Raw genomic sequence first — 143422 nt, 5'->3', positions numbered from 1 at the left:
ACGCATGGTCCCGAAACATGACAGGTAAAACCCGTCAGCGCCCCTTGAAACGTGATGACAGGGAGACTTACACTGCCGGCAAGCTTCTCGTGTTCTTAATTTGATGTTAGCAAAAACGCTTCGCGCTCCTGGTCTATCTGTAGTGTGAGTCCAGTGTTTGTGTGCTGACTGTCAGTGACCCTCAACATACCAGGAGGCATTGGTTTAACGTCGTTACTAAGCAGCCATTGGTTATATTGGGAATGCAGCCCATGTCTTATTACTGCCACACCACCGCGGAAATCTAAATCATAAATCTAAAAATAGCAAACTACACCCCCGGCTGGACGCCGTCCGTGTGTGCGCTCCTGAGCTACAGACACTTGACGTCGTTTGCGGGCTGAGCCGACTCGCGACAACCCAGGCTACTGCGAAGATGCCTTCCGTCATTCGACAACAGCCGTGTCCTCGACCAGACCGATCGCCCAGCTGGTGCTGGTACACTGACACCAACTGACATCACCGCTCTTACGCCAGACCGATCGCCCGGCTGGTGCTGGTGTGGTGACACCAACTGACATCATCACTCTTATGCCAGACCGATCGCCCGGCTGGTGCTGGTGTGGTGACGTCACTGGTGCCGCCGCTCGTTATTGCCAGAAGTCGAAGACGCAGGGCGATAGCGAGTGTGGTCTATAAATTGTATTAGCCGGGCTGTTTATGGGGGCGCGTTTTGTCCAAATCTCACTGACGATAACGTATCTAATGTACCGCTGAAAACACTAGGCTTGACTTAGAAAATGTTACTGACTTATTGAAAAGAGCGGACGCATGTAACAGTCAAAGAGGTGTTTTGGAAGAGTACGTCATTTTATTACAAACTGACTATGAAAGCTTTCTTGAAACCCCAGATTCCAGGAGTCCGTCCCATCACCGATTCTGTCCCGATAACTGAGTTGGTAATGGCGTCTGCTTTCCGATCAGGATACCGTAGCGGTATGGGTTTGATTTGTTTCAAACGCCCGTCATTTTCTCTTGGCTGAGCTGGCCGGCGACCAATGGAAGCGCCCGCGTTGGAGGTCACTTGACGTAAGAGGGCACGACGGACCGCGCCGTGCATTGCGACACGTTAAAATGCTGCCACCAAATTCTGCCCTTGACCTGGAAGCTCACGAACGGGTGGTGGGCATCGGGGCTCATACAGCGAGTACTACTCATTGTGAGCACTGATCTCAGAAATCCATTGATCCGGAAGGCTCGGAACGAGTCTTTGAAAAATGAAACATATCTTGCCATTATTTTATGTGTTCCATTATTTGTTATTTATCTGTTCGCAGGCATCCTATTATCTGCGGTAATCTGCGATCCCACTGACGGAGCACGGGGACTGATTTATTTCCCCCGCATATTTCCTGAACACATTTTCCGAACACAAGCCCGCTGGAAGCCGTTCTTCGTCAAGCAGTGCATTGATACGATGATGGTCAGTTATTACCTGCCCACTCATGAATACCTTCCCCATCATCCTTTTCAGGCCTAAGCCGAAACCTCGAAATTGCTGCACATTTCTTATCATTCAATTGAAAACATACAAAAAGGATCAGCTTTGCTGTAATGGTTTTGCAAAAATAACTCAACAAAGGGCATCAGTGCTCAAAGCGAAGACTAGCGAAATGTTTATAAACCTGCTTTAGCTGAAGAACGTCGCTAAAACTCCATCTCATGGCCAGGTGTTTGGGTTTTGCGCCTCTCACGGAGATTGCGAAGGTGCGAGGGACGTCAAGCCGTCAGGTTCGCCGTTTCATGTGCCATTGCTGAGCAACTTCTAAGTTTGTGTTTATTGCACCATGTTCCATTTCCGTGCAGCCGTACACCACGCGTTCCCTAGAGGTATGTGCGCTCCTCATAAAGAAGTGTCCTCGGTCGCTGAAGCCTATTAAACCAGTCTCAAAGGCCACGTTTCGTTCTCGCTAAATGAAAATCACTGGCAAAGCCAGCATAAAAAGACAGGACAAAGCTGTGTATGTACATCATTTTCATGCATTCGTTCAGGGGTTGAAGGCATAATACACACGGGCAAGCAGACCGCGTAGGATTTCACCAGTTTGATAAACAACATCATTCAACAATCGCAAACTGTAATGTAAGCCTGGCCGAGATTGTATGATAGCATGGCTCGTGATGCATCCAACTTGTGTATTCAACAAGCCTCCGCTCCTCTGGCCGCTGACATCTCGATAGTCTCCACACTCGCCCTGTTCCATTCCAGCATTCCCTCTCCCCGCGACCCGGCGACCCGACCCCGACACGGGTCCACGTGGTCACGCACCAATCACAGCGCGCCACGCAGGGCTGCGACCCGGCGCGACGCCCCGGGCAAGGTGACCCGAGCCGGCGGCACGGACCGACCCGGACCGGACCGGACCAGCTGGGCCGGCCGGCCCAGCATCCAACAAGGGACTAGTACAAACCGCTCCACGCAGACAGCTGTGCAGACACCCTGCAGTAAAGCACAAACTTTATTACCAGCAACTGACAACGCAGATACCGGAAAATTCGAGTCACTGCACGTGCGTGATCTTCGACAGAGGCTAGACACACCGTCACATTGTACATGTCGTGTATAGTGTCAGAACACATCATTTGAGCAAAATTTGCAGGTATTATTACAGCAAGGCATGTACCATTTGCGCACATGTGCAGGTGTCTCAAAAATGATGCCGTATCTTTGCAATTTTTGTGTGCAAATTTTTCCACCCGTCAACCGGCAAGCCAGGATGTAATTATTCGCCGTCGGGGGTCAAATGCGAAAAATCGAACTAAAAATTGAGCGAGTGTATTGCACTGGCAGATGATAGTCCGATACAAAACCTATTGAATGCAACCAGTCACAGTCTTTCAGTCTGGAGATTAGGAGTAATTTTCCCGTGCCGACGTATTTCAGCCATCACTTTATGTGCAGCGTCGGCCTTCGTTAGTTCTGCCACGCCAGGAGACGGTTCGAACAAACACGGTCATGTCCGCCAATGCCAGATTTACATTGTCGGCCGACATTGCTCGCGCATTAGGACCGTCACGGCAAGGCTGCGCCTGCCGCGCAAAGGCAGCATTGTTTCAAACATGACGCCGCAGCTTCGCAAGTCACCCTCCAGCCGGTACGCAAGCATGGAACCGCAAGCTCTTGGGTGTCCACCAAAAACCAAATCGAAATAAAAATTGTAGTAGTGCGATGCACTGCCAGGTGATGGCCTGATGCCATTGCTATTGAATGCACCAAGTCAATGTGTTTTCGTTATATTTTGCAGGCATTTTTCCATCTCACGGCATTATGGCCAACGCTGTATGTGCAGGCAGCTATCAGCTGGCTCTATGCTATAGAGGGGTAATATGAACAAAAAACCAAGTCTACCGGCCCTTAATGGATATCACCGGACGATAGAGCTCCCACAATAGCCATGTCGCAGCAAGGTTACATCTAAAGAGCACAAGTAGCAGAAGTTCAAATTGGACGCCGTATTTCTTCAAATAATCGCTCCAAATCGGCCCCCCAGCACAGCATGATACGCTGCTGAAAGTCGACCGGAAAGAATTGGAGCAAAAATCAGACGAGTGTGTTGTACTGGCACCTGATAACTCGATAAAAGTCCTATCGACGCACCAATCCACAGTCTTTTAGGTCTGCTGTAAGTATTGTTCCCGAGGCGCCCTATCATGCCCATAACTCTCTGGGCAGGTAGGCCACCGTTAGCAATCTTGTCAAGAATCAAAATGAGCCTTTTTCAAATTGACCCTGTCAAGGGTTGGTTTCAAAAAGGCTCATTTCTGCTGGTACCAGATTAACATTGCTGACCGATGGCACTCCCGGCTTAAGATCGTTACAACAAGATTGTACCGTACGCGTACAAGTACAAATATTTCAAGTATCACACTATATCTTTGCAAATCTCATTCCTGGTTGGCCGCCTGCATGGAGTGATGCTTTGTCGGGAGGTCGATCGGGCGAAGTCGAAACCAAAATTGGACGGGTGTGCTACAGCGGGAGATGACAACACGATGCCAACCTTATCGAATAAACCAAGCCACAATGTCCTAGATTTATCACCAGTATTCAGCCCGAGTCGTCGTCTTAATCTCGTTGCCTGTATGTGCAGGCAAGCAGCCGATGCTCTGCTCTGTCAAGGGGTGATTTGAACAAAAATGGCGTGTCTGCCGATGCCGGATGTACATTGCGAACCGATAGTGCTCTTACAGTACCATGGTAACGGCAAGGTTGTGTCTTCCTCACACGGGTACAAGCACTTCAAATGTGACGCCGTATCTTTGTAAGTCACCGTTCAACCGGCTGGCCAGCATATAGTGATACGCTTTCGGGGGTCAGCCGGAAAAAATCGAAGCGAAATCGGACGAGTGTATTGCACTTGCGGATGATAGGCTAACACCGTTCCTGCCAAATGCACCAAATCACGATCTTTTCACTTGGTTTCAAGCGTTTTGCCCGGTTCGCCGTATTACGGCTGTTACTGTACGTGCAGAAAGGCCGCCGATAGCTGTGCGCAGTCAAGAGTTGGTCTGTAGTACAAGTTCATGTCTGCGACGCCAGATTTACATTGCCAGCTAACAATGCTCCCACGATAACATCGTTATGGCAAGGTTGCACCTTCAGAGAAAAAGTGGAGGCATTTAAATTGGACGTCATATTTCTTCAGATCACCGGCACAGACACCCGGCTAGCACTGAATAATGCGCCGTCGTGGGATCAACCGCACTGAATCGAAAACAAATCGGACAGGTGCGTTCTGCCGTTGGCTGATAGGTCGAAACCTGTGCTAGAGGGTGCACCAAGTCACAATATTTCAGTTGGAATCTAGGCATTTCCCCGGGCGGCCGTATTGTGGTTATCGTGCTATGCGCGGGTAGACCGCAGTTACATCTGCACTATCAAATGGTGCTTCGTACAAAACAGGTCATATCTCCCGATGCATTGCTGGCCAACAGTGCTCCGACTTCGACGTTGAATCTCGGCACCCCTAAACATCACGCAATCGTGACTGGTACCTGCCGACATCACTGCCGACTGTCAGGCCGTAGGGGGCAGCATGACGAGGCTCATACAGATCAGGAGCATCTTAGGGCATTAATGAGTACTGGGCTGTCGTTGCGGGGCCTAATGGCCGAGTGGTTTGTGGGTTGGACTCCCATGTGGGAGGCCCGCGGTCGAATCCCGGTTGTGCCATGTTTCTGAGCGCTAATATGGCCAATGCAGCCGTTGGCGCTCCATAAAAGGCGCGTGACAACGTACGTTGCGTTTCCTTCAAAAACAAATTGTTCTGGGTAATAAATCACATATCTCCACATTCTGGCATGCGGAAACATGAATGCGCATTGTGCGATATTTACGCGTCACATAACGCATAACGTCCGTTGCGCACTTTTGACGTACATGCTTTGTTTGATCTCTGTTTACGTCGTAATTCACGCGTACATCATCAGACGCGACATCCACGTGACGGTGCGGGCTCTGCCTCGACACAGATTCCTACTCACTCAGAGAAAATGGGCACATCCCGGGGTCTGCGAGGCCCAGCGGGCGGCAGGCGAGAGCCACCAGGGGTGGCGGCGGTCTGCGGTGTCCAGCAGGCGGTAGGCGGAGCCACCAGGGGTGGCGGCGGTCTGCGGTGTCCAGCAGGCGGTAGGCGGAGCCACCAGGGGTGGCGGCGGTCTGCGGTGTCCAGCGGCCGGCAGGCGGAGCCACCAGGGGTGGCGGCGGTCTGCGGGGCCTAGCAGGCGACAGGCGGAGCCACCAGGGCTGGCGGCGGTCTGCGGGGCCTAGCAGGCGACAGGCGGAGCCACCAGGGCTGGCGGCGGTCTGCGGGGTCCAGCGGGCGGCGCGAGCCACCAGGGTGGCGGCGGTCTGCGGGGTCCAGCAGGCGGCAGGCGGAGCCACCAGGGGTGGCGGCGGTCTGCGGGGCCTAGCAGGCGACAGGCGGAGCCACCAGGGCTGGCGGCGGTCTGCGGGGTCCAGCAGGCGGCAGGCGGAGCCACCAGGGCTGGCGGCGGTCTGCGGGGTCCAGCAGGCGGCAGGCGGAGCCACCAGGGGTGGCGGCGGTCTGCGGGGCCTAGCAGGCGGCAGGCGGAGCCACCAGGGCTGGCGGCGGTCTGCGGGGCCTAGCAGGCGGCAGCCAGAGCCACCAGGGGTGGCGGCGGTCTGCGGGGTCCAGCGGGCGGCAGGCGGAGCCACCAGGGGTGGCGGCGGTCTGCGGGGTCCAGCAGGGCGGCAGCCAGAGCCACCAGGGGTGGCGGCGGTCTGCGGGGTCCAGCAGGCGGCAGGCGGAGCCACCAGGGGTGGCGGCGGTCGGACCACGTGGTCGGGCCGGGCCGAGAGGCAGACAGCCAACAAGCGGCCCGCCCGCCGGCCCGGAAAGCAGGAAGCGCCATACTGACGCCGGCCCCAACTGAGACGGTCCGGTTCTCTGCAACATGCAACATCACAAATCACCAACTGGACTTAGACGACAGAGTATGAGTACACGCTCTCGCATTGTCAAAGGTAATCACATTTCAAGCGACGTTCGAGCGCTGCCCGTGACCTCTGGGGTAACATTGCGGCCGCTGCTGAGTGCTGATTTAACTACCCCACCCCGGTCGGGCCGAGTGCCGATCATCACCAGTCGGTCACCGGCTCGCAGCGTCGCGGCACACGCCACCGGCGACTCACACTGATGTCTAAAGGCAGGCGCCGGCGAACCTTGTACTGCCGCAGTACAGGGTTTGCCCGGGTACAGGGTGCAGGGTACAGGAGCTGTACTCTAGTACGGTAATCGTAACTCAGTCTTCTGTGAATTTTTCTACGATCAAGCACGATTCAGGTAACGATTTTGAAGATATCACACCTTACACTGTCATATATATATATATATATATATATATATATATATATATATATATATATATATATATATATATATATGTTATAGATAAAATATACTATATATATATATATATATATATATAATTTGCGTTGTCTCACCAATATGTGTGTTAGTAATTTTGATGTACGCAATTACGCATCCACCGCAATTGAGTTTTCACAGTAATGTGGCGATTGCAACCCGTTTACACATACGTTGTCGACACACCAGAGTGCCATTGGCAATGCATGTGCATTTCATGCAATGGAAAGCAAAACATAAAGCGCTCTTATGCGCATCATTTTGAAAATCGCTCTCAGCCACTCCCAAATAAGGTTACACAAATGCCTCTCCGCGGAGGATGTTTTTTGACGGTTCGTTTTAAGGAGCGCGTTCTAAGCTGCTGTGCCTCTGAATGGACAGCGACCCTCGCCGTTTCAGTTCGGACGCATGTCAAGCGAAACGCCCCTGGTGTCAATGTCATGCGCAGCGCAGCCGCTGGGTGGAGCGGTCTTGCCAGTTGAGCTGGCTATCCAGTGGCTATGCGCTGATACTCCTATGACCTCACCCACGCCCAGCCAGCCCAGCTACCTGCCGCTGGTATTAACGTGATTGTGATATCGATGGTTTGCTGTCATTCTAGCCGAAATGTATGCTTTTTAACGCGGAGCGTGCGCAGTAAGGCGTGCCAGAATGACACTGTTTGGAAAAGTATGGCTGCTCAGGGCTAGGCTGGTTCTTCGTTTGGGTTCAAGGTGAGTTTAGTAGTGCAATTTTTGTGAACATTGACGCATGCCTGGTGATTTCGCAGATTTAAGTTTGGTGGTAGTGAGCTATTTTTTTCATGGAGGGTCAGCAAGGCGTTATAAAAATGGACATTAACATCGGTCTGGACGCTTGCAACAATTGCTCATGAAATCGGGCAGGTGTAGATCTGACCGAAGGTAAATATTATTTTGGGGAGAGAGGCAGCAGTTCATAAAAATGAAATTGGTCAGAAGTTCGTCGTGGCGGTTGTCGAACGAATCCTCCTAACAAAAGTGGCTGAATGGTGAGTGTCTAAATACGACGTGGGCACTCAATAACCCAATCTGACCTAACTTCCACCTTTCTACACTGACTCGACCAAGTTAACTGAAAATGTCAAGCTATGTGATATCCAATAAAATGTGCCTACAGACCTCCACGTTACATCGTCATCAAAAGAAGCTTGTTGACACCGCACCAAATCGTTATAAAGCGTTTCTCCGTCGTTGGCTTCCTATTCATCGACTAGATTGCTTAGCCACATGCTGGCATCGATCTGAAAAAGCTTGAATGCCAGTCAAAGGTGCTCATCTAACAGATCTGAAGATTACGTCTCCTAGTTCACGAAAAGCGCAGTATTTTTCTAATCATTCACCACTGGCATAGACAACAGCGTCGAAGCCATGGCTGCTTTCTCATTACTGTCGACATCACCGGAAACCCGACGGGACAAGGCCGTCTCAGGCTCCAAACAGGCCAGCTGGCGATACACGACGGCCAACGCTATTCCGATCACAAGCTTGTTAGCTGTCCGGTAGTGCACAGAAGTGTGCTTCACTGCTCGGTAGTGCACAGAAGTGTGCTTAACTGTCGGTAGTGCACAGAAGTGTGCTTGGCTGTCTGGTAGTGCACAGAAGTATGCTTAACTGTCCGGCAGTGTACAGAAGTGTGCTTCACTGTCCGGTAGTGCACAGAAGTGTGCTTCACTGTCCGGTGGTCCACAGAAGTGTACTTAACTGTCCAGTGGTGCACAGAAGTGTGCTTTACTGTCCGGTAGTGCACAGAAGTATGTACTCCTTTGGGCTCGGTTGGGGTGGGAGGGGCAATTCGACCCTCTAAGGTCTCAAAAATTAAGAAAGCTAGAGACAACAAATTCGCAGGGTAAACATGCCAGTATGTGAACTCACCTATGTCAAATTTTGAGGTTCGTACGCATGGTTTTTGGGTGAAACATGGCGAACCTAGGTCAAATTCTGATATATATCCCGGAAAACATCATGCCTCCTCATGCAGCGTTCATTTCAAGTCAGGGACCTTATTTGGTCTTTAAGTCACGGCGACCAAAAACCTACGAGAATGTTTTGATTTATTGATTTAATTAAGCATCAAGGATTACGCTGAGCAGTGTGTTCCTAAGCAAAGGCTGGTCGAGGTTGTCTAAGGTCAGTGACATGCTCTGACCTTTATTGAGTCTAAATAAGATATCTGTTGATGTCCTTGTAATCAAGAAACTCGAAGTGAGCGTCAAAAATTATCACATGAAGCAAGCTATCAAGTAAAAAAGCAGGTTAGCCTTTAAGTGGATTTGACCTTCATACCCCACCCAAGGTCAGTGCCATTAGTCGCAATCCTAAATTAAACTGTCATATTCGCCAAGAGACCATCCAAAGAAGTAAGTTTCAAAAAAATATTGGGTGTCTGATAGCCCAAGCCCGAATGCGAACTGCGACGACCAAACGATCTATAGATGTACAGGCAAAGCTTTTGACACGAAAAAAGTGTTATATATATATATAATATAAATGCTGTATGGAGCAGGTAAAGTAATTTTCCAGAATCGGCCACCCCGGCCTTGAAAGATTATTCCAGCCAAGTGCGTTACGTTTTGTATCAGATGTCGCTTAGTTTGTATGGTTGTTGATGTACGTGAACTTAGTACTTACTTGGTTTGGGGACCTCTTTTCGGAAGATATATGGATAAATAAACAGGCAAGACGTGAATTCTTGGCAGGCCTGAAGCCTTCACCATTTGACGTAGCATTGGTTTGAGCGGGTCTAATTTGATTGACCCACATGAGGCAAATGTAAAAAACTTGCCATGACACGTTATCAATGAAGCTGCTTGCTCATATTAAAAACATAGCACAAGCTAATCAATTTATGCAATTCCATAGAAAAATCTTAACTGCATCACAAAACTACTACTTAATGAAACATCGACATCAAAGGAAATTATTGGGCCTTAAGCGTCAGGTGAGTTTGACAAAACTGCATGAAAGCACCGGAAGGGTAGGATCATAAAGACTGCATTATCATTACATTACAGAACATCTTGGTGGCCATTTTCCATCGTATACTAAAGGTTCATGCGAAGGCTTTCATTCACGGAGTGTGACATTGTTTCTTTTGCCTTGCTCAAGGAGTGTACAGCACCTATTATCACAAGTATATCACATGTAATCGCCTATCACCCATGTTATCACCCATCTCATACCACCTATGTTATCACCTACGTAATCAATCATCACCTGTGTTGCCGTCACTAGAAGTGCCGTGATATAACAATGTAAGGTTTATCGCCTGTTCACGTTGGCGCCTTGATACGGTTCTTGCGCACTTGTCTGACGTTTGAAGCCACACAGCTAGTTTTGTTTCGGCACTTGATCGGAACCAGACCCCTGTCGATGTGTGCATTCACCACGGAACATCCGCCAGCGTGAAGTTTCACGCAAAGAGCGGAGCACGAGTGCAGGAGAGCTCCTACGGCCTGCATACAGACGTCTCTGACCTTTGCTCGGCCCGGGTCAAGCCCCGTGGCGGGGTGCGCCGCCGGGCGACCGGTCTGAATCCGTCGGTCGAGACGGGTGTCCGAGAGGTCAGAGTCTCGGTGACGGGATTGATTCGACCCGAGGTCGTTCGCCCGCAAGCCCAAGACATGTTTTCAAAACCAAGCATTTGAGACGTTTGCATCATCTCACAGCGCTCAGATGAAATATGTAAGGAACCTGCGAATTCAAATGAATTCGGGTATAAAACTATAGGCTGTCATATGCGGATTCCATTCTCACGTTGTTGCTGCAGTACGTCATGGGTGAGCCGTCAGCTTCCCTGACATCTTCGGATCCAGCGGAGGCCAGTTCAGAGACGGCCGCGAGCTTCGGTCCGTTCCACCGGCGGTATTACCCTTCCCGGCCGCTTACCGCGCGTACACAGAGGGCGGGAGGGGGGCCGGGAGGGGGGGGGGAGGCGTAACGGGAAGCCCCTCCTCCGCTGGCAAGCCGCCCGGTAAACACCGCGACGCTTTACGACTCTATGGCGCCGCAGCAGACCCACCAGTTGTGCCGCGTCTTGCCGCCGCGCAGCAGCGCCAGGCCATGCTGCTGCCGTTGCTAGCCAGCCTGCTGCTCAGCTCGGGCCAGGCCGTCCCTGCGGCCGGCCCGGGTGAGCGGCCGCGACGCGCGCGTGAGTCCCGGAGCTCGGCGGTGTCGCGGCTTGAGACCGGAGACAGCCAGAAAATCGGACCAGCGTGGTCTGCGGACCACCCGGAAGGCAATCGAACCACAGGTGGGTCTTAGAGGGCGCCTTGGCCCCGAAAACTTCGTGCCAGCCGCAGAGGAGGTATGTGTTTCCTATCAGCTAGTATAAAGCGGTAAGAGAGAAACAAAATTAGGTATGGGTTTGTAATTTTATCAGCAGAGGGTCAATTGTTAAACTTTGTTTGAATTCCTGGGAATTTGGACCAAATTCTTGCGGAATTGCTCGATATGTTGTGCAATTTATTGGTTCAGGAGGGAACACTCCCCCCCCCCCCCCCTCCCGTCTTCGTGGTTGAGCAGAACGTGCCTGGTTTTCAGAAATTCGGCTCTTCTTCCAACCTTAAGAAGTTTTGTGTGAGCTTTATTTCCTTCGACCAAAACCAGTAAAATGACATAGGTCAAGGAAACCATTGTTTTAGTACTGATCCATGAATATTACTTAGGATTATCAGTTCAAACCATTATGTCCCGCAGCTAACCTACCAATGCTATTTTCCCCGACGTTGGTTTAAGCTCCAATATTTTGTGTTTGTAGGCATACCTACCACAAAAATGTGGAAAAGTGTAACCGTCATACTGCCGTCTTTCACACGCGCCCCGGCCGGTTGAATACCCTCCGCTCGGATGGAATGAATTTAACTCCCCTTAGATCTCAACCTCTAAGCGAGATAGAAACATCAAATGCACAGGGCGTGTTGGCCTGTACAGGAAGTCACTTGGGTCAAAGCTTGATATTCCTAGGTCATGGCCTTCGTGTCAAGCAAGGTTAAACAAGGTCAAACTCCAGGCTGGTCTCCAAAGGGTATGTTCCAAAGGGTATGCAGTATGTTCCTAAAACGAAGTGTTGACCTGGGTAATTTTAGGTCAGTGCCCTATTCCGACCTTTAAAAAGTCGATGGAAGATGTCTAATGTGTTTCTGGTTATCAGTAAAATATAAATGAGCACCAGAAACTACCCTCATACAGCAAAACCCAGAGCAATAGAACAGGTTGGTTTTGACCTCAGTCTGGCATTCATATCTGACCCTAGGCCAACAAAATTTGTTCACAGATTTGTTGTGTTGCCTAAGAAAGCATTTCAGGGACGTATGGCTTCGTCTAGCACTTCGCTGCTGCATCAGATTGATTGATTCCCAGGAAACTGACTTTGCTGAACCCATGGCCTGACTGACCTGCCGTAAGTCAGCGACCTTACAAGGTGTATCTAAATTTTTGAAATCAAGCAATCCGCTATTCGTTCGTCTAAAGCCATGCAAAATTTTGCGTGGCTATGCCGCGCCGTTGGAAACCATTCCGGAAACCCTTTGGTGGGTCAAATTGACCCCCACCCGAGCGCATGTTAAGCAGTATAATATGGACATGGATACCACGCTGCTCAAATATAGGCTGATTGTTCCGCGATCAGCTGCGATCGAACTATCGTTTTGTTTTCTAATTCCAATATGTCTGATAGCGTATGAAAAATGTGTTAACCTTTATATAGTTTCCGTATTGTATATTTGAGTTTTATGCCAAAACGAAACATGCAAACTGATGTTGACCAAAATGAGATGGGTACATCCGTTGAAGAACACACATTTGGGGGATAGGTTTGAGCATGGGCTGCTCTCCCGCCCTCCACCCACTCACAAAGTGCGACAGCCCTGTTCGTACTACACTCACCTCTCCCGCCGCCCTGCAGGACCTCCCACAGACGGACCTCACGTAAACGACGCTCATTTCCTTAATTGTCTGAGCGTCTGTGCAACGGACCGGGGACTCAGAGGGCGCCGCCATCGCTTTTGACTTCTCCCCAAATCACCAACCACGTCCACGGTTGCGGTACGTCAGTTTGAGACGGTTGTACGTCAGAAGTGCTACGACATTACTTCTTCTTCCAGTATATATATATATATATATATATATATATATATATATATATATATACACACATTAGTGCATCGCGATAAAACCTACACTGCAAAAATTATACCCGTCACTACCCCTATTGCAGACAGTCATCCCGTCGTCACTTAAAACGACACATCTCCAACTGTGAAGAATGGTACTCGGCATCAGTGTTACACGGCACAACTTATGCTTTAAAAGCCTACACCCTACACCTACCTACACCCGTCACCTACACCTACCTACCTATCGTCATTATTTTTACCGCAAAAACTTATGTAGTCATTACTTATACCCGACATTATTTCTAATGAACAGAATTACACACGACTTCGGTGCTACACGAAAAAATTATGCTTTAAAATTGTTTTAACTGCCTCTACTTTCGTTGCAAAAACTTAACAGCCTTAACGAATGCGCAACATTACTTCTACTGTAAACACGCCCCCGGGTGGTCGGCTAGATACCCTTCGCTCGGGTGGGGGGGGGGGGCAATTGACCCCCCCCCCCCCCAGATCTCGGGAACTAAGAAAGCTAGAGGCAACACATTTGCAGGGTGTGTTGACCTGTACGTGAATTCACTTAGGTCAAAGCTTGAGCTTCATAGGTCGCGACCTTTAGATCAAATAAGGGCAAACAAGGTCAAATTCCAGGCTGGTCTCAAAAGTGCCCCAGAACCTAGGCAAATGTTTCTAAGCCGAAGTTCACAAGCCCATTTGATGTCATTGACCTTGTTTGACCTTTTCAAGGTCATGGTGACCAAATTGATACAAGACTGCTGAGTTTTGCACTTGAATGAGCGACAAAGTTTACGCTAGGCAGCATGTTCCTAAAACAAAATGTCGACCCGGGTCATCTCAGTTCAATGACCCGTTCTGACCTCTAAGAAGTCAATGGAAGATGTATAATGCGGTTCCTGTTGTCAATGAATTCGAAATGAGCACCAGAAACTATCTCATGCAGCAAGCTAGAGAGAAATAAATCAGGTTGGTTTTGACCGTGGTCTGACCTTCACAACTGACCTACGGTCGAAGCAATTTGCACATTGAATATTTGTGGTGCCTTAGAAAGCATCTCAGAGGTGTATGGTTTCGTTAAACACTCCGTTGTTGTATCAGATTGAACGATTCTCTAGAAATTGTCTTAGCTGAAACCATTGCCTGACTTTGACCTGTCATAGGTCAGCGACCTTACGAGGTACATCTAATTTTTTTATTTCTCACGATTAACTATTCAATTTTCTACAGCTATACAAAATTTGGTGCGGCTACGCCGCGCCGATCGCAAACCATTCTGGAAAAAACCTTCGTGGGGGTCAATTTGACCCCCATCCGAGCGCGTGTTAATGCCTGCTGTGGAGCGCAAAGCAGCTGGGTGAACAATTAAAGGGGAACCCGCTGGGCAATGCTGCACATGGAAGCTCGTAATGACGACACAAAAAATTAGTTATCAACTAGGTCATTGACGGTGGAAAAACTTTGCGACATCTGTATTTTCTCTTACATTTTTGTGCGTGAAAAAACACAAAACTGTCACGAAGCGAAGCAAGCACACTGACATACGGAGCCATAGCGCAATGCATCTACATGTGACAACAAACCTATCAGCATCTATCACTTAACGTACCGAATACTAAATTATCACAATGCATTGTGACAGCGCATACATCTAAGTACATCAACGATGTCCCTTTAATATGTCTGACTCGGCGTGGCCTGACATAGACTGACTCAGCATGAATTTCGTAGCTTTCATGCCACAAGTGTTACATTCTAACGTCTTTCTTAAGTTGTTCCTACTATCGCCATTGATGGAGAGAGGCGGTTTCCAGCGGTGCACGTGAAGTCCCGCGCAGCTCAGCTCGTCATCTGACCTAAAACGAAATGGTTCAATAAATTATACTAGCGGTGCAGTTTAGACTAATGATGGGAAGATGAGAGGCGTCTGTGGTGAGAGGTTGTGTCACATTCGGGGTAAACGTCATGTTTCATGCATTTCGGAGCAAGTTGGAGATTTTGACGCTTGAGTAGTTGGACATTTAGAGAACTGACAGTTGTAATTTGAGACAGTATTCCCCTGCAAAGCTCCCAAGCTTGTTTTGCAGCACTACGGCAGTGCACCATACGTTTTTGTAATAGCAATAATGGCGCGCAGAGCAGTTGCCGCGGGCCTGTTGATCGCAATATTTGCAGCAACAGTAATGTAGAAAATGTAGGAAGTGCCCACTCCACACCATGAAGTGGGCACTTCCGTTATGATTTCGCCCGTCCAAGTGTTCCCTTGTGTTTGCTACCTCCGTGATTTTAGTGAGGCTTAACTTATGGGGAATTGATGGTTGAAATTTGTGGAGTCTGTATCGTATTGCACAAAAGTCGAGTATAACGATTGCCCGAAAAAGTAATATCATGTGCAACTAAAAGCTACTCAGGTTTTTGCGGGAAACACAATGGCTAGCATGTTTTTAAATCGAAGGTTTTTATTACTTTTCGAGTTGTGTTATGTAGCATCAATATCACATATAGCTTGTTGCAGTAGCAGTAATGTCACGTATGTGTAAAGAGTGCATAAGTTTTCCGCAGAAGTAATTATGGATACATGTTTTTGCAATATAAGTTCGGTTGTGTAGCACTCATGTCGCGTACTAGTCTTTACAGTAGAGGGGACGTCACGTACAGGTAAAGCTTGAATACGTTTTTTTTGCAGTAGAACTACTGTCGTGCATAACTAATGCCTTCTTATTCCTGCCGGTAGGAGTTCTTACCGTGGCACTTAAGTCGTGATACCCTTTAAGACTGTCAAACCACCCCCAGTGACGTATGTCTTGAATAGTTATCCACCCCCAGTGACGTATATCTTGAATAGTTATCCACCCCTACCTGTCGACAGCAATCCTTGGAGGGCTGTGCCAGACCAGCAGTGACTGCTCGGGCCGCGTACCCGACTCAGTCTGTGGCGGCAGCTTCATCTGCACGTGCGCCGACGGCTTCAGGAGCGCCTCAGGAGCCGCGTGCCGGGTGCACCTCCTCCCAGAGCCCTGCTGCCAGGTCCAGGTAAGTGCGGTGCGTTTGGTGGGCGTGACGGAGCTGGTCCGTCGCTGGGCCCTGCCTAAGGCGACGACACCCAGATGGAAACAGGGGTGGGACCCGTGTAGGGGAAGCACCATAAAGGGAAGCGTACTCGGGGAAAAGTTGAAACGGAAGGAGTGGTTAAGTATGACACGGCTAAGAGAAAGCAATGGTTTGCTCGAAACTATTCGTTGCAGGACTTGTGACGCTTATGACGCTTATGACGCAGGACAGGACTTATGGCCCTTTTAGCACCCGTTCAGCCGAATTTTACTCAGCTTGAGAAGTCTTCAAACCTCGCATCTGTCTTCGTAAAGTCCGATTTGACCACCGCATTGGCCGTGGATTGAACGACAAGTGTGCGTCGTATTCTCCACAGGCAAACAGTGGATCTCAACGGACGCTTCCGAAATGAAACCAAAATGTCACAGGGCCATGAGATGATGCTCAATCGCGCCGGATGTGGCATGACTTCCGCCGCAGGTGCAGAACACCGACACTACGCAGGACGCGCTGCCACCACAGGGACAGCCCCGGACAGGCTCGCATGACCACACCGGCGTCTGTTTATCAGACACCGTCACCCCAGGGACAGCCCCGGACAGGCTCACACGACCACGCCGGCGTCTGTTTGTCAGACACCGTCACCCCAAGGGACAGCCCCGGACAGGCTCACATGACCACACCGGCGTCTGTTTATCAGACACCGTCACCCCAGGGACAGTCCCGGCTGGCTGAGGGGCGGGGCACGTGGCCTGGTCCGGCCCGCGCACCAGTTATGGATTAACATCCGGTAATAAAGCGTTGCAACGGGGTGCTCGCCGTCTGTAGTATCGAGTGCAACCTTTTGCAGCGCTTCCGGGGTAGCAGGTGCAGATTATGTTGATTGGTCTGACGACAAACGGTGGGTTTTGCTCCTGTGCACTTCAGCTTTCGTCTTTTTTATTCTACTGAGCAGTGACCCATCTAGTAGTTTAATTTGGACCCATTTGGGGTCCAAGTATGGTCCCTGTCTGATAATGCTAGTCTGAATAGGACTAACCCTTCTTTGTCATGTCAGCCTTGTTATCTGTTTTGCCAGTCTGTAAATGCTGGCAGTCTTTTCAAAACGCGTGGCGTAGCTTTCCATCGTTCCAAGTTTAAAAGAGCTTGTGCCAACTTTCCATCGTTATGCAGTTCATGACCAGGCTGATAAGAAGTGGTATTGAAAAAGCAAAACACACGACTCATGATGGCCTATGTGGGCAACTCTACAATTAAAACGTATTGAGGGAGTTAGGGCTCATTGTGAGCTTACCAGAGGGCCATCCAATTCATGAGCCTGTCACTTTCCCCAGCCTGCACATAATCTGTAGCATTAATGTGCACGTGAGTTGTTAACTGCATTTGCAAGGAGCATTATGCGTATAGATAAAGCAGTACTGTGAGCATTATCTCTCTTCAAATAAAATGGAGAGATGGCTGCTAGATGTATTTTTATTTCTGCTGCGTGCCTTTGTCCAACAATCAAAATGATTAGCGATAATCGTTTTAACGGTTTCGGCAAGGGCACGTAGCCCAAATATTAATACATTAGTTCTCCTTTTCCTGGCCGTTCAACAGTGAATAAGGCTGGGAGTACTGTTTTATCTACGCATTACTTCAGTAGTGCAAGCAGGAGAGCACTGGGGTTACGTGCCCCCTCCCCCCCTCCCCCCTTAGATTCCGGGAGTACGAAGGGTCCCCGGAAATCACGATGAAGGGCGCGATTTGACAGCCCAAGGGGCCGAAAGGCCGGCCGAAGGGTATTTAGGGCGCGGCCCGTAGGTACAGGTCCATCAATGCCAGCCAGAAAGCCCTGCGCGCTGATCGGGGACCCCTTGAGTCGATAAGGCCCTACATATCGGTCAGACACCGCCAGTAACGCGCGGTCGGCTCCGTAGCGGTTTGGGCCCAATGGTTCATTTCCCAAGTAGGGACAAAGTCGGAGCCAGTGCTCTACATTGGTCGGGGACCCAGCGCCTGTCAAGGTCTCGCAGCACCGAACGGAGCCCTGTTTTGGCAACGGGCCCCGAGTCGACCAGATGCAGCGATCGAGGAGGTCCGAAGAGCCTGGAGGGCCCACGGGGTCCGACGATCCAGGACCAGATTGTGGGGTCTACGGACACGAAGGCTTGCCGGAATCTCATTTAGGGGCCGTACCTTCTCCTCAAATGACTGTCAGAAGGCCATTTACGCCGATCGGGGATCCCCTGAGCTAATATGGGCCTATATGGGCCTATATGGGCCTATATGTCTGTCAGACACCACCAGCGCGGCGCGATCTGCTCCATGTCGGTATAGGCCTCAGGACCCACTTCTCAATCAGCTACAAAGCCGGGACAACTGATTTACACTGGTTTGGGGCCTTGTATCTGTCAGGGGCCCACAGCGCCCAACAGAGGGTTCTGTGCTCGCAAGGGGCCCTAAGCTGACCAAGGGCAGCGTTCTATGAGGCTTTAAGAGGGCCTGGTTGGCCCATCGGATCCGACGATCAGAGGCCCAGACGTAGGGCAAAGGTGCCCGAAGGACTGGCTGTAGGCCATGCAAAGAATCGCGGCCCGTAGGGTCGTGACCTGAAATATCAGTCAGAGGTCCTCGTGTATGATTTGAGGACCCCTTGAGACAATGCGCCTGCCTAAGTTGGCCAGAGATCAAGAACACCGAACAGTTGGCTCCCTGTCAGTCTAAACCCTGGGGTCCCATTTCCCAAATTCCCAAGCAAGAGCAAGACCGGTGGGTCACGATCTGCATTGGCCCGGGTCCCTGAAACAATGGTTAGGTCCTCTGCGTTGGTCAGGGGCCCACAGTGCCTAACAGGCTCATAGGGACCCCTAGTGGTATACGGGCATTGTTTCAAGGTCACTCGAAGAGGGGCCGAATGGTCCACAGGGACCAAAACTCTAGGGCTCGGTTGAGCTCGGACCAGGCCTCTATGCGTAGTGCCGAGACTTGAAATGCCAATTAGAAGGCTTTTATTAGGGCTCTCTTATTTGGGCTTCCTGTCCTTATTATGTGGGGCCTCGACACGAAGCCAAACAGTCGGCTTCATGTCCGCCTGAACCCTTGAAACTCATTTCGCGAGCGGAAACGAGGCCGGCTTCGGCGACTTGTCATGTGCAGGGCCCCGGACACAATGAGAGGCCCCTATGTCAGTCAGCGGGCACAGTGCCTAACCGGGGTCCCTTGGCGACAGGTGGCCCTGAGTCGATGAGGAGTGGTGTTTGAGGGGGTCCGAGGAGGAGCCAAAGAGGGTCTCTTGAGGTCAAAGATCAAGGGCCCGATTGGAAGGCTGAACGGCCCAGAGGGCTGGCTGTTGTTCATACTAAGGATCCCCGCCCGCGGGACCGTGATATCAGATGTCAGTTAGAGGGCCTCTTCGCACCCACTGGGGAACCCTGAGACGGAGCGTTCCTCTACTTCGACCAGAGATCCCCAAAACGGAACAGTCGGCTCCGTGATGGTCTGAGTTCCGGGCTCTGTTATCCCTAACAGGAACAAGGCCGGACCTGCGATTTACATTAGTCGGAGTCCGTGCAAGAATTCGGGGCTCATATATTGTTCATTGGCCCACAGTGCCTAAAAGAGTGTCAACAAGGGGCCTCGAGTCGGTCAGCCAATGATTTACTCAACAGGGACGGGGACGGACCCCCAAATGACGGCGCTTCTTGTGTTGGTCAAAGTCTCTGACAATGACAGGAAAAGTGAAAAAGCATGATGAGTGCTCATATTGAGGCAAAAGAGGGGTCCTTTTGCCAGTCAGGGCCCCAGTACAGAACTGTGGTCCCTCCAACCAAATTCCTGAACTGGAGGCTATGTGCCAATTACTTGACCACCTGCGGCGATCAGGGGTTGTGTTGCGTCAGTGACGTCAGGGGGGGGGGAGGTGACAGGTGAGGAGGAGGTGGAGGTGGGAAGTGATATGATGCGTCCCTCTAACGGCCTCCGGATCGGCCAGGGGATCTCGCCCGTGTCGCCTGAATGACAGTCGGAAGACACCCCGCGATGGGACGAAATGACTTTTGAACCCTTAACTGGGAACAATAATGTTGCCTTAGTATGCTTCTCAAAAGGCCCTTTCCCGGAAAGAAAAGGGGGTCTCATTACTGTTAAACACTGGTTAGAAATGAGTCCTAAGATGAGTCCTAAAGACATACCATGTTTGCCTGGGAACGCTCATGGTTTTGCAGAATCAACTAGCGAAACAAATTTCATCACAAGGCGTGGGCCTGTACGCCCGCGATCTTGGGAGCAAGGACAGCGATGGCCTGGTTTGCGGTCTTCGTAAAACCGAGCAGCCTGAGCCACTGCAAGTAAGACCAGGCGGCGGGCGCTGTGCGCGCAAGAACGACCGTCTTAAAAGATGATTTCGAATACCTTAAAATTGATTCGTACCTTTCAAAAATTAGACTGGGCTTATCTTTTTTACACCTTAAAAGGAGCCCTCTAGACAGGTCAACAGTTGCAGTAATAGGAAAAATAAAGATTCTACCTTACCTCTTCTGGTTCTTCCACCAGATTCCAGCACCCCTTGCAGTGCTGTAGAGACCAATCCGTTCTGACCATCAATCTAAAAATCGTTCGGGTGAAATATACACCCGGACTGCCTTCTAAATGTGCGGTTCGATGTCATTCAGTCTTCAAAGGTACTTCTTTCAGATGCGTCATCATTTTCGTCCACCCTTTGGCCACGGCATAGTGTTAGCCGCGGGCCGACGCCGCGCCGCCTATGGAGACTGTAATGCCTGGCGTCGAGATTTTGTTACTAAGATTTGTGAGCGCGCATACTCAAAACTGCCTTATACAATTTGTACCACATATCTATTCTGATTGAATGTTAACATTTCCAGGCAAACATGACCTGGCCACGTTAATACAAATTGTTGACCCAGTTAGGTCTACAATATTCATTCAACGAATCCCCAATATCTCTGTACAACCCAGATCAAAGATCATAACAAAGCTTCTAAGTCCCATCGGCTTAAAACAAATTTACTGGACCCTTGCCAAAAGAAGAGACACAGCAGTTTATCGCAGTCACTTAATGCGTGATTTCTCCAGTTTACTGACAACACAAGTCAGGCAGGATTATTTCGTGGTAGCTTTCTTGCTTTCATTCCGGATTATAACAGGTAGGAATGAAAAATGTAAAGGAAAAACATTCCCTTATTAACAGTTTGGCCTTTGCCGGTGATTTCTTTGGCGCGGGGGGGAGCCTTTCACTATCAGGGGGCCCTTTGTCTGCTGTGTGCCCCCCCCCCCCCTTGCGAAGGATCTGGCTGCGGTATTCTACAGTTAACAGCTTTTGCACGTCCTTGATACGTTGCCAACCCGCAGTTGATTACCTGTACTAACCAAGTCTAAACCGGATCAAACCTGATTGTCTTTCACTGATATATCAGTACCCGAGGAGGCATTTGGGCCGCGCTTGTATTCATCTTGCTTGTGCGTCATTTTGCGAGATACACCAGCAGATTCATATCCAAATTCATGTCACAAGGCTCTGTTTGCCTGAACGTCTATTTCGTCACAACGCTGACCTCACTCACTTAACGGCTGCGGCAGTAAACCAATGAAAGTGCTTCAAAAGTCCAACTTTAGCTCACCAAGGTATAAATAGAAGCATGTCTCATTTTGAACCGTATTCTAGAATTAAACTTTTATCACCCCAAAGATGAGACAATGCAGTTTTCCTTTTACCGTAAGAAGATACTGTTTTAGTTCTCCATCACTTTGGCTTTCTTACCTCCCATCTCTTTTTCGGGGCAGCTCGATCACTTTGGGCTCGTCTGAAACACAAGAACACTCTGAGCGGTTTTAATAATCAATCACATGGACGCTACCAACGGCGCTGACCAGCCGGAGGTTTCTGCTTACAAAGACAGGGCGCTGACTGCCTGAGCCGCGAGCGATACGCGAGGCCTCCGTCCGTTGGCTCCTTACGGTCGATGTTTTCTGCGACGAAAACGGCGCGGACGTCCACCTGGCACGGCTAGGAGACATGGGACTCAGGACTTGTCATTTAGGCTGGGATACGGTTAATTGCTTATAACCTGCATAGTCTTTCGAGGGAGAGATGTTAGGTGAATGTCGGAATTTATTCTCCAAACGTTGTTGCTGAACTCGAATTTACATGGGAGTTGATATGCATCGTGCGTAATTATTATATTTCGCAATCCAATGCGCCTTGCCTTTTTAATGAGAACATTGAGAGGACAAACAGGATAGACGAAGAGCGGATGCCAAATTTTTATGCGGGGCCCTAGTGTGACTGTGTCAAGGACGGTTCAGGCACGGCCCGCGCAAATTCGTGTGGCTTGTGATGTGTATTGGCTGTAATGCCCTGTTTAAAGAAAAAAGGTTGAGCGCATGATCAAGAGAGGGAAGACGAGTTTAAACAAGTCACTTTGCTTTTCAAAGAGTGAACGTTGTTCGTCCCTAATTTCATGCCGATTTGGGCTGCTGCCCACGTGAAGTGTGAAGGGTATGCAGCAGCCTCCAAAGCTGGCAGTCCGAGGGTAAACGAATTAAACATTGCTTTACATTCCGCTGGATATGTCCATTCTCACCTTCCCAACAGTTCCTTTCCTCACAGGACACGTCCGGCTTATGGCAAAGCGCAGGTCGCGCTCTTTAAAAACGGTTACATTGGCCGCCAGTCTCTGTCTTATCCGCCCCGCCAACTATCAACAGCTCCATTGGAGGGGTTCTGTTAGCTCAGCTCCATTTTTTGACACAGCAATTTTCATCAGGGTGTACAACATATTGTGCACGGCCGGTGTTCGGCCACACCATTCTGAACGAAACGGTTTTTTTCTTCTCGGACCCTATTCAATAAAATGATAGAGATAACCATGCTCGTTAATCATAGCAGGCCGTTTAAGTACAAGTTAAACGGTACATTATAACACATTTAAGGCTTTTTGCATGATTACATGTTCACATCGGCTTGCAACTCACATGCAAATGCAAGTGCAATGCCATGCAATGGGTAAATACAGTTGCAAAGTGCAATGTGCTGCGTCCTTCGCATGACATTATTTTAAATAAATAACCAATAAAAATAGCTTTTATCCACCCCGGATGTAAATGAAGTGGAATAAATCCTGGACAAAAGCAAGGTTTTGGGAGCTTCTTAGGTCGCCCTTGTCCGTTGAGAGCCACCCCGCCCCCTCCCCCACACCCCCCGCCTCTCCCCCGCCTCAACTTTGTTTTAGAAAGGTACACCCCTGCCTAGTTCTGCTTAGTCAGTTGCTACTGCGAATTTCACTCAGTGTGCGGTTTAGAGGAGCGGTCAACGCACCGAGGTTTTTGGCTCTACCTGCCCTCTGTCTCTGGCAGGCCAGGACAAAGACTGCAGGTGTCAACAATTAGCCCGTGTATCCACAGTAGATTAGCAGATCTACATTAAATTCATAAATCTATAGGAAATACATAGATCAGCAGTAGATCGCATATAGTGGATATGCAGATCCAGGAAAGCTCCACAGGTGCATAAAAGATCCGCAGTAGATCCTCAGATTCACAGCAGACCCGCAGATCCACAGCACGCCCACAGATCAACGGATGCGAGGTTTGTGCTGCCCAAAAACCTTCTGTAAACAAAGTTGGTGCGATTGATAAGTTCAGAACATATTCGGGAGACGTTGCCCTTCCCCCCTCCCCCCCCCCCCCGCCTGTCAGCGAGCGGGGCGCTTAAACACCTCCGGAAACGCCTCATTAACTGAAAGAGTGATTTGTATATTTGGGTTGTCTGTTCCCAATTTCAGACCGAAATTGGGTGCCTGCAATGTTTCCTCTGTGCTTTGATCCAGACACGTATCCGTACAAATCGAGTTATCCACGCCAATCCAGCTGCAGCATGGCACCACAGTGCGGGTGTCTACACGTCGGAAAATATCACCGCTTTGACCAAGACGATCGGGAGGTGTTGCGTGATGCATGAATATGTCAAGGCGTTGTTTTCATCCTACTGGACATAAATTTGGTTTATTTGGGTGAAGTTGCATCTCAACATGCTCTCTCCGTTTGCTGGCCTTGTGGGGATCTGATGGCTGATGATATGCCGGCTTCTCATCGTACCACGCCGCTAACGCAGCCTAGCCCTGCATCGGTGATGACCATCCCCGCCAACATGCCAGCCCGGTGATTTGCCGCCAGCTGTCGGGGACGATACGCGCTGCCTTCTGGTTTGACCCGGTTGCCGACGCCCGCAAGCTACGCAGGGCTGTGAGAGGCTGGGGAACGGACGAGGACGCCCTCATCAGCGTGCTCTGCAGTCGGAGTAACGCCCAGCGCCAGCAGATCGCCGCTCAGTACAGCAGGGTCTATGGAAGGGTGGGTATACGGGCCTGCAGGGTCTATGGAAGGGTAGGTACACGGGCCTGCAGGGTCTGTGGAAGGGTAGGTATACGGGCCTGCAGGGTCTATGGAAGGGTAGGCATACGGGCCTGCAGGGTCTATGGAAGGGTAGGTGTGTGGGGCTTAGTGCGGGCACCCTCCTCTGCAATGAGTGGGAACATCAGTGCGTACTGGCATACTGGAATATTTGATTTGAGGTACTTACATTCGGTGTTAACACGCGTTCGGATGGGGATCGATTTCACCCTCATTTAGCCGTCTTCAAAGATAACTTCCCAGCCGCGCGGCGTTGCAACGCCAGGCTTTGAGCAGTTGTAGACAATCGAACAGCCGATAGCTTGGTTGATATTTTTGACAAGCCTTTTAAGGTCACTGACATGTAGCAGGTCAAAGCCAGACTATGGACATCAGCCGAGACACTTTCACAAGACTCATTCAAGCTTATGTAACAACAGAGTGTTGACGATGTCATCTGTGACTCTGAGATGGTTTCACGGACAAGACAATTGAAAACTGAATGACAGCTACCTGACCTTGCTGACCTAACAGCTAAATGACCTTGAATATGGTGTAACGGTCGGATGAGGGTCAAAACCAGCCAACATTTCCTGAAAAACTTGCTGTAAGGGAAGTTTTGAATGCTCATTTTGAATCCTTAATCTCAAGAACAACACCTGACCTTTCAGTTTCATGTCATAAGGGTCAAAAGGGGTCCTGACACTTCTTCTCGAGTAGCTCTTGGCGCTGATTGGATAATGATTCAGCAAAACGATATGAAAGATTTCCGGTTATTTTTACCTTTTTGTTGTTGTTTATTGACGTTTTTGGACGCGCTGATTGCGGTGGTCATTTTGCGCCTAATTTTGACCTTCTTAAGATCAGACAGGCCACTGACCTGACATGATTACCATTGATTTTTTGCTCAGAGAGCACCTTGGGTAAAGCTGATGGATGAGTAGGTCTGAGCACTTCGCATACCGATCTGCAGTCTGACCTTATCCCACCATATTTAGCACGAAGGTCACCACCTAGATACCTACAAGTTGTCCTGCGATGAATTTACATAGAGGTCTATGTACCCTGTGAACTTGGTGTCTCTAGCTCTCTTAGTTTGTTTATTTCAGATTGTCCAATACTTCTACCACCCACCCAAGCGCGCTGTAGTCAACCGACTACATGGGAGTGTGTTAATACAGATGTGTGGTGTGCATGTGCTATCTGTTATTAGGTACCTCTCCCACACGAAGCCGAGATGAAGCTTTTCCGCTGGATATTGCCGTGTGACAGTCGCGATATGCCCTGTTGTGTAAAGAAAAGTAGATTAATCGGTCCGGAACTGTAGAAATACGCCTTCGGTAAGCCGCTGGATGCCATCCGACTCCTGCTGGAATCGTCTTAGGACACGATGCACTGTTCCCACCATCTGAATCCGAACGATAACAAGTGGTGACTGTAACCGGAGTCCCCTGAGTCTCCTTGGATCCAGTCCCTTGGGATCCAGACCCCTGAGATCCAGTCCCTTAGTCCCCTGAAATCCAGACCCCTGAGTGCCCTGAGTTGCAGCCGCCTGAGGTCGGCGTCGCCTCCAGAGTCTGACCACGGACCTGCGCTGGGACCTGAGTCACCACTTCGAGGCCGTGATGCTGGCCCTGCTGGTGCCGCCGTACGAGTTTCTGGCGCAGCAGCTGCACAGGGCGACGGACACGTCTGGGCACGGACGAGGACGTGCTGTACGAGACGCTGAGCATCCACAGCAACGCCGAGATACGCGTCATCAAGGACACCTACCGGAGGAGTACGTAAACGCGCCTGGCGTGGCGGGTCTCTCTGGTCGCTGATTGGAATGGTTCGCACCCCGATATTTCGAGCGATGTGACGTCACGACGGCAAATGGTCGCGATTAGTGTTACCACCCTTATGTGCTGCGGTTGATGTCTTGCAGTTCACTCCCTTGTTTCCGTGGTGCTCTTGTTCTTTCCCTTGTTTCCATGGCGCTCTCGTTCTCCCTCCTGTTCACGTGCTGTTCTTGTTCTCTCCCTTGCTTCCGTGGTGTTCCTTTTTCTCGGAGCACGTCGTGGCATAGTTCAGTCAGAGGTGGACAAAACTTGTCCGGTTTGGGCGGCTTGGGTTGGAGATTTATCGGATCACACTGCTATGCAGCTAGGGGTGCCCATACATCGCACTTGTCCGCGATTATTTTAAGACTAATTACGCTTAGGATTTTGGTGTGCACAGCACAACCAAACCCAATGCTGTGAGCTCCAAAATCTGCCGCACCCACAACCAAAATACAGCCGCCATTAGATTTGATTTCCTGCGTGGGGACTTATCAGCGTTGCACGCGTCCGAAGACAACTCTTTGACGGCTGTCCTCTAAACACGTGCTCATTCGCGGGTGCGCCTTCAGATGCGTCCGTCCAGCTGATTGGCCAATGGCACTGCGCGTGCTTCCCAGCCGCTGTGCGCCACAGCTAGCTGTACCTGACCCGGGTCAAGGCCGTACTCCCGCAGCCAGATGACAGACAGACCCTGGTCTGGCTTTCAGTGTACGGTCGGTCCCTGGAGCATGCCGTCCGCGCCGACTTCGCCTCCCACTTGGAGCGGCTGATGCTCGCTCTGCTGCAGGTGAGTCGAGCTGACGTCGCGCGCGGTCCGTTTGTGTACGCCGGGTGGCCTAGTATTGCCAAAGACTGTACCGCCGGGGGCCTTCTTGCTGTCAAAGACCGTACCGTGCTCTGTGATGACTGCTCGGAAACCATCCGTCGTCGTGGCTGTAAAACATCATGACACCTGATCAAATAGATCAACATGATATCTTAGTGTGCTTTGGTTAAAATAAAGGCCTACGTTCTACCCAGTGCAGCGTTTGATAATGGCAGGTTTTTACAATCTAGTTTTGTGACCGCAAATACATAGAAGCCCTGACCATACCCATAGGTACAACTTCAAAGGGATTGTGGTGCGTAATGAAATGTACCAGTGCGCTCCGCTGTGTATCCACAGGAATGCTTTGATCATTGCTTTCGAATGATCAAACATCAGAAAACATGATCAGAAAACAATGATCAAAACACTAGAAACACAAGCGTGGACTTTTGGGGGTTCGTTCATGACGCTAGTTTACAATGTAATCAGTCTCACAGCGACGCTGGAGATGTGATGCAGCCGGCATATGTGGTGGGGGGAAGGGGGGGGGGGGGAAGCCCGGCCGCTGATGAATCGGTTAGCGTCTGTCGTATTCTTACGCTAGTGCCTGTCTGCTGGGGGAAGGAAGGATAAAGTGTCCACACGCTGGTTTCTCAGTATATGAATTATGGATTGAAAAAATCAAACGGCAACAAACATCCCTGGTCAATAACAAACGGGAGTCGCCGAGCTGACATCCGTCACGCGATTTGTGGCGTAACAAGTGTGACCTTTGCCAGGCTACGCGAAATACTTTTAAATCGCCCAAAACCCCTGAATACCACAAGCTGCACTACCTGCTGCATCCGTAATATTGGTCGTGCAACTTTCACAGCTGGCAGCACGGGAAAATCTATTATAAATCAGCACTGCAATGTTAACAAATGTTACCAAATGGTAAGTGTCATGACCTGCCAGCGTGAGAGTCATGTCAGATCAAGGTCAGGTTATCTCAACGACTCTAATTAGTTAGGTATTTCGGTTCGTATGCTTCAAAAGGCAGAAGCGATTTGTTACGAAAATGTCAGTGACACCGACTTGTAGCAAATTACTTTCGTTCAACATCTGCCAGTTGGTCTCATAACAATTTTGACGATGATCAAGCACGATCTCGCACGGCATGACTGAGGCAGACTGATAGGTAGTGGGAAAGTTAGCCCTACATATATATATATATATATATATATATATATATATATATATATATATAGTCATATATATATATATAGTCATAGTCATATATATATATATATATATATATATATATATATATATATATATCCACCTAATGGCCGATATACATCGAATCGATGTGAATCGAATTGAACCACATCGAACATCACTCCTCCCCTCTCAGACAGCCACGGGCTCACATCGAAGCAGCGCAATTCCCATGCCACCTCGCCTGTGTCGCGAGTTTATGATGGATATATACGCTGTTGATGGCACACTCTGGCTTGCTTAGCAGCCAGCCTCTGGCCTGATGGCTGAGGCTGCCGTCAAGGGACCACATCACACTGTGCTTGTTTCATCGGCCCCGTCGGTTTGTAGCGTTCGGCAATTTCTCGCAATCATTGCTTGATTTTGACATCTCGATCAGCGTGTGTTATTCGACGCTGACGGATCGACGAAAACTGAACCTTATCAGCACACGGCATTCTGTACCTGCCGAGCTCGGTTTAACAATCGCTGGCGGACGCCAGCGACTATTGGCTATTGAGCGTGCCTCGGAACTGACGGCTTTCATCCATTACCTACCTGTTAATGTATCGTCAGAAGACCAGAATGCGGAAATCCACCTAATGGCCGTCACTCCGCATCACCGGTAGTCCCGGCCCGATCTCCCGTCCCACCACCGCGGCTGGCTGGTGACCTGTGACCTCTGGCAGGCGAACCGCGACGAGTCCGATCACGTGGACCAAGAGAGGGCTGTCACCGACGCGCAGAGGTTCTACGAAGCCGGTGAGGTGTTTGCGGGCGGCTGACTCGCGCCCCTTCTCGCCCGCCCACCGGCGGTCGGGAGGGAGGCGGTAGTGATTGTTGCGGAAAATGTACGTAGCAGATACAGTACTGCGTGGGCACGTGGTGTTGACGGCCTTGGCTTCTGCTCGGGGTGCTCTTGGAGAGAGAGAGAGAGAGAGAGAGAGAGAGAGAGAGAGGAGAGAGAGAAGAGAGAGAGGAGAGAGAGAGAGAGAGAGAGAGAGAGAGAGAGAGAGAGAGAGAGAGAAGAGAAGAGAGAGAGAGAGAGAGAGAGAGAGAGAGAGAGAGAGAAGATAGAGAGAGAGAAGAGAGGAGATAGAGAGAGAGAGAGAGAGAGAAGAGGAGGAGAGAGAGAAGAGAGAGAGAGGAGAGAGTAGAGAGAGGAGAGAGAGGAGAGAGAGGAGAGAGAGAGAGGAGAGAAGAGAGATAGAGAGAGAGAGAGAGAAGAGAGAGAGAGAGAGAGAGAGGAAGAAGAAGAGATAGAGAGAAGAGAGAGAGAGAGAGAGAGAGAGAGAGAAGGAGAGAGAGAGAGAGAGGAGAGAGAGAGAGAGAGAGAGAGAGAGAGAGAGAGAAGAGAGAGAGAGAGAGAGAGAGAGAGAGAGCGAAGAGAGAGAGAGACATAGAGAGGGAGAGAAGAGAGGGAGGAAGAAGAGAGAGAGAGAGAGGAGAGAAGAGGAAGAAGGAGCAGAGAGGAGAAAGAGGAGGAGAGAGAGAAGAAGAGGAGAAGAGAGAGAAGAGAAGAGCGGAGAGAGAGAAGAGAGAGAGAGAGAGAGAGAGAGAGAGAGAGAAGAGAGAGAGAGAGAGAGAGAGGAGAGAGAGAGAGAGAGAGAGAGAGATGAGAGAGCAGAGAGGAGAGAGAGAGAGAGAGAGAGAGAGAGAACACAGGGGTACGACGTACGCTCCCCCGATCCAGGACAATCGGGGTTGGGCGATCGGGCGCAGTATGCCGCGTGTGCTAGTATGCCAGTGCAGCGGCAATGACGCAGCGCGTCCGACGCTTCACTAGGGCTAACAGTGTCAACGAGAGCAGCAACGTGGTCGCGCTTACACAGCGGCGTAGGGGTGCAGGTCGCCTTCACACCCTGTGGTGATCCAGGGAGCTTATAATTTTCCATTTCCTGTCAGTTTCACAGTCGCAAAAAAGTGCAATTCCATCATTCCCTGTTGATGTAAGATTAGTTACCACCGGCGTAAGTTGTTCAGTGCATTAGCGAGGAACATTACTTGTGTAGGTAAGACAGGAGTATCAGCCTCATTCCTCGGATCAAAACCAGGAGAATAAAGATCTAGTTGGGTTAATATTTTGGCAGCATGCCTTTTTCCAAACAACGGCAAAAGTGAATTCCTCCTGTACCCCTACCCCTGTACTCCCCTTGCTGTCCAGTGGGGTACCGAAGGTGGTTTCCCTTCTGCTACTGTTTCGATAAAGGCATGTTGAACACTTCCCAGACAGCTGGGATGGCAGGTGTCTCACTTTGTCCCTCGGTAACGCCACTCCATCGAAAGCAGTCGGCGGTCAGCCATTTCGCTTGCAGTGCTGTCAACGCGCATTCCCTTCAGCGGAAATACCATCCGCATGCCCAAACAAGCATGTTGTCACAGCAAGTGATTTAATCGAGAAGCAGTCAAAGCGCAGTCGCCCAAAGCGCGCGTCCAGGTCAGGAGCGTGACGTCTTCCATGGCATGAGTACCATGTCCGACCATTGACCCAGGTCCGGCGGAGACATGGCCGACGTTGACATGAAGGCCGGCTTCTGCTTCTGCAGCAGCAGGCGTGCCCATGAACGCGCGCCAGTTACGCGACTTTCGGAATGGTGACACCCTCTGCGTCCTGTGTCAGGCGAGGGGATGATGGGCACGGACGAGGACACGTTCAACACAATCCTGGTGGCGCAGAACCCTGCCCAGCTGCGGGTACTGATGATGGAGTACCAGAAACTCTCCGGGAGGAGTCTCATCGATGCGATAAAGAGGGAGACCAGTGTGAACTACCGCGCGACGCTGATGGCGATTGGTGAGACGAATGGCTGGTTGGAAGGAGGCTTGTTTGGAAAAGCTGACTAACGGTCGTGTACAGCCAGTTATACTATATTCCTATTTTACATATATATATATATATATATATATATATATATATATATATATTGCTACCTATATTCCGTACCGTTCTGGCCTCGTACTTAATACAGCCGTTCCCGTTCTGTCGTCAAGTTGCATCTGTCCCTTTCTGCCATCCATGGGCCCGTGCCCCTCGTATCACCGTCTGTGTCCGCGCGTTTCTTGTACTGACCTGCGTTCGTCCCTTATGCAAGCGAACCTTCCCGAAGTCTTTCCGAAGAAGAACCTTCGAAGTCTTTCCCTTCGTTCCGCCCTCTTGTCTGTATCACTTCCCCCAAGTCTTACTGACCCATGTCCCACTTCGAGGACACGAGGTCAGTGACACACGGGCCATCCACGTCTGCCACTACCGCGTATCCATCAGCTCTCGCACACCGACCTGATCATGCGGCCTACAGATGACCCGTGTTTGTTGTCTTCAACTCAGACATCGTCGGCCAGCGCTGTCGCTGACCTGACGCACGTACGGCCTGCAGTCCTCAGCACCCTGGACCGAACGGCCTACCTCGCCGAAAGGATTTGGAATACGATGGAGGGATTTGGCACTCGTGAGAACGATCTCATCCGGCTTATCGTTTCGCGCTCCGAGATAGACCTGGCCAACATCAAGCAGGAGTACCACAGACTGCACCGACGCTCGATGGAGAGCTCCATCGCGGTGAGGAAGGACGGCGTTGAACAAGCGTCTTAGGATGGCGCAGTGGGATGACGTCATGATGACATATTGGGATGACGTCATGCCGGCGCACCGTGCGTATGGGACCACGTCGTGCCGCGACCGTCGGGAGTAAGCTTGGCCCTGATTGGACAATGTCACCACACAGGTGCGTTCATTTGCACAAAAGAGGTATTAATTTTCTTGAATCAGAACATATGCATATGTCACGGTTCGAAATTGGGGGGCTACCTGGCTGATATCTGAAATTTAGATGGGTGATTGCAGCCACGTTATATATTTATTATATATATAATAGCTAACAAGTGAAGCACATAGAGAATTTTAAAGATACTTCATCAGCTGGGTCTTGTCCAGTTCTGCACATCTCACGCTGCAAGGGTGCTCATCCATCGCTGGGGGTGGGGAAGGGGCTGGGGATCGGGGGCTCACCACCCACCTCGGAAGCCGTAACCCGCCAGCTCCCATGCCCTCTTACAGGCTGACACGTCGCGCTACTTCGAAAAAGCGCTGCTCATGATCGTCAAGGGCAACTGAGGGCGTTGTCGTCGCACACCCGCGCGCGCGCCGTGTGCCGCCCCAAATGGGCGGTAGATGGCGCTGGTGGTTCTTGGAGACCAGTGCCTCGTCTGTGCGCAGCAGCCATGCAGACGTCATGTCATCGGCCATGTCTCGATGGTAGTGCGAAGCGAGCTGGAGAGGCGATCGACGCCATCTTGGCACGTGCCAATGCGGCGCTTAATGGAGCTTTCCATGAAATATTATGATTAATTATCACCGCTAAGCTGCTTAAGCCTATTTTTAACAATGCTTACAATCGACTGCCTTCATGTGTAAAAGATGCACAGGATTCAGCCGCTCGTTATGAATATTTGCGTGCTGCAGATGCTTCGAACCGTATAACTATGTGCCGTTTGTAGGAAATGAGTTGGCGTAATTTGTATTGTGCGTACAGCTCCCAAAGCTAGTGTTTTAGTATAAAAGCTGGCTGTGTGGAATTATAATATGTATTCAGGTAACGTGGCCTGGAAGCAATGAAGGCGTCCAACCTGTCACCGCAATGCTACCACATGCGTGTTAGACTCATATGTTAGACTCATATGTTAGACTCATACGCTTATTGACATATACCTATGACTCTATACTTCCACCCCCTCTGCCAAATAAACTGTGCTTTGATATGTTTTTCAGTTGTGATTGGCTCACACGAGGTAGGAATATTTACCAGCTACCAATAGTCGTTCGGTTGGTTGGTAAGCTGAGATTACGAGCGACACTCAGAGACCACCTTGGTTAACACGAGCCTGGGTGGCCGGTTGAAGGGAATGTTCCACATTTGTATGGCGCTTTGGTCTGAAATAGCCATCTCGAAGGAAGATTCAGTGCAGTTCACAGCCCTGCTCTTCTCAAGAGCCCATTCTAGTTTCCGAGCTATACGCCCGCGAATATGTGCAAACTATTTCGGGGAGACTATTTCAAGGTCACCAGTGCATCTATGACGCTATAAAAACGTCTTATAAATCTTGTCTTTCCAATGCCCATGCGGCGATCAACGGCAAGAAAAAATTGGCCTTCAATTGACTCTCAACCAATGTTGTGCAATGTGCGATGACGTAACCAAACAGTGACGTATTATGGAGCACATTTACTGCATAGAGAGATGGTGTTGTCTAGAGCAGCGTTTTCCACTTATAATTTTAGCAATAGTATACACGAGTGAGCTTACTTAAGCCTATCTGATGCCTCTTCAAAAATAAGCCGTTCCCTATGAACGGCACGCTGGGGTGGGTAGGGGGCAATTTGCCCCCTCCCTTCAGATATCAAGGCCAAAGACAGCCAGAGACATCATATTCAATGGGTGGGTAGGGGTTTATATGAAGCGGCTTGTGTTGTGTTTCGGGGTCATTTGATCCTTATACCTACCTGCGGACCAAATAAGGCCAAACAATATCCAAACTTCAGATGGTGTCCCTCAGATCACCCCGGCAGCCGCCCTTAATCTAGGTGCCAGTTATAATAGAAGCGGCTTGGTGCTTATACCAGGTCAGTGAGCTTATTTGGCATTAAAAAGGTAAATATGACTAAAAAAGATCCTACTGGATTATTTTTGCATCTGAATTTGCAATCACTGCGGAGTTCTACCTTAGGCGTTATGCGCATCAAATTAATAGGATGATCAGAGGTCGCTTCAGGTCAGTGACGTTTCTGACCTCCATGAAAAGAAAATACGAAATCGTTTTCCGTCGCTGTGATGAAGGAATTGGAAATGTGTGTAAAGAACTACCTCATAAATCAAGTTGTTCAGTAATAAGGCGTTCCCGATTTAAAACTGATCTGACCTCCATATTCGACTCAAAGTCAATGAAATTAGCAAAATCCTGGCTTTGATAGCCTCGTTTTCTAAGAAAACACCTCAAAGCTGCATGACTTAGTCTAGCGCTACATCATCGCATCACATTTAAACGTTTAGCTGGGAACTGACTTCGCTGACAGCCTATGGCCTCAGTTTGACCCATCATAGGTCAGCGACCTTACAAGGCAAGTGATTTTCGGTACAAAAAGATCGGATATTGAAGTGCCTACAGCGACACGAACTTTGGTGGCGCTACGCCTCAACGTTCGGAAGTCATTTTTTAGAAAAAAACTTGCTGGGACCAATTGATCCCGCTCCCCCCACCCGAGCGCGCGCTAGTACGCGTGTGAATGTAGGCAATTAGGTTCACAGTTCCAACCTGCCTTCGGAAGGCTTATCCGCGACCATGCCAGCGAATGGTGAGAGATCGTCTTTGATCAAGGCCGCATAAGAGTCCTCTTAGTGATATCCTCCTTAAGTCCTCGGTACCCGATTAGTGATCTTCGAGTGATCGATTACTGCTTTAGGACCTGGGCCTGAAGCGGCGAGTTCCGGCATGGTCTGCCTTCAAATAGACCCTTCGTTCCGGTGACGTTTTCTGAGGGCGCAGTCTTGCTTCACGTCACTGGGGCAGTCTTCTGCCTCACCTTTATCGAAGAATCGCGACAACGCTCACGTGAGCATAAGTGCTGTTGAGGAACCTGACAGGAGGTCTGTGTTCAAGAATGTCCCGAAAGGGTGACAGAAAAAATGAAACAGCGACCGTTTACGCAGAGTGTGTGTGTAACCAATGCGTACTATTACTGCGTGCATCTCACGAGAAAAGACGGGGCACCAAGTGTTTTTTTTTAACGACGTCGACAGAAAATGACGTATGCGACTTTTCCCGCAATGCATCATTTGTGGCTTAGCATTTACAGACCGCCCCATCGTGATTCGGTGTTTTGTATGCGTGCAGAAAGCCGGATAACGATGGTATACCTGCAGTTATTTCGTGGGAATAGGTCAAACATTGCGCTGGGGTAGGGCTTCTTCAAACAGATGCGATTTAAGACGGTAGTAATATCCTTATTACTAGTAGAAAACCAGGAGAACGGATATATATGTGTATATATATATATATATATATATATATATATATGCATTGGCAGGAGCTAGAATTCTGCTATTGTTTCGATAAAGGCATGTTGCCGAAATATCAACCCATCTATGTCTCCATTTTCCTGTTTTTTCCCCGATGAATAGGGCTATTACTACTGTCTTACCTATGTCAATAATGCTCCACGCAAATATACTTAACAACTTACAGATGCAGTTTATTCTGGAATCATTCAGACGATGGCATTAGTGTACCGTATGGATACCTGGTCCGACTACTGGTCTCCGTCCGTTGTGGTGCCACGTAAACAGCTGAATGAAATATAAATTACAGGCGCCATACCTATGAGCAATGCAGTCAGTGTACCCTTGAACCTAAATTATCGCCACGCACGCAGCGCCTAGGCCAGTTCATTCCCTGGACGCTGGCAGGTGCTATCGAGTCCTGAACAGGGCCTATTTAAACTCATTAAATTGAAGGGAGGAGGGGGGGGGGAGTAATCCCCACCAAGTACCGTCAAATCTCCCCTCTCGCAGTGGAAGCTCGATTTGCCGGCAGCTCGCGCTCGACCCGGTCTTCGAAACGGCTCAGGCAGCGGTCGGAGTGGCGGCGGGTTTATGCATTGTGCACGGGGGCAAACAAGTTGAAGTGAGTCAGCTGTTTTTAAATAAGAAAAGAAAAGAAACAAAAAATGAGCGATAAACAGCTTTTGAAACGTCGGACAGTCAGGCAGAAGTAGTCACACAGACGAAAAGGTGCGTACAGTTTGCTGCGCGCCATAAAATAGCAACCCGCACTCTCCATCTGGTTTTTACGTGTCAACATATAGCCACGTATAAAGTAATGCACTTTTAAAGACTTAATCCGAGCGTTTTGAATGGATGGATTTCTGGGCTCAGGGCTTGTTGTGTGAGCGCCGGCCCCTACCGTCCGATCACGCATCATTCCAGGTCAACGGCAGAGTTTCATGGCGAAAGCTGAACGTGCCGCAATGCTGGGCATGGTCCGTCCTGCCCTCTGACGTCGTTTGACCTGTAGCGCGGCCGCTGCCACCGGCCAAGGCGACTCGAAATTATCCCGCTCCGGGCGGGTGAATCGAGAGGCAAGTGCTCTTACCAACTGAGCCATCGCGGCACTGATATGGGGGGGGGGGGAGGGGGCATGTGCCCGGGACTTCTATGTGCGTACGCCCCTGTCTTTGTACACAGTGGTTGACGCTTGGGTCTTGCAGCTGATGGACGCTAAAATGATGTCACCGCCGTCGGGTCCGCGGCGGCAAAACAAACCCCTCAATCCGCGGCTGGCTGAGGCGGAGCGCTGAATGGCCTCCAGCATTTATTGAGCACTTTTAAAGTCATGTGGTGTGAACTGGTACCATCTGAATGCATAGCTAACAAAACGTGCTTAACGCTGCCGTCCAAAGGCAAAACCCCACACGTTTATTTTTTGCTGTTTTGAGTGTTTGAAGTTACTTGATTCGTCTTCTCATGCTGAATTCGTTACTTAAACCATTAGTTGAAACTTTTGCAAACTTTTAGCCCTTTCTTTAGCTAAAAGCTTGTGAAAATTTCAGCTAATAGTTTAAATAACCGAATTCAATTTGAGAACATCAAGCAAATGACATAAAGAGCACAAAATGGCCAAAAATAAACATATTGTGTTTTGCCTTTGGACGGCAGAACGTTTTACGGTGCGGCGTGCTAATAAACTCGTGCAAAGTTGGAACGACAGCCGGTACTCGGTTTTCGGTCGATTGTGAAGGCACCTCCTTTGCATACCGTAAATTCCAAGCCAGTCGTATTGGCCCCATCTCCGTTGTGTTTCTGACTTCCCTACCACTGCGACGACGGTTCGAGATCGCACTGCTCCAGACTCATCCATAACTCACAGTTCGTCGAGTGCCCACGGCCGCGACATCTCGATATTGTCGAGCGTTGCTGAGTAAGCAGGGAAGCTTGACGCTATTGTGATGTCACATCGGCGACTATTCGACGAACTGTGTTAAGTACGTCCATAATCCTCACGATCTTCCTCAATCTACGTTCCAACATTTTGTGTACTGGCGCTGTTCATGTACATCCCAGGATCCACTATTGCTCCCACAACAATGTGTATCACTTTTCAATGGCTTGACCACGGTTCTTTTAGATACTTCCCTAGGATTTTTCTCTAAACTTTCCTGCAAATGTTTCTTTTTGACTACCACGAAACTTGTTTCACCACATATGCCACTTACAGTAAATCGATTGTCTTAAAAACGGAGCCTCCCAGCAGTACTGTTAGGAGGCGCTCATCAATCCCCCCACTGAGTTGTCAGCACACATGTGCACTCCTCGCGATCGCACACGCGTACTGTGAAAATTTCAGCCTCTCACTACCCTCGGTTTAACCTCCATACCAGCAAACAAGAAAATACACCAAACAGGTAGGCGGGCATACAGACAGAAGCCCATTTTCGAAGATTGCGTATTACAATTTATATGGCAGCCTCGTTTAAACAAGGAGTGAATACAGAAATGCTGTGTGACTCCATATTGTAGCCGACCTTTTCTTGCAGTCCATGGTCTAAACTTGGCACTAACGAAGATCACTTGGCCCCAACAAAAACAAAACTGGAAGTTGCAGTTGTTTGCAACCGTCGGCATAACAGCAAGATCGGCGAAATATGGAGATTTTGCTTTCATGTAATTTGGAATTCGTCGGGCCCAAATTCCTCCTCATCCCAAATGATCTGCTCTTAAGAAAGGCCCTAGTCCCAGGGCAAGACTGGATGGTGGTTGGTTCTCCGACATGCACGTATTACATGGCCTATCCTTGGAATTTCTGGAATTACAACTGAGGTGCGAGATCGATCCAGCGCTCTGCCACTAAGCCAACGGGAAGGGCTGTCCTTCTTGTCTCGGTCAGTGGTAGAGAGATGGACTCACTCGAAGACCACAGGTGAAACTCCGGTAGTTCCGAGGAAATAGTTCGCGTTGCGACAAGTGCGTGGTCGAAAATAAAGCACCATTCAAACTTTCTGAGGAGTTAGAGTGCCTGAGGGCGGCCGGAGAGGTAAGGAGAGTGCTTGTGTGAGAGTAAGGAGGTTTGTGTGGATATTCGAGCTAGGTCAACCGGATTAAGCGTGAATGAAGCGGCCGCCAGCGCTTAAAGCATGTCAGCTAGCACTGTCAACCGACAATCATGTTTCCTGCTACATTATACAGTAAGCTGGGCAGTGGTACGAGTTATGACGGAAATTAAAGTGGGGAGCGAACATCTTTAGACATCAAAACCCATAATTGAACATGTGAATGCAGTTAAACTTTTTTAAGTACCGAGAAACGTGCAAGAACATCAGGAGAACAGGCAATAACACGAGCACGTGACGTTATTCGACCCCACAAACACGATCCAGCAAACATCGACACCATTTGGCAAGTTGAAGCACTATAAGTGAGCCAGCCCGCCCGCTACGGTGACAGGTCTGACACGGCCCGTCTGGCAGGCGACCTAACGTCAAAAAGACGTCCCATGGCCTAATCAAACGATGGCGTATTGACCAACACATGCACTGAAAAGAGGGAACTTTGATTGTTTCGGACAGTAAAAGGCATGCCAATGGTTCTCCATCAAGTGAGCTTAATCCAAGACATATGCTTGTTTCAACATCCTCAAATGTGGAGCATTCCATTTAAGAGAGTGTCCCGCTTTTGTGGCATATTTCAAAAACCTTCCCTGCTGAAACCTCAGGACAAGTTATGAATATTAAGACTATCGGTTAGAGCCACTGTAGCACCGTCAAGGGACAGTGAGAGCATTAATTTCAATTATCTGAGTCCAAACTACGCTGCCAACACTTTGTAGCAGCACTAGGCTTCTTCCCTGCAGGCGCGACCCTCGTCGCCATGACAACGACCGTGCGCACTTCTACCGGTGCGAATAAACGTGGGTTTGTGACGGCTCAGCGGGCATGGGCCTGTTACTGAGAAGTTCTTTGGTTGAAGTATGACCCAGCGCGTCATGTGGACCACTTGATGCCTCCATTCCCAAAGCCAAAGTAAGTCCCGAAAGGAGCCACTCCGGTAAATGCCATAGGGGAAAATCGTAGCCATTGCACAATGTCTCGTCGAATTCGCGGGATAATATAAGCTAGACGTTGACATATCGTTTTGTCTAAACAGAAAGCTCCCAGCTTTCGCAGCATATACAACACGAACGCTTTAACACATTAGTGTGTTACAAGCATTGAGGAACACACACGCTGGAAAAAGCGATGCAAATGAAATGAAATTACATTTTCATAGCGGTCAGCCGAGAGTCAGACGAGAATTCTCGCGCAAGATCCGTTTCTTGGAATCGAAACTCTAAGCTTTCCAGAAGGATTCTTAGAAAAGGATACCACTGATAAAGTCGTACAAGTCTGATATAAAAATAAATGAATAGTGCAGAAAATGTGGAATTTCCCTTTAATTGGGCGGGACATTGCAAAGATGCTGATTACTTACACACCAGATAACATTGACCTATAAGGTCAGTGCCAGATAAGGACAATAAGCCGACGGTCATTCCCGTCATTCTATTCCCATCATTCATCAAAAATACAAGGCCCAAATAATTCGCTCATGTTCAAGTTACAATACGTGTAGATGTCCAGACTAAACACTGTATGCAACTCGTAGCAATCAGTATAAACCCTTCATGGTGTACAAAATGTCTGTTACCAAATTCTCCTGATGCCCAATTGAAAGAAACTGAGGCAAATAAGCAGCGCCATTTACGCATAACGAAAAGGTATAGGCCGTTACGCAGGTTATGCGACTGATACCCGCGGCCCGTTTTCCCGGCCGTGATAAGCTGCTTGGGAGAGCGTGGCGGGGGTAGTGCCGTGGACCTTCTGAGTATAGATACATTTCAGTTATACGTGGTATGCGGACGTCGAGATTTCTTATTGAAGCACAGTTATAGGTACGTGGCGTATTTCTTTCAAATGTGCACTATAAAATGGCGTCGCGTGGTAAGACAAACACGCCCACTCCTCAGTTTGGGACTGCTTAAGTTTTGTTGGATGAACTAAATGATTGAAGTATGTTGTTTTCACAGATAGCAGCACAAATTGACACATTTGGTACCTGTTTGTGCAATTTTGTCATTTTTTTAGATAAGCCTATGTGGATGGGGCAATTTTAACTCTGCACTGGGCAGGGACATCATTGGTACATGACATCTTCTAAATGTGTTCTTTTAGGGGTGTAGATGTGATGTGCAATTTCAATATATTGAAATTGACTCATGCATCATCTCTCCTTCCTCCGCCAAGGCCTGTTGCCCAGTCAGAAACAAATTTGCTGCTCTAGATGCCTGCACAGTATTGGTGTGCTGTACATAATGCCGGTGTATGTAAAGCTGAGGCCAGGCCAAAATGTGGTGAATTGTTTCATATGTTATGCGAACAAATGTGTTCAGAACATGTCTTCCTGGTATTGCCTTTGCAACATGGTTCCTTGAAATGTTGTCTTATGACACCCTGAAATTGATGCACTCAATTTTGGATCATTCAGGTAAGCAACTTGAGGCTCTGTATTGTTTTCCTAACATGCTGTTACTGCTGTGATGTGCTGTTCTGGCCACAGGGGTCTGTGCATGCTAAGTGGTAGCGTGTTTTGTAGTTTGGCCTGTTGCCCAGTCTTAAAAAAATTCACCAACTGCACTGGGTGTTGTTCAACATCTGTTCAGTCAATGTGCTGCTCGGTTAACCTAGCACTAAACTCTGACCACACCAAAGATGACAGAGTTTTGCTATCTTTTGAGTTGCAAGTTGGGAAAAGTGTTTTTGATGAAAATTTCCTTTCCAACATCATAATTCCCTAAAACATTGGCTCTGCATGCTCTGGGTTGGGTGGTGGCTGTGCTACAAGCTCTTAAGTGCTTGGATTTATGGTACTTCTGCATAAAATATCTTGTGAGGATGTTGCTATGCATGACACATGGCCCAACATGTATGTTGTGTAGCATTGCCTGTTGCCTGGGTTGTGTTCATGTCTTGTATATTCCATATATATGCAAGCTAGACTGCAAAACATACATGTTGCATCAAGCATGTTTTGCATTTTAGATGTAATGATTATGGCCTATGCACATGTTAAGTCTGGATGCTCAGAGTTTGGCATAAACACAGTTTAAGCCCAAGTGGCTACTCAGGGGAATTTTGGCTGGGCTTGGCTTAAGTGGTGCATGTGAGCATATGGTTCAGGACACCAATGTGGTTTAGGATTCCAGTGATGCGAGTAAAAATTTTGCAGACTGGCATGACCATGTTCATTGGAATGATTTTGCAAAATTGAGATTGGCACTGTGATGCCTACACATGAGGTGCAAGGTTGAGAGCACCCAGTGTGTACAGAAAACAAGGCTGCCCCATGCACAGAAAACTGATCATGGTATTGGTGTAAGCCAACTGAACACAGGAGTGTGATCACCATAAGTTCATGATGCCCTGATTTTTCTGTGTCTGGTGGAACACAACAAGCTTATTATTGCTTCTCACTTTTTCTCTTACCTTCTACCTTTTTCCAAATTGCTTCACAAATGTTCTGTGCCTTGATGCTGCATTTTGAAAACCAAGCACATCAGAATAGTTTGAGTGGTGGCTAAAGCATGTATATTCCCCACAACTACAAAAAATAATCTCATGAATAGGGTTTTGACCTGGGAGCAGTCAGTGATGCAGATGCTGTTATTGCATCATATGCAAATAGCACAGGGAACAGAACCTAATGTGGTGTGCACTGCACATTTGTGGCACTTGAACAGGGATCTGTGTTCAGGGTACATGTAGTCAGGGTGTTCAGGGTGGTAGTTGTTGTCAGATCAGGAGATAATGAGGGGTGTTAGGGTACTAGAATAAGTTAATTTACTAAAATTAGCTACTCTGTGTTTTGCCATTTAGTACAGGTTTTAGGACAACATTATCTTACAAGTGTCCAGAGACAGCCTGGGTACTGGCCAACCACAAAATAGGTTATCAGCAAAATAAAGGGAACATTAAGACTGCACCTTAAAAGGTTTTGTTTTACTGGAAATGAATATTGGCCATCCTTGCCAGTCTGCAGTATTCCAAATGCAATGCGTAAGGCAGGCAGATTGTAGTGCACTTTCTGTTAAAAGCCACTGCTATAGGGTGAGAATACTAGCAGTCCACGAGATGCTTTGAATATCACACTACATTAATACTATCATGATTTTCAATTTATATCCTAGTCCATCTTGCAGACTACCTAAAACTAACATATCATGTACTGTTAGTCTAGTCCTGAAATTGCAGAATGATTGCTAGTGTTAAATGTATGTCCTTGACATGTATCCAACACAGCATTCCTTTGGCAATCCATTACAAGGGAACACTTCAATGCCATGTAAAAAACCATCAACACTTGTGCTGGATGTTGGGATCTTGTGACAGTGTATGTTCCTCATTGTTTAAGTTACATTCCCTGGCATTGTACAGCACAACTGAGCAAGGGCTGAAAGCACTCAGCACTTTCTGCTGCTAGAGCTGAATACTTTTCTCTGTTCTCTGAAATGCAACATTTTGCTTGCAAAGTAACTCAGTGCATGTGCATTTTATAAGTAAATAGTTGAAAAGCAAGAAATAAATAAGTGGCCATGCCTGCATTGTAGGTAATCTCAGCCTAAGAATGGTATTCAAAAATGTAGCTAACACTACAGGTGCTGGCTGGCATTCACTGACGAGGATTGCATTATGCACCTGGTGCTGGCAACCAGCGTGTCTAAAACATATAGTATCGGACTGCCCGCAAGGAGCGTAGGTTTCTATGTTTGCTGTGATGCTGTCATTTATAGGCAATCAAACTGGTGTGTCTGTTTGCCATAAAACCATTGTAGTTGGGTGCCCCAAGGCCCAAAACATCAACTTAGATGTGCTTAGCTCCTGAAATTATGGCAATATTTGCAAAAGTACAGTTCTCACAGTCCTAGAAGTGCACAGTTGCAGCCATTACAGGATTCATACTGAGCATTCATAATATGAGTCAGTGCAACTTCAATGAAACATATTGTATATGTGTGCCACTTTGTAACAACTGGCATACAGACTGAAGACATAGGCACTGCCAGCATATTTCAGCACTATGTGTGCTGTTTACCATGACTTAGCATCACTTACTATGTAGCCTGTCGCAGCTAGCAGGCGGACAGACCTAGCTGAAGGGTGACACCCGTCACAGACCTTGACTTTAAGAGGGATTGGCAGGCAAGACAATGGGATCAGACAGGTGAAATAGTCACTTTTCCTCATGTGCAGTTCAACTCAAACAAAGCATGCAGCTACAGTTTGCAAGATGTTGCAAATATGCTGTTTCGCTTTCAAAATACACCTGGTTCATGGCAACCTGCTGTAGTGTCGTGGATACCTCCACATGATGCATTGATGCATTGCTAACTTTGTTCTGCATCTGTTTAGGCTGAGATTGGTTCCTAACATCACAACTTCTTTCTCTGGTCTAAGGGAACACTGCTGGAGTTGTGACCCACCAGCACTGGGTGTAAGTACCCAGAGAGGATGCATGGTCTGACCCAACTGAATTAAAAAAGTCACCAGGTGGCTGGCCAATGGGGTCAGTCCGGGCCATGGGTGGCTGTGTCTTGGTATTGTCTAGAATGTAAAATTCTCAACATTGCTGTATGGTTAGCAACATGCTAAGCTCCCCATGCAAAACGAATTTTGGAAATAGTTGCTTTTATTGAAAATGTTGAAAACTGGAATATATGTGATATTTATTTATTTATTTATATAAACACACACACACAAAGCACGCACATATACACATACATTGCTGCAGACCCATCTAGAATCAGTGCTGCATGTGCAATCATTGAGGCTTCCTCAATCCAATGTTTTTGAAAAAAAACCCAACATCATTGTACACAACATTGTGAACCCAGAACGTGCAGAATGATGGCAATTACAATTATCTTATAAACATCCAGGGGTAACAGGCATCATCAGGATTTAATCAAACCTTTAGGCATCCTGGGCTCTGCAGGAACCAAACCAGTACAGCATTTGTGTGATCCAAAGTGGTAACGACTGGTTGACCATCACCACCTAAAAGCCAGATGAATCTATCATCCTATTGCTATTGGATATTTATGAAATGTTAGAATGGAATGGAAAGACAAGCATCAACCAATTTTATTGGATATTTCAGTTGCATTATATTTAAAAGGATTTGAAGTTGTGAATTTGCCAGCAATGGATGTGCTTCATTGTCAGTGCAAGTGAATATTTGGAAATTTCAGGGTGTTTTGGGAAGAATCGGTTTTAGTGTGCATCGATGCATAAAGCTGGGGAAGTACCTGATATAAGAGCATGCTATGCTGACACATTTTTTTTAAAGTGTCTACTCTGTGCATGGTATAGTGTCATAATGTAGTACATCAAAAGGTATGATTTAATATCACATTTCTATTGATTAAATGCTAGTTCTTTCTCATTAGAAATGACTTATTTTGGGGGCAGGTGAGCTGGTGACTTTGATATAGTGGCATCTGCCAAACTAGTTCAATCATGAGGTAGTATGCAGTTGCCCTAGACTCTCATTCTGCAACACATGCAAAGGACTCAATAACTGGCAACCATGCTTACACAACATGCAGCCTTGAGAGTGAGCATAAGCGCATACAGCATGTGGTAATGAGAACATCCATAACAGCATGCAGTAAGCAAACACCATTCAAACCAGTTCAGCGTGTGACACCAACAGCACATACACAATCACCAAGGCATGCACACACACCATGTCAATATGTGTGATGTGTAATAGACCCTCACCCATGTCAGTTATAAAGAACAACTGCCCACCTTCCAAATTGATTAGGGAATAGTTGGTATATAATTTTGCATGGGTGAAAATGTTGTCATTTTTGGCATAACTGAGCAGTTTGTCTCACATCTTTCACCCAGTTTGTTTCATGTTGTGATGTGTTTTGGTGTGCTATCAGTGGAGAGCATGTTCTTGGTCAAATGGAAGGCTGAGAAACACACCAACTGTTTTTCTGCATGAAGAGGTATGACATTCATTCTGAGTAAAGGGTGGTGCACCAAGACAAAGTACAAGTAATCCCAATTATGCATAGTTATGATGGAAATAGCAAAATTACCTTTCAACAATATATTTTATTTCCCATGGGATGCAACAGTTTTTATGAGTGATGAGTCCAACATGCTGATTTTGGCAGTAATGGAACTTGTTACTTTCATCATGCAGCATCAGATTGGTTATTACATTTGTTATACATTGGGTTGCGTGTAGAAAAGCTGTATGTTGTCGCATGGACCAAGGTATAATCATTTATGTTGTCCTCAAAGACTTGAGTAACATGGATTAAATTTGTTGATGCATAAGCATGATGTGGGTGCCAGTTTCATCCAATGTCATCTCCACAAGAAAACATATTTTTCCTGCACTGCACCATGGTACATGTACATTGGGTTAGGCGTCTGTCCGTCACACAGCTATATCTTTAGATCACTTAAACCCAAAGCCTCAACTTCATATGATGGTGCCATTGTTCATGCATTTTTGCCAAATGTATGTGTTAATTTTGGTTTTGAGAATATTTTCACTGAACTGTTTGCTGTCCCATGTGCAGAAGCTTTCTCTTTGTAGTATTAAATTCAGGAGCCTGTAATACAAGTGGTGCAGGTTGTCACCTAGCAGGTAAGTCATAGTAATTCATTGATTTAAGATGAAATGATGTGTATGATTAAAGCACACTAGCTGATAAAATTCAAGTAGTTTCATGGTTGTGATTTTGGTTTAGTGGGTCACCAGCCAAATGTCAATTGTTGTTGACCTGCTCTTGTTATGCTGTGTGTACTTTCTGCTGCACTTTGTAGGCTTCTGCTTTAAAGTAAAATTCCATATTTACCATGCTTGTGAGATGTCAATGCCATAAGGTTCCAGTTCAATAGATATGTGAATGTGAGGTAAAAGCAAATTAAAATAGAAATGTGTTCAGAAATACAGGGAATGTGTTTAGAAAAACAGGCAACATAGATATGCATGTCCTTTATGCTTGAAGAAGATATTTCTCTTTAGCATGATGCCTCTTTCCTTGTGCATTGTAAAGCATTTTATTTCACCATCAGAAGCCAAAACTGTATATTGGTGTGTGTATGTGGGGTGGGGGTGGATTGGCTGTAGCACAGGTTAACTCATGTAGCAGTTTTAGTTCAGAAATATTAGCATGTCACTTTTAGACATCAGCCATTGACTTCCACATTATAATACCTACGTGGTTAAAGTGCTAACATTCGGCTGTTAGGCACAGGCTGTACCATTTGGTTGTAGCTCTTTTAAGAAAGTAGGAACATATTTCAGGCTGCAGATAAATGAAACTTGGTACCCACCTCATTCAAAATGACATTCAGAGTTTGGCAAATCAAAACATGTGAGGATCCTGCAGGAGAGGTGATTAGAATTGTTAGTGGCTATGGTATTTTCATCATTGAAATATAATGCTTAATGTACTGCATAGAAACCTCACCTATGTTGTGGATTCATTATCATTGACACTGCAACCCAATATTATGCTGCTGGCAGCAAATTCAGTGTATTCAGCAAATCCTGTGTAAATGGCAGCATATCCAGTGTAATTGGCAGCATATCCAGAAGCAGAGATTATCATCAAGGAGTGCAGGTAGCATATATGGTCAGTGGGAGTGACAGTTATATGCTTTGAATGGTTGATCGCCATAAATCTTAAGTTTTTCCTCAACATAACTTTAGATACCCACAGAGCATTGGCTGGCCCCTTTAGTATTGTATCTGGTTCTACATATAAAACAAAAATTGCACAGTTTTTGTCTCTGAACAATTCATATAATTCACTGTACACATTTCATGATGTGTTGAATGCTTCACACGCCATACCATTTGCTAATGTGTGCAAGTTGCTCCATCTCATCCTGTTCCATAACACGTATTCTGTGTAAATGACTGTCTATAAGTTGCATGATGTACTCAGGCACTTATCCAATGCCTGCACTGTCTACACCAGGAAAGCCCTGGCCTCCCCTGGGGTACACCAGCAAAGCCCTGCCCTCCCCTAGGTTACGCCACATGCAGCATAACATTCTGATGCAGCAACATCTGTTTTGGCCAGGTTGTGGGCCATACATAAAAAGACAAGCATGATTTGCAGCCGCACCTGAGCTCATTGTTGCACTGCTCCCCCTTTACCCCATTTGCATTGCCTGTCACAGCTCAGGCATCCAAAACACAGAACTTATGCCCTATTTTATGCCCTGATTGTGACCCATCAGCACCTTTCTTCCATGTCTGTGCAAAATGTGCATGCATGGACAGCCCTTACATCCAAGGGGACAAAGGGACATTCATATGTTATGTTTCTTGATCAGGTAGTTGAAGGTTTGTTAAAATAGGTACCTGTGTATACAAATATAATGCAAACCTGTCTTGTTGTGTTCCACATGGTAGCATGTTGTCCTGGTCAATGTGTTATGTCTCCCTTGGTGAGGGCATCTCTTCTGACACAAATAGTCCTGTAGCAGTTTGGAGTTAATATGGGCATTAAAGGGGCTGAATACTGCCTAATGTTGTGTTTGTTAATGTGGCATTTAAGTTTAGACTGTACAGCTGAAGACTAACCACAAAAGCTGTGAGTCATCACTTATCTTGTTGAGAAACTGGTCATTGGTATCTGTTGTGTTTAAAATGCTCTTCAATGCTAAGTTGTATTGTTATGCCAACTGGCATGCTACATTCACTTCGTAATTTGCTTACTCTTGGCTTTCTTGTACATCATTTTACTGATCTCTCGCCATGTTATGACCAGCCAGTTGTTGGGCGCTAACCTGTGATTGTCGTCACCGTGCGCCACTTGTCTGCCTTCAGGTGACGTTGTCCGCCTTCAGGTGACGTTGATCGATCCTTACCATGACGGACATCAAGCGTGCCATTGAGCTGGTGAACGACGGCATGGCCGTGACGAGGGCGGCCGACATCTGCGGCATCCCAGCCAGGTGAGACGGCAGGCCGGGTCTGGTGGTCAGGCCGGCCGTGGCTGGTGGTCAGGTCGGCCGTGTCCAGTGGTCAGGCCGGCCATGGCTGGTGGTCAGGCCGGCCATGGCTAGTAGTCAGGCCGACCATGGCTGGTGGTCAGGCCGGCCATGGCTAGTAGTCAGGCCAGCCGTGTCTGTCAGTCTGATTGGTAAAGGGTGCTGTGTGGCAGGTGTTGATGTGACACTAATCACCTCATGGCTTAGGGCTTCATGATTTGTTGGATGTGTGTGAATTATACATAATATTGAAATCGTTCTCGTGATAAGAGAGTAGCATCTGTATTGCCGATTATGTAGTAAGTTTAGTTCCGTTATCGTAAGAAATCTCGCCCTTGCAATAATTGCCCATATTTTGTATCATTTTATCGTTTTATGATACGATAAAAATTTGAATGGTTCGTCTCCTGGACTCTCTCCGTCCATGCACGCAACTAATCCCCCCCCCCCCCCCCATCTGGATATTGACTGGATGGATGGCATCTGGATAACATCTGGATGACAAAACTGTGATGTGATGGACCAGCAGTGCTGGGCTGGTATCAATGGTAATGCAGCAGTGGGCGTACGAGGTGCGCTGCGGATGCTCTGATCGTACCAGACAAGGCGTGCCCATGTTGAAAACACCAGCAGCCAGTGTCGGTGCCGCCTCCAGCCGCACCCGCCCGGGTCGGGGCCGGTCCCCAGGCACCGGACCAGTGCGGGCGCAGTGTCCGCACCCCACGTACGGGGCTGCCCGCCTCACGTGTCATAGTAGCGCCGTCGCCGTCATCTCTGTCACCGTCGTCATCGCCGTCATTCGTCGCCTTCTGGGGCCGCCAGCACGATCCGGGACCAGATGCTGGAGGACCCGTCCGGCCGCGGGCCGCGCAAGCTGCTGACCGTCGCCGAGGAGTACATGTTCTCCACGGCGCTCATCCAGCTGGTGGAGGAGGGCTGGGAGCTGAACCGCGACTCCATCCGCGTGCTCATGCGCTGGTACCTGCCGCAGCTCGGCAACAAAAAGTCAGTGAAATGGTGCGCGCGGCGGCAGCGGCGCTGGCTCTGACGAGGGCCGGCGTGGGGCGGTCAGTGACCGGTGTGAGTCGGTGGCTGTGTGAGTCGGTGACCGGTGTGATATGGAAATCGGTGTCATTCGACGATCGGTGTGAGTCGGTGATCGATGTGGATTGGTGACCGATGTGAGTCGGTGATCGTGTGAGCCGGAAATCATCGTCATTCGGTGATTGATGTGAGTCGGTGATCGATATGGGTTGGTGACCGATGTGAGTCGGTGACCGATGTGAGTCGGTGATCGTGTGAGTCGGTGATGGTTGGCGTGGCGTGTCTGTTGGGGCGTCCGTGTCGTCTGAGTGTTTCGCGTCGTACTCGGAAGTTATGGGTTGGTGACCGACCTCCAGTATAAGTTAAGCGTTGTTAACTGCATCCACCGGAGGTGAGCAGCGTATGGCCTGCACGTGCTGTCGAACTTCGTGTTTATTGTCTGTAGACGTGTGGTGGTGACTCAACTTCCCAATGATGTAGAGAATATCATTGACGCAGCTTTCCTGCTGTGCCGGCTCGTCGTGCTCCCTTGTCTTTGCTGTTTAGATGTGCACGTGTTTTGGTATGTCCTTTCCGTCCGTTGTGTGTCATGTCCGTGCAAAGCTTTGTGTTTGCGTCCGCCTGCCATCTGCCTGCGTGCGCGTGTCGTTTGTCTTCACACCTCTTTATCTTTCGTTCTTGGTCCTCGCGGTGGTTGCTCTTCCGTCCGTCGGCCCACCCGTCCGTTCGCAGTTCCGTTCTTTCAGCCCATCAGTCCCTCTATATTTGCGTCCGTGTGTGCGTCGCGTCGTGTTCTCGCACGCGGCCACGTCCCGCACCGTCCACGAGCTGACCGGCCCGTCCGTCCCTCCGCTCGCGCGCGCCGTCAGGGGCGAGAAGACCATCGCCGACAAGGAGGCGTGGACGCGCTGGGTGTCGGGCTTCGAGCGCCACTGGTCGGCGCTGGACGGCCGCATCAGCAAGCTGCCCGGCCAGCCGACTGACGAGTTCCTGGAGATCGCCAAGACCGCCATCCGCGCCTCGCTCGATCAGATGAACGAGGACCCGCTCACGGCCGCCAAGAAGAAGCCAGGTGCGTGCGCGCGTGACGCCCGTAATGGCGAAGCCTGGGGGGGGGGGGGGGGGGAGCGCACCTGAGGAATGTTCCGATAAGGGAGACGAACGCGCATGTTTTCCTTCGACTGGTCTTAAATCCTATCTATCTATCTATGTATAAATCTGTTAGTGGTAGGGCTTTGGGGCTCAGGGACGGAGTTGTAACGTGGCGCCATCTTGAATTTATTTTGCGTCCCGAAGCAGCTGCCCTGTTACATTCCGGAGTCGTGTTCAACGGATGCCGGCGAGGGTGGCGCGGTCGATGACAAGGCAGACCGCACTTCAGTGATAGCACAACAGGCTGGCTGTCGGACGGGCTTCAAACAGTGGCGGGTTTGGCAGGCGCTGGGAAGGCTCCTGGTCCGCAACGACAACATTCACATTTGATTAGCAACGGTGGTGGCGCCCGGTATGTGGTAGTTTTGCGTAATTTTGTGTATTGTCTTTGCGAGTTGGCAATATGATTTTCATCCGCCTGCTCCTCCCTACTTTAGTTTCACACAGGTGTTCACCCGGTCGATCGTGCTAATTTGTTTCGCCGCCGGATCTGACCGTGGGGTGGGGCGCGGCGCCATGTACGTATCAGATGTGCATCCGATGTGACACGACCCGGGTGCGTGTCCAGGTCCGAAGAAGAAGGACAAGCCGACGCCGGCGCCCGGAAAGCTGCGCTCCGACCCCCTGTACGAGGTCGACAAGATCCTGGCCAAGCGCTACAACCTCAGCAAGAAGGTGGACGAGTACCTCATCAAGTGGCGCGAGTTTGCCTAGTGAGTCCGCCTGCAGAGTGAGGCGATATTCTCTGCCTCTAAGTCCCGGCGGACGTAACTCGTCGGTATGTGTCAGTGCTCTGGGCTACCATGCACTGTTTAAAAGATGGCTGGGTGATTGATGACAGGTTGGTGGCCTTTGCGGCTTGGTGTGCATCTTTCTATGGAAACTAAACCATCCCTATCGGCTCGGTGACCGAGGGCTAAGTCGTGACTTTGTGTTTAGTCGTATTCTGCCACAAGCATTACCATTCTCTGCGTCATGTCATGAGGACGCTTCATATCCCGCTGGAAGCGTAGAAAACACCATTATTTTAATCGGTATCAGCGTCTGTACATCTTCGTGATCTCGTCGGGGTGATCTCTAACGCTCACAAACTCTCGCTAAGCCATCGACAAGCGGCTTGCTTTCGTGTAGTCTCGCCAGCTGCTGTTGTGACACGGCGCGCCCGCCAGCTCCGAGAACACCTGGGAGCCGCGTGACAACCTGGACTGTTCGGACATGCTGACGCAGTTCGAGAAGCGCTGGTCGTCGCTGTCGGCCGGCGAGAAGCAGCAGCTGATCGACGACCGGGGCGAGGGCCGCCTGTATGAGCGCCTGCTGGGACCCGACGCCAAGTAAGTGGCCGCCGCCACCGTCGCCGCCGCTTCGGGCTCCCAGGCTGGGGAGGATGTCAGCTTGGGTGCCCGGGCCGAGGCGAGGAGATTTCAGAGCGCGTCGACAGCGGAGGTCATAGTGCGGCCGGGCGTGGCCGGGGCTGTGGAGGGCGTGCTGCGTGTACCGTCCGTGTACGTACCCTCGGCCGGGGCCGGCACCGGCGCTCTGCGTCTCTCCGCCGCGCCGGCGCCGCCCGCGTCCTCCGCCCGGCTCCTGCTGACCCGACGCCCGTGGCCGGCAGGAAGTGGAAGAAGGCGCGCACGCCGGTCGGCGCGCGGCCGTACGCGCAGGGCGGGCCCGGCCGGCCGCCCGGCAGCGGCAAGGCGACCTCCAGGTCAGCACTGCCGGCCGCCCGCCTTGGGGTCGGTGGCACGCGCCTGGGCTCGGCCCGGTCCTCGGTGGCCCGCGGCTCCGTCTGCTGCCGACGCTGCTTGGCGGTCCAGCTCCGCTGGCGCATTGTCGCGAGCACTAACGCTTTGTGCTGCTACTCCGGCACGAATGTGTGCTTTCTCAACTGGACTAGTCGCGCTGATATAGAACAGATTTGCTTATCTTTGCTTCGGGGCTCCATGGAATATGTGCGTCATTGCTAGCTAACCATGCTGAAAGGTTTTGATTTTGCTTTCCATGTTACCGATGTCATTACGTTGCAGTCCACCCGCGTTCTTCTGCGCGGTCCCCGTAAATATTTCGGCCCAGTTCCGCCTCGTCCGATCGCATTCAAAGCAGCCGGAGCAGCTGTGTTGGGCTGGGTGCTGCGCGGCGCGGGCGCGGCTCCATTGGCTCCCGCCGGTGTCGGGGTCGGGGCGCGGCGCGTGACCCGGCTGACCGGCTGCGGCGCCGTTGCAGCGTGGCCAGAGCGGCGCCGCCGGACGGGCTGACCGTCAAGAGGCGGGGACGGCCGCCCAAGACGCCGACGCTGTCCAGACCGGAGCCCGGTGAGACAGCTGGGGTCGGCCCTGCAGGCATGTGTGGCACGCGGCGCCAGGCTCCCGTGCTGTTTGCTCGTGCGTCCATCCTGCCAGCAGTCTGTTCAGCTTCTGATGTGTCAGGGAGTGTGTCATCAGGCGCCGAGTCAGTCCAGGCACACGCCTGTGGTGTATTGACGCTGTAAGGCGTCGTGCGGTGGGCATTGCACACTGCTATGGGGGTTATAACTTGCAGCACGCTATTGAAACTACTTCACTGTGAGATTGTGCTTGACTTTCTAAAGCTCATTTATCAAACTGGTTTTGTTTGTTTTTTGCGTCGGTACAATAAGAAGCATGTTGTTTCAAATGAAGCCTACTTGAAACACCAGACCGCGTTATTCATCTAGCTGGATCCTGTCGCCTGATCACGCTACGTGTGGTGCTCTTTAGACATTTTAGGGAGGGTACCGATAGTGTAGTGTTAACGCGTCCGCGTTAACCCCCGCACGTCAGGGAAACCGGAGGCACGGGATTGGAGGTTCGATTCTGCGCGGTCCCCCCCCCCCCCCCCCTCCCTCCGTGCCAGGGTGAGAGGCAGGCGACGCCATGTAGCCTCAGCAGCTGAGTGCGTCGTAAAGCCTCAATGTCCCCCCCCCCCCCCTCTCCCTCGTACGTTTCAAGGGCTATGAGAAGGCTTTGGTGTAACGCGATCGCTCGTGTCTTTCAGGGCTGTCTAAGACCCCGGCGAATGATGACGGGTATGTTATGCTGTCACAAGCAGCTGTGCTCGGCGCCGCTAACGCTCGTTTGCTTGGTCGGGTTTAAGTGCACTTTGTATGAGTTGTGGCGTGTAACTCACGATTGTATTGCGCGGGTTAACAGTCTTTCGTTCTTCGGAGAGGTATGTGTAGCCGGCATAAGCTTTGTCATTCTTGTTTCGTTGTTTGCCTTCCTACGTCTTCAAACAGGGACCGAACGCACGATGCTGATGCTATGAATTTGGTGCGTGTTTTGCAGCCGTTTAAAACATATACTTACGATGGCAGTGTGTAGCGCCCGTGTGACGTCACCGCCGTGTCCGGTGTGTGGCGCCGCCCGCTCCCCACGCGGCCCTTGCCTCGCCACGGCCGGCCCTGGGACCGTCGGCGCCGGTCGCTGACGCCGCCCCGTCCACGCGCCGGCAGCGGACACTGGTCCAGCGCGTCGGAGCCGGCCGCGCCGCCGGCCGCCAGCCGCGGCAGGGGACGAGGCAGGGGGCGCGGCCGCGGCCGAGGCCGGGGCCGGGGCCGGGGCCGCGGCGTCGGCCGGCCCCGCGGCGGCCTCACCCCCGGCCGGCCCCGGCTCGGACTGCCCACTGGACGGCCGCGCGGACGACGTGAGTCCGGCGGACCGGGGTGGCTCGCGGCTCGGCGACCGGACGCCTGAGCCGAGCGTCACGCTTCCGGTCACAGGGTCACAGGAGGCGGCACGTGCGCTCGGGGGCAGGGGCACAGGCCGCTCCCTCAGCCGGTGTGGACTGTTACCGAAAGCGGTCAGACAGCGATCAGTCAGACCTTGTTGATGTCCAAGTCAGCGTACGCTCGCCCTTGTGGCAAAGACTGTCGTCGGTTGCTGAACGCTGCAGCTGCTGCACGCCTCTGTGAATGAGTCAACCTATGACGTTGCTGGTCATTGTGAGGCAGTCTCATGCATCGATAAATGACATAACGCAAGGTGTCTTTCGTCATCACGTTAGCACAGGATTGCGTGGGGTGACACCCGGGCAGGACGGGAGTCGCAGGCCATGTGTCCACCGCTCCTGCATGCTGCCGCCGCCGCCGACTGACGCTCGTCTCGCGCCCCGCAGCTCCGGGCTCGGGCCGTGCGCGCTCGCTGACGCCGCCGGCGCGCGCCCACTTCGCCACGCCGGCGCCGTCGGGGCGCGGACGCGGCCGGGGGCGCGGGCGAGGCCGCGGCCGGGGCCGGCCGCCGCTCTCGGCGCCGGTCGGCCAGCGGCGCGCGCCCATGCCGACGGCGCTCATGGAGAGCCGCACCGGTCGCAAGCGCAAGCTCAGCTCGCTGTTCGGCGACTACCTGCAGAAGCGGCGCCGCGTGTCGGCATCACCCGAGCCGCGCGGCTGGCGCGACGGGCCAGCCGAGCAGGAGACGGAGGAGGAGGAGGACGATACGCCGGCCGAGGCGCCGCCGTCCGACCTCGACGACGACTGAGTTCGCCGGCTTCACCGCCTGGTGGCTGGTCAACGACCAGCACGGAGCCGGCTGTCGGCTGGGCTGCCGGCGCTGGCCGTACGACCCGTGGCTGGCGGACGCGGCTGAGACGGAGCGGGCCGTGACCGAGGCGCGCCGCGAGATGGCCGCGCTCGCCGAGCAGGAGGCGCGCGTCGAGCGGCGCCGCGCCACGCTCGAGCTGCGCCGCCAGGCCGAGGAGCGCCGCCTGAAGGAGGCCGAGCAGCGGCGCGAGGAGCGCCGCAAGGAGAAGGCGGCGCGCGCCGCTGCCGAGCGCGCCGCCGCCGCCGAGCGGGCCGAGGCGGAGCGTGCGGCGGCCGCCGAGCGCGAGGCGGCGCAGCGCGTTGTCGACGAGCGCGCCGCGGCGCGCGAGCGCGCACGCGCCGCCCGAGACGCGGCGCGCGCCTCGAAGGAGGCGGCGCGCGCGGTGGCGGCCATCGCGCCGGCCTCGCCGCCACTGGCGGAGCTTGACGACCCGCTGTCGGAGGAGCGCGTCACCAACTCGATGCTGCTGACGCCGAGCGTGGATGATCCGCTCTCGCAGACGATCGCCGACGTGGCGGCCGGCCGCGCCGGCGTCGTGCCCGAGCCGCGCGCCTCGCCCATGCTGGCCATCAACAGCCAGAACCGGCTGGCGCAGCGCGAGCACCAGGTGGCGGGGCGGCGCGGGCGGCGGCGCGGCGGCACCAGCGCCGCGCCGTCGGGTCGCGGCCGCGGCCGTCCGCCGACGTCGCCGGCGCTCTCGCCGCGCCCCGTCGGCCGACCGCCGCTGAAGCCGGGCCCACGGCCGCGCAAGCTGAAGAAGCCGCTGATGCCCACCGGTCGTCAGGAGTTCGAGCTCCGCCGGTGAGTGGGCCGGGAGGTCCGGCTGGTGGGCGGGCCTTGTAACGCTTCGGTCACGTCTTACACGTTACAGCCTGGGGAGTGCGGCTGACAGTGGCCGCACCAGCTCTCCCTAGGTTTGTGTGTTGAAAGTAACTGAGCTTCGTGTCATGTCAGAAGGTGCTGGTTAAACGACATCAAGTAGATATTGGGGTGTATTGTGAGAGAATGCTGTGTTCCAGGGCATTAGTCTTGGTTGGGCTGAAAGCATGTGACCTTTGCTTGTGACCATGATCACCTTGAAGTGAGGAGTTCTCTTATGGCATATGCTGATAGTATATGCCAATGGCCAAGGGCGTTTGCATATCATATGCATTGATCCTTTACCAGACATACAAAAGGCTAATGAAGTGATGGCAGAAAATGTTGATTTGTTTACTTGTAACCATGTGCACTGTCTTGACAATTATAGCTGTCTTATAAGAGATACCAATGGCATCAGCCATTTGAAAATGACATCTAACTAGCACTTCCCAGTGTATGAAGCTTGGCTCCTTTCAGCAGCAGAACCCATAATGCTAAAAACCTGAAGTGATATGCTAAACATTAAATGCTGCTCTCAGAAGTACACTTGCATTAAAATCAGCATAATTTCAGCAGTTTTTGCATTTTTATGCACCCACCCGACAGCTTTGGCACGCCAGGTTTTGGACTGCAGCTGCATTGGTAGCCAGTCTTCTGGTGTTGCGGAATGAAATAGACATGCCTGATTGCCTGATTGCCTGATTTTGCGTGATTGTAACAGTCAAATCGATTGCCTGAGTTTGGGTGGTGTCCATGGTGCCTGATTTTGGGTGGTGGTTTGGTGATATGCTTTGTTACATGATTGCTATCACTGGCGAGCCTGCAAGTCACAGCGGTGTCTGCATGTGGCTGGCAGTGATGTGTGAAACTGGTGGCACAGTGATATGTTGTCATATGGATGGGTAGGATCAGGTGGCATACATTACTGGTGCACTGGTCTACAGCTGTCCATCTGTTGTTGGGTGGTAAGCTAGTTGGATGAGATTTTAAGCCGCAAACGCATGCGTGTGGAAGGGAAAGGCCCAGTACTTCAGCAGGCGTTGAGTATTGGTACCCGTTGAAGCTCCAGCTTTCCAGGAGTGCGAAGCTGCTGTTTTTACTCTGCTGGCAAAGGAGCAGTTGTCCACTTACACTTACACCTTGGCTGGCTTCCGCTAAATTCAAAACCCTAGGCTTTGCTGCAGCTCAGTTCTTCTGCGCAGATCGGTCCTATCCAGGCGTACAACGCTCTTGGAGCTCGGCGATGTTGGCCGGGAGCGGGGACCGTCCGGCTATAACCAGTTCGGAATATCTTAATAATCGTCATCATTTTTAGAGATATGATTGGAACCTTGGCATTGGAAATAGCAGCGTGTCTTTGCGCCAGATCCATTAGATCCGAACGAGGGGCAATTGGTCAATTGGCCGGAGCTTGTGAAGACTCTCACTGTAACCTTTGTAATGCCGGAGGTCTTCCAGGTCCCGCATGGTCTAGTGGCTAGGATACACGGCTCTCACCCGTGAGGCCCGGGTTCGATTCCCGGTGCGGGAAAACGTTTTCGGTTGCTGATTTGGTTTTTCGTACTCTATTTGGACTGTTAGTCGAATAATATTTCCCTTTGTTTGCGTCCCGTGGTGGGTCATAGCACCACCGTAACACTGCGTAGAAAGGAACAGAATGGTCCTGGGGTGGCGCACTGATACTGTGTATGTCGGGTTTGATCGGTACATGACTGAAAGCACTCGCCCATCCTTCGTACGAGAAATATGACGACTGGCCAAGGGATGAACTGGTTGGAAGGTTGGTGAGGCAGTTGGGAGTCGGGTGAGGGTGATAACCTAAGCGGTACTATCTCAGTAACATGCCTTGTTAACACGGCGTAAGGGCTATTTTCGCTTGCAAGTGCCGGCGTGGTTAGCTGTTGACTACGGACCGTTGGCATGCGGCTACTTGCCAACTAAAGCGACGGGTACCAAAGACGACGTTCCCGCACCGGGAATCGAACCCGGGCCTCACGGGTGAGAGCCGTGTATCCTAGCCACTAGACCATGCGGGAGGTGGAGGCAGCGGACTTGTCGCTTAGCTTTATGCCGATGTGGCCCGTTCTGATGCTCCAACAAGCAAGTCCACGTGCTCACATGGCGAGCAGCCTCGTGTGCGCTTCTGTCGTTTCGCTCCCACGGGTGTCGACTAGTGCCTCCGCAGACGCGTCATCGCGCCTCAGCCGTGTCCTAAGCCTGCTGTTGACGGTGCCGTCACGCCTGCCGCAGGAGCCGGAGGATGACGACGTGGGCGACGCCGGCCGCGACATGGAGGAGCCGGCCTCCTCCGACGAGGACCAGTACCAGAAGGAGAACGGTAGGTCGGCGATCCGGTGGCTCGCCGGGCCCGCAGGGAGCGCGCCGGCTCGTGCGCAGCCAGCCGGCCTGCTGCTGCCGCCGCCGTGCCGGTCAGCCGGGGTCGGCGCGTCAGGGGCGGCCGGCGGTCTCGCCGACGGGGCGACCGCTGGCTGCGGGCGCGAGGCGCGGGTGCTCGCCTCGCCTGTCCCCCGGGCCGGCCGGGGCTGTCGAGCTGCGCTCGTGCGCACGGCCAGGAGCGGTGTGTCGGAGTGGCGCGCTGCTCTGCAGAGGACGTCGGTGTGGTGCGCACGGCGGCGCAGCGGCCTGCCGAGCCTGACACGCCGCCGGGCGCTGGCGGTGCTCGGCTGCTCGGCCGGCCTCCGAGCCCTGCGCGGGGTGACGACGGCGGCTCCGTTTGACGTTCCGTCTCTAGGGTGGCAGTGCCGGGAGGGTGTCGCTCCTGTCCCCCCCCCCCTCATCCCTCCGCACCGTCTCCCCAAGCGTCAGGATGGTGCTCCCATCCAGCGTCTGACCCGCCAGCTTCAGATCAAGACCGATCACGTTCCCTCTGGGGTGGCCTTCCGTAGCACTGTCGTCATGTGTCGTGTCGTGCCGGCCAGCTGCCGTTGACCTCGCCGCAAGCGCCCTGTCTAACGCGCGCTCGGCCACCGTCTCGGCAGGCAAGCCGGTGATCATGGTGCTGCCGCCGGTCATCCAGACGTTCGAGGGGGCGCAGCAGACGCGCGCGCTCGACCTCGACACGCGCTGGGGCACCGTCAAGGTCAACGTGGTGCCGAAGCGGCGCGAGAAGGACGGCACGCTCCGCGAGCTGGCCAAGACCACGCGGTGAGTGGGGCGGAGCGTGGGGGGGGGGGGGGGGCGCCGCCCAGCACGGTCGCCCGTTCGGGGAGCCCCGTCTGGAGACGCGCCGCGCTGATCGCCCCGGGGTCGGTGGATGGGTGGGCGTCTGGGTATGCAGGTGATGCTGTGGCAATTGCGCGCGGCGGAGGGAAAGCGTGTTTTTTTTTGGGGGGGGGGAGATGTATTCTCGACGTGTTCCCATGCTCGGCTTTTGCGATGCGATGTGTAGCCGGGACTCGCTCGCCTCATTTCCCATGTCTGTGATGTGACCGGCGGGTTACAGTGCACTATAAAGCTGGCCTGCCTCGGGCGTTCGCCGTCCCACCTCAGATGAGCGCCATCATCCTGCGCCTCTGCCCCCCCCCCCCTCCCCCCTCCCTTCCGTCTCCGCCGCCACACCTCCCCTCCCTCCCCTCCCTCGAGAGTCCTCCTTATCCCTGTGGTGGTGACAGATGTACCGCTTAACTGCAGATGTAACTTAACTGTCATTGTGCCTTCAGTTCTTCTCGTTTCGGCATGAGGTGCATGTGCGCAATACCATGCTGCGGACGAACAGTCGTCTTCGCATTGAACGTTGACCTAGTACGAGTCTGAACGTGGCCCCGTGCGCTGCCGCAGGAAGCGGGTGGGCCTGGGCCCGTCGCGCCAGCTGCTGGAGCCGGTCTGGGTGAACGAGGACATCAAGTACATAAAGCGGCGGCCGCACTTCCGGCTGGCGCCGCCGCCGTCGGCCATGGCGCCGCCGCCGCCGCCGCCGCACGAGCAGCACCACCAGCAGCAGCCGGCGCAGCAGCAGCCGCCCACCCGGCTGGTGGTGGTGGCGCGCAAGAAGCCGGTGGCGCGCCGGCCGGACCGGCGCGCGCTCGAGCTGGAGGACGGTGAGCGGCGCGCGCCGGGAGGGGGCGCGGTGGCCTCGGGCTGTTGGTGCGCCCTTTGTGACCCCAGCTGTTGGCGTGAGCGAGGATGTTTGAGGATGTGTTTGTGAGCGGTACGCGAGATGCAAGTGATGCTATATCTGCATGTGGAGGACGGAGGGATCGCTATCCTGGCCAAAGTCTGGCGAAGAAACGGCCAACTCTCGAGCAGCCACCCGTCGCCAGATGATCCTCAATCTGTCTGATCTCGTAGGCGAACCCCGCTCACCCCTTTAGACAAGAGCCTGACGCGCTGGTACACCCATGTCCTGTGTCCCGGGTGACTAGGCGGTGAGGCGCACACGCCGCCGCACACCGCTGAGCCCGGGGCCGTGAGGTGAGGTGAGCCGAGCCGGCGGTGAGGGCCGGCTGCACCGGCGCACGCCTGACTCATGTGGCCTCCGGCTTGTCCGCAGGCGGCAAGGACCCGAAGCAGCAGGAGATGTCGATTCTGGAGCGGCTGCAGTACCAGCAGCGCACGGCGGCGGCGCCGGCCCGCGCCGCCTCCATCTTCGATCCGGACACCCCGCCGGCGCGCGCCGGCGCCCAGCAGCTGCCGCGCTTCGTCTCGCTGGAGGATGACCTGCAGGTACCGGGGGCGTGCTGCTGGCGGAGGGGGGGGGGGGGGGGAAGGGCCGGGAAGCGGCGTCCAAGTGGAGTAAGAGCTATACGGGAGGCCGACTGCTGCATGTGGTGTTCGGTAGTTTGGTCATGGGTAGGCCGTTGCTACGGCCGTGCTGTTGACCATGCGTGACGCTGAGAAGTGGACACCGCGTATCCTTCATGCCAGCGGACGCGAAGTACTTATCACCGGCTAACCGCCCGGCCGCCGCAGTGCTGCCGCCGCTCGGCGCCGCGTGGAGTGCGCAGCGACTCGACCGGCGCCCCGGCTGTGTCTGCCGTCTGGCTGTCCGCCCGGTGTCCGCGTGACTGGAGCGCTGGCGGCCTGGCGCTCGCCCGCGCCGCGCCCCTGTCCGCGCGCTGACCGGCCCCGGCCCGGCAGGCGTCCAGCTCGGACTCGGACGAGGCGCAGACGCCGGCCCAGAAGCAGCAGAAGTCGGACCTCGACATGCTGGCGCTCATCTGCGAGAGCGAGAGCAAGCAGGCGCCGCCGGCGGCCGGCGCCGCGCCCGGCGAACTGGTGAGACTGGCCGCTCAGGGGCGCCGTGGCGGGTCGCGCACGTGCCTCGGAGGCGACGTGGCGGGTCGCACACGTGCCTCGGAGGCGCCGTCGCGGGTCGCACACGCCTCGGAGGCGCCGTCGCGGGTCTCACACGCCTCGGAGGCGCCGTGGCGGGTCGCACACGCCTCAGAGGCGCCGTGGCGGGTCGCACACGCCTCGGAGGCGCCGTGGCGGGTCTCACACGCCTCGGAGGCGCCGTGGCGGGTCGCACACGCCTCAGAGGCGCCGTCGCGGGTCGCACACGCCTCGGAGGCGCCGTGGCGGGGCACGCGTGCCTCGGAGGCGCCGTGCCGGGGCACGCGCGCCACGGGGGCACCCGGACGCTCGGGTGGTGATGTGGTGTGATGAGTCTGACGCATGGCCGGTGTGGTTACGTCGTGACGGTCGCGGCTGGGTGGTCGTGCTGCTTGTGGCCGTCGTTTTGAGCGGCAGGTCCCGTGTCGTTACTTTGCTGTCGTTATGACCGTTTTCTCCAGCTGTTGAATTCATTTAGATGCGTTCCGGAGTAATTGGGGTGGTCGATGATGTGTTGCGTCGCCAACCTTCGTAACCGCAGTGCGTGCGGCAGGCGTCAGCTGGCGGAGACGTGCTGGTGGTGCCATCTGTCGGTGAGGACGTCAATCAGCAGTTGACGGTGGGCGCCGCTGGGGACAGCGATGTGGCTGTTACGGAGGAGGTGGTCGGTAAGTGCCTTGCGTGCCGTGATTGCCGAAATGATCAGGCATAGAAGCATAATGTTTTGTTTTGCTCCATGTGTCTGTCTCGGGGGCTCAAACGTTTTGCGCATCCACAGTTAGGATTTTGTACGTCCGCAGCAAACCACAGGCATGATATATATGATGCACTCGAATGTCACTGATCATGCAGTACGAACCGGCCTTGGCAAAGGTCTATCTCTCTGCTGCTTCCGTTAGCATGGCCGGCTTGACCGCCTCGCCAGCGCCGCACCACGGGCCGCACCAGCGCAGCCAGCTGGTGCCGGCCTCGGCAGGGTTCCCATGGCGGCGTCTCCACGCGGCGTGCGCTGCTGCTCTGTTACACTGACGCGGCCGTGACGCTCAGCTGCTGCCGCGTTCGTTCTCGCTCCCCCGCCTGCACCCCACCCCCGCCAGCGGCGCGGCGATGCCGCTGACGCCCCGCGGCGCCGCCGGCAGGCATGATGGAGGAGGAGGAGGGCCTGCAGGAGACGGGCCTCACCGGGACTGTAGACGAGGAGGGGCGCGTGCGCATCGTGCTGGCCGACGGCACCACGGTCATGGCCGACCTGAGCGACATCAGCGGCCTGGACACGGCCGGTAAGTGGTCTGGGGGGGGGGGGGGGGCAGCGGCCCCGCCGTTGACAGGGTGGGCGGCGTGCGACCGGGGACGGTGTAGTGCATAGATACTGGGGATGCAGGGATGACATGCACGCTGCGAGAGACTTGGCCTGAGGACGGCGACAAACGCTGGACCTCCCCTGCATCTGGGGAGGGGCGCACGATAGGGGCAGATACCGAGCCTGCGGGCATGGAGGAACGGCGGGGTTCGAAGGCTACTGCATCTAACAGTGTTGGCGTGGCTAGAGTTGATGGTTGTAGAGATGATATGTGGGTGTAGTTTGCCACCTGACTCCTTGAACATTAATGAATGATAGCGACCGTCTTCATCGCGTCCTGCTGCGTTCCTCCGCTCGCTCCCTGCGTCACGTGACGTCGGTATCTGTTTTCGCAGAGCTCACGGACGAGTAACCGGCGGCGGGGACGGCGCGAGCCGTCGGGCGCGCCTCGCATCGCCGCCTCCCGCACACCGTCATCTCATCATCACCAGTGGCCGCGTCCATTGGTCCCAGCCAGTCGTTGCTGGTCGCCGATTGGTCTCAGCCAGTCGCTGCTCGTCGCCGATTAGGCTCCGGCGGCCCCGGCTCGCCGCCGATTGGTCGCAGACGGCCGCCGCTCGCCACGGATTGGCCGCGAGCGGCTCCGAGTCGTGCCGATTGGCTGAGAGCCGGTGCTGCGCGCTGCAGGTTGGCCGAGCGAACCTGGGCTCCGCCCACCCGCCTCCTGATTGGACGAGTGTACAACTAGCTTTAGGCTGGCGGGGCGTGTGCGCACTGACCCGATTCACTTTGTGACTTAGGTCAGGGGGGGGGGGGAAGGGGTGACGGTACCTGCCGTGTACCGCGGCGGGAACGTCGGTCTTTGAATTCTTGACACGGCATGTGTGTCGCGTATATTTGTATATAGGCGTATCGTGCCGCGCGCGTGAGTGCACGTGGTTGGTGGGCGCGTTCGCCGCCTTAGGTAAGTCTGGGCCGGCCGACAGTGTGTGGCCGTCGACAGACTCTGCACGGCTGTATGCGGAGCTCGAACAGCCGGCTCCGATCGAACGACTGACCGGGCTTGCAACCGCGCCGGCCTCCTGCTGGAGACGCGGCGACCCAATACACTGTCGGCATCGGCAACGAGCGGTTTTTGCGAGATGGGGGCTGCAGGACGGATCGCGGTCGGAGTCGCGCCAGGCGGACTCCGACGGCCCGCCGCACGGGCGGTGGGGGAGTCGACGGCAGCGATGACCGTGGCCGTCTGAGGCGGCTGGCGCGAGTCTGCTCGGCGAGACAGTCGCTGCGGGCCGCGGTTCGGGAGGAACGCCTCCCCTCGTCGGAGCGGAGGTATTCTGCCGGGGCTGCTGCCGCACCCACAGAGGACAGCAGCCGAACTGCCGCGTCAGCCCACGCGCGGCGGATAATGCGCATTGTAGACTGGTGAGACCTCGTCGAGCCCCCGTGGGAACCAGTACCAGGGGACTGACACGGACCGGCCATTGAACACTCCTTCAGCATCCGCTGCGCTCGACCGTTCAGTTGACTGAACAAACGCCGATGATTCAGGGCGGTTTTGTTTTCCATGCGGCCAAGACATGTCAACGCGACGCGGCGAAAGTTGGGCGCGACAGTGAGACCGTAGCCATTCACAGCGCCCACCGTGCGTGAACGCAACATTGCACTGACAGTACTGCATATATAAGACCGCCGGCTCCGTTGAAAACAACAGCGAGCTAAACCACCATACGCGGAGCGAAGATCAGTGAAACACACAGCTGAAACATGCCGCGAAACGCGTATAAAAGCACAGTTTCAAAGCCCGTGGGCCGTAAGATATTGCCAGGCATATGCAAGCTCGGCATACATTTGGGAAGACTGGAAATGTTAGATGCGTCAAAGATGCGCCATTATTGTCATTGCCTTACGTGAACCGTCGCACAGAACGCTTTACCCTCAAGCCGAAGCAGGCGAAAAGCGCATCCACGGGTAATACGGACAACGCTAAAATATACCTTCCGATCCAAGTCAACATACTCGTTTCCCTAACACGGTCCAGCTTTTTGTACGAAAGCATTTCGTTTGCACGCAGTGGAGGAAATATCCCCGCGCCATCAGCGCCGCCAATCGCCATCACCGCGCGCCACTCTCCCACGTGCGCTGTCGAGCACCGCACGGGAGCCCGTGCGTGGACGGTCTCGAGCCCGGCCGCCCTCCAGCTCGCCTCGCCGACTCCGAGGTTCGGCCGGCGCCAGGTCGCCGGTGTCACTGCCCGTGTGACGCCCGTGAGGCGCTCAGCCAGCCTCTCCCGGCGCGCGGACGGTGGTGTCCTCAGTTGCCCTCCACGATCATGACCAGCGCCCTCCTGTAGTCGCCAGACGTCTCGCTCTGGAAAAGGACATGGGGGGTCAGGGCTCATAGTGAGCGTGGGGACCCCACTCCACCGTATGACAAAGAGGCACTGATGCAGCATGGGTTGATGGGAGCGGTGGTTAACCGCCGGGAAGGCCTGAAAGAAAAAAAACCATCATACCAACGGATTAGTCATTTGAGCGAGATGGTAAATCAAGATGATTCGGGTGTGCTGTGGGACAAAGCAGTGCATCTTCTTTGTCCCACATCACACACAACTAAAGCAAGTCGAGTGAGCTACGAAAACGCGATGTTGCTCTCGACGGAGTTCGATGGGCGGTCGAGCTGCTGCGCCAAGCGTGGAGGGTAGCGTAGCTCTCTCCCCACCGTCGCCTGCGCCGGGCTTCCTCTCGCACGGCCGACTCACCGCCACGTCCTTCTCCAGCGTCTTGCCGTACAGCTTGAGGTACTCCTGCTTGATGTTGGCCAGGTCGTACTCGGCGCGCGACACGATCAGGCGGATGAGGTCGTTGTCGCGGGTGCCGAGCCCCTTCATGGTGTCACGCATGCGCTCGGCGAAGTAGGCCGTCCGATTCAGCGAGCTCTTCACTGCGGGACGCGCGGGAGTCAGCCGGGCACGGGAGGGGCACGGGAGTCAGCCGGACACGGGAGGGGAACGGGAGTCAGCCGGGCACGGGAGGGGACGGGAGTCAGCCGGGTGCGGAAGGGGACGGGAGGGGAACAGGAGTCAGCCGGACACGGGAGGGGACGGGAGTCAGCCGGGCACCGGAGGGGACGGGAGTCAGCCGGGCACGGCGGGGGACGGAAGTCGGCCGGGCACGGCAGGGGGCGAGAGTCAGCCGGGCACGGGAGGGGACGGGAGTCAGCCGGGCGCGGGAGAGGACGGGAGTCAGTCGGACACGGGAGGGGACGGGAGTCAGCCGAGCGCGGGAGGAGACGGGAGTCAGCTGGACACGGCAGGGGACGGGGGGGGGGGGGGGGCCGGGTACGGCAGGGGCACGGAGGGGACGCCAGGGAAAGAGTGGTTCGAACGCGGGCCAGAGGCGGGAGACAAACTCAGGTCAGTGACATAGGAGAAGGATTTCTGTCCTTGACCGAGTATGATGCACCCAGGCCCGTAACAGAACACCGTTCAGTGCAGGAGGGTAGTACCGCAAATTGAGTTGTCGGGGGGAGGGGGGGAGGAGCTGATAAGCAAAAAATAACCCAACACACCTCAAAGCCCCTCCCCCCCCCCCCTCTCCCACTGAATGGGAAACTGTACCTCTCGATCAGAAGCAGGAGACGGGCAAAAGTCGATGGAAGATAGGGACAGATGCCAATCAATGAGAGAAGGGGCAGCTGCCGATGGGGGTCGAGGGTAGGGATGTAATTTCACAAAATGAATTGGGTGCTGAACAGCGAAGAATGACCCAGCTAAGCCCCAAATATGCCAGTAAAATAGGCTTTTCCCAGATCTGGTCAACTTTCTTCCCAAAGTTGAGGGTATGGAACCCACGTTGGGCGGGGGAGGGATGAAATTACCCTGCCCTAGCTCAAAAGGGAACTACACCATTAGTGGAGAGTTGTGTATCCCAGGTATGTGGGTAATGTGCGTAGGGGCATAGACATGAACCCGGGATACGAGATGCCATTCTGACAGCGACGAAAGTGGACAAGGGTCGGTAACAAAATCGCGCGCTCCTATCGTACCAGTGTCATAACTGGAGCGTGCGGGTAAGCGGCTTGCTACCTGCCGCGGTTTGGTTTCCCCTCAACCGAGATGAGAGGTCGCGACACTGATGACAGCAGCAGCCGCGCCCGTCAGGCCGGCCCAGCGGCAGTCCGGGCCGCCGGCACACTCACCAACCGCCATCAGAGCCTGGCGGTAGTCCCCGCTCGTCAGGCCAGCCCAGCGGCAGTCCGGGCCGCCGGCACACTCACCAATCGCCATCAGAGCCTGGCGGTAGTCCCCGCTCGTCTCCGACTCGATGGCCTTGATGAAGCCCTTCTTGGAGATCTTCTCGTACTCGGCCATGATGGCCTGCAGCTGAGCAGGGTTCTGCGTCACCAGGATCACGTTGAACGTCTCCTCGTCTGTGCCCAGCTTCTTCTCGCCTGAAGAGAGATGGTGCTGTAGCGCCACTTGGCCAGCGGAGCTCGCATGCACACACTGGCGTGAAGTCACGAGGTGGGTAAGTGCAGGGCAGTGGCAAGAAAGTCGCTGAAATAAACGCTACCACCGGTATGACGCATGTTATGCCGCCCACATGGTATGCATTGTATGCTATTGCCATCCTATTCGGATCTAGCCTTTCATTAGATTATCGGAACGAATTAGATGTTTACCAGATACCAGATTAACAGGTCTGGTCGGGGTTGTGTTCTCTGGGAAGACTCCATACTACTGATACGTAAAACAGCGTCCATTATGGACCACGGATGTTGATTTTCCCAAATGAATGCTGAGGGGGGAGGGGGCAGGATCGCGTCGGGTCAAATAAAAAAGAGCGTTGTCAAAGCATGTGTTTGTGGGGCATTGCTCATGTGTTCAAATTATGAGCTTTTACGCGCTGAACTCAGCCGTGCCAAACGACAACTAGTGAACAACACGTACACGAATGGTGAAGTCGACAGATAAATATATCACTTGCTTGATAATCACTCGGACCACCGTCAAAAACCTAGAATATTCCAGCCCCACTATCATTAAGAATTATTTGTCGAGCGTACTCTCGTGTCCTACATTCTGATGTTTAATGTGTTTAAGAGTCTGTTTCACTAGTCGCATGTTGTACAATTGTAGTTGCAAGTGTACTTTGTTTTGCATGTTGATGATGGATGCTGAAGTAATGTGCTGAATTTGTTGCGTGTCACGATCATTAAGCCTCAACCTCAGGGGAGTAGTTTCGCAGGACGCGTTTGTGTGATAAGCTGGGGAAAATGACTAAACTTACCCAAAATGTACTATAACGGGTTCTTCCCTGGATTTGACTCGCTTCCCTCTCAAAGTTGAGGGGGGGGGGGACTAGACTGAAAAGAAAACCACCGAACAGGAAACAGCTGAATAGGGAACAACTAAAAAGGAAAAAAAACGAATGGGAAACACATGAATCCAAAAGAGCTGAACACAGCTGAAAAGGAAGCCACATCTCTGCTCTACCTCGCCGTCTCGCTCTTCCTCGGAGGAAGATGTCGCCGTCGGGCAGCATAATATTTTCTTTCTTTTTTGGGGGGCGTTGACGGTCGACGCCGGCTTTCAGTTATCAGCATGGGGATGATGTAGCACATAGGCTATTGTCAAGTGACTTAAGATGTTGTTTCGCGTGCACACCTTCGGGATTTGTATCCTTTCCTTATCGTGCCGCGGCAACTTGGAGCCGCCTGCCCTCGACCGCCAATCTGTCTTCATCTCTGAATTCTGAGGGATTAAAAACTCGCATTTCAAAACGCAAATGTTTAGGTGATGCGTCTTAGTTTTAAACCTATGCTGGTTACCTGCGTGACCGCATCGTATTTATTGGACCGTATTTATCGGACCATATTTATCGGATCGTATTTATCGTACCGTACTTTATCATGCTGTATGTTATCATATTCTATAGTCTAGTTCGTAGTATTACATCTTTTACATCTTTTTATACTTTTACATACATTTTACTATTACATCTAGTTCGTGGCATCACCTGTTTTGTATAAATATTTTCTTGTGATGTGTTGCAACGAGTGAGTGAGTGATGTAACGACCCTAAGCTAGCAAACGTTGCAACAAGCCGAAACCTGAAAATTCACCCCACGGATGGTTGTGAAGAAAAACAAAATACAATACATCATACAACACCAGGATACAGAGTGGTAGTTGGTGCGCGCCACTATTCCAGACTGTCTCGGAAGCCCCTGATCGCAGGACGGGCTTTAGGCTGGAAATCAGCACTCAAGTCAAGTATTCTCGACACGACTTGTGTAGTTTTGGCGGTGGGCCATTAATGGTCGTTTAATGATCGGTTAATGGTCGTCGGGCCGCTACGGCTATCGCTCTAGTCGGCGGGCGTCGATCATCGTGCTTTTGAGACTATTTCGTTGAAAACTGGCGTCGAAGTGGACGTTAGCACATGTCAATGGTGCCTTCGAATGTAGATTCGACTAGTGGGTGACGGCTAGTCGATTCGTCACGTTTTGGTGTGCTAATATGCGACGGGTTTGTTTTCATTGATCAACGGTTCACTGACACGACCAAGTCTTGTTCGTTTTTGCAGCCTTGGATAACACGTTAAGGCAGAATAATGCAAATTATTGCAGGCTGTAGAAGTTCAAACATCGCTGGATAAGGTCTTGTAACAAAAATCGAATAGAGTCGGGCAGACATGGATGGTGTAAAAACAATCATGCGGCACGTAGTAAACACAGAAAATGATCGAGCAAATACTGTATGAACGTGGAGGCCTAAAACTGTGACTGGCTTAATCATCTGTACTTAGCTGGACAGGACACCGCGGTGTTCGCTGTCTTTGTTGGCTTTCACTGTTTAGAGATACAGACATTCTTATCTCTCTTACATCTCCTACAAACTTCCCCCAGAATACTAACAGCCTTTAGCTCCCATTCTTAACGTTCTTCTCGCACTAAATCTCCAGAAGGCTAGAGGACGACCGACTTACAGTAGGGGGCCAAGTCAGACCATAGGGGGAAGGGGGGGGGGGCAGTGGTCCACCCAAAACGATAAAAATCAACACCCGTGTTATTGACGTAAGACAGCATATACAACTTTTCATAGACTCGAAAGACCAAAGTTGTCAGCCAACACCGAACGCCACGAGCGCAACGCAAGCAGATTGTCCAGCCCGCAACGACTCTGCGTGATACAGATGTCAACCCCGCGGAGCGGTGCAGCCTCTGAGACGTAAACAATGACGCCAGAGTCACTGCCCAACGGGCTCGCGGGCGCGCGGGCTCTGGTTAGATTGGTGCCATGGGACTCTCTCAACCAAAAAAAAAAGAAAAAAGATAAAAACAGGCCGTTTCGTAGCTGCGCCGTCTGAAAGGGTCACTTTGGCTGCCTGGGCTGGGACCGGGAGCCGGGCGGGTCGGGGCAGCTCCAAGGTGGACCGGCGCGGTGCAGCTATGATCGAGCGGGGCGTGTCGGGACGTGGGACACTGCGCCAGGACGACGGGGTGGAGCTGCGCCGCCCGGGCGTCAGGCTCAGTCGGGACGTGGGACACTGCGCCAGGACGACGGGGTGGAGCTGCGCCGCCCGGACGTCAGGCTCAGTTGGGACGTGGGACACTGCGCCAGGGCGACGGGGTGGAGCTGTGCCGCCCGGGCGTCAGGCTCAGTCGGGACGTGGGACACTGCGCCAGGACGACGGGGTGGAGCTGTGCCGCCCGGGCGTCAGGCTCAGTTGGGACGTGGGACACTGCGCCAGGACGACGGGGTGGAGCTGCGCCGCCCGGGCGTCAGGCTCAGTCGGGACGTGGGACACTGCGCCAGGACGACGGGGTGGAGCCGCGCCGCCCGGGCGTCAGGCTCAGTCGGGACGTGGGACACTGCGCCAGGACGACGGGATGGAGCTGCGCCGCTCAGGCGTCAGGCTTAGTTGGGACGTGGGACACTGCGCCAGGACGACGGGATGGAGCTGCGCCGCTCAGGCGTCAGGCTTAGTTGGGACGTGGGACACTGCGCCAGGACGACGGGATGGAGCTGCGCCGCTCAGGCGTCAGGCTTAGTTGGGACGTGGGACGCTGCGCCAGGACGACGGGGTGGAGCTGCGCCGCCCGGGCGTCAGGCTCAGTCGGGACGTGGGACACTGCGCCAGGACGACGGGGTGGAGCCGCGCCGCCCGGGCGTCAGGCTCAGTCGGGACGTGGGACACTGCGCCAGGACGACGGGATGGAGCTGCGCCGCTCAGGCGTCAGGCTTAGTTGGGACGTGGGACACTGCGCCAGGACGACGGGATGGAGCTGCGCCGCTCAGGCGTCAGGCTCAGTTGGGACGTGGGACACTGCGCCAGGGCGGCGGGGTGGAGCTGTGTCGCCCGGGCGTCAGGCTTAGTTGGGACGTGGGACACTGCGCCAGGACGACGGGGTGGAGCTGCGCCGCCCGGACGTCAGGCTCAGTCGGGACGTGGGACACTGCGCCAGGACGACGGGGTGGAGCCGCGCCGCCCGGACGTCAGGCTCAGTCGGGACGTGGGACACTGCGCCAGGACGACGGGGTGGAGCCGCGCCGCCCGGGCGTCAGGCTCAGCAGCTGCAGGCTTCTCACCGGCCTTGTAAAGCGCCTGCGCCTGGTTAGCCGCCTTGGCCTGGTCCACCCGGCCCGACTCGTCGCGGTTCGCCTGCCGAGGGTCAGAGATCAGCACGAGCTCGCCTGCCGAGGGTCAAAGGTCAGCACGAGCTGCTTGAGGGCGTGGCGGAATGCATGACTTTCTGCGTCGCTTGGCCTGAAGCCCGGACGGTCATAGTGGAAAAAGTACGCATAATAATAATAACCATTTCTCGACAGCAAGTGCCACGACATTTTGGCATAATTATTCGCGATGCATAAACACATCTGCGGGCATACGATGCCACTTTAAATTAGTGGGTGAGATTTATCTTTATCATGCTAAAACAATCTATCCAGAGCTTGATTACACAAAGACGTGGTAACTAACGCAACCCAACGTAAACATGATCAGACGAGTGAAGTACACAGCTTCGGTGCTGCATAGAGCTGTAGATGGCCCCAGCTGTCGCCCGATGATGAGCGTCGGACAACGAGGACACGGCACAGCACCACAGCTCGGCTAGGCCACACTCCTTCGGGAGGGAGACGTGCTTCATAAGGCAAATCAGACGCGAGGACAGCGTCAAAGGTCAAAATCGTAACAGCCAGAGCGTACTCTGCCGTCCCAACACCAACGTCACACGAAGCGTCACAAGCAAGCTCTGCAGCATCCTCACTCAGGCTGCGGGGTGAATGGCTCTGAGAAGCTGCTGACCACAACCAAACGCGTGGAAGCACGCGACGTCACGCATTAAGGGCATGCGGTACAGAGTTAGGGCTTGAGTCACGTTAGTGTGCGCCTTTTTAGTTCAACGATCCTATGTTTGCTTCCTTCCCCGACCTGACACATCCCTACTTTCATCAGCTGAATGAGTCACGGCAGCGTTTTCTTGACGATGAAATGAGGGGTGCGCGGCAGCACACCCGCGTTGGTCACGTGCTAGAGGATATGAGCGCGGTTTCTGCGTGTCTCGACCCAGTCCGGGTCATCGGAATGGCATGACAAACAGGCGGTCTTCACCTCAGTGCAGTGACTGCACGTCACACCTTATGAATGGTGTGGTGCTGGGGCGTACGCACCGAGTGTGTTTCTACACGAGATGGAGTCTGGTCTCCCCAAGACATTTTCTAGGACAGTGCGCGTGACTAGTAGTCCGTCCGTCCCTAGTAGCCCCCCCCCCCCCCCATCCGTCCCTAGTAGCCTGAATCTCAGACCTGCTGGCGTCTACCTGGCGTGACGCAGCCCCGCAAATAAATCAGAGAATACGCAGCCCTCGTCAGATGTCCTATACGAGCTCTGACTGTATCCGGCCGCCAACACGCCCCCAAAACTGCGCGTGGTCGGCTGGCCGGCCGTGTGCCCGCCGTACCACCTCCCCTCAATCGCGCTGTCTCCCCCAGTCCGCCACCTCCCCTCAGTTGCGCCACCTCCCCAAGTCGCGCCACCTCCCCTCGGTCGCGCCACCTTCCCTCGGTCGCGCCACCTCCCCTCAGCTGCGCTACCTTCCCTCGGTCGCGCCACCTCCCCTCAGTCGCGCCACCTCCCCAAGTCGCGCCACCTCCCCAGGTCGCGCCACCTCCCCAAGTCGCGCCACCTCCCCAGGTCGCGCCACCTCCCCAAGTCGCGCCACCTCCCCAGGTCGCGCCACCTCCCAGGTCGCGCACCTCCCCAGGTCGCGCCACCTCCCCGGTCGCGCCACCTCCCCAGGTCGCGCCACCTCCCCAGGTCGCGCCACCTCCCCAGGTCGCGCCACCTCCCCAGGTCGCGCCACCTCCCCAGGTCGCGCCACCTCCCCAGGTCGCGCCACCTCCCCAGGTCGCGCCACCTCCCCAGGTCGCGCCACCTCCCCAGGTCGCGCCACCTCCCCAAGTCGCGCCACTCCCCAGGTCGCGCCACCCCCAGGTGCGCCACCTCCCCAGGTCGCGCCACACCTCCCAGGTCGCGCCACCTCCCTCAATCGCGCTGTCTCCCCCAGTCCGCCACCTCCCCTCAGTTGTGCCACCTCCCCTCGGTCGCGCCACCTTCCCTCGGTCGCGCCACCTCCCCTCAGTTGCGCCACCTCCCCCCAGTCGCGCCACCTCCCTCGGTCGCGCCACCTCTCCTCAGTCGCGCCACCTCCCCAAGTCGCGCCACCCGCCCTCACCTGCAGGATGGCCGTGAGCAGACGCTTGAAGTGGTCGCTGACCTCAGAGCGCACCGACTGCTCCAGAGACCGGTGGTACACTGCAGGCCAGAGCGGAGCGGGCTGTGACGGCCACCCGGGGGCGGCGGGGGACCCGGCCCGGCCGTGGTAGAGACAGTCAGGGCAGGCCACCACCCGCGCTCCAGCTGTGCATAGCCAGCAGAGACACAGCATGCGCAGCGCCAACCAGCCGTCGGTGGTTCGGGGAAGGGGGTGTCTCAGTGAGCTTGTCTGTATGTGTATGTGGGGACGGCAGTGAGATTCCATGACTGGAAAGCGCTGAACGTAGGTTGTATTCCAGCTGCATTCCATTTTTTTCCTTTTTTTACATTTTTCCATTTTTAACGCAGCGTACTCCGACGAAAGCAAAGCAGTATTAGCAGTAATCAACGTTAATAGTCTGCCATGTAATTTCAGCATATCTTTAGCGTTTTATGTCATATTTGGCATCAAGCATGATGTAAGCGAGTGGGCGAAGGCCCCCACACAGGCAGCTAAATAAGCTTTTACTGCGCACAGCTTTTTGATATGGGTCTAGTTGGATTATGCCTCATTCCCCTCTGTTCGGAGCAGTAATTAGGTGTTTTGCCTAGCCCTCACTCTACCACGCCCAGGCAGGGTCAGAGGACAAAGGCCACCACAACCTTACCTGCAGAAGAGCTGTGAGAATTTTCCTGAAATGGCCGCTCGTCTCTTTATGCACGTCCCTCTCCAAGTTACGATTTTACACTGCAAACCACACCAAAATGGTCCCATGATCACTATTAGAGGCATACTCTCATTGCTTAGATCAGTGTAACTGTAAACTCGCTAATACTATTTATCATACTAAAACTATCATCGGTGTCATCGGTAAAACTATCATCGGTGTCATCGGTAAAACTATCACTGTGTCTCCGGTTAAACTATATCGGTGTCACGGTATAAAACTATATCGGTTGTCATCGTTAAAACTATAATCGGTGTCATATACAGTAAAACGGTGGCTCATTTGTGGACTAACAGTTGTTGCTGCCTAAACCGCGGACCCCGGTACAATCCCCGTGCGAAAAAGCCATAACGCAACGGCGATGTTCTCCGCGGTCTTCTCCATGCGCATCGAATATGACCAGCCCTTACGTCAGAAAAGCGGGTTGACCCCAACCTCAGCCGCGTTCTCCGCCGCTACCCACAGGAAAAGAAACGACCACCCAGTGGCTCATCGCGTCCCCGCACTCCTCCGGACGACATCCGTGAGGACCCTGCTCTGCCGCTAGGTGGGGACACTGCGCACTCGGCGCCGGTCTGCGTACTTCTCTGGTACGTCTCCTTAATTGCGCGGACCTCCGCGTTGCTGTGCGTGCACAGCGTCTCGAACAGCACGTCCTCGTCCGTGCCCAAGCCTTCCATGGCCTTGTACAGCTGCTGCGCCAGGTACTCGTAGGGCGGCATCATCAGACCCAGGATCACGTCCTCGAACTTGCCGCCCAGCTCCGACTTCAGGTCCTTGATCAGGTCCTGCGAATGGCGGGGGGAGGGGGAGGGGGGCGGTCAGGCGCTGGTGGCGCAGGCGGAGAGCGTCGCGAACTGAGATAGCAACGAAAGCGATGGAGTGGCACAGGCTAGCAATACTATGCCAAACAAAACTGCGTGGAGTGGAAAGTTTTGGCGCGTCCAAAGCGTGCAAGTTCCGTCCTACCTACATCCTACCGGATTCACGCCTCACTCAGGCTTTGGACATGTCACAAACGCCACGCGACATCCGAAATATACTTGCCTCCTGAACTGAAATCAAAAGTTCGTCAGCTGGGCAGCGAAAAGAAAACCAAAGTTCAAAAGACAAAACGAAAAGTTCGGCGGAGCGTGACCTTGGCGATCCCACCAATGTCATTATGATCCCTTTTATTGTGATCCCTCATCGCAGCCCTGAGCACCGACCTCCGCGTCGCCAGAACACCGAGCACGTACCCGACCGTAACCGCTCTTGTACTGGACGGCGATCTGCTGGCGCTGTGCGTTGTTCCGCCTGCAGAGCACGCTGATGATGGCCTTCTCGTCCGTGCCCAGGCCCTTCATGGCCTTGCGGAGCGTATGGCCGTCGGCGGCCGGGTCAAAGCCAGAGGCGGCGCGAATTGTCCCCGACAGCTGCGGACAGAGGGCGACACTGGGTCAGCCAGTCGACCCCAGCATCTGGAGGCGCACAAAGCGGGTCAGAGTCCTGGGGGTGTCGGCATGGAAACTAAACACAACGTTGTAAGATATTTAAGGCGAGGGCTGGAGCCCAACTAGGTGCAGATGGAGCCGCCCGACTGAAAAGGAAACTGAACGGCTGATAATATTGGTGTGTAGCGCGTGTTTTGATTCCACGTTTTACCCATATTCTAGTCGCTGTTCTTTGGTGGCCTGTTCACAATTACCTCCGTAAGTTCCTCAGTACACCTGCGAGGAGCATTTGACATAAATAGGAACAGTACCAATAACATCATTCCTCGTTGAACAACTGGGAAAAAGATATTTACTGACATTTTCGCATTCGATAATCGGTCATGATGACCCCTGCGCGTTCACGTATAGTTGCAGACTTCTTATAAGAATCAATTCATTGATTCTCTCTCTGAATGGTCCTGTGCTCTGCATACGACTTTGCGTTCCACAACGCATAAAGGGTTCGTATTTCGTAACTGCCTGAATTCCAGCATATGTAAGTTGGGTCAAAACTGGTCGCCGAAAGGGACCATCTCTGTCTGGTTGCTGACTTCTCGCAGGTGTTCGATGAATATCGGACGAATACGGCACATGGACTCTGCGACATAGACTATGTCCCTCCCAAGCTTTTGTGCGGTTTCATTCCCTGTCGTAAGCTACATTGCTCTGCGTGCCATCCCCTTGAAACGTCCGAACATTGCGCACACGCAGTCAGCAGCTAAAGAAGTTTTGCTTCAAGTAGAGAAAAGAGTTGAATGTTTTGAATATCAAAATACTATACATCAAGACTGCACAATGGCAGCAACGCACCTGGAACTGCGTCTGCAACGGGCTGAGATCAACCAGATGGATCGGTAATACCGCCCCCTGCTGACCTTAGCTCTCGGTCACAAGCGACACCACACAAACTGGCAATACTTCTCCTGCCTGGACCGGAGAGTAGATGCAATTACACCCAGCTTGGAAACGTTCTCTGACCGCTTTTCAGCACGTGCCAAACCGAGCGATGAATGCTCCGGGTGTGGTCTCCAGTAACGTACGTGACTCTGACCACACACCCCAGTTGTCTGGGCTAAGCTGGGCGTATACCCATGCTTGAAGAGGGAGGCTCATCTCCCTGGCTACCCCGGTTATAATGCCGCGCATCAGAATGCGAGCCGGCTCGTTCCTGACGTTTCCTTCTTCAACCTGCATGGGTGCGCAGGTTACGAATGGATACCCAATGCTCGAGAAAGGCGGCTGCTGCGCTCCAGGAAATGATTGTTAACGGTGATGGGAAGATTCACGCAGCAGTGGCGAAACGCTTTAATGAAATGTCTCGCGACGTATTTTGGGGCGACGTGCTGTTCAAAAAATCGCTGGGGCCAGAGGGCGGCAAGCATAGAACTATCCAAGGGGCATCTAATGGGGGTATGTTGTGGGGGTATGAGGAAATGCACCATGAAATATTATCGACTTAAACATTGCACGCTAAAAACACGGCGATGAGCAGAGCGTTTGATTTGACTAAAACCCGTGAGCTCCGCTCACCCATCCCGCTGCGACGATGCGAACAATAAGGCGCGCCGACTGCACACACAGCAGTCGATCGCAGCCAGTCCACCCACGCTCCATATCAGGGCGCCGCCGAACGAGCGTCATCTGACGGATGTGGTCATCTCCTCCCCTGCCCATACGCCCACACATCCGGCGAGACGTGTGGCCCGAGATTACCGCGGCGTCATCGCCCAACCATGCCTGACACGCCACCAGGAGAATGGTGGGCGGCAAGAGTCTTCGGTTCACCCGTGGTACAACACGTAGCTGATTTTAAATTCGATCTCGGTGCTGCGGGAGGGAGGGGCAGGAGAACAATGCCTCCCTCCCTCCCCCCTCCCCCCCCCCCCATACCCACCTCACTTTTTTCCTTCCGGCTTGTGTTACTCAATACACCCACGTTTCGACGGTTCAATAAACAAATTCGGTCAGACTACCACTAGGAATTGCCAGTCAAGGCACGAGACCACCGTCATTTTCAGCGCCGCTTCACGGCCCACGCCTGCTTAGAGCTCCATGTGCCTTTACCGTCATCGCCACACGCCGCATAGCAACACCCACGCGTCATTCCGGCGCAATTGAGGAGCGGGCCGGCCGTTGGGACGTCCAGTGGTAGCAGAGATGTGTAACCCGTGAAGGTCAGTAGGGTGTGAAAGACAGCCCTATGGTTTAAAGGGCGCGTCAAATACAATGGCTATTTGCGCCCCAGTGTCCACGGCCCCTCAGCGCTGTGACAGGCGGCACGGCCCCTCAGCGGTGTGACAGGCGGCACGGCCCCTCAGCGCTGTGACAGGCGGCACGGCCCCTCAGCGCTGTGACAGGCGGCACGGCCCCTCAGCGGTGTGACAGGCGGCATGGCCCCTCAGCGGTGACAGGCGCAGCTGTGCTGCTGGCATCTACTTAGGACCATCAGCATGTTGTGCGGACCTCGTGACTAGCATGCCGGGACCCGAGCACCAGAGGATCACGGGACCCGGGGACTAGGGGACCCGGCGACCAGGGGACCAGGGGACCAGGTGATCCGGGGAGCAGGGAAGCAGGGACACAGGGACCAGGAGATCAGGAGACCAAGAGACCAGGTGACCCAAAACTCAGCGGCACACATGCGCCTGAACGAACGACTTACTCGATTACAGCCAGGAAGGTCAGCCAGCAGACGAGGGAGACAAGTAAGAATCAGCAAACCACCCAGGGCAGACGGTACGGGAGAGGGAACACTTGAACGCCACAATCACTTCTGAATGTAAAATTGGAAAAGCCCGCACCGTATACCACCGTAAGAGATTCGAAAAATATTTTCATTCTCTTTTCTAGTGCTCCCCTCGAAAAAAATTGGCGAGATTCAAACAAACACGCACTAACAAACACAGTTAATATCTGAAATTCTAACATGACGCGAGACAACGAGGCAGACTCACTGGCTCGCGGCCTGTGAGAACGGCAGCCTCCCGCGGTACCTCGGTCCGGCCTTTGACGCCCTCCTTCTGCGCTTCAACCGCGGCGAGCGCTGGCCTCTAGTGACCTGCCCCAAGACGACCGAAAAACGCGGGCCGTTTTTCGGCAGCGATGGCCAAATGGGCAAAAACTTGCGAAGCACGGCGGACGGGCGCTGTGGGCGCCATGCTGTCCTTTTAAGGTGTTCCTTAAGGCTTGTTGAGCGCTACGCTAGCGCGCTACAAATACAGATACAGATACAGATGCAGATGAGCGCTACAGATACTGGTAGGCAGAACACGCTCCATGCTACGTTACCTGCTTTCCATACTCAGTTTCTTATTCTACTCTAGTATCCGTAGTCCGCACATTCTATCCATCATCCCAGACTTCTTCCCTTGTCCCCCAACATGACCTGATGACATGACATGATCATGTTACCACGGACATAACCATATACCAGAATAACCATATGTGTACTGGGTGAATGTGCATAGGAGTTCAATACAGCTCCGAAGTGTCCATACAAGCCTGAATAGAACCATCCAGGAGCAGGAATAGGCAGGCATCCCGTGGTACGCAAGCCAACCCAGGCTACCATCTTACAGTAGGAAGGCCAACCTGGAATACCGGCCCGTAGTACACAGGCCAACCCAGGCTACCCATCCCATGGCAGGGAGTCTGACTCAGGGTACCGACCCATCGTACCCAGGTCAAGCCCGGCTACTGACATCATTCTGGCGGTGAATGCCTTCATGTGCCCGCATGCTGTGCTTGATAACGAGGCCTGCGGGCGCATGGGCACGCATCGCATATATCTAGGTCAATAACCGGCGTACGGCTGCTCTGGTTGGCCAGTCGAGCTGTACTGATCGACAGCGTGGCATTCGTGGCATTTCACACGCCGGCTGTTCTTGCAGGGTCCCCCACCGAGTGTTATTTGTTCTGACCTCTGGCTGTCAGTCGCCACTGCAGGCCGCCATACTCAGCCAGACCTGCGGTAGCAGCAGCCAAGCGCTCCTTGCGTCCGGAAACCTGTTGTGCAGTCAGCACGCGGTACACTCTCTGACACGAACAACCTGTCGTCGGCTGCAATTACACCCGGAATGTCAAGAAGCGTACCACCTGTGGAATGGAGTGTGGTCCCCTGCCCCTCCCCATCCCCGCACTCCCGGTGCATTGAGAGACGCATGCAGCAATGAATGCAACGCGAGCCCCTTGGATGGCGTGGAGGGTTTTGTCTTCAGTAGCTCAGCTGACATATGAACTTAGTTCCCCGACACCGATTGTTAATGCTGTATAACTTGGCCACCTTGGTCCCCCGACGCCGCTTGCTGATGCTGTATGATTTGGCCACTTTGGTCCCCACGACATCGCTTGTTGATGTATGATTTGGCTACCTTGATTCCCCGACACCACTTGTTGGTACTGTATAACTTGGCCACCTTGGTCCCCCGACACCGCTTGTTGATGCTGTATAACTTGGCCACCTTGGTCCCCCGACACCGCTTGTTGATGCCGTATAACTTGGCCACCTTGGTCCCCCGACACCGCTTGTTGATGCTGTATAACTTGGCCACCTTGGTCCCCCGACACCGCTTGTTGATGCCGTATAACTTGGTCACCTTGGTCCCCCGGCACCGCTTGTTGATGCTCTATGATTTGGCCACCTTGGTCCCCTGACATCGCTTGTTGATGCTGCATGATTTGGCGACCCCGAGGAAACACTACGCAAACTGGCCCGAGTTTGCGAGTCTCCACAGCGATTCATGAGCTCCTGGATCGTCAGCAGCACGGGACAGCGGCCCAGACAAGAGCGATATCCGCTGTGGTGAAGCATTCTTCACGCCATTCCCGCCAGATAAATATTTTGCCAGACGATGGGCCAGCAGGGAAACGTGCGATCTTCCCGCGAAGCCGAGGACAGATTATTCCCTGTCTGTTTATGTGTCAGGAAAACTCCACTTGGAAGCAAAATCCTGTGAACATGTCGGTGAAGTACAACGATAGATACGCGCGGAGGTATCGTTCGGGCTCGCAGATGAGCGCTCGTTTGTCAGACGCACAGCGCGCGCAGGTCGTGCCCGCAGCCGAAGGAACGCGCCCAGCACTGGCCACAAGACCTCAGGGGCGTCTACGCCTGCCTCTTTGCATGTACCGCCCAATCGGCCCCATGTTTTGTCTTCACATTCGGGAGCTTCTGGGCACTGAAAGTTCCCCACATAAGCGCACCGTTGATACCTATCAAAGTAAATCCTAAGCTGGACACCATCCGCCCATTTCTTACATCGTCAATAAACCACACCGCCTACTTCGCGTCCAAGCCAACACAACAAAACGCAGAGGATGAAGCGCATGTGGCGACTTACGGCAACACACCTCTTTTCATCTCTTTGCGTCATAGGAGACTACCGCGTCTGAAACACTGCAGGGACTTGGCTCCCACAATTACAACCGCGCGCGCCTTTCACTCGGCTCCGCGAGGAGGCGGCCATGTCTCCCGCCAGCTCCAGGGCGTGACACGACAGCACTTAGCACTGCCAGGCCGCACCGCTAGTGCAACAGCAGGCGCTCGCTGCCCTGCGCTACTTGCCCGACCCGCAACTGTGTGCCCCCAGCCCAGGCGGGCAGCGAGCCAGCCCATGTCCAGACTGGACTCGTTCCGCGCTGCGCGGGCGGCGGGCGCGGCCGGCGCACGGCCCCCGCGTCGGCCCGCTCCTCACCTGCGCCATGGCGAGTCTGCGTCACGCGCAACACCAACACACTCCGCCGCGGAACTCTGAGATTCAGCACCTCACACCGCGTGCCGCGAGTCGTTCCCTGGCCGGTGTACCGCGCGCGGCCCCGCAGTTATCCCTCAAGCACAGACACCGCGCACGCCGCCACCACGGGGCAATAGAACACTGGGCGCTCCCACGGCCGTATACGAGCGAAAGCCGTCCGCTGACTCTCGCTTCATCTCCGCTTTACGTATCGTGACGTCACTGGTGCCAAAACTTCAATGCGCGCGGGCCGCCAGACGCCGGACGTAATGCTGAGAATAGATTTCCGATTCGGATTCGGATTGGCATCCGATTCGGCTTGTGACTTATAACGACTCCAATTTTTTGTGGAAACCGCTCTTGCAGAATGTTACTTAAACACCTAGTGGCTCTCACAATCATACCCAAACATGCTTAGATTATATATATGTGTGTGTGGGGGGGTATATCTGAACATGTTATATATATATATATATATATATATATATATATATATATACATATATACATATAACGCCAACACAGCCGTCGCAAGCTGCGGGTACGCGTCGCAGTAATCCTCGCCTAGCTTTAGAGCTCGTGGCAAATCTCGCCTATCCGTGCTCCAGACTGGGCGAATGTCCGCTGCATTGGGCAGAAGCTCACGGTGCGCAAATCACTATCACCATCATCATCACCTGTATTGGTGCGCTTCACACATTACTAGCAGCTTCTAGTCTTCTCTCCCCATGGCAGCTCGGAGTGAGGTCGGTGCCCCCTCGACCTTGCTGAAGGTGCGTTCAGCCTCAGCCGTCGACACAGGCAGGACTACTAGGACCTAACGGATCGGGGACGATCGTTCTGTGAAATCATTCCAATAGGAAACGTCTTGCAAACTACCAGCATGATGACGGGTCCGCAAAGGAGGAACATTGTGACGCAATGTGCCGTCCAGCTGTATGCAGGAGATGCGCGGAACAGGAGATATCGAATGCGTTTAGCACCACAGACATAGACCGAGGCATTGCGAAGACGAAATCATTCAGAGGCTGCGTTTGCGTTAAACATATTCATATCCCGGTGGATATGATCACTTGATGAAGGCATATCAAAGGATACTTTTAAAAATCTTCAATCTAGGGCACAACGCCATTTGCACTTCTGAAGGAGGTGGTAGATGGCCGGGAGAGATACCGGACTACAGTCATCAAACGCAGCTGCCGCGGAGGCTGGAGTCGACCCCCTGCTGAGCTGCCACCTGGGCGTCCAGACTCGGAACTCAGCCTTGGCCAGACACTCAGGAGATGGGCTCCAGACTCGGAACTCAGCCTTGGCCAGACTCTCAGGAGATGGGCGTCCAGACTCGGAACTCAGCCTTGGCCAGACTCTCAGGAGATGGGCGCCCAGACTCGGAACTCAGCCTTGGCCAGACTCTCAGGAGTCATCTGCAAGTAGCGAACGGAACTGCACCCAGCCAGGGCGGACGTCCCCCAGGTCGTGTTGACCACTGTCGCAGGAAGAATGTTGAGCAGCGTGCTGAGCACCCTCGCTATGATGGGACTCTCGCTCTGTCTGGGTTGAGCTACCAGGAAGTTTGTGGGACTGAACCTTTCTTCCATGTCCTGCACCGAAGCGTCGGCTGCTGGTAGCAGGATAATAGCGACGCTGATAATTGTTTTGTTTTTGTTTTTGTTTTTGTTTTGTCTTGCTTTTATGGGGCGAGTGCCTGACTACGGTGGCCGCCTTTTGGAGGCCTCCTGTTTCGATCCCTTTTTGTGGGATTTCAACCTCAGCAAGTTTTTGAAAACATGCCCAACCGTAAAAAGGTCATATGTCTTTTTCGCACCACATTTTGCATGTCTTCTTTATGGCGGTGCACCTGAGATTTAATAAACTTTGAATCGGGATAAAAAAAACATTGCGCTCGCTCCCTACAAATTGCAATGACAAACTATCCAAAAAGCTAATCAGTGCTGCTGCATGCTGTGCATTTCACATTCTGAAATGGTCCGTTAATTTGCCTGGCACGTGCTGTGCTTCCTCATGTTCCTATTTTAAGTTGAGCCATATGGATCACTGACAAGATATTGTTAGAAATGCTCTGATCACGATTCAGCTGATGAAATTTACAAATAACATAATCCAGCTCATGGCTCAAAGCAGCATTTTTCCTAACGAGCTACTCGGCTCGCGGCTCACCCCAAAACGATTGGCTCATCAGTTAATTCAAGATTCAGCTTGAGTCGAACACGAGGCTGGTTGAAAGACAGTCGAAACATCGAAATACTCATACAGATGATGAAAACCCGTTAGTGGGAAGTACATATGACCAGCCAGCCACTTACACGGCATTGTATCGCAGATGTGATGCTGTGCTTCGCAAGCCCATGCGGCAAACAGATGAAACGCAGTGGCATGAAAAGTAAAGACGTGCACACATTAACTCGTTCGCAGAAACTTGGGCTGTCTTCGCACCGCAAACTGTCTTTGGCAGATCTATATGACCAGCGATCCGATTGCGTGAAACTTAGTGACGGGCATGACGATGTACGTGACAACCTTAAGCGGTAAGCCATCACAATGTACTTCAGTCTCACACGGTCTCGCACCCTGTGGTTCGTGCTGCTGTCGGTGGTGCGAGTGAGTGGCGGGCGTGATCAGTCTGTTGTAGGCTGCAGTTATTTTTCGCGCTAGATGAGCCCGACGCATCTTGGTTGGTCCGTGTCTGTCTTCATTCCGCCGTGATCGGTCTGCACGCTGTCTACGGGGCCGGCCGTGCTCGGTCCGCATGCGCGTCGCTGTGTTTATTGACAAAGTGTCATGCGGGTAGAGTTATGGATGCCAAACCGGGATGCAGAGCACGATATGTACCTGTGATGGCTTTCTTTTAGCCGGAACAATGTAACCTGTACTGCTGATGAGCCTCTGTGCGTTTCACACGAGTGGCAGAGCACCCCAATTTTTACATTTGCTCCACCCCTGGGCATACTTTGTGTGGGCAGCAAGCTCTACCAAAGGGGCACAAAATGGGCAAAACAAATGACCATGACGTCCAAACAAACAATGAGCAACACGCGCGTCTTTGTGAACCTGGTTCATGGCTGGCTGTGTTTTAGCGTCGGTTACCACTTGCTCAGTCTTCCGCGGCAACATTTGTGCCTCGCAACAGAAGGTGGGTTTTCCTTGTTTAATACAGTTCCCCGTAACACTGTCCTTTATAAGTCGCACAAAAACAAATTTGCGATTTGCGCTCAGCGAGTATGCTAGCCGGCTCTTTCTTAGGCGCAGAGAGCAACACGAGTTTTCCTAAATTCGGGGGGGGGGTAGCCATTTCATTTAGCTCTTTCCAGTCTAGGTCCGGGGAGAAAATGCTAAATTTTAAGGAAGTTGGGGACTCATCACCACCCCTTGAACCTGCGCCCCCGCGTAGAAGTATTCACTTCCCACGTTGATTGAATATGATGTTATAATGTAATATGTATCATATGTGTTTGTAATATGGTGCTGTTAACAGCTTTGCTGAATATAAGCTAGCAAAGCACATGCTCATGCTTACCATATGCTTCGGCCTGATGGGTTTGCCGATATACGCATCTACCAGAAACAATATTATTGTTACTGGTAAGGAGATAGCTCGATATTCAGGCTGCATACTTCTACCAGTCTGCGCGCGCACGTTTTTGCTTTTTACACTGATCGCATTTTAGCCGCGAGGCATACGCACATCAAGGGGGCGGTACTCAATTTCAAGGAAGTTGTGGACTTATCCCCATCCCTATTTTCCGCACCTCTGTGCACCTCTCACTTTCTAGCTCGCTTAAACTTTATTTGTCGACGTCAGCACCCAGTACAAATTTAATTGGCGAATCATCCCACTCACCATTGCATTCTACGCATTCGACCCCCGGTTATATGCACCAACCCCAAACACTGTCAATTTTCGGTACGGAGACGGTCCGATGTCCTGTTCGCCGATCTCTGCAGCAGTTTTCGCGTGAGGCTTTCTAATTTGTGAGTCGATTGGCACATTGTGATGCTTGGCCACACAAGCTTGCAAAGCACATCATCACACTTGGGTTAAATTTTACGCGATTGGCTCCCCGGTCATATGCACCTGGCACTAACAGCCTTTTCTTTGCCGATACGAAGAAAACCCGGTGTTCCAGCTGTGGTACATCGTAAAATCACCGTGAATACGTTTATACCTCTCATGCCTCTTCCGTGGCACCTAATGTTTAGGAGCATGGGCTTCCATAGCACACAGTCATATTCGTCACTAAGTTTTACGTCATCGGCACGTCGGTCATATGCACCTCGCGTTTAATTTGTTCATTATCTGTACGACTATTTCCGATGCTACGGCTGTCACGCAGCGGTCCCCCCCCCCCCCCCCCCCCCTCCATCCCTCCCTCCACGGCTAGCGACCGCGCCGCATTGAAGTCTCGGCACCAGTGACGTCATAGTTCTGTACAAAGCCTGTGAAAGGCAGACCTTTGGCAAAGCCCATGCACCGCCTTCCCGCTCTCACGCGCGACGGAGCTCGGCGGCAGCGCAGTGCCCGACCCGCGCATCGATGCGCCGGCTCCGGCTTTGGCCGCGACTGGAACGGCGAAGCGCTGGATCGGCGAAACGGGCTGTCGACGATGACGTGACGGCAATGACGCACGAGTCTGACGTTTCGTGCCGGCGCGACCCACTCACCCCCGCCCCCCAAACCATGCCTGGCTGGTGGGTGCCGCTGTTGAGTCATCGCAGAGTCCGGGTGTAAAATGCCTCGCGCCCGAGATAAATACAGCCCCCTTGCAATGACGGAGTCATACACGGCATTTGTCGCCCGCTGAGGCAAGGCTAGGGGGCGCAGGAGGACCGCTGCAGGAGGACGCAAGGGGACGCAGGAGGACCGCTGCAGGGGCCGCCTTCCAGCGGCCCTGAGGTCGGCCCGTCTGTCCGTGTACACTGGGAGAAATCAGGTGGAAAGTAGCCTGTGGATAGGGGCATCCGTGAATAAGACCCCGCCCGTAAGCCACTCAGGGAAACGATGGTACGGTCCCCGACTGAGAACCTCCTTCCTCCGTAAAACGAACCTGGACTGCATTCCGTGCCAGGTATGACAACAAAAGTACAGCCTTGCTCTCCATTCAGTTTAAGTCTGCTATCCATTAATCACCACGTGAAATCGCAAATTAAGTGTTCGACCAAGATAAGAATTCTCGATTGAGCGCAACCAAACTGAATGTCCAACGATTCGGCACCTATTCCAGTCCTAAATGTTGGTATAATGCACTGCAACACACATCTGTGCCTGCTGTTGATTGAGTGTTTCCTCCCCTCAAAATGATAAAATAATGGATACATTATGCTACAAATGCCACGAACTTAACGACCGTGTAAGCCCACCCGCCCGAAAACGAAATTCGATCATATGTTCACGCTAGCAGACATTTCATTATTTCTTCTAAATGGATTGGGTTCACCGGAAATCGTTACCAAGTTAAATGCATGATGTTCCGGTATGATTTAATTAAATTAGCACGTTCTAGCTATAAGTTTTCTCTCAACGCAGCAATATTTATGCAAAACCCTTTCCCGAGCATCAATGTGCAATCCACACAATGAATACAAAATTGCCGAGCCATTGTCAGCCTCGGACTTTTCTTTCGGCCGCGACGTTAAGGATAAATGAAAGCACCACTAGGTGGCACCCCTTTCATAGTGGGGCCGTTTTTACACCCAAATTGCAAGAGTGTGACGGCGTAAAAAGATAACTCCTTGGAGAGGTGCACCAAATGAACCGGGACAGTATGGTGTAGGATTCTCGCTTTTCAACTCAAGAGCCATATTTCGTAAGTCCGAGCCCTTCAACACGAACCTACTGAGGGCAGGTGATGCGTAGCAGTACCCTCGTTATTGCAGCGTCTCAGGTCATGATGCTATACTAAAGGCGAAACGGAAACTTAGCAGGGCTGCAGGTACTTGGTATTTTTGGAGGCAAATAACTTTTCGTTTATGTTTTTGCTTTGCAAGTCGTTGCGTGCACAGAACAAACATAAAACTTTTTGATGGATAGCATTTAAGATTCTCTGTTTTGGTTCCACACAACTCGTCTTTTCTGTGCCCAAACCGCACGTATGCAGCGTTTAAGCAAGGATCAACTTCAACTTCGTTCCAAATGTCTCTGTATTGGACTGTTCCGGACTTCAGTCTGAAATATTCACATTTCCCTGTTATATCCTTGTTGAAACTAGTCACATATCCTCTTGCTTGCTTTTTTAATTTTAATGAAACAGCCGAACGCGGGGATCCCTGAATCCTTCTGTATAAGCTGTGTATAGTGACGAAAATCGTTGGACAGAGACATCGCCAAGGCGCAGTTCGCAATTTGCAAGCGCAATGCAGCTTAGGGTCCAGAGATGTTTATTGGGAAATTCCGTGTTTCCGCGCATTTTGGCCAGAAACATGTTGATGCCATTGTGCTGCAATGGCAAGCCATTTTTCATTCGAGTGCACCCGGGTCAAACATACAGAAAAGACAAACAGGCCAAGTGATCTGCACATGGCGCCCTCTGATATTTACAAGGGATACCATGATCAATGAGCGACAGGGCATCTACGGCTGCATTTGTTGCAGCTATCGGTTTTCATCGTTTCCTCCTCCCCCCCCCCCCCTCGCACCCTGGTTCCAACACCTTGCTACTTGCGTTTGCTATGCGAAGGCGTTTGCGAGTGCGACTCAGTTGACGTCACGCCAGCGTATCACGCGCGGCTGACGTCACAATCCAGTTTCATGATGTCAGCAGACCAGATAACGCAAGCAGGTGCTCTGCCACGGCCAGCACGTCACTTAGTAGAACCAGATTGACAAAGAGATATTGCCCACAATGCCAGCACATTATCTCTGCCGATGTCGTGGGCCGTGCTGTTGTATCTTGTTGGGCCCTGTTGCGGGCCCTGTCGTGGGTCCTGTTGTTGTATTTATCTTGCACCAGCGTGACCACGTCCGGACGGCTTTCGTCAGCACCGAGCGGCCGTTTTGTCGCTGGGGTCCGGGAAACACGAGAGGCCTTTCGCCCAATCCAACGACAGGATGTTATTTTTGCAACAAATGACGTCACGGTGACTCGAACGTGCGTTACTGACGTCACTGTACGCGTCAGTGGGGCGAGTGCATGACTGGTCGCGTTGTGCAGACGTTGGGGGTGGTAAGCATGGACACCTTCCGTTTGCTACAAAGGAGATCCAAAATGTCTCAAAAAGTTCTGCCAAAGCTGCTGGGCAATGCGCAAGCAGAGGCAAGGCAGGTAACCCATGAATGGTATAGGAATGCTATGCAGGTTTATATTTCTCCAGGCGGTAATCGTGACTTAAGCGGTGTGAGTTTTCTACGTGTTGCTAGGAAGGAGAGCTAACGATAGCTAATTATACAATATGGCCCGCGCTGCGGCGCCCCTTGTGTGGAGCAAAAGAGCGCGCGTGAGGTGAATGGATGTGCTGAGGGATGCGTCAGCGAGGATGCGCCCATAGGTTGTTCAAATGTGCCAGTGTTTCTTCGCCCTCAGTCCACGTTTGCAACGCTCTAAAATTGGGTGTTCAAGTCCGGTTCATGATGAATTACCCGAAGATCGTACAAGACAACGTGATGTAAATATGAAAACTGATGTGTTGCATGAGGTGGTGTTAAAAAGCGCAAAACTAGTTGACATTTAAGGGATTGCATGGAAATAGTTGATTCCGTTGTTCGGTCCTCCATAATGACGAAGCGATGACACGTAAGTGGGCTAGAGCTTGCGTTATCAATCAACACCCAGGTCCTAACCAATAAGCATATTGTGATGTTGACCAACACCCAGACCCTAAACCAACAAGCACCTTGCGTTGTCGACCAACACCCAGATCTTGACCAATAAGCATCTTGCCTATTCGGCCAACACCCAGATCCTAAACCAATAAACATCTTTCGTCGCCCCGACGTTCCTCACAAATGGTTTAAACTCTCCCTAGCAAATGTTTGCTTGTGTACCGGGGCGTGCAACGGCAAAAGGTCGTAAAAATCACCGCGCTGTGGTGAAGAAATTCTGGTACCCAAACTGCTCACCGTAATTTGGTTGCAGAACATGTCAGCGACTGAACCTCAACTCTTTCACCAGCAGAGTAACGGGAACATCTGTTTTCCCCCAATATCTCCCTCTCTCAGCCTCAGGGGCTCTATGCAGTTGATCTCTGGCCCGGGCCTAGAGCCCGATTCTGGCACACAAGACTCTCGGCAATGAACAGCTGCTCTCTCACACGATCCTGAGCCGGGCTCTGGTGCCCCGAGTTTGGCTTACCTTGGCCAGGTACCAGGTATTGCCAGGCCGGAAGGCATGTCCCAGGCCGGTGGCTGCTGGCGACGAGACAAACGGCGACGGTCCGCCCGGCTTCTGCCCCGAATAGCCAGCGACCTGGCCAGGGAATCCGCCAGTGCGTGCCGGGAATCCGCCAGCTTGTGCCGGGAATCCGCCAGCTTGCGCCGGGAATCCGCCAGTTTGCGCTGGGTATCCGCCCGGCTGACCCGGATATCCGCCAGGTTGTCCAGGCAGGCCGCTGGATTGACCGGGATATCCGCCAGTTTGTCCCGGAAGACCACCAGGCTGACCTCCATAACCACCGGGCTGGCCGGGTAATGCGCCAGGCGGACCAGGGTATGCTCCGGGCTGTCCAGTGTTCCTTGCAGGGCTGGGGTATCCAGCAGGCTGCTGACCTGGATATCCAGAGGACTGTGAGCTAGGATATCCCGCCGGTTGTTGATTGGGATACCCAGAGGGTTGCGAGCTGGGATATCCGGAAGGTTGTTGACCTGGATATCCAGTGGGTTGCACACTTGGATACCCGCCGGGTTGAGGGGCGGGATATCCAGCGGGCTGTTGACCAGGATATCCAGGACTCTGACCTGGATATCCAGGCTGAGAGGAAGGGTATCCAGGCTGAGGAGTGGGATATCCAGGCTGAGGGGTGGGATATCCAGGCTGTGAGGCGGGCGGGTAGCCTGGAGCACCCGGCATGGGCTGACTGGGGGTAGCGGGGTATCCAGGCTGTGAAGCGGGCGGGTAGCCTGGAGCACCTGGCATGGGCTGGCCGGGGGTAGCGGGGTACCCAGGCTGTGTACTGGAGTACGGAGGATAACCGCTGGCTGGCTGGCTCTGCAACGAAAAACACGGCCGGACTTGAACTGTCGTCCATGCGTGGTACGATGCTGTGTGCCCTCAAGAGCCACTCAGATCATCCCAAGCGTTGGTGACGTCCGCGGCGCGCGGGAGGCTGGCGGCAGCCGAGACGCGCGGCTGGCAGGCGTAAAGACTCCAGCAGGGCGCGTTCACAAAGTCAAAGTCGCGTGAGATATTTGGTGGTAAAAAGCGGGACCGAACGACACCGCATGCTGCTTGCTGGAGAGTGTGACGTGGGCTACTCCAAGTTAATCCAGCTTGATTCATCAAATTTGCAACACGTTCAACTCGGCTTCCGTTACTTGCCCCTGGCGATGCCCACGCTACCCGCTAACATCAGACACAACAACTCAACCATCCTCACGGTGCACGCCCTCCAGCCTCGTGTCCCCCCCCCCCCCGCCCCCTCATGTGGTGGGCACCCCACCTGCATCAACACCCGACCCCCGTTCGCACCAGGTCCACGTTGAAGCCGACTGGGGCCGCCTGGCCGTATGGAGGGTACGGCGCGCCGCTGGGTCGCTGCGGCGGCACCCCTCCCGGGTAGCCGCCCTGGCTGCCGCCCGGGTACGCCAGGTACCCGTCCTGGCCGCCGTAAGGGTTGTAGCTCATGCTGCCGTTCGCCTGTCGACGAGCAGGTCCAGCTGGTGGGTGATGCTGAAAGGTGACAGGTTTGAGAGACGTGTAACCACGGCGCTCACTTACATTCAGGTGCAAACAGGTCAATGAGTGCAGAATGGGGGGGGGGGGAAGGGTGGCACGAGGAGTCAGTCCCTGGTCAACTGGGAGGAATGAGCCTTGGGCAGAATGGTAGACTGCTGGTTTCTTGTCATCCAAAGCGTTTAAAGCGTTTCGCAGGGGTGAAAAGAGTTTCCGATTTACCGGACATAGTCAGTAACAAGGCGGGCAATTTTGCGAGCCAGTTCGTGGCGTAATCAAATTTCAACAGCTCAGGCTATATTACAACAGACCATCTCAGCTGGACGAAACTGAGAGTTACGCATCGGTCTGTACTTGCTGACGCTTACAGTGTGAGCATGTGTGGTGCACATGTCGAAACGTCGACGTTTCGCTGTATGAGCAAGGTGAGCCACAAGATGCTGCCAAACATAGCAGCTTAAATCAGGATTGTTTCTAGCCGGTGACAGAAATATACTACAAACTGTACTTTGTCAGAGCTGATGTTACAGATCAGTGGTGACACAATGTTTTTTCCAATGCCCTTCAAGATCAGTGCTTTTCACAGATGTTGTCAGCCAAGACTCACTTCACATAGAAAACAGCATAAAAACAAATGACTGCGCTTATTACTAGTCGTGAGAATCGTGACTGGCCACAGCATCTTGCGATGAACGTGACCAGTTCGCCACGCGGCTTAGTAAAGCGTCGTGCCCTTTGAGACAGATGGGCTCAAATGCTCGTCACGCGGTAACGAAGTGGTGTCAGTGCAAGGTGGTCGGCTTCTGTTGGTTGTGTTCTGTTGTGAGAAGCTGACTGGCTAGAAGAACCTAGCCAATCGTCAGTTATTGCTATTGTTTTTGAGACGCGCTAGGGGGGGGTCAAATTGACCCCCGAAGGTTTTTCCATAATGGTTTCCGAATGGCGCGGTGTAGCCGCACCAAATTTGGTGTAGCTGTAGACAATTAAATTGCGGATCATTTGGTACCAAAATTTTAGATGTACCTGGTAAGGTCGCTGACCCCCCAGGTCTGACGCTGACACGTCAAAATCAGAGCATGGTTTTAGCGAAGTCAATTTCTAGGGAATCGTTTAATCTGATGTAACAACGGAGTGTTAGATGAAGACACACATCTCTGAGATGCTTTCTTAGGCAACGCAGATACTGAATGAGTAAATTGCGTTGAGCTAAGGTCAGGTATGAAGGCCAGACCAAGGTCAAAACCAACCTGTTTTATTACTTTAGGGCTTGCTGTATGGGATAGTTTCTGGTGCTCATTTCGAATTTATTGATAGCAGGAACCGCGTTAAAATCTTCCCTGTACTTCTTAGAGGTCATAATAGGTTATTGACCTTAAGCGACCCGGGTCAACATTTTGTTTTTAGAAACATACTGCATAGCGTAATATTCGTCGCTTATTCAAATGCAAAACTCAGAGCAGTCTTGCGTGATTTTGGTCACCATAACCTTTAAAATGTCAAACAAGGTCGCTGACCTTACATGAGCATGCGACCTTTTGCTTAGAAACGGTTATCCAGGTTTTGGGGCACCTTGGAGACCAACCTGGAATTTGACCTTGTTTGACCTTATTTGACTCGAAGGTCATGATCTAGGAACCTCAAACTTTGACTGGGATGAGTTCACGTACAGATCAACGTACCTGTAAACTTGGTGTCTCTAGCTTTCTCAGTTCTCGAAATCTCAGGGGGTGAAATTGCCCTCTCCCCCTCGCCCGAGCAAAGGGTATCTAGCCGGCCACCCAGGTGCGTGTTAAGGTGCTGTGCGGCTTTTCTAAGGATGTACCTTGGAGGGTACCCCCCGTAATAGCTTTAAAAAGCGCTGCCGCTCAAGGAGTCTTGTCGTTTGTGGGTGCCCAAACTGTAGCTTCAGAGGCCAAGGGAAGACGTCGGAGCGGCACATGTCAAGGATTCACCCGGGGCTCTCTGCTGCTGAGAGGAACAGCGGCCTTGAGGAAAGATGCTGAGCATCGCTGGTGTAGGCCACTCACATTGCCCGTTGCGCCTCAAACTTAGCGTTCCGCCCGGCGGACAGTCGTGAGAAAGAACGTTTTTAACTGTCATCCCATTGTATATAGAGCTAAATGAAGGCACTAGACGTGTTCAAAAATGTTGTTTGCATCTGTTAATGCCAATGTTGCATGGGTTTCGCGCTAATCAATTGGGCTCATGTTAGAACGTGTGGGTTCTGTGCCGGTAATGATAATGCGAAGGCCATGGAGGTCGGTCGCCAACGTTTTCGGCTGATTATATGATGACGCCACGAAACAAAAATGATATTGCTTTCAGGTGCTTCAAGAACCACTTGTTTTCTGTCACTGTAGGGCTGCAGGGTTGCCGCTTTGTAAAATACGTAGGGGTGAGGGAGAGAGATCAGGAAGAACAAAATGTTTGAGCTTGCCTCCCAAATGCGTTTAAGATAGTTTTCGCTTCAGATTTGACACACTTCTTTTTGAAAGTTGGGAAGAGGGAGCAGTTTTTATTTTACCGTATGTAATTAGCTTTGAGGGCTTAACTCTAAAAAATATTAGTTATGAAAAATAACGGATAAACAATGATAAATCAAGCTGGGAAACTACATCACTGGTTAGAAGCCCCCCCCCCCCCCTCCTCCGCAAATAAGTAGGAAATTGTACGTCTCTAGGTTGGCTACGTTGAGTATGCCTTTGCTGATAATTTTATTAGTGTAGCCGCAACCATCATTCAGTGTTTGATGGCCAGCAAATGATACCCTAACGCAAATGAACTTCCGAAAAGAAAATGTTTGATAGCTATGCAGCATGACATTCAAGTTGTCCTTGCTTTTGTGGCGTAGCGCATTTTGAGTTATATGCAACGGTTTCTGCAAACAACTCCAAACTATGGCGGTGACAGAAAAGACACTTTTTCAACCATGGCGTTTCAGAAGACATCTATGCCGGACATACCACTGCAGTGGTATGGGGGCACCGCGTGCCTGGTGATCAATAGCGTCCTCATGGCCGATCAATAAAAATGTGGAGTTCTGAAGAAGTGACAAAAACCAACATGAAATGTGTTTCCGCCATTGATATTGCGGACGATATCAATGTCGTCCGCATGGCTGATCGAACACTCTGAGGAGTAACAGACTGTGGTGAGTGCTTTACAACACTGCGATGTCGGTGGGAAGCTCAAACACCGACTGAAGTGACGTGGCACAAGACAGGCAACGCGGCAAACCAGCCACATAGAATTTCTCAGGGTCGTTCGGCCAAATTTCGGCTCCCATAGTTGCACCACAGCGCATTTCGAGACGCTTTGACAATATAGTAGCAGCGTCCCTGGCTTTCGATGGGTGCTTACCGTGTACCCATCAATGGCAAATGTTCAGTGTTAGGGCAGGGCGCGCTAGCCGCTAGGGAGTAATGTTGGGTGTTCCTTTTACCACCTTCTGCTCACTGACAATTCTTTTTTTTAATACCACTGTCGACAGACGTGCTTAAGATTTCCGACCTCTTGGTCTTTCTGGGAGTGAGCCCTCCATTCGCTTATGGGCGTTATGAAGACATTAGACACACATAGCCACCGGCTCTAATGAACAGATAAACGAGCTCGTGCCCGTTTATCGTGCCCCTTATCTGATGTGTACCCGACGCCCTTAGTCCCCTTTGAACCTCGGATGACACTCGCCATCAAGGCTCGTCGCATAGCACTATCAGTAGTCGGGCCACCCCAGCCTTGTGGCGCCAAGCGTGTGTCCCATCCGTGATATCGATTTGGTACTAGTTGAAGGCAGGAACCAGCTCACGTTTGTTTGTAGGCGGGGGGGGGGGTGGAGGTCTACAAGGTGTTATCAGCGTGCTCAAGAGGGCCTTGACCGCTGTGCGTTGATATCGGAATCCTGTGATCCTGGTTTGAACGCTGCGCGCGACTCGAATTTTGCGCCACCCTTTCTCGGCAAATGTCGCCGGCGAAAACGAGCGGTCCGCAGCCTGCTCATGCGGAAGGCGGCGGTGACGACACCAACGTGACGACACAGGCGTGACGACCCGGAGCCGACCGGAACACTGCAGCGTGGCTGGACTGAGCGTGCGGCTACAGCTGTCGGCGGCCGCCGGCTCGCGTCCAGCTACCGGCGCGTTGTTTCGCCGGCCCCCGGCAGAATGTTTAGGGTTTTGGCGCTGCTTACGTAGTGTATTTTCAGGTGGTTAAGCTTAGATCGCCAACATTTCAGCACGCGCTACCCTCCCCTCCCCCTATCCCCAACTCACTAGCAACCAACCGGCGCCTGTGACGCCTTGGCCAAACACACAGCTCAAACCCGCATCTACCGGTCGCGCATGCGCAATGGGCCATCCAAAGCTTACCGCTCTCGCTCGGATCCTTCTCGGTTTCCGCCGCTTCGCTTTCTCTCCGCGATCCTTGACACTCGCTCAGCTGGTCATCCGCACGCACGACGTTCCACAAGCTTTGTTTATCACTCTGCGATGTAGGTGGGTGCAATCAGCTGATTCGCCTAGTAGCGACATCTGTGGCGGTTTCGACGCCATCCAACGGTGACGTCACACAACCGGTCTTGGCACCCCGCCTGCGGGTATCGATTTGTAGAGAATTGGGCGCCATCGCGGCGCTATGGCTTACCTGACGCACCTGAACACGGAAATACACTGAAACAGCTCGCTCTATCTGAAAGCATGAGAAACGGATGAAAATAAATGCCGCAGGTAGGCTAACCTACGATAACTCCAAAACGACGCCGAAACACCACAAAGCTTCGCGAACAGTGACTACTACAGACGACATAGCTAGGAAGAGTAGCAATGCCCATTTCCTCAGTAAGTCGGCGGACGGAGGGAAAGGGAGACTCACAGACTGATCCTGATTCAGCGGCCTGAACAGGTTGCTAAGCATCTGCACAAGACGTGGTCAGTCCTATGCGGACAGATCGATGAGGAAGTCTTCAAAAGCAAATGCTCACGGTGTGGCTATGTCGACACTGAGCCGCTGAAATTCAATTGAAAATGATCACATCTTAAGGGCTCGTAACTTTTCCAATTCCAGCGTTGTTCGAGATGCCCGGCCGTTCCACCATGTCCAGTGGTCATGCTGTGGCAGGAAATGTATTCTCAATAGGGAACGGTCACGGACGTTTTAAAATGGGCATAGAAACAAGAGGGGCAAGGGGCCCATACCCTCCCCTGCCACACACACACACTTTTCAAGGTGTGGGGGGGGGGGGGGGCAGCAGTGGTAACTGGTTGACTCATTTTTTCAGATTTAGTTCGCGTTTAGCTCACTTTTGTGCTACCATAAACAAGTAAGCCAAATCACCCAGCTCACCAGCCAACCGCGCTGAAAAGAACTGCTGTATGCGGTAATAGCAGCATATCATCCTACGTACGGCGAATGAGGGTATTTTGTCGCAAACTCCAGCTTACACTAGTACTAAAAGTTCCGTTCTGTCTTCTGAGATAGCTTTGGTTCCTTTGTATGCCTGTTTATACTGCTCTCGCCAAAGTTTCGTTAAGTTAAAGACGGATATCTCAAGATGGTAATTGGCATAGCCAGCATACCAGCCAAAAACCCCATTTTCCTATGATGCTGACGTTTCATGCCACCTTCGCAAAACTACCGTTATGAGGCTATCTGGCTGAACATTTTAGGTATTCTTTAAATGCCACGAGGTCGTGGGTGTTCACTGTCGGCAGCAACATGATATGAATTTATATTTGCCAGACCAATACACAGAGGCGGCATCATCAATTTTGTTAGAAAGGACGAGGTCGTAAAATCATTCAATGTCTGGATAAAAAATGGGTGAGGCATCAAGCACTTGATGATTGGCGTTCTCCTTAAAGATCATTGCTATACAAATTCCCCATGTGCATCGCGCTTCGCCGGCGTAAGGCATGAAGACGCGGGAGCCGGGAAGCAGGATGGGGACTGAGGCTTTTTATACCGTTACCCAAGAACAGGTAACCAGGAGTGCCCCTCCCTCTATCCCAGCGACGCAATAAACCGTAGCGTTAGCACCACAAAACATAAAATCAAGTCGCGGCACTCCCAGCTAGAAAGAGGAAACAAACGTAAAGAAGCAGGCAAAGAAGTAGTGCAGACCCGAATAAATTGTGCTATGTAATAGACAAGGAAAGATCATACATGAGAATGCCTAAAAAATTCATTGGCCAAATTCATCTAATGACAGCCCGCTATAACCACCCAATAAACTACAACCACTCATTCACGACGTTAGTAAGCATTGTACAGTCACACAACTCGGTGGGGTAACTACTTGGTCACTTTTCGTTCTGAGTTTATCCGGATTTTTCAGATTGTTCTTTTCAAGTTATTTTGCACGACTTCCAGAAAAATCAATCTTGGCCCTGTGGGCGTTGGCTGGAAAGAGAAAATCCCAATGGTTATCTCCCTCTCCCCTCCCAGCTTGGAAGGGCATCTTTTGCTCCAAGTCGGCAGGATTTCTTTCTTTCGTAGTATGTCATAGCTGCCTCTCAGCACAGTGCGTGCTATCATCTAGGCTAGTTGGCCATTGGAGTGTGTACACTTGGTATGTCCAGCGGCAAAAGCTGCGCTGGGTGCTATTTTGCCCGTGTCTGTTTTACCTCGGAGCTACGCTATGGCTTGGCCGCCTGATTCAAAGGTTTTTGTTTGTTTATCGGAAAAATGTTAACCGAGAGTAAATTTTGGCATTCATTACAGTGACAATAAAATATCCCAACGGGACGCTGTTTGGGTATCAGCGTTCACGTGCTCCTTCCAGGTCTACACCCCCACCATTTTTGGTACGGCCCCGAGCGCAGACAAACGTTCTCTAACGTAATGTGCTTGTTTCTGTAGGCAAAAGCGACTGCGACATGGGCTGGATCCACTCGACCCGGACAAAAGCCGCGCCGTTGTCTCACTGGCGCTGCATTGGCCCCATCATGCGTTATCATCAAGCGAAACAAGCTTTCAGCCGCCGTCGTGCGCTGAACCTGCCTTCAGCTGTGACTTAACTGGCGGGCAGTCATAAGAGGATGCGGAAATGTAATGACTGCAAATGTGGACCCCGCGCGCTGCACCCTACACCGCGAATAACGGACGGGCATGTTTGTCCCTTTGGTAAAGGGAAAATGGACGGTTGCTTCGTTGCCCCTCCGGTGCCGCTGCCCCCGGTACGCCTTCGTTGATTCGATATGCGCAGCTTCTGCATCACCAGGAACAAGATTGTTACGAGCTTGAGAAGAGAGGAGAAAAGGACGAAAGTGTGTCTCTTCAGATTACATGAACAAGATGTTGTAACTTAATGGACTTGAAACAAAGCACTTGTCAACTTGTATGCTTTCATGCGCGGTCTGGTTTTTAACGCCTGCTCGACTGGAGCGAGTGGGGGGACAGTTATGATTTCCTTAAATATTTTCCAGCGCACCGTGAAATTGGAACGACGTAGTGCCCGCGCAATTTCAATGCAATTTCCTCAGACACGAAATTAACATCTTCCTCACTGGGACCAAAGGTCACAGTTCGTCCGTAATCCTGCGAATTTGGATAAATTCCTGCGAAATCGCCCGGTGTCTAATGTAAAGCTCTTCGTTCAGGGACTCATATTGTTTTGGCACCCATATTTGGCTACGTCTTTGCATGTCCCTGAATATCGTTCTGCGCATTGTAGCCTATGTTAAGTTACCTTATCCCAGAAACAATTAATTTTTACTTTTTTTGCTTACCTAAGTCATTTCTTAGTCATTTTGTATCATATTTATATATACCTAAACAAGTTATGCGGCTGATTTTCCAGACTTTAATCTCTAACTTACCTTGGCCAGCGCAGTGAACTGGACCGGAAATTACGAAATCCCCTCGTGTGCAAAACAAACACACAAAACGTGATCAAACTTAATGCCGCTCCGCTTGGGTATTTTCGGCTAAGCCTAAAGCTTTAAAGGCAATGGATTTCCGTCCACTCGGCCAAGCCAGGCTCAGACCCAGAACCTGGAAATGTAGTATTAATGTTTCTCGAACGGTATGAATGAGTTGTGTAGCCAAGATTTTCAGTAACCTAAACAAGATGCAGCTGTGTAAACAGAATAGCAACAAGACGTTCACTTATCTCCAAAATGTGTCATGGTGGATTAAGAGTTGACATAGTCCTCCATCTCTTCCCCTCCCCCCCCCCCCCCCCCTCCGCTGGTCGTCCTGACTTGTCTCTCAGGAGACGTTCCTAAGTATGCCTTGAACCAACCCCCAACTTTTGAAACGTGCCTACGCCTTTGCATCTCAAAGTTCATTGTTTCCAGAGTCTATGCGTTATAAACTACATGCTGAAATTCCCAGAATCCGCTTATGGATGGTCCGGGCTGCTCCATTGCCCCAGAATTTCTAGCCCTGGCCCATACGATACGCCTTTGAAGCAATTTTAAAATTAGCTCAGCCTTGCTTATGGCTGACGGGAATCGAGCTTGTTACCGTAGCCCCATCTATAGCAAGAAAATCCTGATAGGTGGCGGTGTGTTCAAAGAATCGACAGCCTTCGTCCACGTTGTCACCTCCGCTCCAGCCCGGTATGTCCCGATTGCTGCGACATCTAGGCATCGGTATAGGTGGCGCTGAAGGCGCGTTTGTCCTGCCGGTGACCGACACTGGTCACCGAAGCTGCCGGTGACCGACATTTGTCACCGAAGCTGCCGGTGACCTACACTGGTCACCGAAGGCTAGCCGGTGGACCGACATTTGTCCCCCGAACTTTGCCGGTGACCTACACTGTTCCCGAAGCTGCCGGTGACCGACATTTGTCACCGAAGCTGCCGGTGACCTACACTGGTCACCGAAGCTGTTCGGGCACCGGTCGTGAGACGCTGCACAAATAAGCTCGGTTAAGTTGCTTCAAATGCAGAAACGCTCCTGCTTGCACGCACAGTTTTTGACTAACTTCTCCCATATGCCCTGAGTGCCCCTCACCGCGCTAATTACTGCAATTTAGTGAGCGAACTGTATGACCTGTGCCCTGCCACAGGCTATTCTACTGACAAAAGTAGCGCCATTTAACCACGCATTAACGCGTAAGCCTAGGCGCGTTTTCAAAACACAGCCATCGACGACCAACGCGCGGGGTCGGCAAGTCGGAACACGGGCTGCCGGTGTCAGCTGTTTGAAACAGGCCACATCAGAAGTGGACTCAACAACCCATTACAGGTGTAGCGCTGCTGTCAGCTGCTGACGGCAGGCCGCCCGCGAAACAAGGTCAGCTACGCGAAACAGGACGTCAACTTCTATCAGTATTAAAAGCATAGCATGGACGCGACCCTGGGTCGATATCATCAACATGAAACGGAGCGTCATCGGCGTCATCAGCGTCATCGAGCGTCATCAGCGGTCATGGAAAGATGTGCCGTTAAAGTTTTCACCAGCTTCATGAGCCGGCCAAATATATATTGTTATTATAATTCGTGCACAAGTAAGCCATAAAGCTGACGTTCTGAGCACGTCAGAACGGCGCGGAGGACGTGATCACGACCACCGTTAGTGTATCCGCCCGCTAGGAGTGGAGCCGCAAACGAATCGAGCAGATCAACAGGCCAAGCTGCCAGACGTGGTGCGTGCTCATTGCCCTCGATTTTTCAGACGGGCCTGGTCATACCTGCCTGCACGGAAGAGCACAGGTGTGCCCGTGCTTATACGGTAGAAAAGTGCCGATGATTATCGCGATCGTGGCATGTAATCCTTGGTCGCACGTCCCCAGCCTAACGAGCCCAGCCCGAGCAGATAACGCCCCATCCCTCATTAGGGAAACATTTGGCGAAAGTACTTCAGGCATGGCGTCTCGAAACCAGTCCAGCGTAAGTGGTTGTTAAGTGTAAGGCAGCATGTCCAAAAATGAAGGAAAAAAGGGGACAGAAAGAAGGCAAGAATGCGCGTCCACCTTCCAGCACCTGAACGAGACCGTGTCTGAAGAAGCGATGTTTGGCGCGGCCCGGAGTTGCGTCGGAGAAGGCACCACCGACGAGATGTAAAAATAAATACGCCGTCCGAGAACGACCGGCCGCGCCCGCTGCCGGCGCAGGGGAGGGGACCAAGGGGGGGGGGGGTCTGGCCGGGAGGGCACGCGGCCAGCGCGCGGCGCCGGCGGCTCAACTGACCGACAGGAGTCCTGGGGCACACTGAAAAAGAACACCTGCAGGACAACAGCCTGTTCTATGCGACTGCGATTTAGCTGCCGTTTTCTTAAGTGGGTGACCGCAGATTTGTTGTGCATTGATCTCATTGAACGTGCTATTTTCGTAAATTTACTGCTTTTATTCGGTTTTAAGACTTAACCTGTGCTCCTTTTCCTATTTTTGCAAGACGTGTGGTATTTCTCATGATCAAAGCGCTGTTTGAGCAAACATAGGTTACTTGAGGGTTTGAATACACCATTGGTACCTGGACCCGCGTGCGACGAATATCAAAATATCATTACAATAAATTTCACGTCGTGGGTTCCTTTATGATGATTGGCAGCTAGCAAGGACATGAGAACTGTCGTGAACTTTCACGAGAGCATGAAGCTAAATGGTTACAGCCAGATGTCATCACAAGTCTGATGCCATCTGTGTCTGCACAGCGAAAGCCGTGTAGAATGTCTTATGAATGTCTCATAGAATGTTTTGTGGATGATGTAGAAACCGCCAAACCGCCTGGCTCATTCTGAGCGTAACATATACAAAGTTTATGGTAATAGTCGTTGCAATCGCTTGGCACCGCAACAGCCAGCACCATGTTCAAATCGTTTAGCGAGCAGTTCAACCCAGACGGAAAAATTGTCCCGTGGTGCCTGTGTCTGATACCCATTCCAAGAATTCCAGTTTCTCGGGGTCCTTCCTTAACATGCCCTCCGCCGAACATCTTGGAATGCGGTTATGGTATCCAGTTGTCTTTTTCAACCATGCATCCATGTTTTTGTTACAAGAGTCAGGGATGTTCTGCGCATAGTCGGACTAAACAGCTTCCGATGGGAGTGTAGAACTACGCTGGTAGTCGACCATTCGCTAAACAGTCCACGGATGAATACAACGGAATCTGTACGGGAAAGTACAAATTGGCGCTCATAGAGTAGCTTGCATTCAATGTTGCCCATTATGCTTTGTGTCACCCAAGCTCATGCGTAATGTAGTTCAGACCGTTCATTTGCCCAGTGTTTGCCTAGTGTTTGCCCAGCGTTTGCCTAGTGTTTGCCCAGCGTTTGCCTAGTGTTTGCCCAGCGTTGACTGGTTGCTGGGGTAGCTCACAAGGCGACTGGAGGAATGATGCCGTGATTCCCTTGAGACTTGCAGAACCATCCAATGTTTCAATGGTGGACTGCGATTGGTCAGACCGCGCGATCACGTACGGTATAGCTGAAGTGCGAACACAACGATGCGGGATGTTGACTGATGCAAAGTTACGTCGCTCCGCTGCAATGTGTGTGTGTGTGTGTGTGTGTGTGTTTGCCCTACGTTGGGTGCAAGTTGGTGTGCAGCGTTTTGCACTGGATGTGTACATTCAGTTTACACTCTGCAACGCACGTGAATGGATTGCCCGGAGGCTGGGCTATCTGGCGAGCTTGCCTTGAGATCATGAGATCATTGAGATTATGGGATCGTTGAGATCCTGAGATCATTGAGATCACTGATGACCACTGCGTCTCGTTTGCATAGCGCAGCCAAGGGGCAGAAAAAGCTTTAAAATGTGTTGTAGCTGTAATGCAATTTATTTCTGTTTTTGTGTGTTGAAGTGTCAGGCAAACATGGGCCGTCTATAGTTTTCGCCATTCTTAAAACTCTCCTCTTCTTACGAACCTGCTACAGTGTGCCCCCCCCCCCCTCCCCCTCTCCATCCCTTCCCAGCATAGCGTCTCAAAAGGTAGCGTTCGTTTAACCCTAACTGAACTAGGTGAGTAAAAAAGCCAGGGGTGTTTCCTGCCACGAGAGGAAGTCAACGGCATGAGGCTTTAAGGGTTTAAAGCACTTTTAGGGATTAAAACAGAATTTAACCGTAATAGGCAGCCACAAAGAAAGCGTGACGTTGTGTTACGTCGTTCCACACCCCCTTGTTACGTTTCGGTTATGCCCAGCAAACCTTTCTCTCCCTCCCTCCCCCCCCCCCCCCCCTTTGTGTAGCGTAATATATGCACGGCCCGGAAAGAAACGGAGCGCTGATTTGAAGCACTATTTTCACCCTTTCATTGCATTTGATATCTAAAGCTCATGTGTTGTTTTCAGTCTGGCAGGCTAGCTGGACTAAACTTTAGACCTCCCCAGGCTTTTTTTTCATTGTTCTTCGCACGATACCTTACAGTATGGCCAGCTGACTATTGCCTGTCTTTGGATCTTCGCTGAAGTCGTGAAAGCCTCACACTACAGCACAGCCTTTCAATACCTCCACTTCGCCTTCGTCCTCCCCCATTACACCGACCCCTTCCGTCCACAGCGGCCGTCCCACAGACCACGGCCCGCAAATACGCCCCCCCCCCCCCCCGTGGACCAGTTAAGCAGAACATCGTCCCAGGCCCTCCAGTGTTTCCTGGAGACGCGGTCCCGCCGGATATGGCCCCAATTACAGCCACGGCGGAACTGCATTAGGTCTTTGATGGACGGGCCGGGCTGATGGGAACGGACCGGCTGTCGCTGTGCCCCTCCCGTCCTGAACTCCCAGCAGGGACCAGGAAGTGGGACCGGCTGTCGCTGTGCCCCTCCCGTCCTGAACTCCCAGCAGGGACCAGGAAGTGGGACCGGCTGTCGCTGTGCCCCTTCCGTCCTGAACTCCCAGCAGGGACCAGGAAGTGGGACCAGCTGTCGCTGTGCTCCTTCCGTCCTGAACTCCCAGCAGGGACCAGGAAGTGGGTCTGGACAGACCCATGCCCCCGCACCCCAACGAACGCGCGTCCTTATTTTGCGGGTCAGGGTTATGTTGCGGTTGAGCCGAGATACCTGATGACCTCAGTCCGCCGGCAGGCTTGACGAGCACGCGCTGTGCTCGAGGGCGTCAATCTCGTCTAGACTGACAAGGGCCACACGTCAACCATACAGTGCAAACTGACGTGCCGGGGCGATGTAAAACCATGGAGCATGTCGGTTGAGGGTCATGTTGCCGCCTCTTTTCGCAGGTGGCTGGTGCCATAGCACAGCAACGGATGTCAGGCACCCTAACGTCCCGATTTTGACGAGGGAAAAATGTTACGCGGTCCAGGCTGCAGAGCCGCTCTCCAGAAGGCTGACCTCGCTGTCCTGCCAGACTTACTGGACCGCTGCCAACATGAGGCTCCTGTCCGTGCCTCTCCAGTCCTAGCAGTGTGGAAGGGGCCTCGAGTCCCCTTGGGGGTCGTCCACACCTCACCATGCCGCCCGGTGAGGACCACGCCAAGTGCCACGGTAAGTGCATTCTCACACTCGAATAATCCGAGGCGCCCGTCACGTTGCCGCGGCATGTTTGCTGGTCGCTAACCGTGGAAATTTTCCCGTGCGCCGCGATTTGCGGCAGTAAACTGTCACTAGATGGCATCCGAGCGGAGTGTTTATCGGGATAATGCAGGACTTAGCTGAGTCGTGAAGGTGGCGAGCATATCGCGCTGATATCTTACCGCAAAAGGACCCGAGTTAGACTTGGCCTAGCGGATAGCCGAATTTTCCCCATTCCCGTGCCCATATGTGTGTCATGTCCAGATGATATCTTTGAAATGCCCCTGCCTCGCAGAAAAAAAATGCTGAGGAGGGCTGGCCAATCTGCACCGAGGTATCATGCTTGGCATTCCAATCATGCGGTAATTTGATACCCTTCCATGCCATTAAGCCACGAACGCCTAAATATGTATGTTGCGCGTTCCGGGAAACACAGAAGAGAGCTGGGCGAGACAAAGAGCCTTTGAGCATTGTAGCTAAAAAGTTACGGTAGAAGCTACAGTACCGCATGCCGAATAGCGTGCGACATTGCGTGCCGGGCCATTGGGAAACAGCGAAGCTGAGTAGTTCCACAGCGACAGCGCAGCAGGCAGACCTACTGCACAATGACGCTTGCCAACGGGGTCCGGATGTCATGAAGCGGGGTAATCGCCGCGTATACGTGTGCCACGCTGTACTCGTAAAGCGGGATGATCGCCATGTATGCGTGTGCTACGCTGTACCCAGCAGCGGGTGATCGCCGTGCATGCGTGTGTCACGCTGTACTCAGCAGCGGATTATCGCCGTGTGTGTGCGTGCCACGCTACACCTTGTACACGCGTGCCACGCTGTGCTCAGCAGCGGATGATCACCTTGTACATGCCTGCCACGCTGTACTCAGCAGCGGATGATCGCCGTGCATGCGTGTGTCACGCTGTACTCAGCAGCGGATTATCACCGTGTGTGCGCGTGCCACGCTGTACTCAGCAGCGGGATGATCACCTTATACACGCGTGCCACGCTGTGCTCAGCAGCGGATGGTCACCTTGTACACGCGTGCCACGCTGTGCTCAGCAGCGGATGGTCACCGTGTACACGCCTGCCACGCTGTGCTCAGCACCGGATGGTCACCGTGTACACGCCTGCCACGCTGTACTCAGCAGCGGATGGTCACCGTGTACTCGCCTGCCACGCTGCAATCAGCAGCGGGATGATCACCGTGTGCACGCGTGCCACGCTGTACTCGCTTACCACGCGTTGCTTCGGCACTTCACGCAAGGAAATCTGACCTGGTCTGGTCTTTATCTGACCTGGTCTGGTCTGGTCTGGTCTGGTCTTATCGTTCGACCAAACCACCGACCATTTCCACGTAATGTAAATTTACGCGAGTGCAAGGGCAGCAGATGCCACTCCCAGAATCTGCAGCGAGGGTGCGTCAAAGAGCAATCGATAAGGCTATGGTGCCGCCCAAAGCCATAGCAAAACACATATTTACATCGTTGTGCGTAATGTGAGTGTAACTGGTGCCAAATTTGCTCACTTAGCTACACAGACGGACCTTAGCTGATTCCAACATCAGACGCTTGATAAGGCCTTAATGACCTGGAAGGTCATTAAGGTATTCCTTTCCTTGCCGGTAAATCGGAGGATGTAGGCGGACGGAGGAATGGAATCCACCAGGCTTTGTTCTGTCATTATAATGCGGCAATACTGAAAGGTACTTATTTTAAGATGCTCGCATCGCTTTGGCCTTGCGACCCAAAGCGGAATATTACACCAGCTGTCTGTAGCAAAGCAGGTCTGGACTGTCATATCACAGATGGCCGAAGGCTGCAGATTAGAGATGCAACTTTCTAACCCGTCGGCCCGCCACATCTTGAGGGCTGCAGATTAGAGACGCAACTTTCCAACCCCTCAGCCCGCCGCATCTTAACTGCAAGAATCCGCGGGTTTCTGACGGAGTCGTGGGCCCGACCTCGCGTGCTTTCGCGGGTCCAAAATTGTAGCAGACAAAACCATGCACTTTTGCTAGCACCTAAGCTTTGTAACCTTCCAAAAATCAGTGTGCTGCTAAACGCAATAACGTTACGAAAAAATACCTTGATTTGTATAGCGAGGGCCCCGCCCCGGTGGCCGGAAGTCCATGCCAGGCATGACACACCAGTAAACCGGGGTACACAAGTTGAACAACCTTGAGGAAGCATCTAACTGAAAATCTGTGAATAACAACGCAAAATTCCAAAGGTAGGTTTCATTATATTGAGCGGTATAGCGACCAAGCTGCGTGGCTGCGTTTACATTAGTATAAACGCAGCTATATATTGCGTTTGTCTGTTTTGTGGGGTTGAGGTGCAGTTAAGCTTTCTTCTTTTATGCATGAACCATACCTCATAGTCAATATCAATGAAATAAACGGAAAACGGTGTGTCTTTCATTTCCCCAGCCACGCTGACTTATAAATACGACACGTATTTGCTGGTGCATCACATGCGCAATAATTGAAGAAATTGAACTAGTAGCCGTTTGCATGATGGAGTAGTGCTCAAAAGTTCTTAAAAGTTGTTAAAACGTTTTAATAAAGTTATATATTAACCACTACATTCAATCGACATCTAAAAGTTATAATAAGCAGTCTATCTGAAATGTGAACGAAGGTCCTTAACACGATTTGTTCAATTTTTTCTTCAAAAATTGAGCTTTAATATTCAACAACATCTAACGATTGCTTTGTGGCATTGCTTAATGTGAACGATATCACTTCAGTGGCAAAGCTTCTTGAACAAAATGTTTTTGTTATCCTCGCTTGTACGCAAGATCACAAACGGCACAGTTATGTTCACCATTGAATGAAACATAGATGGTAGTTGCTGGCAAATGTGGACCATCTCAAAGCTGGCATCTGGTCTTTTTCCGTTCTGCCGAGTGATGCATCCGCTTAATGACAGCATAACTTAATGACAGCAAGCATCATAAAAGAGCCTGCGTTCACTTTTTGAATGCATTTGATGACATTCGTGACTACTGTGACGGACTGAAAGGGTGTTAAGTCGACAGTGGCAATGTCCAATTCTATCGGCAAGGTCGCATGACAAATGTTTTAACTTTCCTAGAGCTCTTTATCGTTTGTGCCCGTGTATCGCGTAATGAAGGGAGGAAGCTCCGACTACTTGAAATATCCAGTATTTCTTTATTCTGGCAGTGCAAAGCCTCCAGTTGATGCATGCAGTTTAAGAAGACCCAGCCTGTGGTTCACCGAGGTGAGGAACAAGGTAGATTGCACTGAGCTAACACTCCCGAGTTGATGCCGGGTCAGCCTTGTAGCTCAGCGGGTTTGTGTCGGCAGGATCTGAAGCTAGCCGGGGCGAGCCGGGCTGTCGGCTGACATTTTGGAACAAGCTGCGTCTCCAGTTCAGATGGATTAGTGATTTCGTAAAAAAGTTACCATCAGATAAGCAGGCCCGCCAAATCAACCAATGTAAAGAAATGCACGTGGGACGGAAGATTTGTTCAAACTGAAATGCAGAAAAAATGTGTTGGATCCGAGGCCATCTGAACTGATGGAAAATTCGTCCATAAATGCGTATGTTCCGAACGAATTTAGCTGGAACAGGTACTATCATGGCAGTCCATTTAACCAGATGTCCCTTTTCACACAGCCGCACTTTTCCCGACAGGTGGCCACGAATGTCAGTTTTGAGGCACAGAATTATTATTACATTTATTTGTTCCCCTCATTCCGTACTTAAGTGGGAGCATGCCAGGGTGGATTAGGGACCAAAAAAGGAATGTCCTTGTGCTGCGGGAAAAACGAAGCTTACCACCGGATTCAGTGTGGTAGCCCACAAGAAAATGCAGTCTTCGACGCCATTTTTGTCGCAGAACCGGAAGAACATCATCGTGCCCCGTCTGCGCTCAACTTAAGTCCGACAAAGTCGTCCGTGACCTCACAACGGACCGGATGTGTGATGAAGTCCGGTTGAAATTTGATCCGAAGCAGTCCATATAGGTCGAGAGCTGTTCGCGCCTTTACAGTGACGAGTTACTAGTGTATACCACAAAGCAGCAGTGACAATATTTTTATGGTAAATTGTTTGATTCAAGCCATTCCCCTTCTCGTCGCCCCGTCGAAACAGACATTTAGTGGCAAGTTCGTGCCCTTGAATGTGGGTACGCGCCGGGCGTTGCTGTTGCGGCGCTGCCGAGACATGCCTGGCGCGAGTCCGGTGCGAGATAGGCGCGACGGGCCTGCTGACCGCTGGGAGGCAGCCGCGGTAAGCCTGCTGACCGCTGGGAGTCAGCCGCGGAAGCCTGCTGACCGCTGGGAGTCAGCCGCGGCAAGCCTGATGACCGCTGGGAGGCAGGCGAGGCAGGCCTGCTGACCGCTGGGAGGCAGCCGCGGCAGGCCTGCTGACCGCTGGGAGTCAGCCTGCTTGACCTGAGTATGACATTGACACCCCGGCTGCGCGGTGGTCCCGCCGCGGTCTGGCCGCATGCTGGAAACCTCCGAGTCAGGCATAACCAGCTGAACGTGTGAGGCACTTGCCGGTAGATGGGGTACTTTCACACTAGAACCAGGACTCCAACGTCGACTCGCTGCCCAAACGACGCCCATTTTTGGTGTTGCGACCATTTTTTCATCATGCTGCTGCTTAATGGATTTCGCAGGAACTATGCGCGGAGGAGGTCAGACCTCTTGAGATAACCATGATACATGAACTGATTTTGCCTTTGAGAGTTCAAACTGTTCGACAAACGGGAACCCTCAAACCGTCCGACAAACGGGAACCTTGAACAGTCCAGCAAACAGAGTAAGACCAAAAATAGTGAGGCTGCTAATAATACGAAGGAAAATACTGTGTATACCCTTATCCATCCCCTTATAAAACTCTGGGCTAGCTCGGGTGCAAACGTTTGAAAATGATAGCAGCTTTTCAAAATTCGCATACGTGACAATGCAAGAGCGTCCGAAGATTTCTGATTTTCATTATTGTCGTCCGAAACGTGTTGTTAGATCCTCCTTCGATAAAATGATATGCTATGCAATGTACCAAAGCATATTAAGATCCCAAATCATTGTAAGGTAGGCACACAATTATACGATGCGGCAGACCATCACAACCCGCAACACTCGTACCCCCCAGTTTGACCTGCCCGATGGATTTTCGTTTCGCCACTCTGCTCATGGTAAAAGGTGAGTGCGTGTTTCACGCTAATAAGAACGCAAACTAATGCTAGCAACCAAACTGGATGTAATTAGCGTTTTCCAGCAGCGTATTGCTGCGGGGGGTCTAAGCAAAGTACATTTTAAAGTGTCTTGTACTTTATAACGCGTCCATTCTACCGTAAGCATTGCCATACATGAATTTAGGCGTCGGCAGCAACATTATGCAAACTTCCGGTTGTTTTTCCAGTACACGATTTAGAACGTATGCTGACAGCTATCCACTCAGTTATACCAGGAGGTACCGGTAAATATGTCATCTAACAACCATTGGTTACATAACCAATTCTCGGCGTTTGAAGCTGTGCACATGTTCACCTTGGAGCACCAGCAGGCTTATTTCGGATCGGTGGACTTTTAAAGGCAGCTTATGCTTGCAGCGAAATGATCGACGCATACCGGGGGAAGAGCAGACCAGGGGTCCTCGAGATACCATGGGGGCCAGAATCCGACCATTTCCCACTGCACGTTACTGTACCACACATCTTCACTCGCACGGATGCTGAAGGCCTCCCAAGCCGCCCAAAGCCTCCCAAAAAAGGCAATTGCTTACCCCGGCATAGTTTCTCACCGCAACCACAGGCATACGAGCGCAGGGCATTCATAAAAACTGCCCATTCCACTCCAGCTCATGTCGTCAACTTAATACCTCTCTCACGTCTGAGCAGGGGCTTAATTCCGAACTCGTCGCTGCCGTCCCGTTCCGTGAAACAGCTTCATGCATCCCGTAATCTGACAAAGCTGAGCTTATTCGCGGCCGGATAAAATCTCCAAAGCTGCATCTTCTCCACGAGAATGAATGTCAGGCACCCGGCCGACTCCTGATCCCAATCTGGGCGCTTCTAAAAATGCCGATGCGGGCCGAGACCGTGAGCTCTTTAGTCGCTTGCGGAGGCGTTGGCTGCAGACCACATGGTATGTCCGGTGTTGCGGCCCGCTCCGCATACCAGCCTGGTGTGAGGGCTTTGAATGGCCTGCTGGCTGCGGCCGCCGAGCTGGCCCGGCGATCGCGAGCTCGTCACGGAGGCGGCGGGTAAAGCCGCCCGGGCCGACGCCACGGCCGAGCGGCGGGCAGACGACTTGCCAGCTCATCCACCCGATGCCCGTGTTGAGGGATGGGATGCCGCCGCCTGGAGCGATGGCAGGCCCACGCGCGTTGTCGCGTGACGGATGTGGTCGCCGAGGCGGGGGACGGCGCTGTGCTGGTGGAAGCCGGCGCGCGTGGGCGGTCACGTGGCGCTGTCGCCCGAGTCGCCCGGCTCGTGCCGCTCGAGCACGAAAGGCGACGCTGTGCTGATTCTGCAGTGCACGACTCCCAGACTGGTGCAGAACTACACCCGGACTGGTGCACAACTACTCCCAGACTGGTGCAAAAGTACTTTCAAACTGGTGCAAAACTACTCCCAGACTGGTGCAAAAATTATTCCCGCTCAGTCAGTTGGTGACGAAGGTTTCATCTATGAAAGATTTGATTAAGAGGGGACGGCAAGTTGTTTAAAAATGTTCGAAAAGCAGATCAATTCAGAAGAACCAAAGATCCTGATCGAAACGGGCAGCATGCATTTTGCTCAGGATATTTGCAACAGACCAGAACACGGAAACCTTCGTTTCAATTTAAAATGTGGTCATGAAAATGTGCTCTAAGGTCCATATGAGGTCATGCCAGGCCAAACGTGATATCTAAGGTCAGCATAACAATTATATAAACAGAATTACTCCTTTAGACAGAGTATTCCGCATTTGAAAATATTGAACCGAGCGTCAAACATGATGAAATAAATTCACTTATAACTACTGGTAGCTTATAAGTGGGAAAGACTGTTTTAGATAACATAATTCCTCTGTTTAGCAAACTCCTTCTTAAAATCTCATTGTTTGACTACGTCATCGCATCTTGCATAACATTAATTGAGACCCAACTGATGGTCGTTGTGTCTTGAAAGCGTGCCCAAGAACGCCAGATATGAACGACTCAACCATCATATCTTCCTCGGCCTTGATCGCTGCATGGCTTGTGGAATGGTAGGATTTGAATGACGTTGTCATCATATCATGAATGCCAAGGTGAATTTGAAATACTCCCCCCGAAATACTCTCCGAGAAATACTCTCCCCGAAATACCCTCCCCGAAATACTCTCCCCATTCGGACCGGTAAGTCAGAAACTAGAGCAAGTTTAGGTCTTAAGAAGAGCAGGGCTGTGAACTGCACCGAAAGGTCTTCAAGATGGCTGTTTCAGTTCGAAATCCCACACAGATGGAGAACCCTTCCTTCGAACTAGGTTATGACGGTTCGGTAACAACAATTCCGTCCAATTTGTTCGTAACATGTTGAAATGAATACACGGCGAAGAACAAATGCCAGATCAATGCCTTTAATGTGACCTGCATTTGTGACAGTGGTAAAAGGGAGAGAGATCTTCATGATTCCCTACCAGCGCCATGTTTGGACCTGCTCCAGCAGCAAGGTATGACTGCACACGCCGGCCACGTCACGCTGGCTTCCCGGAGCGGCTTGCGCAAAGGAGTCAAAGGCAGGCAGCAGCTAAAAATGGATGGGGAGGCTATATGGACGCCTGCCGTTCACCGAAGTATGACGGGATAGGATTAATATTTTCCGAAGGCTGAAAGATTAATTCGCGGCCCGCCGGGCGGGAGAAAGTTGACTTTCTCTACATTGTTTCTTGAGCACAGGTAAAAAACCAACGCTTGCAGCGACATGAAATTTTCAGTGCCTGTTTATTCATTAATTTGGCGTCCGTTGTGTGAAGTTGAGGTTTTGATCTACAAAGATCAGTGGCATTAGGTCAGGTCAAAGGGATAAACCTCTAGTGAAACTTTGACCACACACAACTTTGTTGTGGGTCATTTGACTTTGTTCAAACTTGGCATTGTAATGGCACATGATAGAACATGCACTTCAAACCTTTCATATTTTTCGGAAAATTGGATGTCATTGACTTAAAGTCAATTAAATTGTTCCTTTCTTCGTAACTGATGCAAGGCTGTAAGCATGTTTGTGTAGTTTTGGTGTTGTATATGAGGAAAAGAGCACTAACTTATATGTTCAGCCATCGTATGACCACAGAGTACATGACCTTGGCCCAGGTCAGGCCCTACCCTTATGGGTGCTTTGTACAGAACACATTCTGAGCTCAAAATTGGCAGTTGTTAGGTAATTTTGACCGTAGGATTATAATACTATACTGAAAACGAGTTGAGATAAAATCATAATGCATTTTAAACTCACAATAGATCATGTCAGGTCATATGAAATCATCCAAGGTCATATGAGATCATCCAAGGTCAATGGCCTATGTTACCGGTGGCGGAGAGGCAAGTTGAACGAAGGCGACGCGTGCAAACGCTCCCTTATCGTGTTTGCGAAGCCAAGAACGTCAAATTTCGTGTACCAACGCATCTGTTTTCAGTTTGTTACCATGCATTGTCAAGCGTCGAAGGGATTTATGTATAATGTAGAAAACAGCTACGCAATCTTGAATACCTGCAGATGTCCAAGCACTCTTTCTGACCACAAAAATGTACATTCGTTCCTTACATTTACATGTTGAATGTAAATGCACAGGTCACAAAGACCGGTTAGTACTAATGTTTTTAGTTGGGTGGCTTATGAATTTGACCTAAGTTGACCTGAGATGATCCCTAGGTCACTGCAAAATCAAGTGTTTGTACCTGGAATACTTTCAAACCTTTGTCCTACAGCTGCACATAATAAAATGGCCTTAGTCAGAAGCACGTCGCTAAGAAAAGTGCCATTCTTGTCGGCTACTAGTGGACCAAATTGAACGATGGCCTAGTCTAACCTGACCCATTTGTGGAGCAGAAATGGCCGAGATGAACTCTCCAATTCTTTATATTTGTTGCTGTGCTCGCAATAACCGTCTTGACGTGTTAACATAGGTTTTAACTGCCTCCATCGGAACAACCGTTTTTGACCTTTCGTGGCCTCTGGTGACTTCACGTTTGACCTAAGGCCAACAATTTAAGGTGCATTCTTCATAATTTGGCCACACCTTCACAAAAGTATCTTTTTTCTCACATGTATTTTCCCAAGTTGGAGATCCCATTGGGGAGGTCAGCCTACCCCGGACGGGTGCGGTTGCCTCAGACCCCCAGCCGGGCGTGGGTTCATTGGTTTGACTTCAGCATTCAGTGCCTTTTTTGGGGCACGTTAGACTTGGTGTTACGTTTTAAGCTGTGGTAATCTTTTTTGTGAACCCGGAATTACCTTTGTTGGATTTCTCATAGTTTCTCATGGTTTCAGTTCCACGGCCCCTCAGTTTGTAAGCAAAGCCCAAGGTACGCGGTTTAACACTGTTCGATTGGTACGGTTTCGACCGAGCACTTCTTTTGAAGCTGTGTTACCAGAACGCATCTTTGCCATAAATTGCGAGCGTTTTCCTGGAATGCGACTTGAAACATGAAGCAATACCTGGTAACCCCAGATGGCTTCATATTTTAGCCCCTACCAGGTGGCCGGTTCAATGCGACGCGCTACGTTGGCTGAGAAGGAACAATTCCCCCCTCCCCTAGGTATCAAACCTGATTAAGCTGATAACGTATTGGCCCTAAATGTACAGGGTGAGTTAAGACTTCATATGAACTCGCTTGTGAAACCTTTTACCATTCGAGCAATTAGGGTCAAACGAGGTTAAACACGAAGTCAGCATCGGAAGTGTCCGCAGAGCTACTCACGCAATCGGCTTAAACCTTTGCCAGCCAAGAGGTCAGTTCATGTCATTTCAGGTTACCTTGTGTGACTTTTAGAATGTCAAAATGATATAACGGCTCCAGCGTCACTTTGGTATCGGAATGCTAAATCAGCGTCCTTAGAACCCAAAACTCCAAGCTGTTAAAAGCAAATGGTTGATCAACACCATTTAGGTCACTGATCTTGCGGACTTGATACCCTGAGGTGCACACAATGAAAACATTGACGTTTTTTGATCGCCAAATCCTAAATGAGCTCAAAAACCTAGCACAAATGTGCTAGCCCAATAAATGCTTCGCTTGGCCTTGATGTAGGTATAATAGCTGATCCAACATCAGTTAAGTTGTTTGAGATTACAATCTTTCATCTTTGTGCAAATAAAAAATTGCACACTTATTTTTGCCACGACAAATGTGCATAATTCATACCTGAGCCTGGTCGCTTCACATGGGTCAAAGATGTGAAAAGCATCAAAGTTTTTTCTGTAAAAACTGGGTTAGTTCGAAAAACGGGCGTGTCGTGATTGTGGGAACCCTATACTGACCATATGTCTGTCCTGGAATGGGTGCGCCCGTCCGAAATAGCGCTCCAAAAGCGCAATGATGGCTCCACGTACTTTCTGAAGAACCAAGCGACTGCATGCTATTCATCTCTTGGTTTTAAACAGAAATAGCTGACCATAGGCACCCTTGGAATGCAACATGAGTTGTTTTACTGTTGTTTTTTCCAACGATATAATGTCGCAAATTTTAGCTATCGGGTATACATAAAGTATGATTGATACATTCGCGTTGAAGTTAAGTGGTTCGTGCTAGACTCCAACGCAAGGTTGTGATGAACACTACTTCACTACGAAGTGACTGACACAAGCAACTATGAAACACTTTCTTTCCTAAGTATTGAAAACTGCCTCCAATTACCAATAAAGCCGATTTCATGAGTAGTGGCTCAGTGGCTCTATGTGCTCTGACTAGTTGCAGCGCTAAATGCAGAAGGCTGCATACCATTTCAGGAAAGAAATTCGCACAAGCTCTCCAAGTGCGTGAGGTACCGTGCGAGCATATCGCATATCAACGGACGACGCGAAGGGAACGAGAACGACCAGCCGCCCTGCTGCCGCCACTGTCGCCCCGGCTGCCAGCAACACATGCCTTTTAAATGCCAACACCTGTTGGCCGGTCATTAACTTGGCGACCAGCGCCATGTTTTGCGCTCGTCACCTCACCGCGCCGCAGGCGGAGCACAAAAACCCAGCGGCGTCCCTCAGAGCCGTTCCCAGTCGTGACCCGAGCCAAGCCACGTCCACGGCCGCTGCGGCTGCCCGGCGCAATTTGGCACGATTTAAATGTCCGGCGAGGGTTCATTCCACTGCGAAGCCGTGGGAATGCTGGCCGCGCGATACCATCACCGCGACGGCGGTCCGTCGCCGGTCGGCGAAAGCCGCCTCGACCCGTCGCGACCCGATCCCCTCTCCCCGCCCCAGTGCCCACCCCCGCGCCGCCCCTGGCGCCGCCGGACCGCTGTTGCTAGGCGACGGCGGGCGCGCGGCCGCGATGCGCCTCAGGCGCCGCGGCGGCGCCGGCGGTGGTTGCTGTGACCCCGCGCCCGTCACGCGCGACCTTCGCTCGGTTGCCGGGCGCCGTCTGGTGCGCAGAATGGCCTCGGGCTGTTTGTGAGCAGAGGCCGGCGGTTTGTACAGCAGCACGTGCGCGGCCGTGCCCCCGGGCGGCAGGATGGTGAATTAGATCACCGGCTGTAACACGGAAATGCGCCGGGCTCGGGAAACCACCATCTGGCGCGTGAAGCTGAGAGGCAGACGAGCGGCTCTGGTGGCTTCTGTTTATGTCTTACCTGGCCCCAGATAACAATGGACGATGTAAGTACCATCGAAGCCAGGTCATTTCACGTCTTTTAGAGGCTTGCAGCGTCGCGTAACGTACGGCCCTCAACCGCAGGCATTTCACAAGTATCCAAGTGACTTGCGCAATCAACCGAAAAGTCGGTGTCTTTAGAAAGTCTCGGAACAGGTCCTTCATCCAGCATCGAAGACACCTTATTCATGGTCCAATTTGGCCCATGTGGCAAACTGTATGCGAGCATGTTACAGTGAACAATGTGACAATGTGACATTGCTCTAAGGCCACATTGGCCATATAGCAATGGCAATGTGACTGTCTGCCGGCGGCACCAAAAACCTAAACTCGTCCACAATCTTTTAGCTATCGGCCAAATATAATGGGAAGAACAACAGAAGCCCGACATCCCAATTTCTCCCTTGGTCAAGACAGAAATGTGGCATTTTCCGCCGTAAAATGTCATTGATGACACTGATGCCATACGCCGGAACTCTGTCCTCGGTAATATCATTGTTTTTTATTTTTTAAATTGATGTGTCTCTGAACAGTTTCAGGGTTATGCTTAAACTTTCCTCGGCCGATAACAAACACGGTTACGTTAAGAAGCAGAGTTCCACATGTTTACACCGTCTTTGCTGATCCCACTGCTTTCCGAAAGTTGATCCCATTTCTGACATACTCTGCTTATTTTAACCGCTTTCTTTGAGTTATTGATGGAAAGGAAAACATGCGCATCCTGCGAAAAAAATGTGGAGTATATTCTGAAGTGCCGTTGCACACCTGTTTATTCCCACTGAGTGATGATTGTTTACGGACGTCCACTGAGCGTTGTCTATTGGGAACAACTGGCCTTGAATCGCTTTATGTCTTGTAGCTTCGTAGGGTCGAAAATCACCTGCACTTGTTCAACATCCGCATTATGCGTATTTGAACGTAAAAACGGGATACCCGTGGCCCGTACGGTTTGAACCAGGGCTATGTCCAACTGGACAGTTTTCGGCAATGGTGAGGAATCGCTAGCATAATGCCGGACCGACGTTGAAAAGAAGCCTACTGCGACGGTCCGAGCTCGCGCGAAATCAAATGGCAAACCTCCGCAGTCAGCGTTGACTTTTCATGAGAGTAGTGCCCGTCGCCTAAATCCCCTTGCCTTCCCCAACCCTGCTGCTTCGTCTGAGATCTTCGCAACACCCTGTCCAGCTGGGCATGCCGCGGTCACTCATACTTCACACGTAATACGTCATACGTAATACGTCATACATGCGGTCATACGCCGACCAGGCGGACCCCCTGGTGGGAGCGCCGCCCGAGAGACCGCACACGCTCCAACAGGAGCTCCTGTTTGGGGAGAGGCTCGTTAGCGCGCAGCGGATGAATCAAGCGACGGCTGCAGGGTTACCCGACTATCCGCCTGCCTCTTTGATCTCTCCCTAACCCCGGAATAGCTCTCCTTAACTTTCGTTAACCCTCGCTGACTGATTCCAAACCAGAGCTCCGTCACGGAAGGCGGTGTGCGAGAAAGCGGATGTAGTTTACATCCGCCGTCTTCGCAACGTGTGAAGGCGGTTAAGAACTGCCTGGTAACCACCCGACTGCATGGTAACACAGCTGCAATGGTCCGGAAGCACGGGGCACCTGGTTGTGGCCAGGGGTCGTATCCATACCAACACGAGGAATGCTCAGTTTCGCCGGAGGTGAGAACAGTCCTTGCGCCCCATACACGAGCCCCGTCTCTCTGAACTGGCGAAACAAGTTCCTAACAGCTAACAGAAGTTGTACTTACACCATATTCCCTTCAAGATCAGGTGTATTTGGCGCGGGAGCACTTCTTCCCCGCACGTCGGGATGCTAAACAGATTATGGGCCGTTCCAGAAGCAAAGGAAGCATCAAAGAGGGCAGCCACTGGCTCCGTAAACTCAGCGATGACGTTTCACCGCCAAAGAGACGGAATGGATAGATGTAAGCAGACTTCTCAGAGGCGGCGTTTGAGGGCTCCTCTTATGTGAGCGATCCCCACATTCTCTGCACAGAAATCCAGGGAATGCTTACGTTTGGCGAGGGTGCACGGCAATAGTGCTACAGCAAACACTGCCGACAAGAGTGATGCGATATTACTTCTACTGCCAATACGTATGCACGGCATTGTTACTGCGTGACGAAACTTGTGCTCCACAAACTTATAACATTTTGGTTCTACTGCAAGAAGTTATAGCGTGATTGCTTGCGCCGGACATTGCTTCTACTGCAAATGGTCACGCGCGATATTAGTGCTACATGACAAAAGTCATGCCTCAAAACTTATCCCCATTACTACTTATTCTGCTATAATTTTTAATCTTTTCTCGTATGCGACATTTCTCCGCCCTACTACGTAAGCGCGGCATTAAGCTTTACGACAGAACTGATGCTTCAGCAATGATATATTCACTAACGGCAACATTTTCCACCAGCCAACAACGACGGTTTTTATTGCTGCGGACGAGAATTGATGTGTGGCGAATTCGTTGGAAGAGCTCACTAAAAAAAACTAAGAAAGGTAAGTGGATCGTTTACGGTCACCAATAACACCCCGGTCAGGCAGCAGCTCACATCGTGACACTCGGTTTGCCGAGTATGAGCGAACGAAAGTACTCCGCAGTAAAGCTGACGGTGCCGCCCGCATTAACAGTAAGAGTCATTCATCCGCCGTAGTTGGTCTGTGACTGCTATGACTCATGCGTGGAGACGGAAAACAGCGCTCCAGTTGCTAAGGTACATCCATGCAGTTTCTCTGCTGAGTGATGCATGTTTTCAGGTAGACTGACTGTCCACATGACCATACGGCCCGTGGCGAATGTGAAGACATCAGCTGATGCAGACGCTGGAGAAAAGCAAAGGAGGGGAACTGTCTACAGTCGAGCAGCGGTATCACAGACTGACCAGCTGAATCCGAGATTGACCAGCAGGATCCGAGACCGACCGGCCGGATCCAAGACTGACCAGCGGGATTGGAGACTGATCTTCGTCGGTGGAGCAGACTGGTTAAAAAGATGGTGCCCATTGTGCTGGGCATTCCGGCCGTAGTGAAATAGTGTCGTGCTGAGTAGTCCTGCAGTAGTGAGATAGTGTCGTGTTGAGTGGTCTTGCAGTACTGAGATAGTGTGCTGAATAATCTTGCAGTACTGAGATCGTATCTTGCTGAATAATCCTGCCGTAGTGAGATCGTGTCGTGTTGAGTCGTCCTGCAATAGTGAGAAAGTGTCGTGCTGAATAGTCCTGCAGCACTGAAATAGTGTCGTGTTGAGTGGTCTTGCAGTACTGAGATAGTGTTGTGCTGAGTGGTCCTGCAATAGTGAGATAGTGTCGTGTGCGATGGTAGTGAATACAATATAACACCGTCTTTGGAGGCAGGGGCTCATCGAGCAAAAAATAAGCGCAGGTTTCAGAACAATGTAATTTGATTGTACATATCTTGCAGCGTCATATGACATTACGGTGAAACTTACTTCCTGTATCAACAACTGGCATTTTGACATTCATTCGTCACCAAGGTAAGAACATGACTACCGCTCAGTGAAGCGTCGCTTAGTGCTGCATAGACCGCGACGCCTCCGTGTCGCTCCTGCGCGCGATCCTCGAACCAGCGCGTGCGGTTCTCGGCATTCGTTAACGACAACGCGTGTGATGGTGTGGTGCTAACACATTGAAGTGGACGGTCTGCAATAAGGGCGTCGATTAACGAGCAATCGCTCCGTCGGTGGCGTTTACTGAATGTTTCCTTTACCGTTTGTCGTGATCATGTGCATGTTTGGAATTATGCGCGAGTTTGACGCGTTCTTCTGTGCCGTCCGTTCCACCGTAACCCGACGTCCGGGCAACTGACCTTAACTACACAGTTCTACGCATTTCAACCCGCTTGCTCCAACTGCATAGGGAATAACGCGGCGCATGCATTGCATACAGTAGCGAAGACAATGACCTCCAAGAGTTCATGGCAACAGCTCCTTTCTGTTGCGGTTTGGTTGGGATTAAAGTCCCTTCGGCCAACGGTGACCGTTTCAGGCCTATGGGCTGATGGAGAGTAGAAAGTGGTGGCATCGGAGTGCATACACCTGGCCTCCGCTGACGAGTTCCTCCGCACAGGGAACCAGACAGGAACTTTGACCCAGCTTTGAGCGATGTGCGCGCGCTGGCGCGAGGCTTCCTCCCGGAAGACACTCAAGCCGCTTACGGCTGAGGTATGCGGCAAGCCCCCGAGAAACGGGGCGTGGCGGGATTGATGATGAAGTGGCGGATGGGGAGAGAAGACCGGATGTTAAGCTCCGACTTCGTAGCCGGGTAAGCAGCGACCAACCAAAGCACACCGCTGGCAGCGTACGAGCGCAGCCGCCGCCGCTCCAGCCACGCCCGCAGCCGTGATCGCGGGTGGCCGGTCAAGCCAGACGGGGCGGGGCGATCAAGGGGACATCTGGCGGCTGCGACGCTGTCCAGGCAGCTCCGTTTCCGGTCACGTGACCGCAGCACGCGCCCTGGCAGCCAGGAGCGGACCAGACTCGTCTCCAGCCGCCCGGCACAGCGGCGCGCTCAGGCCCCCGGGTTTGTGGGGACGTGGTCTTCGTGATATGCTTTTTGGAGATGTTTTGCATTAGCAAAGTGCATTACATTTCATACTGCAAGAGTCTGGACGCGTGCCGCGTGAAATAGTCAACTGCAAACACAGTATTTCCTTAGTCGCCTAATCGGGTAGCCTCGGCGCTATCGTCTGAGAGCGAGATCTCGGAAATAGCTCCTGAACGTTTCCAGTGATCTCCGTCAAATCGTCGGCGGCAGGCATGTGATTTATTTGACGTATTCCACCCCAACCACCATCATCCTAGGTCAGGTCGCAGGGACTTAACCAAATTATTGAACATCCATGCGGTTGTGTATCAAAACACAGATATTCCTATTTTATTCTCTTGTTTTGATGACGATTGCCTGCTCGGACATAAATCATCATCATCATCTCACTTGTCTTCACACCAATCAGGGTTGACCATCTGACGCTACGTCATATCTGGCCACTTTCGAAGGGTGGGCACAAAAATGGCGTCGGCGCCGACGCGCCCTTAAAGGGAATGTTCTTCTCATGAATGAGGCAGTAGTATTAGCCTCATTCCTCGGAGAAAAGCCAGGAGAATAAGGATGTAGTTGGGTTGATATTTCGGCAACATGCCTTTATCGAAACAATAGCAGAAGTCTTCTGCTACTAGCTGGATTTGAATGACGTTAGTATGGCGCCATAGATGTCTGGGCGGCCTTGTAATAGTCTCCCGAAAAAGTTCGCATATTTTCGCGGGCGTATAGCATAGAAACTAGGGGGTTTAGGTCTTTAGAAGTGCAGGGCTGTGGACAGCACCGAATGGTCTTCAACATGGCTCTTGCAGTTCAAAACCCCGTACAAATGTGGAACACTCCTTTTGAACACCAAACCATCACCGCCACATTACTAGATCAGCTCATGCTACATCACCTTGCAGGTGGCAAACTAAATGTTTGTGTCGTGCATTTGTTTTAAGTCATTTAGCAAGCCAAGCGCACTTCACAGACTAGGGACTTATGACTGTGTTCACGCGCCACAATTGATGGCATGACTGATTCATCTAACCGTGAACTGGCTTGGCCTTGAACACTGGGCATATTTAGAGGTTACAATGCTCCAGGCCTAAAAAAGAAAGAGCTTTCGTTGGGTGTCGATTTCAAACTGTTTTTAAAGTAGTGGGTACGATGTGATGACTTAGTAGACCAATTTTAATTCTTTGTGTGGTATTCATCGTCATTGGGGGGGGGGGGGGCTTTATGACGCACTCAGCTGCTGAGGCTATATGGCATGTGGTATTCGTTGTGACCTGTGACGTAACCAAATGCGTGGCATACTTCAACTTGAACATAATATCTCCTGGATGATAACGGCCAGCACTACTAATCAATCTCTGCGTTTATTTGCTGGCGAACAAAGTCAGCTTAAGATCACTAGCTTACATATGCCGCTCTAGGCGGTCGCAGAATTGGCGTAAGACACCGCGGGCAGGGGGTAAAATACGCCTCGGGCAGTGGGTAAAATGCGCCGTGGGCAGAGGGTAAAATGCGATGTGGGCAGAGGGTAAAATGCGCCGTGGGCAGTGGGTAAAATGCGCCGTGGGCAGAGGATAAAATACGCTGCGGGCAGAGGGTAAAATACACCGCGGGCAGAAGGTAAAATACGCCGCGGGCAGTGACCTAATGAGAAACGCAAACGTCACAGCAGACAATTACCTGAGAACGGCTCCAGGTGTCTTTTGTCTTTGTGTCCTTGAGACCAATTGCCAGTCAGACCATACACAAATGAAGTCAGGCAAAAAATTGTCCGTGGAATCCTTATACTGTAAGTCGGAAGCGAACAAAGGAGCCCTCGGTCACCTCTCAACTTTGATTACCTAAGTGAACTCGATTGTGCCCCAATTGTTATGCCGAACTGGTTATGCCAACTATAACATGTAATCATATATTCGTCGCTTTTATGTTCCTTGTGTGTAACTTTAAAAACGAATATGAAATAATTCCGAAAAGATAGGCCAACCTATAGATGCCAAGTGCGTTGGTAAGTTACTTTTTACTCTCAAAAATGAACAGAACACCGTAATAAGAATGATAGAGCAAGTACAAAATATCCTTATTAAGTGCACCGACGCCACGAAATTTAGCAACGCTTCGATTGAAGAAAATCAGCCAACTTATACCATTATATATGTAAAAATGTATGAAGGTCTGGAGGACAATGTCTAGGTCGACCGGTCTCGCCTGGCGTCTCGGCACAGCACGCATGCCTTTCCTGCCAATCTCCCCCGTTTTCCACCCCCCGATGCTTAGCCGGTCAAACCTATCGTTCTCACGCGCCCACGCTTCCGGCGCCCCTGGACGGGAGCCCGAGTTGCAGCGGTGTACAATGCAGGAGCAACCGCACTGAGTACAGCCTCTGCGCGCTGCCAGTACACCCTCTGCCACATTCCTGACCGGCGGCGCGTGGGCGCCCGTCGTCAGCTGATGCGTCCCCAGGATTGATGCCGGCCCCGGGACCGCAAGAATGCTCACGCGGCTTCACAGGCACTTCCGTTCGAGCGAGTTCGCGAGCCGGGCAAGGTCAATCTGGAGGTCATTTGCAAAGGCCGGTTATGCACGAGAGGAATGCGCATACTTAATGCATGATATGCTGTGGGAGACCGGCAAAGCCGAAGGGTGGCTTTGGGTAAAACGGAGTAAATGCAACTCGGACTAAAGTTTTTTGGCTCGTAAAGCGCATCTTCTCGGCGGTGGGATGTCAGACACGTTTGGTGCATTTATGCATTCCCCCCAATTGTCCTATGCAATGGGCACTCATGATTAAGTTGAGGTTAGTAAATGATATATTGCAAGGTAAAGACACGTATATGACATGGGGATAAACGGCCTATGTGTCGCGCGTGACAAATAAGTCTCGGCTCATCTCTGCAACCATGCTTCTCGGCTTAATTTGTCTCAATGAAGGCAGGTGTCTGATCAGTTGAATCATAATGTGTGGCTTAAACAATCCTGAAGAATCCGTTCGGCCGGCATAGCAGGCGCAGGTATCGGGAGATCTATAAAGGTTCCCAAACGAACCGCCATGTTTGGAGCAAAGGATTCCTTTGCTGAAGCACTGATGTGGTTCGCAAGAATTCGATTCATCAATGTTGTACATGTGGTTCGCTCAATTTTTGCAGCAAAGTTTTTAGTTTAAGTAAGCCGCTTAACCAGAGGCGTTTTGTCCGTGAGAATGGACGAAGCATCTTTGCATGCATGCAACTCCCCCAATCCTTAGCAAGAATGCGATCCTTAGCAACTTCCAGTCCTTAGCAAGAACGCGATCTTGAGCTGACAAAAATAACGATGAATCAATGTGGCGGAGGCTGAGAGAAAGAGTTGTGTACTTTGGTATAAGTAAGCTCAATGATGATGATTATGGTGGCGACACAGCCGAAAACGTTAGGATATGCATTCCACTTTTGAAACCGAGTTCCTGGTAGCTCTCATACTGATTGCAACCACCGCAAAAGCTGGATATCAGGGCAGGCCGCTCCCAAAACGAGATAATCATCCAAAAAGCTTACGAGATAGCCATACTAAAAGCTCACGAGATAGCCATACCAAAAACTTGCGAGATAGCCATACCAAAAACTTGCGAGATAGCCATACCAAAAACTTGCGAGATAGCCATACCAAAAACTTGCGAGATAGCCATACCAAAAGCTCACAGGATAGCCATACCAAAAACTTGGGAGGGTCGTCTAACAGATCCGAATGGCTCTTTGCGGCAATGGCGCCAATCGAAAAGGCGGCATTTGATAGCATGATTACCAGTCAGCAGCTTTGAACACTTACAGGATGAATTACAGGAAACCACTGATGTGGATTTCTATCTTGTGCTGTCCACCATGTGTTTGTACGCAAATTGGATTTTTGGACAGCCACGCCTTCGTCGCTGGCCGATTGCTGGCACGTTAGTTCAGCGTGCAGTCTGCTTGCCATAACGCGTTGATGATTTACATCGCAAGCAAAACCTGGCAAGATCTCGTAACGGTCTTCAGGGCCTAACCACCAAACAATATGTTTCCATTGCTTCACATATACAGGTTTCAAGGTGTGTTTAGTGCTTCAAGGTATCTGATATTGTCTTGTGTATAGGCTGCGTAACCACACGCGTGACCTGGACACGTCAAGGCCTCTGATCTTCCCGTTAAGGTGTCGAACTTTACTAGTCTCTCCCGTTAGTGCATGTCCTTGATTCGGACCCCTGATGCGAGCTCGCTGTCTGAGGCGTTTTTTTTTTAACGGCCTACGATTTTGTCAGCCTCTTTACCAGCTTGGGCAGACCACCACCTAAAGGGAAGGTTTATTTAAGGCCACTTGTGAGTTCTTGCCGTCGAGCGTTTTGGCTTCTCCCGGCCCGTTCATCTCATGAGCGAATTTACTACATTTTCAAAACTTCCCAAGACCACCTGAAGATCTTGGAACTTGAAACTGCCTCGGATGCCTGTGAGGAAGAAATCTGGATGCGCGTCTTAATTGGACTGTTCCTCACTGGAAAGGGTTTTTAATTGAGATAAACATTTGCATAAATATTCTCTCAACCCTGCAGAACCTGTCTTGAGAAAATCCATGCACCCATTCACTTTTTCATGAACATGACGTCCTGTTAAAGGGAATGTTCTGCTTTTAAAAATATTGAGGCAAGCATAACACATCATGAAATAGCCCACTTCTAACTACTGGGATGCTGTTGTGTTTGTATTGGGGTGTGTAACAGACTGTTCTATACAACACAGTTTAGCTATTTAATCAGTGTGTTCCCCAATACGTCACTGTTTGATCACGTCATGGAACGTCTACCTCAACTTGCCGACAGGTGGTGGTGTTTCTGGTGTGTGTTTTATGAACCCTAATATCGCTATGCCTTCGCGTTGTTACGCTTTCTTCTGGCGTTCTTGTATCTTTATTTGTGATTTTGTAATTTTCACTCGCGCTCACATGCTTGTTTATGACACCAGCCTTAATAATTCAATTCCCAGTCTTATTTCTGTCATAATTCGTACCAAGGTCAAAATTCTCGTAGTAGGTAACACAAAACGTAATTCATGCTCGAGACTCGCACTCAACGCGTTAACTTGTCTTACGGCTAGCTGATGTCCGTTAATGCTTCGAATCGTGCCGACGTACGCCAGACACGAATGAGTCGGTGACCATATCTGTATTGCCATTGAGCACCACATCGCAATTGATGTGGTGGTATTCGCATGACACTTGTTGGCTCGAAAACAAGAGGGTTTAGGCCTTAAAAGGTGTATAGCTATGAGCTGCAGCGGTCACTTGAAGTGGCCATTTTGCCACGCGCTTTGGCTGACTCCAAAGGAAGTTAGGTAAGTCATTTAAACACGTGCAAATGCATGTTTTAGTGACAAAGTTGTACCTGTGAACACAAGATCAGTTCGTGTTTACCAATTTTAGAATGGGAAAAGAAGCTCTTGGTTCTTGGGACTTAAGAGCAGGGCAAATAGAAGTATGTGATTCCAGCACGCTACCGATTAATGCAACAGCATAGCGGGTCAAACTGTATTCGGGACAAAACCTGTGCAGTAAAGGCGTTGCCTCAGCACGTTCAGTAAGCAAAGCGTGACAAATTCATCGGGATCGGCATGATAAGATCCTGAAACACATCACGGAGCTTCACTGTGTTTTGGTGGGAGATCCGGTTCTCGTGTATCTCCATCATATCTGTTTCGAACATCCTTGATCATTTTAATAGCGCACGCCACTCTTTGCATGGCTGCAAATGCGCACCTGATGTCGACGTTATCCCTGTTTTGATTGTCCTATATTTCACCATTACGCCGTCTCCATGCTCCTATTTCTTGCGCATCTTACCTGCATTGTACTGTAAATGCCTTCAACACTGAAAAACTGTATGTGGGCACCGTACGCCTTTCTGACATCACCTGCCTTCCATATGGTTCACTTCATCAAAAATCCCGATGACCAACACCACCTCCTTCAGGATTCAGATGATGCACGAGATCTTTTTATGCTTGCGATCAAGTTGAGCGTTAAAAACGATGTTTGCATTGTGCGAAATTAAAAGGTCACCTTCTTATGCTGTGGATTACATTCCTCAAAACAGGCCAGCGGATTCCGTCGATGAGCGAGATCAAGGGAGGCGACAAATTTGCAACAGGTTTTGCAAACACCCAACTGGTCCTGTCTGCTCTCCAACGAATTTCCACGTGTCTTCCAAAGAGACATTCTGGTAATGAGCACACGTCATCTAACAAACGTATGAACATTCACATTCCGCAGAAAAACTTAACCAAGGAAGTCGGATCAGATCCTCTCCTTATTTTTAGCGTGGGTTTAGACAAATAGATCGGTAGGTGCGAACCATATGTACCAAAAAGCGAAAGTAGTTTATTTGTTCAGTACAACTTGACTGTTGCAATGTCAACCTTACATATGTTCTTTAAGATATAAGGGCCAGTCCGTTTTAATTACTTTTTGATTAACCTAGTGAAAAGTGATATAGGTGCATAGCCGTGCTCCTTGCTTGCCTTCTGTGCACGTTTCGTCTATTTTCGGGCGTTATGTCAGCCTATTGAGTACATGCTACTTTGCGCCGATATAATCCGCAATTTAATCAAAATTTTGTCTTATCTAATGACCAGGGGACTCGAAAAATCTGCTGGGCTTAACGCAGGTTGGCGCTGGCTTGAGTGGCAATCAGCGCGCACCTAGGACTGCCACAAGCAACCACACCTAGGACTGCCACGAGCAATGTTTATTAGATCGGAGCATTAACGGAGTTTCATAAAAATCTTTGGAGGGGGAAAAAGAACAGATTTCCCCTGGTATCATAGATTTTGCAGTTAACATCCCTGGCTGTGATACGCGAGACGCCACTAAGAAGCATTTCCAAAAAAAAATCTCCTCCCGTATATGAAGACAAAAACTGGCATTAAAGCCAGCTTGAGGGCGTAGTAGCCGGGTGGTTGGGGCCTCTGGTCTCCATGTGGTTGACTCGGGCTCGACCCTCGTTTGCGCCCAGGCCTCTGGGCGTTGCCATGACCACCGCAGTCGCTGGTGACACCTAAAAGGATGCGACCACGTGCACCTCGTTCCCTAAGAATCAGACATCTTGTAAAGACGTACGGACGCAAGTGTCCCAATTTTACATGCTGTTCTTTAACAGTTGGCATAAGTTGTCGGTTATTTTTAATTCTTCTCTTGTTGTCCTACGAGTTTTGGCACCCTTATCCTTCGTCTATAATTTTTAGGTGTGTAAGTCAAATCTTCAGAGATTACAAAAAGCACCGGGCCATATATGCCTGGCTGTGCTACATTGTTAATGCTTGCGAACAAGTAATGCTCTTCTTGCATTACTGTGGGCGAGCATTGCAAAGCGTACTCCGACAAGCAGTGGTTATTTATCCATTCGTAAAGATGGGGAAGTATCATTGGCGACTGGACGATTCCTGTGAAGCATGCAATAAATTCGAACGATCCTGGGCGAGCAAGATGTTATCGCCTCCTCTAAGCAGGAGCCCAATAAATGTTGTTTTTACGATGCGATTTATGGTATTAGATGAGTATCTAGTCAGCATGGAAGTTCACGACTTTTTGGCAGTGTTAGTTTTGCCAGCTGCATTGCAATGTCAGTTGTGGTTTTGGCATGTTCCGCATAATTACCGCTGCAACGTGCGTACAGTAGCGGTAAAAGTTACAAAGCTTTGCGTAAATGAAGTCCCTGGAGCATTGCAGTCAACCCACAGGAGAGCTTGGGTCACTGGGTGACGACCTTTTCCTGTTCTTCATGTCGTCTTCCATTTCCCCCACAATGTCCGTTAAAACGTCGTCAGCCCTTTCCACAATCTAGCATTCAGGCACCATACGCATTTGTGTTGTCTCTTCAATTGTATCTAATCTATACTATAAAATCTGAAGAATTGGCACATGTGCAAAAAACAGGTGCCCGCATTACCTGGAAGTCACCCTGATACCAGAGTGGAGCGAACTGATCAACGACCCTAATGCCCAGCAAGGCGACATATTACTCGCACAATTTGTTCTTCAATTTTAGCAATATCTAGCGTCTATTTGTGGTATAACTAAAAGTAAATGGTATCACTTGCGTGGCAAAACTTCCTGAGCTTAATGTTACAGCTATCCTTGCTTGTACGCAACATCACAAACGGCACAGCGATGACTACCGTGGATTCAAGCATGGGTAGTGGTAACTGGGATATGTAGATCATTGCAGAGATGTCAAGTTATATTTAATTCGTTCTACGGTTTGATGTATCCACTTAACGACAGCAAACATCATATAGGAGCCTGGATTTGGTTTTGAATACGAATTATGACATTGCGGCTGTTGCGACGCATTCTAATGGTGTGAACTGGACAGCAAAAATGTTTTGTGCAACGTCGCATAACAAATGCCTTCACTTTCCTAGAACTGAAGATTACTTGCGCCGTGTAGAGCTCAATGAAGTAAGGGGACTTCCCCCGACTTGAAACATCCAGTATTTCTTTACTCTGTCAGGTCAAAGGCATAGGTTCAGAATTAAGCAAACGCTACAAAATAAGGGCTGCATTTAGCTAAGTGCCTGCAGATTAATGTCGGGTCAGCACTGTAGATCAGCGGGCTACGATGTTGTCTGATTCGGTCTGGTCCCTAGTCTGGACCTGTCGAGCGCCCCCCAGCACAACGAGAGGGTTTTTCCTCTCCCTAGCCCTGGCCGTCGGTGACGCCACCCCACGGCGCCCTGCTCTCCAGCGACGGCCGAGTCCGCCTAGGCCAGCGCCGCCTCTGGTTCAGCACACAGACATGGTGACGGGGCACATTCCTGTGCCCGGCGCGGTCCGACGGCGCCCGGTCGTGCCGCCGCCGCCACCGCCGCCGCCGCCGACCGTGGCACTGGCCGGGCAGCGCTGCACCAGCTTCGCCGTGTACGCGGACTGCACGGCGCAACGAGCGACTCGGAAACATTGACGGATTTTTGCGCCGCCATGGTGATTTTAAGACCCGGCATATGTGTATAACTGTATGTCAGACTAACCATTTTTGGAAGAAAAGGCTGGACAAATTGATGCTTCCTCTTGGGAAGTACCTTTTATTCTAAGAACAGCGAGGCTGGAAATATACAACGGGACATATAACGGTATTCATGTGTCATAATAATAGATATTACCATCAATGAGGAAACTTTTGTTAGCTTGTTGAATTTAAGCGCAGTGCCAAGCCTTATCTGTTAGAAATTATTGTTTCGACATAAAAGGCAACTCACGGTTTCCCGTTCTTTTCCAGGCAAGTTACGTAATGCAGATGCGGAAGTTCTTTTCTCGGACGTTAAAAGCGAACGACTCGTGTGCATTGCGATCTTTAGGTCATCTGACGGGCTGCCAATATGGCAGTTTCCACGAGTAATAGCTACCAAACATGCAGACATGCTAGCAATGAGAAGCTTTGCAACGCGATGCGAATTATGCATGCAAGATTTGTATTCTTTATTTAATATGTTGTCATACGTGCCCGGCTTTTCCTTCTTGGCTGTCAAAAAGCATCGTCTAGTTTGGATCGACATTTTACGCTGACATTTACGACTGCTCGGCTTTCGTTGATGGATTTAGCGACGTTCAGCCGGACCAGCACTTGGTCCAGCACGAAGAGAGCTGCATATTCTGGGATGGTCCCGTTTATGTGACTCAATACTGGCGCTGAACATGTGCATTCGAAACACGACTTTTAGGACCTCACTCCGTAGCATCTCTGTCCGATTTTTGACCGGGTGTGTCCATGATGGTACTTTCATAACAGACACCTCTTCCTTGCCAAATTAGGCTAGGCTAGAATCTGGCATGAAGTTATATTGGCACTGAACCTCTCGTGGATACATATGAGCAGCTTGGAACGTTTTGCGTAAGATGGATACACATTGCTTTGATCAAACATTTGTCATTTAGTGTTGGCGTCACTCGCCAGGTGGTGCTTGCCTACTTAACTCCTCACCTGTGCTCAGTCCGTGCACCGCACGTCAGAGCACGAAGTCTCAGAGTAAGAGCACTACCTTCGGCCTTACTCCTCGCTGAATAACAATGGGAAATGAGGGAGATGTATTGACATTTGGTCCACAGGCATTTGTCGAAACAGTTATGACTATGAATTGAAAGACTGCCTGCCGATTCTACTTGGTTTGTCTTCTTCTTTTAAACAATAACCGCAGTTTGAATATGTCGCGAGCATTCCGGGGATTGTGCTGGGAGCGATTGCCAGCCATCATCGCGGTTCGATGAATATCTCATTGAGGGACGCAAATGCTAGGAAATACGTGTACATGCAAACAATTTCATGTAAACCCGCAAGCTATTTCAGGTTATCACGCAGCACGAATTAGGCTGCTTATCACATTCGCATAATCGCCATGATAAGCCCTGTACGTTGAGGTCTAGTTGCCGAGCTCTTATAAGAATAGATACATCGACTTTCCCCTCTGGACCGCTCTGTCCCCTGAAAATGACTTTTAGTCTAAAAAGGGCAGAGGGTCGGTACCCGCCTGCGTTTCATCCTGTGTTTATAGGATAAAACATTTTCGCCGAATGGGGTTCATGTACGCGGTTGTTGTGGCAAACGCATACTTATACATACACCAAATCTTAACACAGCTGGCACTTGCTCAATGTAATGGTACATGGAATGTTGCTGACTTGCTGAAACTGTGACTTGCTGCTAAAAAGGGCTTAGAAAGTGAGATAGGATCAGCAGACAGTTTAGATTTTCTGGTCATGATTGCTTTGAAAAAAAATTTAAAGCCAAAATATCAAACCATCTCCCTTTTCCTCTTAGTTATTAATGGAGGAATCAAGCCAATAGTGCTGCTCTTGTGTATGTGTAACGATTCTCGCAGCTACACCGAACAACTCACGAGTTTCAGAGCGTATCCATTCACAGCATGCATATAATTACATGCCGCTTACTTGACAAAGGGACAACACTGGAGATGTCTGGTCCTTTTTACCAAATAGGAAAACGTTGCAGTAAACTGTGATTAAAAACGACCGGGGAAGACGACAGGGGTTGATATCCCCACTACACTGCGCCAAGTTTGTCAACCTATCCCCACTACGCTGCGCCAAGTTTGTCAACCTATCCCCACTACGCTGCGACAAATTTGTGAACTGTTGAAAATATCGACGCCTCGTCCCAATGCTTTCTGGCGGGCCTCCATGACTGCGACATCCGTCAGTGCAGCATTAAAGTCATTCAGCAGTCCTCCGTACAGTCCTCCGTGCAGTCCTCTGTGCAGCAGTCCTCATCCACCGCTCTCCACGGGCTGGCTTTAAAGCGTCAGCGTCTAGTGGGCCAACCCGCATCCAACACTGCCGCTCCGCCGTCACGTGACTCCGGGGCAGCCGGCCTCGGACGGGCCTCCGCTTGCCGCCGGGGCCCCACGGGCCTCCGTCCTCACGTGTCACCTGGGCGTTTCGAGTCTCTCAGATCTCGGCGCAGCTCGTCTCGGTCTCTCGGACCGGCACGTGTCGCTGGGCTCTCTTGGGGCCTCTGCGTGTCGCCGGGCCTCTCGGGCCGCCGCGGACCGCCAGAAATCTCGGACCGGCACGTGCCGCCGGGCTCTCTTGGGGCTTCTGCGTGTCGCCGGGCCTCTCGGGCCGTCGCAGACCGCCGGGCGTCTGGGGCCTTTGCGTGTTGCCGGGCCTCTCGGGCCTCTCGGGCCGCCGCTGTTGCCTGTGCGGCAGATGCCGGCCGCCGCGGTGAGGCGGCCGCCTGCGGGGACTCCCCGACCTTAGCGGGCCGTGCAGGTATGCCGGCACGTCCGGCGCCTCGCCGCCGGCAGCAGAGGCATGGCCATGGCTGGCCACCGCTCTGGCATGGCGCCCGGAGGGCATGCCGGCTCCAGCACCGGGTTCGCAGAGGCGGACCGCTAGGCTGCAGTGCCGGCGGAGACCGGCTACTGCGGCCCGGGGGCGACAGAGAGCATAGGCTCCAGCGCAGTACAGTACAGCACAGTACGTGCGGACCGGCTGCTCCAGTCGCCGGCACAGAGCAGGGGTGCCGGGGTGCTCCGATTTAGTTCTCACAAGGGCCGACAACCTGCGGTACAGTGTTCACACGAGAGATGCGCCTCTTTCCGAAATGTCATCCCGTAGCCCGCCCTGCGCAAGCCAGCTCGCGTTCTAACCTGCAAAAGCCCGCTATGTTGACCTGGTGATAATCCACAGCTGTTTGATTATCCCAAATCTGCACTTGGTAACCTTTTTATTAATCTTTGACTTATACATAGCATGTGCATCAAACATGCCATCAATCAACGTCATCTTATGCACTGCTTTATTTGTTTCATACCAGCGGCACAACTGAGGCGGCAGATGTAAAAGCACTTGGACTGCAGAATGTCTTCAGTGCCACATTATACTTTGAACACTTTAAGGGCAGTCTCGAAATACAAAACACGAGAAATAGGCTGGAATTCGAGTTTGACTCCCCACCAAAATGTCCCAGAAATGTCACCCCTGTAAATAATTTTCGCAAGCCAAAAGACAAATCTTCTAGGAAAGATTGCTGCGTTCCATATGTTTCATTTAGTAATGAAAACCAAAGTAACTTGAGGGCTATTTGTGCCACGTTGGTTATTTGACATTTTCTTCCTTTTCTCTCAATCACATAGACGGTCTTTTAAGGTGCTTGCTGTTGTTTTGGGCTGAGCGTAAGTCGCACCAGGCTGTCCTGACCACGGCGAGAACTCGCCTGGTATATCTCTATCTCTCTTCTCTATCTCTTATGGCTCGAGCGATAACTGCTCTCGCTCTCCGAAGGGATGCGACACCGTACTGCTTCTGACAGCTGGTGAGCGCCGGCAAGCTGGCTGCTGCTCTTTCCGGGACCCGGCCTTTCGACGGTTTCGTTAACGCCCAGGACATCCTTATTCCATTTCTTAATTTGATCTTGCAGACGGCCAGCATCCTCGTCGTCAAGTTCATCAGGAGGACGAAGGCTTCGGTGTCGTAACTGAGGTGTGGATAGCTTGGGCACCGTACGCCTCTGCTTTCAGCATGAGACTGCAGAGGGCGACGTCTGCCGAAATATCTGTGGCGGTGCAGCCCAGCTTGCTCACAAGCTGGTTATTGTGGGAAGGGATGGTGCAGGGGATAATGCAAAGTTTATTTTTGTTATCATTTCATTAATATTTCTCTCATAATGCAGGGACATTCTTGACTTCCCGATCGCGATTCAATGGTAAAAAATGATGGTAATTCAATGGTAAAAAAGGATCACGGAATCCACCGCGGCCGTCAGTGATGCGGTAGTTTTGTGTCACGCCCGTTGATGGGGTTCACTGATTCGCAAACGTAATTCGCAAGCGCAGAATCATGGCTTTCTCTCCTGTCTTGTGTTCAGTTTAATCAAAGTCAGATTAGATTCAGCATGTTTTAACACTGAAATGAGGAAGAGCAATTAGCTGTGAATGCTCAATTGGCAAATAAGTAAGTTTTTGAAGTGAGCTTTTGGGGTCTGTGTCAGTCCGCCATTGCTATTGTTTTCTGTCGGGAATGTTTCATCTTGCATTGAGACGCAGTCTGAAGATAGGACCGCTAATTATGTGGACCGCTATGCTGCAGTGCCAGCATTATAATTAATAAATCAAAGGCTTGTCCTTAAATTTGTTTTATTTCTGCTTGGATATACCATACACGAATTCCTATGGCACCAAACAGCACTTCACCGCTGAGAACGCCCGCAATCGTGAATATTGAAACCACTTGATGTGTGGGAGGCTCTTATATTTAAGAATGTAAAACGAGCGCTTATTATTCGTGCGGCGCGACATTGGCACGATTAAGACCACCAAGGCATGTCTTTATCACATTTCTTGCGAATTTGAGTCCGTGAGATCGCATTGACCAGCACCTCGATGTTTTAAATTGACAGCAGCGAAGGAGCAAACACGTAGAGGAACTGAATGCTTTGACGAATCCCAAGTACAAGCACACGAGCACACACACACACACACACACACACCACACACACACACACACACACACCACACACACACACACACACACACACACCACACACACACACACACACACAACACACCCACACACACACACACACACACACACAACACACACACACACACACACACACACACACACAACACACACACACACACACACACACACACACACACACACACACACACCACACACACACACACACCACACACACACACCACACACACACACAACACACACACACACACACACACACACACACACACACACACACACACACACACACACACACACCACACACACAACACCACACACACACACACACACACACACACCCACACACACACACACACACACACACACACACACACACACACACACACCACACACACAAACACACACCACACACACACACACACACACACACCACACACACACACACACACACACACACACACACACACACACACACACACACACACACACACACACACACAAGAAGCCGAGGTCGGTCGACGCCTTATCGGCGTTTTGATAGGACTCGGAATTAGCGTCCATCAGAGCGAAGGCCGCTCGAGACTCCGGCTTCTCGCCGATACTCCGATAGGAGCTAAACAGCAGCTGCCCCATCGGCCTGGGCGCCGCCTCGATGGGACCCGATCAAGGCTGGGAGCGGGTCGTCACGTGCGCGCCTCTGTTGACCGAGGACAGCGCCGGCCGCCCGGCGCCACCCGGCCGAAACGAGGCCGCGCTCGGGCAGGCACGGACCTTGCACTGGCGCGTGCGCCAGGCGCCGCCCGCGCCGCGCCCAGACGGCCTGATTGGGGTCGAAGCCGTGGAATGCAGGCTGGAAGTGCAGACGGCTGCCGGCCGGCCGTTGGTCTCACGTGCTCTGTGACCAGCGGCGGAGTGGTCCGCATTGCTGCGCTGGTCGGAGAATTCTGCATTTCTGCGCTGGTCGGAGTAGTCTGCATTGCTGCGCTGGTCGGAATGGTCTGCATTCCTGCGCCTGCCGGAATGGTCTGCATTCCTACGCCGGCCGGAATGGTCTGCGTTGCTGCGCTGGTCAGAACGGTCTGCATTCCTGCGCTGGTCGTGGGGCGTTTTTTCGACCAGATCGCCAGCTGTGCGGGAAAGCGTGCACTGGAGTGCTTGTGTCTGGGTGGGTTGGATCATGTGATGGCTAAGACAGAAGGTAAGCGTTTAGCTAGCGCCGTGTTTTACAGGTGGTCTGCGCGTGTCGTACGGCTGTAAGGTCTTACCCTGATATGTGGCTTCGCTGGTCGTTTTGTGAAGGTAAGTCACTTTCACTGATACCGTCTTGTTAAAAGCAAACGCAGTATTGTACTCATACAACGTATGGGTGCGTTTTAATGCCGTCAAAATGGGAAGCGCGCATGGTTAAATTTGGTCGGGCGCCGGGCATTTGAAAGACTGTTCTCATGTATGTTCTTCCCTCCGTGTTTTCTGTTGTGGACGGGCACTAACGCTGGTTTTCAGGAGGCAGCCATAAAAGACGCTTTTGTTGACGTCTGACATCTGTTTTATGAACGAGAAACTTCACTGCCAATATGGGGTCGGTTTTTACTACCGGTATGACATGGCGCCTTCACGAATGTAAGAAACGTCACCTGGAGCCCGCAGTGCAGTTTTAATGTGGAATCCAACCTGGCCCCTTTGTCGATTGCATGGATCCATCACTGGCTGCGGCCCTGCACGTGTTTGCCCTATGTTCCACGGCACCCGAGAGCGGCTCCGTGCCCGCCGCCAATCGAACCAAGACTGCTCCTTGATCCCATCCTTCTTGAGGCGTCCCAGACCGCACCCTTATCCCGGGTATCAGCGCAGCCTGCCCGGAGCGCTCTCACGGGGCGCTATCGGCCGGTCAAAGGTCGCCCCTCCCCCTCCCCCCGAGCGAAACCCCCACGTAGTACGGTGAGGCACCGGGGGCCCTGGAGGGGCGGCGGGCGGTGACACATCGGTACGGGGTGACTGTTGCGGATCCTGGCCGGCCTTCGCCGCCCCCGCGGCAGGTCTGGAGCGTGTGTCACCAGCGCCGAGGGCCGTGTGGAAACGGCTGACGCGGTGCACACGGTGGCCGCGGCCGCTGTGGACTTGGTGGACATGACGGACTGCGTGAGCATGATGGGTTCGGCGCACTTCATGCGCTTTGCGGACCCCCTTCGTCGACGGTCCACAGAGTGCTCAGTGCCCCCCCCCCCCCCCCCCCACCCCACCTCTCCGTCGGACGTGGCGGGTGGGAAGGCGGTGGTGAACTCGGTGGGCGCGAGGAATGGCAGGACTGAACAAGATTTGCGGTGGTGTCCAGTATGGCATGTGCGGATTCAAAAGGTTGGGGTGGTGTAGTCGCCGTGGCTGACAGCTGACCGACAAGTCCTAGGAAGGTGAATGAACGCGCATAAAGCACCACAACACAGCCCCTGATAGACCGTCGCCTGAACCCTCGCCCTGATAGAGGGGGGAGGGGGGGTCGGTTTGACCGCCAGAAGGTATTTTGAGAATACTTCTCCGGCATGCTGTGCAATTACGCCCAAATGTTTCGCTGTGTAATTGCGAATTTGCGCTGTGCAATTGCAATTACGCCAAATGTTTCAGTAGCCTATGTAGGTCTATGTAAGCCTATGGATCATTAATTACGCTTATTTTGACGTGAAAAATGTGCTCTAAGCTTTTACGATTTCGGAGCAGAAACAACTTTGAAGAAGCCACGGGCGACGGGCGGCAACTGTGACATTGCTAAAATAATAGGCTCATATATCTCAAAGCTTTGCTCGAAGCAGATAAAAATATTGCTCATTTTGCTCAGAATCAAACAAAAAACACACCTGCATAGATTTTATGTCGCGACGAGGTATGGTCTCACATGTGTGGTGTTAAGCTGACAAGCGCGGTTTTCTGGAAAATTTTTGTCTTGGAAAGTTTTGAATCAGTATCTCTCTCTCTCTCTCTCTCTCTCTCTCTCTCTCTCAGTTCCTGGACTTCTGTGATGAGCGAACAGCTTACTCACCTGCCCTGAGCTGGTCACGAGGCCTCGCCTGATCACACCGCGAGGTGTCAGCACGACAGATCGTCCCCGGAGTCATGGAACCCACACATCTGCCCCAACAAGGCCATTTTGAAAATCCGCATTCCATTCCATTGACTTATGAGAGTTGCTCAACGCCTCGCCCACGTCTCTCCCGGTCCCATTCAACTTTGTTTGGCATCTAGTCAGGAAAGCAGCGACTCTATGCGACAGCCGCCATTTGACGACCACACCTGCCGGTGTGACCTTCCTGTAGCATTTTATCTGACTGATCCGACGTACTCCGTCCAGGCAGCCACGTTGTGGCTGACCTCACAATCCCATCCGGCCCCAGGTATGTGACCGGCCGTTTACCACTCGGAGTTGGCCTGACGTCATGTTCTGACCGGTGACGAGCCGGTCGTCTGACGCCTTCTCGCGCGGTCACGTGACCCACATCGAGCGGCCGTTTCATTACCGAAGAAATGTGGAGAGCTTTGGGGCTATTGAAGGTTCAGCTCACCCCACCTACGTTGTTTTCCCAAGGTAATATTAGTAGCAAGCAAAATGTCATAAAAACTTAATGCTGTCGGGTTGGAAATATTTCGCACTCAGCCTTTATGAAGCTCACTCGTCGACTGGATGTTTTTAAAACTCAAACCCTTCGCTCCTGACCGTGTCATCTTACCGCCCCTGAATTGATCGCCTCACCTGCTCTGACCTGGCTTCTCCTGATCCTTCCTGCCACCGGGGCGCTGCTGGCCCCGTCTCGTGGCCTCCGACCGGGTCCCTGCCCGCCCATGACAAGGTCTGCCGACTGCTGCGACTCAGCCGCGCATCCCACCGCCCGAGGCCACGGTCATTCCAGCCGCTCAGTCGCCGGGGGGCGCGCGGTCATCCCGGCCAGCCCAGGCGCGGCCCGCGCCGCCGGCCGACCCGGGGCCGTCGCCAGAAGGAGGTCACGGCCCGGTCAGCCGTCCGCCGGATGTCGGCTGCGTTGGGCCGGTCTTCGCGCGCCGCTGCTGCCGTCGGACCAGCCCCTGGCTGCGGACTTGTATCGGATGGCGCCCAGCGGTGGTCCGGCTCAGGTCAGGTTAGGGGCTAGGTAAGGTTAGGTTAGGTTAGGTTTAAGGCTAGGTTATGTTATGTTAGGTTAGGTAAGGTTAGGTTAGGTGAGGTGAGGTGAGGTTAGGTTAGGCTACATTAGGTCAGGTTTTTCGCTATATGACGTCACATGCCTTTCACCCTGGCAGAAAGGGCGAGCACCTCGGGAATCGAATCCCATACCTCTGGATACATATATATATATATATATATATATATATATATATATATATATATATATATATATATATATATATATGCACGCATGTTCATATTTTGTGGTTTTAGAGCGCGTCTTAAGGCCTCTTTGATTAGGGATTCTTTATTTTTTATTCCGCGACCGAGATTTGACGGAAACCTTCAAGCTTGGGCAACCAAAAGTCGAATATATTTCCATTGAGTCCGATGAACCAAACATCCGCAGCCAATCTGCTTTCCTCACCACACTGGCTCATGTTAGTGGTCCGCCCTGACTCATTGCTAGTGCCTCATGCTGATTCCCAGAAGTTCTCTAGGCGCCATTGCGCAATGTATGAATGGTCTCCATTCAAACCCCGCGCGGCCCTCTCCCCCATGCGTTCCCCTCCCCTTCCGCCAGCCTGATGACGCGGCACGGCTCATCGGTCACCCGCACGTGCTGATGAGCTGGCGGCTGGGGGAGGGGAGGGGAGGGGACACGTGGTGGGAGGAAGGGTTCGGCGGCGTTTATTCACTAGTACGGCGTCCGGGCAGCTGCGCAGGCAGTAGTGAGGCACGTGGCGCAGCGGGTGGAGGTGCGCCCGGCGCCACGTGCGGTGGCGTTCGCCGCGTGACCACGTGGATCACGTGCGGGTGGTGGAGAGCAGACAGCTGGGTGCAGGTGAGGGCGCTCCTTTAGACGGCCTGGGTGCTACGAATAAGCTGCGTAAATGGGATGCAAGCACCAGGGCTTGTGCTGGAGGTTTTTGAAGCTGTAGTATGTTCACATTCGCCAGTTTCAGGCAGGCATGTTTCAAGCCGGTGATTCCCTCGAAGAATGCGCTGTCTCGACGTCAGCAAGTTAACGAATATATTTGTGTGATGTCCACGCTCCCTGTCTATATAAGTGCTTGAATGACATTGGTTAGAGTGTGACGTCACGTGCAGCCTGACAAATGATGAGGGAATATTCTCTTCGCGAAATTATTATTTTTGTTAATTAAGTCGCAGCTGCGAAAGCACAAGCCGCCCCGTGCTGAGGATAACATTAGGAGGGACATGCGTGTTGATAAGCATGCGTTATAAAGTAGAAGTCAAAGCGTATCAACATGTTGACTGCTATACCTGCATACCATCGTTAAGATGATGATGGGTTAGTTTAGCATATTTTTTTTAAAGATCTTACAGCCAAGATTTGACACAAGTTTTAGAGTGCGTTGACATCAAAGGTCATATTGCGCCCAAAACGGCAAAAAAGACGATGGAGTACATAAAACTGACTTTTCTGGGATGGTCTGAGATACTAAAAATACATACAAAATAATAAGGAAATGAATATGATTGTGGGTGTGAAATATTTCACTCATATGTCAAAATGCCGCTTTAACCGACCAGTGGTAAGTAAGTAACCGTACTTAGAGCTGTTATCAATTGGTGCCTGTCATCTGCTGGCACTATTTGTTTTACCGAAATACTACCCGCCCCAGTGGTTTACCTGATTCAAATGCATGCCTCCAAACCCCCCCCCCCCCCCCTCCCCCCGGAGCGGGCGCATGGGTTCGAGTCGCTTCGGCCCTGGCATTTTCCCCTTGGCTGGGATGTCTGCGGCTGGTGTCAGCGACCGCTCGAAGTCAGATAAGGTCAGAGGGCGTGGCGGAACGTCCCGAGTATTGCGGCACGTTACGCTTTCATCACACAGTTCTGCCGCTGAACTGGAATTTCACGATTGGATGGCTGGGATGGGGCTGGCACCGTAAGCCGGCTTAGTTATATTTAGCGCGGACTCTGGTCTCAGAAATGCATCGAATGAAATGTTTCAATGGAATTTATAGAACATTTTTGTTACGTCTGTTTTGGGGGAGATCATCGAAAGCGATGAGGTTGCACTGATGCATGACACAAACCCCAAAACGTCGACAAAATGTTACGGAACAACTCCTGCCGAAACGATTTCAAGTGTACACAATCATCAAAAAACGGCTTTTAACCCGCCATTTCTGAGTTAGCAACAAAACTGATGATCCTATTGCCTTGAACCTCTCAATTTGAACATTGATGTGACATTTATTTTACGAGAGATCTTATCGGAAGTGATTAATTGGCTCTGGATTTCAGATCATCCACGAAGCAGACCAAACGTTGCCGATAAAGAAGTTCTGACAATTTGCAGTCAATATCTGCACGAACTGAAGTGGCGCGCAAAATCTGGAGGTTTTTCGCAAAAATACTCTGAAATGAATGCACGTGGCCAGTTATCGCTGGGCGTTGCATTAGAAATGTATCTAATTTACCCAAAAGGCGGTAAATCCTTTGGAATGAGCTCCATGCATTAATGTTTGTTTAAAGCTATAAGCAGTGCTATTTCAATCGAAAACTGGCTGCGACCCACAAGTTTACTGACAGGCTACCAGTTTTAGCAACCCAACCCATTCGCAGCAATGCCGCGAATTTGTGGCGGTTATTACGCGCGGCTTGGCTTTGGCGCAGCAGACGACTGCGGGCGTTTTTGTGATGCACAGAAGCCTAAGCCGTTTTGTTTCTGGCGCTGGTTCGTTTTGAACCATGCATTCTTATCAAAATATGTGTCTGCTACCTCTGATACAATTTTTACTGGCAAGATGGTCCACCAAACTCTATTTAAGGCATGCTTGGCCCAAAATGAGAAGCCAACGTAAGGTTTCCTTGCTTACGGAATTGTGTCTCATGTTTATGAGCTAAGAGTCCGATGGGTACATCAAATATGCACATTTGAGTGGATATCTGCGCCCTTAAAGCATATTACAGAAAATTAACTTGGTAGTCCAATTGGATGCGCCTGACCCGAATACGTTTGCCCATGTACGATTAAATTTTAACTTTGAATTGGATTTCTTACATTAAAACAATACCTATATCCAGTTGTATTGAATTCAAGACATAGTTTACAAGCTGCATGAGAGTGAAAAAACGCACCGAGTTTGACACCAATATTTACATATTTCTGCATAAGCGAAGGCATGCCTTATCCCCAAACATTGCCGGTTAGCTAAAGCAACGTCCGCGTCGGTCCACTGGGTGCAGGCCTGCGGCACGCCCACGCATGTGCGCGTGCCGTGCGTGCGGCGGCTGTTCCCGGCAGCAGCGTCCGCCGCGGCCGCCGGCGGCCCGCGGCGCCCGCCCGCCTGGTAGCAGACGACAAGCCTTGCCAATTCTCCCAAGGTCTTTAAATGCCAGTGACGTCACGCCGCTTCAAAATGGCGACCGGCAGCGCGGACGGGCGGCGGCGGCGGCGCGCAGCGGTGAGTACCGCGCCGATTTCGCCGGTTTCTGTTGCGTTTCACCGCATGATTTCAGGTGCGCAATGCAGAGCATGCTTTTGTGCAGGGGTCGGGCTGGTTTTGTGGCGGTGCGACGGACGGCGGCGACGCCATGTCCTGTTTTCGGCGCGAAGGTCACGTGCCCTGGCGCGGGGCGGCCATCAAGATGTCATGACGGCCGGCGGCCCGACCGCGCTGCCGCCGGCGCCGCAGCAGACCCGTTGCCTGCCGCCGCAGGCTAGCGCGGTCGTTGCTCGCGTCATTTGACCTGGCTGGAGCAGCGGCCCGGTTTGAGCGGTTTGGCCGTGCGGTGGGGTCAGCGCGGTGGCTCCCCGCGCGCCCCGCGCCGCTGTGGTCACGTCGGGTGACAAGGTCGCCGGACCAGAGGGCGGGGCGGGTCAGAGTTGGGGAGGGGGACGGCGCTGAGGTGCCTCTGAACTGGGACCCGCTCCCATGTGTCCGTCCCTCTGGTCACGCATGCTGAGATTTGGCACTGTTTTGTATGTTACCGAAACAAATTCGCATTCGCGGGTTGGTAAACGTTGATTGGTTGGTTGGTTCCACATCACTAAAATGAGGGTAATTATCATTTTTTTAGGGCGTAGGGGTGACTTTAATGTGACCTGTATGGCAGGTCATGTTTTCTACTTTCGAACACTAAATGCATGCAGTGCAGTGACGAGCTTCGAACCGATTGGTGGCAGATTTTTGCACCAATATAATACATCGGTCGTCGAAACTCAAGGAATTGATGCAATTTTAAAACCAAAAACAGCCATTGGGTAAACTTCGGTAAGTGATAAT

The 143422-nt window shown here is 51.8% G+C and overlaps 3 protein-coding genes, 1 long non-coding RNA gene and 2 other non-coding genes across 7 annotated transcripts; 4 read left to right on the top strand and 2 right to left on the bottom strand.

Annotated features, from left to right (window-relative positions):
• Positions 1 to 24374: 24374 nt before the first annotated feature.
• LOC119095932 (annexin A7) lies at positions 24375 to 33024 on the top strand. The gene is made up of 7 exons (XM_037218785.1): positions 24375 to 24477; positions 26091 to 26296; positions 27047 to 27126; positions 29076 to 29148; positions 31007 to 31180; positions 31761 to 31942; positions 32441 to 33024. Coding segments are annotated over exons 2-7 (567 nt in total). The 5' UTR covers positions 24375 to 24477; positions 26091 to 26295; the 3' UTR covers positions 32498 to 33024.
• A 19341-nt stretch (positions 33025 to 52365) lies between these two features.
• On the top strand, positions 52366 to 54196 carry LOC119095545 (uncharacterized). Its single transcript, XR_005093918.1, has 4 exons — positions 52366 to 52397; positions 52913 to 53001; positions 53702 to 53732; positions 54159 to 54196. It is a non-coding gene; the product is annotated as an uncharacterized LOC119095545 (long non-coding RNA).
• A 3369-nt stretch (positions 54197 to 57565) lies between these two features.
• Positions 57566 to 57637, top strand: TRNAE-CUC (transfer RNA glutamic acid (anticodon CUC)). Its single transcript has one exon. It is a non-coding gene; the product is annotated as a tRNA-Glu (tRNA).
• Positions 57638 to 58070: 433 nt separating this feature from the next.
• Positions 58071 to 58142, bottom strand: TRNAE-CUC (transfer RNA glutamic acid (anticodon CUC)). Its single transcript has one exon. It is a non-coding gene; the product is annotated as a tRNA-Glu (tRNA).
• Positions 58143 to 60130: 1988 nt separating this feature from the next.
• On the top strand, positions 60131 to 63816 carry LOC119095614 (uncharacterized). Its single transcript, XM_037218473.1, has 6 exons — positions 60131 to 60164; positions 60617 to 60789; positions 61204 to 61341; positions 61952 to 62066; positions 62538 to 62678; positions 63094 to 63816. The coding sequence occupies exons 2-6, from the start codon at positions 60643 to 60645 to the stop codon at positions 63108 to 63110; spliced, it is 558 nt and encodes a 185-aa protein (XP_037074368.1). The 5' UTR covers positions 60131 to 60164; positions 60617 to 60642; the 3' UTR covers positions 63111 to 63816.
• A 425-nt stretch (positions 63817 to 64241) lies between these two features.
• On the bottom strand, positions 64242 to 89825 carry LOC119095386 (annexin A4). Of its 2 annotated transcripts, none has more exons than XM_037218235.1 (8): positions 89700 to 89825; positions 75428 to 75604; positions 74773 to 74977; positions 73442 to 73521; positions 71295 to 71367; positions 66977 to 67150; positions 65460 to 65641; positions 64242 to 65068 (listed from the first exon to the last, which is right to left on the bottom strand). In XM_037218235.1, the coding sequence occupies exons 2-8, from the start codon at positions 75533 to 75535 to the stop codon at positions 65012 to 65014; spliced, it is 879 nt and encodes a 292-aa protein (XP_037074130.1). In that variant the 5' UTR covers positions 75536 to 75604; positions 89700 to 89825; the 3' UTR covers positions 64242 to 65011. The 2 variants fall into 2 exon arrangements, with proteins under 2 accessions (XP_037074130.1, XP_037074129.1); XM_037218234.1 differs by lacking the exon at positions 89700 to 89825 and adding an exon at positions 81358 to 81543.
• Positions 89826 to 143422: the final 53597 nt, after the last annotated feature.

The sequence above is a fragment of the Pollicipes pollicipes genome, unplaced genomic scaffold (genome assembly GCF_011947565.3).
Source record: "Pollicipes pollicipes isolate AB1234 unplaced genomic scaffold, Ppol_2.1 Scaffold_4219;HRSCAF=4965_pilon_pilon_pilon, whole genome shotgun sequence".
NCBI lineage: Eukaryota > Metazoa > Arthropoda > Thecostraca > Pollicipedomorpha > Pollicipedidae > Pollicipes > Pollicipes pollicipes.
This window is presented reverse-complemented; position numbering and strand designations above follow the sequence as displayed.

What these genes read in the sequence shown, in the direction of transcription:
- LOC119095932 (XM_037218785.1), top strand. An exon ending in GCAGAGGTTCTACGAAGCCG is followed by an intron (nt 29,149 to 31,006) that starts GTGAGGTGTTTG and finishes GTCCTGTGTCAG; the next exon opens with GCGAGGGGATGATGGGCACG. An exon ending in CGATGGAGAGCTCCATCGCG is followed by an intron (nt 31,943 to 32,440) that starts GTGAGGAAGGAC and finishes GCCCTCTTACAG; the next exon opens with GCTGACACGTCGCGCTACTT.
- LOC119095614 (XM_037218473.1), top strand. Translation starts at nt 60,643, where the DNA reads ATGTCGATTCTGGAGCGGCTGCAGTACCAGCAGCGCACGGCGGCGGCG. An exon ending in CGCTGGAGGATGACCTGCAG is followed by an intron (nt 60,790 to 61,203) that starts GTACCGGGGGCG and finishes CCGGCCCGGCAG; the next exon opens with GCGTCCAGCTCGGACTCGGA. An exon ending in TGTTACGGAGGAGGTGGTCG is followed by an intron (nt 62,067 to 62,537) that starts GTAAGTGCCTTG and finishes CGCCGCCGGCAG; the next exon opens with GCATGATGGAGGAGGAGGAG.
- LOC119095386 (XM_037218234.1), bottom strand. An exon ending in ACAAGAGCGGTTACGGTCGG is followed by an intron (nt 74,978 to 75,427) that starts GTACGTGCTCGG and finishes CGCCATTCGCAG; the next exon opens with GACCTGATCAAGGACCTGAA. An exon ending in GCAGGCGCTTTACAAGGCCG is followed by an intron (nt 67,151 to 71,294) that starts GTGAGAAGCCTG and finishes ATCTCTCTTCAG; the next exon opens with GCGAGAAGAAGCTGGGCACA.